Below are 143,334 nucleotides of genomic sequence, written 5' to 3'. Positions count from 1 at the left end.
ATGAACCCAGTTAAAGTGCTCTCCATGGTACATCAGTAGAAATTTGTGATGTCTTTGGTGACAGACCAAATTTCCTCTAACTCCTAATGAATATAGCCGCTGTCCTGCCTTCTTTGTAGCTGCATTGGTATGTTGGGTCCAGGACAGATCCTCAGAGACACTGACACCCAGGAACTTGGAATTGCTCACACTTCCCGTTTCTGATCCCTCAATGACAGCTTGTGAGTGTTACCTCATCTTACCCTTTCTGAAGTCCACAATCAGCTCTTTGGTTTGACTGATGTTGAGAGCAAGGTTGTTGCTGTGACACTGCACAAGTAGGTGACGAATCTCACTCCTTTACACCTTTTCGTCACCATCTGGAATTCTGCCAACGATGGTTGTATCATCAGCAAATTTATGGATGGCATTTGAGGAATGCCTGGCCACACAGCCATGGGTGTAGAGACAGTAAAACCATGGGCTAAGCATTCATCGAATGAGGTGCACCAGTGTTGATTGTTAGTGAGTTGGAGATGTTGTTTCTGATTTGTACACATTGTGGTCTTCCAGTTAGGAAGCTGAGGATCCAATTGCAGAGGGAGATATAGAGGTCCAGATTCTGGAAATTTTCCATCAGAAGTATGGGAACGAACATGTTAAATGTTGAGCTGCAGTCAAAAGACAGCACTCCGGCATAGATATTTGTATTGTCCAGTTGATCCAAGGCTGCATGAGGAGCCAATGAGATCGCATCCACTGTAGACCTATTGTGGCGATAGGCAAATTGCACTGGGTCCAGGTCGTTGATGAGATGGGAGTTAACCCCTATAATCATAACTAACCTCTCAAACCACTTCATCACCGAATAAGTCCGTGCTACTGGATGATAGCCTTTAAGGCAACTCACCCTGGTCTTGGGCACTAGGAATTCTCACTGCAGCAATGAGAGTTTGAAAATCTCTCCCAATCAGCTCAGGATCCTTCATCAGGTCTGGAAATGAAGGGGGAAGAGGTTAGAATAAGAGGGTGGGGGAGGGGAAGGAGTACAAGCTGTCAGGTGATAGGTGAGACCAGGTGAAGGGGAAGGTGAGTGTGTGGGGGAGGGGGATGACGTCACAAGCTGGGAAGTGATATTGGAAGAGGTAAAGGACTGGTAAAGTAAAACCACAGTGGACCAAAATAGAGTGATGAGCAGGTGAGGAGAAGGAGCAAGAGGGTAACCAGAATGGAAAAATAGAAAAGGAGGGAGGGAAAGCGAGGAGGGAGAAAGGTAACTTCATATAATTCCCCCTTCCCCTTTATCTCTTTTTCCATTCCCGTGGTTACCTTCTTACCCCTTTTCCTCCCTCTGTTACACCTTCCCATCTCCTCCCTCTATTCCCCCTCCCTCCTTCCCTTTCTTCCATGGTCCACTGTCCTCCCTCATCAGATTCCTTCTTCTTCTTCAGCTCTTTACCTCTTCCACCTATTTCCCCACCCATTTTCCTACTTCATCCCTCCTACTCACCTTCCCCTTCACCTGGTCTCACCTATCACCTGCCAGCATGTTTCCCTTCCCCTCCCCTCCCCCACCTTCTTGGTAATGCCCCTTTTCTTTCCAGTCCAGAAGAGGGTCTCAACTCAAAATATCGACTTTCTATTCTCCTCCAGAGACGATACGTGATCTGTTGAGTTTCAGTAATGAGTTCCAGCTGCTGGAATGATTCAAACTGCGCGAGGAGCTTCAAAATGGAAGTCCTGAATGAGTTTTATTTGTTTCACTGATATTTGGACTTCTGCAGTTATAGTGACCATAACATTGAGGGTTATTGTGTAAACATAATTAACATCCTTCAACAAATGAAGGTTACGGTCACCACCCAGTCCAAACAACGTACAGTAAGCGATTAATTTTGTCCCTGCTACTCTAAAACCATTGTGAGAAGGATGTTGAAGAGATAAGCAAGAAATTTACAGAAACTGGGTTCAAGGCTTGGGCTGATGTTTAGATCAGCTCTGGGCAGTGAGAACACAGGATATGGTATGAATGGGGAGTGAGAGCATTCGAGTACTGTGAAAACCACTTTAACAGCATCCACATCTCCCACTGACTGCTCCTACCCTTCAAAGAGCTGCTGCTGGGAGGGCTTGCTGGAAAATTACTGCATCCAGGACAGGAGGTGCCACTCTCACACTGTTAGCGGCTAAAAGTTTGTTATCACTCAGAAAACCACCAACATGCACCAACATCCATGTATGGAGGGGTGCGGGGGAGAAGATCTGCAGCCTGCATTTTGCCTCCGGAGACAGCAAGGAGCGATGTTATGTTGAATCCATTTTGTTTATATTTTTTGTCCAATAACCTATACTCAGTGGCCACTTTATGAGTTACCTCCTGTACACAATAAAGTGGCCATGAAATGTATGTTCTTGGTCTTCTGCTGCTGTAGCACACCCACTTCACATTCAATGTGTTCTACATTCAGAGATGCTCTTCTGTACAGCAATGTTGCAATGCATAGTTATTTGAATTACTGTTGCCTTCCTGTCATCTTGAACCAGTCTGGCCATTCTCCTCTGGCGTCTCTCAGTAACAAGATGTTTTTCACCCACAGAACTGTTGCTCACTGAATGGTTTCAGTTTTTCACACCATTCTCTGTCAACTCTGGAGACTGTTGTGCGTGAAAATACCAGGAAATCAACTCTTTCTGAGGAACCCAAACCACCCCATTTGGCAACAAAAATCATTCCGCAATCAGTCACTTAAATCATTTTTCATTCCCATTCTGACGTTCGGTCTGAACCTTTTGACCCTGTCTGCATGCTTTTATGCATTGAGTTGCTGCCACATGATTGGCAGATGTGATACTCACATTAATGGGCAGGTATACAGGTGTAGCTAATAAAATGGCCACTGAGTGTGTGTCCCATAGTGGTGGACAGCTTCACCATGGGGAAATGGTTTTGTACTTTCTGCCCTAGTTATGCTGCCTGTGAGTTCCAGTTAAAATAAGATCAGATGTGATCCCTGAGGAACTGATTCTTGCTGCTGTTTCCTGATGGTGAGGAAGTGCAACAATCAGTAACTTTTGCAGTGTTGGGTTGGACGGGGGCAACACTATCACAGCTCAGGGTGTCAGAGTTCAGAGTTCAATTCCAGTGCTGTCTGTAAGGAGTTCATCCATTCCCCCCGTGGGTTTCCTCCTGGTGCTCTGGTTGCCTCCACAGTCCAAAGACGCACTGATTGGTGGGTTAATTGGTCATTGTAAATTGTCCTGTGATTGGGCTCAGGTTAAATCGGTGGTTTGCTGGGAGGAGTAGTTTGTTTGGCCAGAAGGGCCTGTTCCATCCACATTATATCTCTACATAAAATAAACAAAGTAATTGTTATTCCCTTGTAGTTTAATTTTCTTATGCTTGCTAGTATTTTATATAATTAACTATATACATGTAATTGCTCTTTGTGTTTTTAGTGCCTTTGCATCATTCTAGAAACTTCTCAGTTTCGGTGGTGGGAATCACATTACTTGAATCAGGGCTTTCTTATTGGTTAATCTAGGCAATGGAATTTGAGTGGTACTGGTATAAGAGGACCAGACCATGTTGGTTTGTTCTCTTTTGTCTCATCTTCCCTTGGCCACTGGGCTTTGCTTTTGCTCTCCACTATCATCCTTTCCCCTCATTTGCTTTGATCTTGTAACAATTAATAAAATGATCGTAAGTGACAAGTCTTATGCCTCATTCTTGAACTCGGAAGTGGTGAATTGCAAAAACATCAGAATATGACGCAGAGACAGTGGACATCACACCACGAGTGGTTAAATTCATCACCTCCTTATCTCCTTTGCAATGTGTGTGTGTCTCTGCAATCAGATTTATGTTGTGATATTTGTTGAGTTGTGGCAAAAGTACAGTGCAAAATACTATATATGATTAAATTAAATTAACTGCAAAAAGAGAGTAAAAATAGCCAGGAGCACATCATCTCCTTCGATCGTCTTCAAGGAATGCTGTCTCAATAAAGTGGGGACTTTGTCAAGAATTTCTGCCACCCTTTGCTATTCCCTTTTCTCTCTTCTACCCTCTGGGAGAAGATACAGGATCTTGAAAGCCCGGAACTCTGGCCTCAAAAACAGATTCTTCCCCACTGCAATCAGATTCCTGAACCAGTCACCTCTTTCACACACCCTTCCCGGTGATGTTACCACATGCTCGGACTCTTCACTCTACCTCTCTCGGTACCTTTCGCGTTGCTTTCAGTACCATTTCAGAATGCATGGCCATCGTTCTGTCATTCTGTTGTCATGTGCTCATGTTGGATTTACATTCAGTGACCGCTTTATGAGGTGCACCTGCACACCTGCCCTTTAATGCAAGTATTGAATCGAATCGACTTTATTACTTACATCCTTCATATACATGAGGAGTAAAAAGCTTCATGTTACGTCTCTGTCTAAATGTGCAATGCACAATTTATACTAAATATTATGTACATCAGGATAGCCTGTCATGGTCGGTCTGTGAAGTCCGCATTCCGTTTCAAGGTCCGGTCCATGGACCCTGGACTCCAGGTCTTCCGGCTGTCCCTTTTTTCAGTTGGGCTTAATCATAGGCACCTGATGCTCGTCTTGGGGCTGGGAATATAAGTGGCCCTGGGTTCGAGTGTGGGTGCTGGTTTGTCTTGTCAGTATCCTGTCCTTGCCTCTGTGGGGTAAGTCAGGCTATCTTTGCTGTTACCCTAAGGCTGGACTTTCCCCTCCCCCTCCCCCTCCCAAAGCCTTGCCTGCAACCTGTGTCTGGAGCCTTTGCCTGCAACCTGTGTCTAGTTTAACCACCAGAGCCTTGCTGTGTCAAGATAAGGTACTGTCTATTGTTGAGTTGGAACTGTCTCAGTGTCCACGCCTTCGCTAGGTAGGTCTAGCTGTTTGCCGCTTCCTAGTGTTGGGAACCGTCTCTGTGTCCACGCCTTTGCGAGGTAGGTCTGGCCGTTTGCCGCTACCTTGTGTTTGAACCATCTCGTCGTGTTCAGCAGCCTGTGTGGAGCCCCGGCCCCAAGTCCTGTTCCCAAGGAGGGGTCCCGGCTCTGTGTTCCATCTCCCTGTGTTCCTGTCTCTCAAGTCCAAAGCTCCATGTTCCCGTGCTCTAGATCAAGGCTCTGTGTTCCTGTCCTCCCCAAGACCAAGGCTCTGTGATCTGCGTTCCTGTCATCCCAAGTCCAAGGTTCCGCGGTTCCTGTTGTCCCAAGTCTAAGGCTTGGCTGTTTCTGAGTACCAAGTCAAGGCTTCATGTTCTCGTCCTGTGCTGGAGTTCTCTCGTCCTGTGCTAGAGTTCCCTCATCCTGTCCTGTAGCGTCACCTAGTCCCGGAGTCTGAGCCCGAGTCAAGACCCAGGTTCTGGGTCCTTGTCCATTCTCTTGCTCGGAGTCCAAACCCAAGCCTCATCATGTCCTCGCCTTGCAGAACCCAAGCCTCATCATGTCCTCGCCTCGCAGAACCCAAGCCATGTCCAGTCCAGTAGCCACGTCATGTCCTCACCTAGTTCCAGGATCCGAGCCCAAGTCAAGACCCGGTTCTGGGTCCTTGTCCAGTCTCCGGCTCGGAGTCGAAGCCCAGGCTCCTAGTTCCCAGTTCCTTGTCCTGGTCCCGCTTGCCTAGCCAATGTCCTAGCCCAGTCTGTGTTCTTGTCCCTAACTCTAGTCTAGCCTTGTTCCTAGCACTTCAGTGTCTGTGTCTTGCATTTGGGTCCGTTCCCAGCGTCCCTATTATGACGTAGTCAATAGACAATAGACAATAGGTGCAGGAGTAGGCCATTTGGCCCTTCGAGCCAGCACCGCCGTTCACTGTGATCATGGCTGATCATCCACTATCAGTATCCAATTCCTGCCTTATCCCCATAACCTTTGATTCCGCTATCTTTAAGAGCTCTATCCATCTCTTTCTTGAAAGCATCCAGAGACGGCCTCCACTGCCTTCTGGAGCAGAGCATTCCACATATCCACCCCTCTATGGGTGAAAAAGTTTTTCCTCAACTCCGTTCTAAATGGCCTACCCCTTATTCTTAAACTGTGGCCTCTGGTTCTGGACTCACCCATCAGCGGGAACATGCTTCCTGCCTCCAGCATGTCCAATCCCTTAATAATCTTATATGTTTCAATCAGATCCGCTCTCATCCTTCTAAATTCCAGTGTATACAAGCCCAGTCGCTTCAATCGTTCAACATATGACAGTCCCGCCATCCCGGGAATTAACCTCGTGAACCTCCGCTGCACTCCCTCAATAGCAAGAATGTCCTTCCTCAAATTTGGAGACCAAAACTGCATAATACTCCAGGTGTGGTCTCATCAGCGCCCTGTACAGCTGCAGAAGGACCTCTTTGCTCCTATACACAGTTCCCCTTGTTATGAAGGCCAGCATGCCATTAGCCTTCTTCACTGCCTGCTGTACTTGCATGCTTGCTTTCAGTGACTGATGTACAAGAACACCTAGATCTCATTGTGCTTCCCCTTTTCCTAACTTGACTCCATTTAGATAATAATCTGCCTTCCCGTTCTTACCACCAAAGTGGTTAACCTCACATTTATCCACATTAAACTGCATTTGCCATGCATCTGCCCACTCACCCAGCCTGTCCAAGTCACCCCACATTCTCATAGCATCCTCCTCACATTTCACACTGCCACCCAGCTTTGTGTCATCGGCAAATTTGCTAATGTTACTTTTAATCCCTTCATCTAAATCATTAATGTATATTGTAAACAGCTGCGGTCCCAGCACTGAACCCTATGGTACCCCACTGGTCACTGCCTGCCATTCCAAAAGGGACCTGTTAATTGCTACTCTTTGTTTCCTGTCCGCCAATTTTCAATCCATGTCAGTACTGTCCCCCCAATACCATGTGCCCTAATTTTGCCCACTAATCTCCTATGTGGGACTTTATCAAAGGCTTTCTGAAAAGTCCAGGTACACTACATCCACTGGCTCTCCCTTGTCCATTTTCATTTTCATAGTTACATCCTCAAAAAATTCCAGAAGATTAGTCAAGCATGATTTCCCCTTCATAAATCCATGCTGACTCGGACCGATCCTGTTACTGCTATCCAGATGTGTCGTAATTTCATCTTTTATAATTGACTCCAGCATCTTTCCCACCACTGACGTCAGGCTAACCGGTCTATAATTCCCTGTTATCTCTCTCCCCCCTTTCTTGAAAAGTGGAAGAACAACACTCCAATCCACAGGAACTGATCCTGAATCTATAGTACATTGGAAAATGATTACCAATGCGTCCACGATTTCTAAAGCCACCTCCTTAAGTACCCTGGGATGCAGACCATCAGGTCTCGGGGACTTATCAGCCTTCAGACCCAACAGCCTATCCAACACCATTTCCTGCCTAATGTAAATTTCCTTCAGTTCATCCATTACCCTAAGTCCTTTGGCCACTATTATATCTGGGAGATTGTCTGTGTCTTCCCTAGTGAAGACAAATCCAAAATACCTGTTCAACTCGTCTGCCATTTCCTTGTTCCCCATAATAAATTCACCTGTTTCTGTCTTCAAGGGCCCAATTTTGGTCTTAACTATTTTTTTCCTTTTCACATACCTAAAGAAGCTTTTACTATCCTCTTTTATATTCTTGGCTAGTTTACCTTCGTACCTCATTTTTTTCACCGCTTATTGCCTTTTTAGTTACCTTCTGTTGCTCTTTAAAAGTTTTCCAATCCTCCGGCTTCCCACTCATCTTTGCTATGTTATACTTTTATTTTTATACTGTCCTTTACTTCCCTTGTCAGCCATGGCCTCCCCTTAGGATCTTTCTTCCTCTTTGGAATGAACTGATCCTGCACTTTCTGCATTTTTCCCAGAAATACCTGCCATTGTTGTTCCACTGTCATCCTTGCTAGGGTATTGTTCCATTGAACTTTGGCCAGCTCCTCCCTCATAGCTCCATAGCTTCCTTTGTTCAACTGTAATACTGATACTTCCGATATTCCCTTCTCCCTCTCAATTTGTAGATTAAAACTTATCATATTATGGTCACTACATTCTAATGGCACCTTTACCTCGAGGGCCCTGATCAAATCCGGTTCTTTGCACAACACTAAATCTAGAATTGCCTTCTCTCTAGTAGGCTCCAGTACAAGCTGTTCTAAGAATCCATCTCGGAGGGACTCCACAAACTCCCTTTCTTGGGGTCCAGTACCAACCTGATTTTTCCAGTCTACCCGCATGTTGAAATCCCCCATAACAACTGTAGCATTACTTTTGCTACATGCCAGTTTTAACTCTTGATTCAACTTACACCCTACATCCAGACTACTGTTTGGGGGCCTGTAGATAACTCCCAGTAGGGTCTTTCTACCCTTAGAATTTCTCAGTTCTATCCATACTGACTCTATGTCTCCTGATTCTATGTCCCCCCTCTCAAGGGACTGAATATCATTCCTCACCAACAGAACCACCCCACCCCCTCTGCCCATCAGTCTGTCCTTTCGATAGGACATATACCCTTGAATATTCATTTCCCAGGCCCTGTCCACTTGAAGCCATGTCTCTGTTATTCCCACAACATCATACTTACCAATTTCCAACTGAGCCTCAAGCTCATCCACTTTATTTCTTATACTCCGTGCATTCATATATAATACATTTAATTCATTACTCCCCTCAACTTTCATATTAATAGAACATAGAAATAGAACACAGAAATATGTTGCATCACCATGAATTAATCAGTCTGATGGCCTGGTGGAAGAAGCTGTCCTGGAGCCTGTTGGTCCTGGCTTTTATGCTGCAGTACCATTTCCCAGATGGTAGCAGCTGGAACAGTCTGTGGTTGGGGTGACACGGGTCCCCAATGATCCTTCGGGTCCTTTTTACACACCTGTCTTTGTAAGTGTCCTGAATATTGGGAAGTTCATATCTACAGATGTGCCAGGCTGTCCGCACCACTCTCTGCAGAGTCCTGTGATTAAGGGAAGTACAGTTCCCATACCAGGCAGTGATGCAGCCAGTCAGGATGCTCTCAGTTGTGCCCCTATAGAAAGTTCTTAGGATTTGGGGGGGCGATACCAAACTTCTTCCTCCTTCTGAGGAGAAAGAGCTGCTGTTGTGCTTTTTTCACCACACAGCCGGTATGTACAGACCATGTGAGATCCTCGGTGATGTATGTGCTGAGGAACTTAAAGCTGTTCACCCTCTCAACCCCAGATCCATTGATGTCAGTAGGGACTTGCCTGTCTCCATCAGCCAATCATGTGGCAGTAACTCAAATGCATAAAATTATACAGACAGTCAAGAGCTTCAGTTGTTCAGACCGAACATCACAATGGCGAAGAAATGAGTTCTAAGTGACTCTGACCATAGAAGATTCTTGGTGCGAGACGCAGTGGTTTGAGTGTCTGAGAAACTGCTGATTTCCTGGGATTTTCATGGACAAGCCTCCAAATTTTACAGAGGATGGCACAAAAACTAAAACCATCCAGTGAGCAGCAGTTCTGTGGGTGAAAAAGCACTATGAGCAAGGCCCCTAACATAAGTCAAGTCAAGTCAAATTTATTTATATAGCACATTTCAAAAAAACCCACGTTGACCAAAGTGCTGTACAAATTACCAATACAAGAAACACAGGCATAACCAACAAGGCAAACAGCTTATCGGCACAAAAGAAAGAACACAAGGGCCTAGGCACAAGCCAAAAATTAGCCACATCAGGAGGATTCAAATACTAGTGAATAAAAGTAAGATTTGAGCCTGGATTTAAAAGAGATGATGGAGGAGGCAGATCTGATAGGGAGGGGAATGCTGCTCCACAGTCAAGGGGCTACAATAGCAAAGGCGCGGTCACCCCTGAGCTTAAATTTAGATCGCGGGACAGCCAGGAGCCCCAAGTCAGCTGACCTGAGGGACCTGGAAGTAGAATAAGGGGCTAGAAGGTCTGTGATATAAGGTGGAGCCAGCCCATTTAGGGCTTTATAAACAAACAGGAGAACCTTAAAATCAATTCTGAACCGTACTGGCAGCCCATGGAGAAAGGCCAGGACAGGACTAATATGGTCTCTCTTCCGGGCACCTGTCAGGAGCCTGGCTGCGGCATTCTGGACCAGTTGCAGATGGAACAGGGACGACTGACTAATGCCAGTATACAAGGAATTGGAATAGTCCAAGCGGGAGGATATAAGGGTGCGGATGACTTTCTCGAGACCTTTGAAAGAGAGAAACTGCTTGATTTTGGCAATAGTACAAAGCTGGAAAAAACTGGCTTTTACTACTGCATTAACTTGCTTGTCAAGCTTAAAGGTGGAATCAAATATCACACCAAGGGATTTAGCATGGGGTTTGACAAGGGTGGACAGGTTGCCAAGACTGTTGGTAATCACTTTGATGGAGTCAGGGGGGCCAAATAAGGCAACTTCAGACTTGCCTTCATTCAACTGTAGGAAGTTTTGTGCCATCCAACACTTTATGTTCATGAGGCTGACTAGATTTGACTGGTCATTTGGTTTTAGGGGGAGATAAAACTGGGTGTCATCAGCATAACAGTGGAAAGAGATGTCGTATTTTTAAATGATTTGGCCGAGGGGAACATATACATAGATAAAAGAATGGGACCTAGGATGGAACCTTGTGGGACCCCACAGCAGAGACTAGCTGGGGGAGAAGAAAGTTTGCCTATGTTGACGAAGAAGCTTCTATTTTTGAGATGGGATATAAACCAGTCCGTGGCTGTGAAACAGACGATGCTGGGTTTGTGTTTTTACCCATTCACTTTGATACGAACGCCCGGAAGTGCTGACTGCCTTACAGCTTCGACAGTGCCAGTGCATCGGAATATCAGGGGTCTGAGAACACCATGGGTTCCAGCTGCCTGGGTGGTCTGCTGTTTATTATGGACACCCTTTCACGGTGACGCTTCCTGTGTGACATGGGTGCTCAAGTGAGTGTTCTGTTATCATTGTCTAATGATGAGAAACCAACGAGTGACGATACCTCGCTGGAGGTCGCCAACTGCAGCACGTTCCAGACTTAACAGGACACGACGGGTGGCGCTCCGCTTCGGTGAGCGGTTACTTGTGGGACTTCGTCCTGTCTAAAGTGACTAGACCTCCGCTCAGCGCAGATTTCCTGTGTGCCCAAGGACTGTTAGTCGATCTTGAGAACTGCCAGACTGTGGACGTCAAGGACTTTGGTGTAGTTACCCTGCTCCCCCAGTAAGTTCCCCACAACGGCTCTGTCAAGCGCATTCACCACTGCGTGTGAGCTTAGTCGACCGCTGGGCGAATTCCCAGACCTCACCATGCCCACATTCTCCACAACAGTCACACATCTTGGGGCCGAGCTTGTCTGCCCACCAGTCCATGCCTGTGTGGATATACTAGACCCAGAAAAGCTGGCAATAGTGATGGTTAAGTTTGACAACATGGAAAGACTTGGCATTGTGCGCCAAAAGAATGGCCGCTGGACTTTGCCCATCCATATGGTCCCAAAGTCTGGTGATGGTTGCCGCACAGCCAGTACCGCCAGCCTAACGAGGTCACCAAACCCAATCACTACTGGGCCCCACACATCCAATTCTTTTCAGCACGTTAGCTGCAAAGTTAATACTTTCTAAAGTTGACTTAGTTAGGGGCCACCATCAGGTGCCTGTGTGCTCGGAAAACATTCCAAAATTGCTGTGATAACCTCGTTTGGCTTCTATCAGTTTCTGCACATGCCATTTGGGCTGGAAAATGCAGTTTCACTGGCAGCGCCAGAGATTTTTTCTTGCTGGCGCTACAGTGGGGCTGAATTATTCAGTGATGGTGCTGAGGGATGTACTGTATGGTAATATGTATTTGCAAGGCCAGACGCGTGGCGTTCAAAAGTCAGTTTCAAGCATTATGTGCCTACATAACTGCCTCTGTTGATTCACAAGCAACAGCAATTGATAAATATAATATAGAAGTGAACTGTGACAGTGTCAACAGCGTTGGAGACAACCCAGGCTACACAGAGCATAAACAAACAAACCAACAGAGCATCCGACCCACAGCGCACAACGTGAATCACGCACCAATCCCGCAATCAGCGTCAAATGCGTGATTTTCAACTGAAAAACACAACACTAACCCACAATGTCCACTGCTATTCGCATTACATAGACAGACAATGCCAAAAGATACACCGTTATTAAAGTCAAATAAGGCAAACAACAGATGCAAGGCTTTACCAGGAGTTGGACAAATCGTACTCTGACCATGAAATACCTCAATTAATTCGGCTACTGAATTTAAAACAAAAATCAACCGAATCACCGCTTGGAAGTCTAAGCAAAACCAGTAGGCTTAATAGCAGTAAATGTAATAGTTTAGGATTTGCAGGAAACATAAGGACTATGGCGTATCCACCTCAAAATAATAATAATAATAATCAGTATTAGTCTTGCCCAAATTTTTTTAAAAAATCAACTGCACTAACCATTGACTTTTTCAGAGAAGCACAATCCTTCTGTTGCTGTGATTGGTGGCGAAAGCATCAACGATTTTCTGGATGTCAAGATCCCTGGTCCTCCGGCTGTTTATGGCCAACAGGGCCAAGTTGCTGTTCCAAGCATCACCGCTGCTATTCCTTTGGTAGCTTTTGAGGTGTCTGAGGCAAGAGAAACTCCATTTGCATGAGACAGATGTCACAGGCAGAGTCAGTAATATGCAGATTAGTTTGCATAAATCTATAAATTCATTGTGGTAGGGTCTCATTAGAGCAGCGGTCCCCAACCACCGGGCCGCAAAGCATGTGCTACCAGGCCACAAGGAAATGATATGAGTCAGCTGCACCTTTCCACATTCCCTGTCATGCACTGTTGAGCCATTGCGCACGTGAAGTCATTACCCGTGTGTCATCCATGACAGCGCGGGAAGGAGATCAACTCCTCGAGCTTGCAAATGACGACGGGCTGAAAAGTATGTTTGACGTAACATCTCTGCCGGCATTCCGGATCAAAGTCAAGGCTAAATATCCTGAGATAGCCACGAAAGCACTGAAAACGTTGCTTCCATTTCCAACATATCCCTGCAATGAATGCAACGAAAACTAAATTGCAGAATAGACTAGACATAAGGAACCCCCTTCGAATATCGCTGTCTCCCATCACCCCTCGATAGGACCGTCTTGTTGCAGGAAAACAAGTATTCAGCCCAGGGCTCCCACTGATTCAGCGATATTGGTGTGTTGCAATGATTTTATATGTTCATACGGGGAAAATATGTGCTGTGTGTTTAGTATCCAAACGTTACTTAAAATGTTATGATGCTATTGACTTATAAGTGACTTATATAACCATATAACAGTTACAGCACGGAAACAGGCCATCTCTGCCCTTCTAGTCCGTGCTGAACGCTACTCTCACCTATTCCCACCGACCTGCACTCAGCACATAACCCTCCATTCCTTTCCTGTCCATATACCAATCCAATTTTTCTTTAAATGATAATATCGAACCTGCCTCTACCACTTCTACTGGAAGTTCGTTCAACACTTACTTCAAGCTCCCATGATAATTGACTTATCTTTATATTCATGCGAGGAAGATATGTGCTGTGTGTTTAATGTTAAATTTGTTAGATAATCCCTTTTAGAAAGGAAATTGAGTGTATTAGCCACTTCTTACCTATATTCTGGTCGTGATTAACACCCCCCCCCCCACCGAACAGAATCACCGAAAACAATTTGCAGAAAAAAATCGGCACGTACACGCATGCGCACTGGTGGCCGTGCAAGGCTTCATGGTTATTGTAGTCTTTCTCAGGGTAAACACAGCGTATTTGACTGCTACTCTTGTCCGTTAGCAACCCTACCCCGCCCAACCGGGTTGGCCGGCCCGCATTGCAAAAAAGGTTGGGGACCCCTGCATTAGAGCTAGAAATTCCACTGTGTCATTCGCTGTCTGTCCTTGCTTTTGTTTTGTTTCCAGCAGACACCGAACCTAATGTAGCTCTGCAGTCCGGTTCACTTCAGTCACTCCGTAGTATTGGGCCATTGGCCAAAGACAATTCTTGTCTTGGAAGAGCTTGTGTTTGGGACTCAGTGCTGAGGCTCCAGTCAGAAAACCCCCAGTCTCAATTGAGAACCGTCTTTTCATTTCAGTCAGAAGTCTCTCTATAACCGGATAGAAACAGTGCTTGCGAAGGTCATCAGAGGATGTGACAGGTGCGCGTTCGGTTTGGGCCTCAACAACAAAATCATGTAGGCGGCGGGATGGCTGGGCCTGTCTCCTTTCATGTGGTCTGCTCTGTATACTGGCCTTGACGCACAGGTCCCTAGCTCTTGCCTGAATTTCACTCCATGATTCCTCTGCCCGTTTCGCTGAGAGTGCGTCGATAACAGACTGAGCCAGGTAAAGGTAGACTCAGAATGGAAGCCATGTCCTTCACACAGGAAATGCCTACATACAAAGCAGAACATAGTATTTTTTGTTATTGAATATTCCAGCCAGGAGTACAGGTCAAACCAGCCACGAATAAAACTCCTTTGCTGATTGCCAAACTGTTGCGAAGGGTACTTTTTCAATGCTGGCCGACTGGGTCCTTCCTCAGGCTGCTGGCTAGCATCGCTAACAGTATTCCCACTAGCACTAAGAGCAGCTTCATCCACGTTCTCTTCCGATTCCTGCTCCATCTCTTGTTCCTCTGCTTTGCCCTCGCACTCCTTCGATGAACTGCTGTCGTCCTCATGCCCACTTACTCCTTTCTGCATGTCACTTTCAATTAAGACAGGCTCAGGCTGAGACACCACTGATTCCTCTGGACGAGGTCATTTTCTGACTAAAAATCGATCCATTTTTCACGCCGGTCAAAATAATGCACGTGCCAGGCCCATGCTAGCTTGTAAAAGCACAGTAAGTGTGTGTGGGTGGGGAGGTATCCATTAGTCTCGCGAGACCATGGATCTGCGCCTGGATCTTGCACAATGTATGTACACGATCAATCTCTCGCTTGAGTGAGAGTGAGTGACATCACCACCTTAAGTGGTCTTAGATCAGCTTAACTGACCTGAGTGAGGACAGCAACGGCAAGACATTGACAACGAACGAATAAGCAGAAGTGTAGCGTGGATCTGACCTTAGACAAGCACACAGTTTATAACTTTATTGCTGCGTGGGTGCTATGGTAACTTGGGGCGCTGTTTCACGAGATCAACTGGAGAAACAAGCTGTGTTCAAAACTATACAGAGAAAGCAAAGCAGCTGCAATTTGTATGTCAAATTTCAGTTAATTTCTTGGTGGTGCTATTGTAATTTCACCAGCAAGCACCCCCTCAGCGCCATCACTAGACTTCCCAATGGCCGAAGAACTCCGTACTGAAAGACTTAGATTTTCTTCTTGTTTACCTAGATGACAGACTTGTCTCCTGTGCATCCAAATTTGAACAAGTATCACATCTCTGCACACGTTTTGAGCACTAAAGCCAACACGGGTTGGCTACTAGCTCCGCTAAATGCCAACATAGATTGTCACTGGAGCCTGAAGACACACACTCAGCAATTCAGGAACTGCTTCTTCCCCTCTGTCAGCTGGTTTCTAATTGGACATTGAACGCATGAACACTAGCTCATTTTTGTATTATTTCTGTTTTTGCATAACTATTTTTAAATTTAACCACTTAATATATATATAGATACTTGCTGTAATTTATTTATGTTTTTTCTGTATTTATGTATTATTCTGCTGCCGCATATCAGTGTTCTCAACAGATATAAGATATAAGGGGGAAAATAAGATCACGACTGATTGCCTCTCACGGCCAGCCATTGAACCCAGACACGCAGGGGTTGACTATGCCGGCATGGCAGCCAACCAAGCTACTGACTCAGAGGTCCAGGCTTACCGAACAACAGTCACGGGCCTGTGGTTTGCTGACATTAGGTTCGGGAAAGCTGGGGCTTCTCTCCTGTGCAATCTCTCCACCAGTCACCCTCGCCGCAGTGCCCACAAACTGGAGGCGGACTGTTTTTGACTCCATACATGGCCTCTCATGTACTAAAGTTTGTGTGGCACAGCCTTAGGAAGGATGTACGTGATTGGACTGCAGCCTGTGTGGAGTGCCCGTGGGCAAAAATTAACCATCGTGTTCAAGTGCCATTGGCATCTTCTGAGGTTTCTGTGTGACATTTGACCATATAGTGTTAATGGTAAGATTCTTGGCAGTGTGGAGGATCAGAGAGACCTTGGGGTCCGAGTCCATAGGACACTCAAAGCTGCTACGCAGGTTGACCCTGTGGTTAAGAAGGCATACGGTGTATCAATCGTGGAATTGAATTTAGGAGCCGAGAGGTAATGTTGTAGCTATATAGGACCCTGGTCAGACCCCACTTGGAGTATTGTGCTCAGTTCTGGTCGCATCACTACAGGAAGGATGTGGAAGCCATAGAAAGGGTGCAGAGGAGATTTACAAGGATGTTGCCTGGATTGGGGAGCATGCCTTATGAGAATAGGTTGAGTGAACTCGGCCTTTTCTCCTTGGACCGACGGAGATGAGAGGTGACCTGATAGAGGTGTACAAGGTGATGAGAGGCATTGATCATGTGGATAGTCAGAGGCTTTTTCCCAGGGCTGAAATGGTTGCCACAAGAGGGCACAGTTTTAAGGTGCTGGAGAGTAGGTACAGAGGAGATGTCAAGGGTAAGTTTTTTACTTAGAGTGGTGAGTGCGTGGAATGGGCTGCTGGCAATGGTGGTGGAGGTCGATATGATAGGGTCTTTTAAGAGACTTTTGGATACGTACATGGAGCTTAGTAAAATAGAGGGCTATGGGTAAGCCTAGTAATTTCTAAGGTAGGGACATGTTCCGCACAACTTTGTGGGCTGAAGGGCCTGTATTGTGCTGTAGGTTTTCTATGTTTCTGTGTTTCTATATCAATGTGGACCTTTCTGGTCCTCTTTCCCCATCCCATGGTTTCACATCCCTCCTTACCGTGGTGAATCCTACCACGAGGTAGACAGGGGGTCATCTCTCCAGCATCGACAACGGCCACAGATGTGGCTCAGGCTTTCGTCAGCCCCTGGGTCGCTCGGTTTGGTACACCGTCTGATATTTCCTCTGACCTCTATCCCCAATTCATATCAAACCTCTGGGCTGCAATGACCCAGAACCTCCGGGTTAGGTTACATCACACCTCAGTGTATCACATGCAGTCCAATGGCCTTTCCGAGCAGTTTCACCTCTGCTTAAAGGCTGTTCTGAGGGCCTCCCCGATGGATGAGTGTTGGCATCATCATCTCCCGTGGATCCTGCTGGGGCTCAGAACAGCTCTACAAGAGAAGCTGCAGTCATCCTCTGCTGAGTTGGTACCCGGGCAGCCGTTACGAGTGCCTGGTGATTTCATTTCTGACACTGTGACTGTCTGGTCAGACTCTCAACAGCATTCCACCCTCCTTAGTAAATTCAATTCCTCTGTACCTATTCCTGCCTCCCTCATGGTGTACAGCACTCTTGGATTCCTGTTGACCCACATTCCATCTCATTTGTTTTTGTCCTCCATGAGGCACACCAACATCTTCTGAGGCCCCCTTATGATGGCCCTTTCCACATTTTGGAACAGAAGGAAAAGATTTCCATCATGGATAAGAGGGGTAAACTTGGACGTATTTCAGTAAATCGCCTTCAATCTGCCCACCAAGATTTTGATGACTCTGTTGCCATGCCCCAGCCAAATATGTGGAATTTTGTTACTGTGCTTTGTGTTCAGTGTTTTGGGGTACAATACATGAATTGTTACCATTTTTCATAAATGTAAAACACCTCACCGTTTTATTTGTGAAAGAATACAGTGGCCACTTTATTAGGTATAGGAGGCACAGAATAACGTGGCCATTCAGTGTATTCTTGCTGTGTTTACTGGTAACTCTGTGGGCTTCTTGCAGACAAGGAATTTCATTGCAGCCTGTATCTAACAAAAGGATAAGCTAACTAAACTAGAGGCAGGTACATTAGGGAAATTTAATCTGCTCTTAGATATGCAGCCTGTCAGAATGCTCTCCATGGTACATCTATGGAGGTTTTTGAGTGTATTTGTTGACATACCAAATCTCTTCAAACTCCTAATGAAGTATAGCCGCTGTCTTGCCTTCTTTATAAATACATCGATATGTTGGGACCAGGTTAGATCCTCAGAGATCTTGACACCCAGGAACTTAAAACTGCTCACTCTCTCCACTTCTGATCCCTCTGAGGATTGGTATGTGTTCCTCCTTACCCTTCCTGAAGTCCACAATCAGCTCTTTCGTCTTACTGACGTTGAGTGCCAGCTTGTTGCTGTGGCACCAGTCCACTATTTGGCATATTTCACTCCTGTGTGCCCTCTCGTCACCACCCGAGATTTTACCAACAATGGTTGTACCGTCAGCAAATTTATAGATAGTATTTGAGCTATGCCTAGCCACAAAGTCATGGGTATAGAGAGAGTAGAGCAATGGGCTAAGCACACACCCCTGAGGTGCACCAGTGTTCACCGTCAGCGAGGAAGAGATGTTATCACCAATCCACACAAACTATGGTCTTGCAGAGGGAGGTACAGAGGCCCAGGCTCTGCAACTACTCAATCAGGATTGTGGGAATGAAGGTATTAAATGCTGAGCTATAGTTGATGAACAGCATTGTGACATTGGTGTTAGTGTTGTCCAGGTAGTCCAAAGCCGTGTGGCGAGCCATTGAGATTGCGTCTGCCATTGACCTATTGTGGCGATAGGCAAATTGAAATCAGTCCAGGTCCTTGCTGAGGCAGGAGTTCAGTCTAGTCATGACCAACCTCTCAAAACATTTCATCACTGTCGATGTGAGTGCTACTGGGCGATGAACGCCATCCTCCCCGGTATCGAGGACAACTTCAAAAGATGATGCCTTGGGAAGACAGCATTTATCATTAGGGACCACATCACTCAGGAACAGCTTCGTCCTCTCCACATTGAATTTCTGAACAGACAATCAACCAACCCATGAACACCTCCTCAGTAACTTTGTTCAGATTTATAATTATAATTTACAGGTTTTAATGTAGTGCACTGTTCTGCTGCTGAAAAACAGCAAATTGGATGACATAGGTCAGTGATATTAAACCTAATTCTGATTCTGAATAAAGGACAGTTTGAAGAATTGTGCAAGGTCTCTCACACACGCACTCACACTTAACTAGACTAGAAACACGAGAAAATCTGCAGTTGCTGGAAATCTAAAGCAACACACACAAAATGCTGGAGGAACTCAGCAGGCCCGGCAGCATCTCTGAAAACGAGTAAACAGTTGACGTTTTGGGCTGAGACCTTCCCCTCCCCCCAACTTCTTATTCTGACTTCCTGCCTTTGATTCTGGCTGGTCTGCTAAGTTCCTCCAGCATTTTGTGTGTGTTGCTTTAAATAGATTAGAGCTGTGTTCTTTATGGCTTAGAGAAATTGTAGGGCTCTCATTGAAACTTACCAATTCTTATTGCTATCAGCCTGCATGATGATGGGGTAAGTTCAGAGGAGATATATGGGAAAGGTTATTTTACACAGAGAGTTGTGGGTGATGCTGGGGTAGTGGTGGAGGCATATACTGTATGACAGAGGTGTTTCAGAAGCTCTTAAATCGGCATATGAATGTGCCGAGGATGGAGGGATATGGACGTTGTGTAGGCACAGTAGTGTAGTGGTTCGCACAACACTTTTCAGTACAGGTGACCCAGGTTCAATTCCCGCTGCTGCCTGTAAGGGGTTTATACATTCATCCCATGAACACGTTCATTTCCTCCTGGTGCTCCAGTTTCCTCCCACAGTCCAAACACGTATCATTTGGTGGGTTAATTGGTCATTGTAAATTTTCGTGTCATTAGTCTCGAATTAAATCGGGGAATTGGTGGGCCGTGCAGCTCGAAGGGCCGGAATGGCCCATTCCACGCTGTATCTCAATAATAATAAATAGAAGAAGGGATTAGGTTAGTTAGGCATTTCTCTAGTTTATCAGTTCAGTACAACACTGTGGGCTGAATGGCCTGTTCCTGTGCTGTACTGATCCTACAGTACTTTCTGCCCGTTACACCGCTGACATTTAGAGCAGCAATGAAATTCCTCCGTCTGTCTGTGTAGAAGGTTTCTTCATTGCTGTTTCTGTAACAATTGTTTCTTACCAGTCAGGGTGGTTAGTCCAGCGCATAACCTCCGAACGTGGAGAACCGGTGAAACAACTCTTCATCTGGCCTCTACCCTTTGACCTGTTTAGCATGGGTAGCCCTACGAGCACAATGTCCTGACTCCACCCAACATTGCTCTCAGAATCATTGAGGCACTCGAGTCTCCAAACCACAACCAGGTTGTGCTCCTCTTGGAGGATGTTACTATCGGTCCCAACAGAAATAGTGTGAAAGTAGAGGATGAGCCATGATGTGGATGAACGGAGGAGCAGATCTGAAGGGTCAGATGTCCTGTGCCTGCTCCTTATTCTTCTCCTCTTCTGACCCAGCTGATCAGAACTGGGACAGGATTGTTCATTGGGCTTGAACTGGGAGGTGGGAATTGAAATTCCACGGGCTCCTGTGTTCCACACTGTGAGAACAGGTTTGAATGGGAGAAACCAAAACTGAGATAAGGACATTATCAGATCAGCAGAATTTGATGATCTTCATGGCTTACACAGCTGTAACATTCATCCATTTCAAAATGCTTTTTGGATCACCCTTTCTCTGTGAGACAAGTGGCTGCCAGTGTTGACCGTGCCCCGAAATTACACTTTACTGTAGCTGGTAAAGCTTCTGCCTCACATCTTTGGAGATCCAGGTTCGATCCTTACCTCAGGAACTGTCTGTGTGGAGTTTGAGTTTGTTAGTTCCCCTCAACAGAAGGTGGTAGATTGAGCCCAGTCCCACACCAAATGGTTCAGTAATAGTTATTACCCTACAACTATCAGGCTCCTAAATTGCTGTGGATAACTTTACTCAGCTCAACTCTGAACTGATTCCACAACTTTTAAGAACTCAGCAACTAATGTTCTCAGAATTATTTATTTTTATTAGTACAATTTATCCTCTTTAGCACATCGGTTGTTTGTCTGTCTATGTTTAAGAATTTTTTTTAATATAAATTCTATTGTATTTATTTTCCTTTAAATGACTGCAAGAGTGAATCTCAGGGTTGTGTATGGTAACATACACGTTCTTTAATAATAAATTTACTTTGACTTTTTTGATCATTCAGTTCATAAACTTTCCAGCAAAACCCCAATCGTTCCCTCACCATGAGAACACTATGACTTCTTAGTGCTGCAGTAAACAGTTTGTCCAAACTTCTAATTGAACCATATCGTAATTTTTTAATGTGATGCACAATATGGTATCCTAAACAACAAATTTCACAGCATAGGTCAGTGATAATAAACCTGATGCTGTTTTGTCTCTTTCTTGCGTAATTCGGATAATTAATGTTTAATTTATGTTTTTCTTGGGAGTGTTGTGTAACTGATGCAATGTGCCTGTGATATTATTGCAAGTATGTTTTTCATTGCACTTGTCCATACATGAATTGTACACATGACAATAAACTGGACTTTGATACATTGTGCAACAGAAAATGTGTCGAACTGGTCGCCACCCATTTCAATTCTACTCCCCATTCCCATTCCAGCATGTCAGTCCCTGGCTTCCTCCACTGCCACAATGAGGCCACACTCAGGTTGGAGGAGCAACACCTTATATTCTGTCTGGGTAGCCTCCAACCTGATGGCATGAACATTGATTTATTAAACTTCAGGTAATTGCTTCCCCCTCTCCTGCAACATTACCCATTCCCATTTCCATCTCTCACCTCATCTCCTTACCTGTCCATCACCTCCCTCTGGTGCTCCTTCCGCCTTCCCTCTCTTCCATGGTCTTCTGTCCTCTCCTATCAGATTGCCTCTTCGCCATTTCTTTATCTCTTCCACCAAACAACTTCCCAGCTCTTTACTTCACCCAACCCTCAATTGTATGCCTGTGAAAAAATAACCTCAAGGTTGTATATGGTGACATATATGTATTCTATCAATAAAGTTGTTGAAATTTTAAATTTTTTTTCTTTTACAATATCAATATTTTTATCATTAATTTCTACATAAAGAATACAGAGCATATATTATGTCAAAAAAGATAAAATAATACCAATACATATTTGAATCACACTTGCAACCTCATTACTCTATATTCATGTAAATTAAATTAAATCATAATAATGAAATATGATAATTTTATTATTATACAGAAAAAAAAATCTTAACCCACTCCCAAGATCAAAGCTGCTTGGTAAAGAAAGAAGGAAGGGAAAAAATTCCTTATCATATAGTGAAATATGTTATTAACCAACATCTGTATTTTAACAACGAATCAAAGATTTTGAAAATAGTTCAAAAATGGTCCCACAATGTGTGAAAGTCTTGGCTAGATTCAGAAATTGAAAAACGGATCTTTTCTAAATAAAAAAACATGACATAATATCATGTAACCATTGAGCATGAGTAGGTGGAATGACATCCTTCCATTTAAGCAAGAGCGTCCTCCTGGTTATAAGAGAAATAAAAGCCAAAAGGTGCAAATCAGATTTCTCCAGAATAATATCTTTTTCTCCAACAATACCGAGTAAAGCAGTCAAAGGGTTAGGCTTAAAATTTACTTTGAAAAGTACAGAGAAAGTTTGAAGTACTTCCTTCCAGTATTTCTCAAGACTCAGGCATGTCCAAAACATATGGATTAATGAAGCTTCTCCATTATTACATCTATCAGAAAAGGGAGATATATCTGAATAAAAGTGAGATAGCTTATCCTTGGTCATTTGGGCCCCATGGAGCACTTTCAATTGTAAGAGGGAGTGGTGGGCACATAACGATGAAGTGTTAACCAATTTAAAAATTTCAATCCAAGTTTCCTCAGAAATTGAAGTCTGTAAATCTTGTTCCCAAGATTATTAATTTTTTCTAAAGGAGCATTTCTCATTCGCAGCAACGTAACGTAAATATTAGTTATTGAACCTTTATGAAAAGGTTTCAAATTAAAAATTGCATCTAATAAGTTCTTATCAGGACTTTTAGGAAATGGATGTAATTGAAATCGCAGAAAATCTCTAATTTCTAGATATCGAAAAAAGTGGGTTTTTGATAAGCTATACTTAGCTGACAATTACTCAAACGAAAAGAGACTCCTCCACAAACAAATTCTGGAAGCATTTAATACCCAACCTATCCCATTCTTTAAAAACTAGATCGATCATAGAGGGTTTAAAAAATAATTAGAAGAAGTGGGACTAGAAAGAGAAAATCTCAATAAACCAAAATATTTTCTAAATTGTACCCAGATCCTCAAAGTATGTTTAACTACCAAATTGTCAGTTAGTTTACTTAAAGATAAAGGAATTGAGGACCCGAGAAGAGAAATGATAGAAAATGTATTAACAGAGTTAGCTTCTAAAGAGACCCATACTGGACAGTCCTCACAGTTAACATAAAATGACCAAAACGTAAGGTTTCATATATTGACTGCCCAGTAATAAAACCTAAAATTGGGTAAGTCTAAACCTCCATTCTTTTTAGCTTTCTGAAGATGAACTTTATTTGATTGAAAATGTTTATTTTTCCATATATAAGAAGATAAAATAGAATCAAGAGAATCAATAAAAGATTTAGGAATGAAAACGAGTAAGGCCTGGAAAAGGCATATAAATTTAGGTAAAATATTCATTTTAATAGAATTAATTTGGCCAACCAACGATTACGAAAGGGGCGACCAGTTTGATAGTGCCCTTTTAACATAATTCAGTGGGGTAAGAAAATTTTCTTTAAGTAGGTGTTTATAATTCTTAGTAATTGTTACACCCAAATAGGTAAATTAATTTCTTACAATTTTAAAAGGAAGGTTAGTATTAATTGATACCAAATTATTCAAAGGAAAAAGTTCACTCTTATGTAAATTCAGTTTATATCCTGAAAATTGATTAAAACAGGAGAGCAAAGAAAGCACAGGAGCTAATGAAATCTTGACATTAGAAATAAAAGCAATAGGTCATCAGCATAGAGCAAAACTTTGTGGGTAGTACCTCTTCTTAAGATACCAGTAATAACATTAGATTCTTGAAAAATTAATAATAAAAAAATTGAAAAAGAAATTTTAACTATCATCTGCCACCTTGTACTTCTTCCTCCCCTCCTCCCACCTTCTTATTCTGACTCTGTCCCATTCCTTGCTGGAGGAGCTCAGCCTAAAACGTCAACTGTTTATTCCCATGCATAAATACTGCCTGACTACTGAGCTCCTCCAGCACATTGTGTGTATCACTCTGCGGTATCTCTTGTGTCTATGTGGCTAACGGGCGCCACCAACTGGGCTTTACTGATACTGCAGTGCTATTTGCCATTGATTCCAATACAGTACATGAAACACACATAAAAGTTGCTGGTGAACGCAGCAGGCCAGGCAGCATCTCTAGGAAGAGGTGGAGTCGACATTTCAGGCCGAGACTCTTCGTCAGGACTAACTGAAGGAAGAGTGAGTAAGGGATTTGAAAGTTGGAGGGGGAGGGGGAGATCCAAAATGATAGGAGAAGACAAGAGGGGGAGGGATGGAGCCAAGAGCTGGACAGGTGATTGGCAAAAGGGATACGAGAGGATCATGGGACAGGAGGTCCGGGAAGAAAGACAAGTGGGGGGGAACCCAGAGGATGGGCAAGGGGTATAGTCAGAGGGACAGAGGGAGAAAAAAGAGAGTGAGAAAAAGAATGTGTATATAAAAATAAGTAACAGATGGGGTACGAGGGGGAGGTGGGGCATTAGCGGAAGTTAGAGAAGTTGTTGTTCATGCCATCAGGTTGGAGGCTACCCAGAGAGAATATAAGGTGTTGTTCCTCCAACCTGAGTGTGGCTTCATCTTTACAGTAGAGAAGGCCGAGGATAGACATGTCAAAATTGGAATGGGATGTGGAATTAAAATGTGTGGCCACTGGGAGATCCTGCTTTCTCTGGCAGACAGAGCATAGATGTTCAGCAAAACTATCTCCCAGTCTGCGTCGGGTCTTGCCAATATATAAAAGGCCACATCGGGAGCACCAGACACAGTATATCACCCCAGCCGACTCACAGGTGAAGTGTTGCCTCACCTGGAAGGACTGTTTGGGTACAGTCGACGTTTCAGGCCGAGACCCTTCATCAGGACAATGACTTGGCCTCCCCAGCTACCTGTGGTAATGAATTCCATTGATTCACCACCCTCTAACCTTGTCCAGTCTGAGGCGGTGCCCTTGTATCCTTCCAATGGAAATATCCTCACAATATCCACTCCAGTCAGGCCTCTCAGTATCTGGTAGATTTTCAATGAGATCCCCTTTCATCCTTCCGAATTCCAGGCCAAGAGACATCAAGTGCCCCTCATTTGTTAACCCTTTCATTCCCAGTATCATCCTTATGGACCACTGTACAGTACCTCCAACTGCACTGAATCCTCATTATCTTTATTGGAAGACCAAAGTCAGCACAGATTGGTGACAACACCTCCTGCTCACTGACAATCAACACAAGCACGCTTCAAGAATGGGTACTTATCCCACTGCTCTACTTCCCTCTACACATAAGGAACACCCACCCTTCCATACCCAGTCAGAATTTCAGTAAATCAGATCACTTGGCTCTCCTTCTCCTACCTGCATATAGGCAGAGGCTAAAGATCAAAGTTCCAGAGATCAGGACAACAAGGGGGTGGCCACGGGAGGCAGAGGAGCAGCTACAGGATTGGTGGATTAGATCACGTTCAAGGACTCATCTGGGGATCTGAATCAATACACCATGGTTGGAACAGACTTTATTAAAACAGTTGTAGGCGAGTGTGTCCCACAAAATCATTGGGAGTCTTTCCAATTCAGAAGCCCTGGATGAACCACGAGATCAACAATCTGCTGAGGGTCATATCAGTGGCATTCAAGTCTGGTGACCAAGAAAGTTACAAGAGCTCCAGGTACAAACTCGGGAAGCCACCCCATGGGTGAACTGGAAATTCCAGATTAAACTTGAATCAACAAAGAATGGTCAACAGCTGTAGCAGGGCTTGGATACGATCACCTTTTGTGTAGTTAAATCAAGTGACAAATGACAACAGGGCTTCACTTCTAGATGAGCTCAATGCCCTTTACGCTTGTTTTGACCAACAAAACCTGGAGGAATCATCACAACCTCCCACAGCCCCTGACGATCCTGGGATTTCAGACTCTGAGGCTGACTTGCAAACAGCCTTCAGAAGGGTGAACCCACAACAAGCAACCAGCCCAGAAGGGGCATCTGGCCAGGTACTAAAAACCTGTGCTGATCAGCTGGCTACAGTGTTCACTGAGATCTTTAACCTCTCATTTCAGCAGTCTGAGGTATTTCACTGCTTCAAGCAGTTGAGTTCATAACCTGCTGAGTTCCTCCAGCATTTTGTATCTGCCTGTGTTTTTATTTTGTTTCTTTTGACACACTGATGATCAGCTCTGAATAATGCCGTTTGTTAAATAAATTTAGTGACCAATCATGTTCCTTCGGGAACAGCTGACGGTGTAACATGTTGGTCTGACCAGAGCTGCCATCTGTAGCTGGTATGGTGGTTACTATTCCAAACCTGATCTCAGCCTCCTCACGGTCCAACATCTGGGAGCAGTCTTAGAGAGGGGCTGGGAAATCTCTGAGGACACAGCCGTGATCCAGAAAGGGAAATGCAAGACTTAGAGATGGACAATGTAACCATGAGGATAGCTGTAATGATTTTCTTCTTCATGTGCCTTGCGCGTTACACGCTTGGGCGATCACAGCTCTCCACATCGAACGATCCCTCACAGCGTAAATGATATCTCACACACTTAGAACTGTGAGTTCATTCACAGTGTCCATATATTTTCTTCTTTGTCTTCCACTCTCACGTTTCCCAGGCGTACGGCCTTGTAATGTAAAGCATTCTATTTCTCTCTTTCTGATGACATGGCCCAAGAATTTTAGCTTCCTCTCATTTAATGTTCTCATTAAAGATCTTTTTGTATGGGCATGTTGGAATACTGTCTCATTAGTTACCCTAACTCTATTTGATATGTTCAGCATTCTTCTAAGAAACCACATTTCTGTTGCTTCTAAGTTTCTTTGGAGCTCTGGTGTTACAGTCCATGTTTCAGAAGCATACAGCAAGATTGACCAGATGTAACATTTTAGTAGCCTAAACCTTGTTGTCATAGAAATGCGTCTGTTGGTACAAAAGAGCAAAAGAGTTTCATTTTTTGGAAACTGGTTTTGGCAATGGCAATTCATCTTTCTTTTTATTTCTAGTTTACTTCTACAGCTGTAATGATAGGCAGCTAAAATGATCACCGTGGAGGCCAAGTCATTGTGTGTATTCAAAGTGGAGGTTCTTAATTAGTAAGGATGTTAATGGTTAGAGGTAGGAAGCAGGAGAATAGGGTTGAGAGGGATAATAAATCAGCTATGATGGAATGGCAGAGTAGACTCTATGAGTTAAATGGCAGAATTCTGCTCCTAGATTTCATGGTCTTATGGTTTTAAATACTGGAAATGGTGAAATTGGGACTCCAAATTGAGGGTGGAGATGCTCAGAGGATCAGACAGCAGCTGTGCAGAGAGAAACTGGTTCAAGGAATGGAAATTGAGAAACAGGGGTCCCTGATGTGGTGGACACCAGATTTGTAAAGGAGACACAATGCATCCAGTTAATAGATGAATGAGCAGGTTAGAAAGAAATAGAAATAAAAATGTAGGAAACAGCGTAGAGCATGCTGGAGATCTGAAACAAGGAATGATGCTGGAAGCACCCAGTGTTATGATTCTCACCCACAGATGCTGCCTGACCAGCTGAGTATTTCCAGTGCAGATTCAGGGAGGCACGAGTCAATTAACTAAGACTCGAATATGACCAAACCTGGTCTTGGTGCAGACATGTTAAAGATTAATGGAGTGAGAAGAGTCAATTTTCCCTTTCCCACTCCCTCTCCGTGAAAAGCAGTGACAGCAGAGAAAACTGGGCCACTGCAGACCTTCCACCTTGTTATCGACAGCCCCATGGGATGCAACCATCTCAGCTTCCAGCAGACAACTGAATATTTGGTTCCTTGAGTCAATTTCCACGCTCCACTTCATGGAAATGTTGACAATCTTCCATAAATGTGTAGTGGAGTGTATATGGACTGGCTATATCACAGCATAGTTCCCTCTAAGTTGTGTGCGTGTGCGCGCGCACACATTTTTCAACCAGCGCACAAAGGAAATTAATGTGCACACAAAAGGTTAATTACCTAAAATAATGTAGTAGTTAATAATTATACTTATTGAAAATAATCTTTTAGCTAACTGTTTCTGTTAACTAGTTTAAAAGCAAACAACAGGAATTCTACAGATGCTGGAAATTCAAGCAACACACATCAAAGTTGCTGGTGAACGCAGCAGGCCAAGCAGCATCTATAGGAAGAGGCGCAGTCGACGTTTCAGGCCGAGACCCTTCGTCAGGACTAACTGAAGGAAGAGTGAGTAAGGGATTTGAAAGCTGGAGGGGGAGGGGGAGATGCAAAATGATAGGAGAAGACAGGAAGGGGAGGGATAGAGCCGAGAGCTGGACAGGTGATAGGCAAAAGGGGATACGAGAGGATCATGGGACAGGAGGTCCGGGAAGAAAGACGGGGGGTGGTGTGACCCAGAGGATGGGCAAGAGGTATATTCAGAGGGACAGAGGGAGAAAAAGGAGAGTGAGAGAAAGAATGTGTGCATAAAAATGAGTAACAGATGGGGTACGAGGGGGAGGTGGGGCCTAGCGGAAGTTAGAGAAGTCAATGTTCATGCCATCAGGTTGGAGGCTACCCAGACGGAATATAAGGTGTTGTTCCTCCAACCTGAGTGTGGCTTCATCTTTACAGTAGAGGAGGCCGTGGATAGACATGTCAGAATGGGAATGGGATGTGGAATTAAAATGTGTGGCCACTGGGAGATCCTGCTTTCTCTGGCGGACAGAGCGTAGATGTTCAGCAAAGCGGTCTCCCAGTCTGCGTCGGGTCTCACCAATATATAAAAGGCCACATCGGGAGCACCGGAGAACAAACCAACATGGTCTGGTCCTCTTATACCAGTACCACTCAAATTCCATTGCCTAGATTAACCAATAAGAAAGCCCTGATTCAAGTAATGTGATTCCCACCACCGAAACTGAGAAGTTTCTAGAATGATGCAAAGGCACTAAAAACACAAAGAGCAATTACATGTATATAGTTGATTATATAAAATACTAGCAAGCATAAGAAAATTAAACTACAAGGGAATAACAATTACTTTGTCATGTTAGGCAAAGATCGCAAGATCCTACATCTACGGACTCCAGAGCCTGCCGGCCCCGACGCTAGCAGGCATGAACTTTCAATTGCGGCCTCTGCCATTGATCTCGGCGGCTCCAACACCTCAGGACATATTCAAAACCCGGACTCCAGCAACGACCATGGACACCTTCACAGCGATTGCGCAACCACCAACTGCGACTCCAGCCTTGAACTCCAGGCCGGGTCTTTATGTGCTGCTGTTGTGACTCCCGTCTCTCCTTCCCCCACCAATACTCTGCAATCCCGTCTCCCTCAGATCCCACCGTCAGCTCCTGGGCCCTCAGAGGCTCCATCTTCCTCTCACCCCAACCCTCCCCTCTCCATTGACACCCCCAGCCTCCCCCCTCCCCCCTCTGATCCCAGCTCTCATCCGTGCCGGGTCTTTACCATCCCCTCCGACCTTCAACTGTCGGAGGCAGAACGCTTTGTTCTCAGTAAGGGCCTCACCTTTGTCCCCCTTCGCCCACACCTCAGCGAGTTCCGTGTTCGCCACGATGCGGAACTTTTCTTCCGCCGTCTCCGTCTCCGAGCCTACTTCTTCGGCAAGGACTCTTCCACCCCCACCGATGACCCCTTCTCCCGTCTTCAACCCTCCTCTTCTTCATGGACACCCCGCTCTGGTCTTCTGCCTGCTCTGGATCTCTTTATCGCTAACTGCCGACGGGACATCAACCGTCTCGACTTCACCGCACCTTGTCCCCATTCCAACCTCACTCCTTCGGAACGCTCTGCTCTCCACTCCCTCCGCACTAATCCTAACCTTATTATTAAACCCGCTGATAAGGGGGTGCTGTTGTAGTCTGGCGTACTGACCTCTACCTTGCCGAGGCACAGCGACAACTCGCGGATACCTCCTCTTATTTACTCCTCGATCGTGACCCCACTAAGGAGCACCAGGCCATTGTCTCCCACACTATCAACGACTTTATCCGCTCAGGGGATCTCCCATCCACTGCTACCAACCTCATAGTTCCCACACCCCGCACTTCCCGTTTCTACCTCCTACCCAAGATCCACAAACCTGCCTGTCCTGGCCGACCTATTGTCTCAGCTTGCTCCTGCCCCACCGAACTCGTTTCTGCATACCTCGACACTGTTTTATCACCCCTTGTTCAATCCCTTCCGACCTATGTTCGTGACACTTCTCACGCTCTTAAACTTTTCGATGATTTTAAGTTCCCTGGCCCCCACCGCTTTATTTTCACCATGGATGTCCAGTCCCTATATACTTCCATCCCCCATCAGGAAGGTCTCAAAGCTCTACGCTTCTTTTTGGATTCCAGACCTAATCAGTTCCCCTCTACCACCACTCTGCTCCGTCTAGCAGAATTAGTCCTTACTCTTAATAATTTCTCCTTTTGCTCCTCCCATTTCCTCCAAACTAAAGGTGTAGCTATGGGCACCCGTATGGGTCCTAGCTATGCCTGCCTTTTTGTTGGGTTTGTGGAACAATCTATGTTCCGTGCCTATTCTGGTATCTGTCCCCCACTTTTCCTTCGCTACATCGACGACTGCATTGGCGCTGCTTCCTGCACGCATGCAGAACTCATTGACTTTATTAACTTTGCCTCCAACTTTCACCCTGCCCTCAAGTTTACCTGGTCCATTTCCGACACCTCCCTCCCCTTTCTAGATCTTTCTGTCTCTGTCTCTGGAGACAGCTTATCCACTGATGTCTACTATAAGCCTACTGACTCTCACAGCTATCTGAACTATTCCTCTTCTCACCCTGTCTCTTGCAAAAACGCCATCCCCTTCTCGCAATTCCTCCGTCTCCGTCGCATCGGCTCTCAGGATGAGGCTTTTCATTCTAGGACAAGGGAGATGTCTTCATTTTTTAAAGAAAGGGGCTTCCCTTCCTCCACTATCAACTCTGCTCTTAAACGCATCTCCCCCATTTCACGTACATCGGCTCTCACTCCATCCTCCCACCACCCAACTAGGAATAGGGTTCCCCTGGTCCTCACCTACCACCCCACCAGCCTCCGGGTCCAACATATTATTCTCCGTAACTTCCGCCACCTCCAACGGGATCCCACCACTAAGCACATCTTTCCCTCCCCCCTCTCTCTGCATTCCGCAGGGATCGCTCCCTACACAACTCCCTTGTCCATTCGTCCCCTCCATCCCTCCCCACTGATCTCCCTCCTGGCACTTATCCGTGTAAGCGGAACAAGTGCTACACATGCCTTTACACTTCCTCCCTTACCACCATTCAGGGCCCCAGACAGTCCTTCCAGGTGAGGCATCACTCCACCTGTGAGTCGACTGGGGTGATATACTGCGTCCGGTGCTCCCGATGTGGCCTTTTATATATTGGTGAGACCCGACGCAGACTGGAAGACCGCTTTGCTGAACATCTACGCTCTGTCCGCCAGAGAAAGCAGGATCTCCCAGTGGCCACACATTTTAATTCCACATCCCATTCCCATTCTGACATGTCTATCCACGGCCTCCTCTACTGTAAAGATGAAGCCACACTCAGGTTGGAGGAACAACACCTTATATTCCGTCTGGGTAGCCTCCAACCTGATGGCATGAACATTGACTTCTCTAACTTCCGCTAGGCCCCACCTCCCCCTCGTACCCCATCTGTTACTCATTTTTATGCACACATTCTTTCTCTCACTCTCCTTTTTCTCCCTCTGTCCCTCTGAATATACCTCCTGCCCATCCTCTGGGTCACCCCCCCCCGTCTTTCTTCCCGGACCTCCTGTCCCATGATCCTCTCGTATCCCCTTTTGCCTATCACCTTTCCAGCTCTCGGCTCTATCCCTCCCCCTCCTGTCTTCTCCTATCATTTTGCATCTCCCCCTCCCCCTCCAGCTTTCAAATCCCTTACTCACTCTTCCTTCAGTTAGTCCTGACGAAGGGTCTCGGCCTGAAACGTCGACTGCGCCTCTTCCTATAGATGCTGCTTGGCCTGCTGCGTTCACCAGCAACTCTGTTAACTAGTTAGTCGTTTTTTCAAATACCACAATGCACGTCACTGATTTACATTGCCTCACCTGTCCTGTTCCGGATTGTACAGCTGCATCAGGGCGGCAGCCATCTTTGGCGGACAGTTTTCATATCGTAAAGTTTACAAAGATCTGTTTCAAATCCTGGAGGTAGCTTACTAAGTTTTTATTGGAAAAAATATTGATTCACTATGTCGAATTCAAAAGAAGCGAAGGGCGTGAAGCGCAAAAGAACTGCAAATTTGTTTAAAGCTGAATGACCTAACAAAATAGTAGAAACTGTTACACCAAAAGCTCATGAGGTCATGAACGTTCAGCTACGAGAAATATTTATGTATGATTCAGAAACTGGAGTTATCTGTATTGTCGTGATGCGAAAGTGCTGGAGAATTTGCTAGTGGCAAGAAGTGGGATGATATTTGGAAACTTGACTTTTTGAAACGTCATTTGGCAAGTAAGTAGCATTTGGATGGTGTACAAAAGCTCAGGCAACAGAACCCGTCATTTCCCGTTACAGGAGTGCTACACATGTTACGGTTGAGTGCAGATGAGCGAGAGCGAAAACAATCAAACCCAGAGGAGATTAAAGTTGAGGTACAAGAATGGTCAGCTTTTGATTTCTTCACAATTACAGATTGTGACTTCACATTTGTCGATGAACTTATGTCTAAAATATCATGATTTTCTAGCTGAAAATATTGTAATAGTTAGACAGTTTAATGATTTCAAATTTTCCGTGCAAGAAAAAATTAAGTCCAAACTGATTTCAAACTTTGCTCAAATGGTGGCATTTATACTTCAAAATGAACAGTTGTGCGACCTTGCACGGTTGATGGACATTGGGAGAACCTTTCTTGCGTCTAGTGCGGACTGTGAGTGAGGATTTAGCCTAATGAATCAACTCAAAAACAAGCTGAAAAACTGTTTAGGTGAACGTCATCTGGATATGTTAATGAGAATCAAAAGCTATCAATGGAATGGAAGTTCTATTAGCCAAGTTAGAGTTTGCAAAGAATGGGTAAATGCCAAAGAAAGGAGAGAGAAAAAATAACTGAATGACTTAAATATGATAAAAATTAAATATCTCCAACCTGATGGCATGAACATTGTCTTCTCTAACTTCCGTTAATGCCCCTCCTCCCCTTCGTACCCTATCCCTTATTTATTTATTTTTCTTTCCCCTTTTTTCCCTCTCTTTTTTCTCCCTCTGTCCCTCTCACTATAACTCCTTGCCCATCCTCTGAGCCCCCCCCATTTCTTTCTCCCTAAGCCTCCCGTTCCATGATCCTCTCCCTTCTCTAGCCTCGTATCCCTTTTGCCAATCACCTGTCCAGCTCTTAGCTCCATCCCTCCCCCTCCTGTCTTCTCCTATCATTTTGGATCTCCCCCTCCCCCTCCCACTTTCAAATATCTTACTATTGCTTCTTTCAGTTAGTCCTGACGAAGGGTCTGAGCCGGAAACGCCGACTATACCTCTTCCTAGAGATGCGGCCTGGCCTGCTGAGTTCACCAGCAGTTTGTGTGTGTGTGTGTGTGTGTGTGTGTGTGTGTGACTTAAATATGTATGTTATTTTGTTGTTATTCTGTGCAGTTTTGTGTCAAATATTTTGTAAACCTACATAAACTGTCCCATGTGTGCATTCAATGCGCACATACTTTTGTCGCAGAAAAAAAATTGCACAACATAAGATTTTTGCGCACACTGACTTCTAAAAATTAGAGGGAACATTGATCACAGCCTGGTATTGAAACACCAATGCCCTTGAAAGACAAATCCAACAAAATGTCATGGATACGGCCCAGTCCATCATGGGAAAAGCAGCTTCCATCATCAGGACACCGCCAACCAGTACATGCTCTCTTCTTGCTGCTGTCCTTAGGAAGAAGGTACCAGAGCCTTAGAATTCACACCACCAGTTTCAGGAATGGCTGCAACCCGAAACCATCAGGCTCTTGAACCAGAGGAGATAATTTCACTCAGTTTCATTTGCCTCAGCATTGGCATGTTCCCACAAGCATTGATCTTACTTTCAAAGACTCTTCATCTCATGTTACATTGAACATAGAAATTTACAGGCCCTTTGGCCCATAATGTTGTGCGGACCATGTAACCTAATCTAGAGACTGCCTAGAATTTCCCTAGCATGTAGCCCTCTATTTTTCTAAGCTCCTTGTATCTATCTAAGAGGTTCTTAAAAGACCTTATTGTATCCGCTTCCACCACTGCTGCCAGCAGTGCATTCCATGCGCCCACCACTCTCTGTGTGAAAAACCTACCCCTGACATCTCCTCTGTACCTATTTCCAAGCACTTTAAAACTATGCCCTCTAGTGTAACCCATTTCAGCCCTGGGGAGAAGCCTCTGACTGTCCATACAATCAATGCACCTCACCATCTTGTGCACCTCTATCAGGTCACCTCTCAACCTCTGTCGCTCCAAGGAGAAAAAGCCATGTGCATTCAACCTATTCTCACAAGGTACACCCTCCAATCCAGGCAACATCCTTGTAAATCCCCTCTGCACTCTTTCTATAGTATCCACATCCTCCCTGTAGTGAGGTGACCAGAACTGAACACAATACTCTATGTGGGGTCTGACCAAGGTCTTCTATAGCTGTAACATTACCTCATGGCTCTTAAACTCAATACCATGGTTGATGAATGCCAATACACCATTCGCCTTCTTAACAACATTGTCAACCTGCGCAGCAGCTTTGAGTGTCTTATGGACACAGACCCCAAAATCTCTCTGATCCTCCACACTGCCAAGAATCTTACCATTCATATTATACTCTGTCTTCAAATTGGACCTACCAAAATGAACCACTTCATACTTATCTGGGTTGAAGTCCATCTGCCACTTCTCAGCCCACTTCTGCATTCTATCAATGTCTCACTGTAACCTCTGACAACCCTCCAGTCTACCCATAACACCTCCAACCATTGTGTCATCAGCAAACTTACTAACCTGCCCTTCTACTTCTTCATCCAGGTCATTTATAAAAATCACAAAGAGGAGGGGTCCCAGAACAGATCCCTGCAGAACACCACTGGTCACCAACCTCCATGCAGAATACGAACCACCCACAACCACCCTTTGCCTTCTGTGGGCAAGCCAATTCTGGATCCACAAAGCAAGGTCTCCTTGGATCCCATGCCTCCTTACTTTCTGAAGGAACCTTTCATGGGGAACTTTATCAAATGTCTTACTGAAATCCATATAACTACATCCACTGCTCTACCTTCATCAATGTGTTTTGTTACATCCTCAAGGAATTCAATCAGGCTTGTAAGGCATGACTGCCCTTGACAAAGCCATGCTGACTATCCCTAATCAGGTTATGTCTCTCCAAATGCTCATAAATCCTGCCTCTCAGGATCTTCTCCAAAAACTTGCCACCACTGGTCAGACTCACAGGTCTACAATTTCCTGGGTTATCTCTACTCCCTTTCTTGAACAAAGGAACAACGTTTGCAACAATCCAATCCTCCGGTACTTCTCCCGTCCCTATTGATGACGCAAAGATCATCACAAGAGGCTCGGCAATCTCCTCCCTGGTTTCCCACAGTAGCCTGGGGTATATCTCATCCAGTCCTGGTGAGTTATCTAACTCAATGCTTTTCAAAAGCTCCAGCACATCCTCCTTCTGAATGTCTATATGCTCGAGCATTTCAGTCCACTGTAAGTCATCTTCACATTGCCAAGGTCTTTTCCCCGGTGAATACTGAAGCAAAGCATTGATTAAGTACCTCTGCTATCTGCTCTGACTCCGTGCACCGTTTCCACTATCGCACCTGATTGGTCCTATACTCATACAGCTCATCTTCTTGCTCTTCACATACTTGTAGAATGCTTTGGGGTTTTCCTTAATCCTGCTCAGCAAGGCCTTCTCATGGCCCCTTATGGCTCTCCTAATTCCATTCTTAAGCTCCTTCCTTGCAACTTTGCAATTTTCTAGAGCTCCAACAGTACCTAGTTTCTTGAACCTTTTGAAGGCTTTTCTTTCCTTTTTAGCTAGATTTTCTACCTACTTTGTACACCACGGTTCTTTAACTCTACTATCCTTTCCCTGCCAATCAATATTATGTTTTCAGTATCTATCGCCTACTTGCTTGCTTATCTATTTATTTATTTATTATTGTTATTATTATTATTATTTTTTGTTTGTAATAGCACAGTTTGGTTTCTTCTTCACACTGGTTGACCGCCTGTCTGCCTGCCAGGACGCCAAAGCTGGGACTCAATTGCAGACCAAGTACTGTGCGCTCTGTAATATTTACTGAGTGGCAAATTCGGGAGCGGGGGGGAGGGAGGGCAACAAAGTCAGTGTCAAAGTTCAGGCAGAGATCAAAACATCCAGAAAAATCCAAAAACCAGAATCAGGAAACAGGCAGTCGATATTCAGATGGATAGAGCACACATACGAATGCTGGGAAGGCTCAGGAAAACTCACTGGCACAATCTGGCAACAAACAGGTGAAAACACAGGACTGAAATACACTGAGCAATAAACAGAGAGGCAGAGGATAGGTGGAGCACAATGAGACACAGGGGGCAGCAATACAGGTAGTAATGAGAAATAAGTGAGAGGCAGAGTATTCAGTAATACAGGGGCTGGAGTAGAGCAGGAATGGGGACAGAAGCACATGGGACATGAAAACAAAGAAGAGCACAATGGCAAAACAAAACCACAAACTGACGGCTAGGGGGAAAACACACAAAAAGACAAAGTTCAACTGGAGGTACTGACACCACCCTAGTTGAGGTTCTTTCGTTGATTCTATTATGGTTATTGTTCTATAACTGTATTGAGGATGCTCACAAGGAAATGAATCTTAGGGTTGTATATGGTGACATATCCGGCCTTTGACATTAAAACTTACTTTATGATTTGAACTGATTTCCTGCCTCAACACATAAGTGCCCTTCCTAACAACAGCTCTAATCTATGTAAAGCAACACACACAAAATGCTGGAGGAATTCAGCAGGCCAGCCAGAATCATCAGGACTAGAAACAAAAGCAAGACGTCAAAATAAGAAGTTGGGGGGAGGGGAAGATCTCAGCCGTAACATCAACTGTTTACTCGTTTTCAGAGATGCTGCCTGGCCTGCTGAGTTCCTCCAGCATTTTGTGTGTGTTGCTTTGGACTTCCAGCAACTGCAGATCTCCTTGTGGTTTCTAATCTATTTAATCTTTACTGTGTGTGTCTGTCCCTGCACAATTCTTCAAGCTGTCCTTTATTCAGAATCAGAATTAGGTTTAATGTCACTGGCCTATGTCATGCAATTTGTTGTTTTTCTGCAGCAGAACAGTGCAATACATTGAAAACTGTAAATTACAATAATAAATCTGAACAAAGATAATGAGGGGGTGTTCATGGGTTGGTTGATTGTTCAGAAATTCAATGCGGAGAGGACAAAGCTGTTCCTAAAATGTTCGGTGTGTATCTTCATGCTCCTGTACCTCCTCCCCGATGGCAGCAATGAGGAGAGAGCATGTCAGGAGTGATGGGAGTCCCCAGTGATAAATGCCATCTTCTTGAAGCATCATCTTTTGAAGATGTCCTCGATACTGGGGAGGATAGTGCCCATGGTGGAGCTGACTGAGTATGAACCTTCTGCAGCTTTTCCCAGTGCTGTATAGTGGCCCCTCCAAACCAGACAGTGATGCAACCAGTTAGAATGCTCTTATACCCCTTTATAACTAGTTCACCCCACTGTCCTGTTGAAGAATGTGAGGGTGAGGTAGACAGGAGATCTGCAGGAACTTTGTGAAACTTGACAACCAGACTTTCTTCTGTAAAAATCCACTTCCCTGAAATAATCCTCATTAAAACACAAGTTGCTTTGTCTAGGTCCCTGAGACCCTTCCACCTGCACCAACAACAACATCGGCTGCACAGGACCCTACACCGGTGAATCAGGTCTGTCCATCAGATTGTGATCAAGACCTTAGCCATGAGGCTCAGTGAAACTCCTAAATGCTGGAATTACTTGAGCACCTTCAAATAGATTAGAACATAGAACAATCCAACATAGTACAGGCCCTTTGGCCCACAATGTTGTGCTGACCCTTTAACTTACTCTAAGATCAAACTAAGTATTTCCTCCAACATAGCCCACCATTTTTCTATCATCCACATGCCTATCTAAGAGTTACTTAACTTTCCCTAATATATCCGCCTCTAGATTAGCCTGGCTTATCCTGTTGTTATATACAGGCTGCAAAGAAGTTCCTTGTTTGCAAGAACCCCACAGATTTACCAGTATACACAGCAATAATACACTGAAGGACCACGTTATTCTGTGTCTCCTGTACCTAATAAAGTGGCCACTGTATATTTTCACAAATAAAACGATGTGAGGTGTTTTACGTTTATGAAAAATAGTAACAATTCATTTATTATACCCCAAAACACTGAACACAAAGCGCGGTGACAAAATTCCATGTAATATGTCATCACGTCAGAACAACCTCTTAAAGTGAATCCCAACTGATTGTCAGTGGTTGTGATTTCTGTATGTTTCCACCAATTACATTGCCGTACACAGTCCCCCTCAGAATTCACTAAAACTGGCATTGTGAGCCTGTCCGGAGCTCAGACGAGCCGCCCGGCTCGGATCCCATGTTACAGGGGTGGAGGAACCACAGGTGTGTTGAGCATCGTAAGGGGGCCTCAGAAGATGTCGGTGTGCCTCATGGAGGACAAAAACAAATGAGATGGAATGTGGGTCAACAGGAACCCAAGAGTGTTGTACACCATGAGGGAGGCAGGAATAGGTACAGAGGAATTGAATTTACTGAGGAGGGTGGAATGCTGTTGAGAGTCTGACCAGACAGTCACGGTGTCAGGAATGAAATCACCAGGCACTCGTAACGGCTGCCTGGGTACCAACTCAGCAGAGGATGACTGCAGCTTCTCTTGTAGAGCTGTTCTGAGCCCCAGCAGGATCCACGGGAGATGATGATGCCAACACTCATCCATCGGGGAGGCCCTCAGAACAGCCTTTAAGCAGAGGTGAAACTGCTCGGGAAGGCCATTGGACTGCATGTGATGCACTGTGGTGTGATGTAACCTCACCCCGAGGTTCTGGGTCATTGCAGCCCAGAGGTTTGATATGAATTGGGGATAGAGGTCAGAGGAAATATCAGACGGTGTACCAAACCGAGCGACCCAGGGGCTGACGAAAGCCTGAGCCACATCTGTGGCCGTTGTCGATGCTGGAGAGATGACCCCCCTGTCTACCTCGTGGTGCGATCCACCACGGTAAGGAGGGATGTGAAACCATGGGATGGGGAAAGAGGACCAAGAAGATCCACATTGACATGGTCAAATGTTGCTCAGGAACCTCAGACGATGCCAATGGCACTTGAACATGATGGTTAATTTTTGCCCACGGGCACTCCACACAGGCTGCAGTCCAGTCACGTACATCCTTCCTAAGGCCGTGCCACACAAACTTTAGTGCAAACAGTTTCTGTGAAAACTTCCGGCCCGTACATGAGAGGCCATGTATGGAGTCAAAAACAGTCCGTCTCTAGTTTGTGGGCACAGTGGGGCGAGGGTGACTGGTTGAGATATTGGAGAGGAGAGAAACCCCAGCTTCTCCAAACCTAATGTCAGCAAACCGCAGGCCCATGACTGATATTCGCAGACATCCCACCCTGCAAAAACTCATTTCAGGGAGGCAGCACCATCAATTTGCGGGAGACTTCCGGGAGAGGTGGAATGTCTGCAATAGAGTAGCTCCTTAGCAGCTGGCCTGCTAGTTTAAATAACGTTAGCTATGCTAGTGAACGAATGATGCCTGTTAAACTCACCTCAACATGTCTTTTACAGTCTTAACCCACCATGGGCAACAGAAAAGTCACTGTTGCAAACAGTGCAGCGAGCAACACTGTCATTATTTTGACCCCTATTAGGCAGGGGTACACTTTAGTGTAGTCTGGGGTGACGTACGTTTTATATTTTCTTTTTTTGGAACACTCTGCTACTCTGACTTTTTTGGAACTCTCTCGCTCTTGCTCTCGCTCTCTGTTCCGCGTGCTCTCTCGCTCGTGGTCACTCTCACTTGCACTTGCTTTCTTGCTTTTGCGCTCGCTCTCTCTCATGCGCTCTCTCATGCTCGCTCTCAAAAAAAATCTATTTCCGGGACATTGTATATAATTTACGGGCATCAGGGAGCCGCTATTAATTTGTGGGAGATTCCCGGAACTTCCGGGAGAGGTGGGATGTCTCGTTTCAGTAAGCCTGGGTCAGTAGCTTGTTTGGCTGCCATGCCAGCATAATCAACCCCTATGTGTCTGGCCTCAGTGGCTGGCCGTGAGAGGCAATCAGCTACGGCATTATTTTTCCCCTTGATATGTTGTACATCAGTTGTGAACTCTGATATGTAGTCCAGGTGGTGTTGCTGACTTGCAGACCAAGGGTCTGATCTTTTGGCCATCGCATGCACGAGGGCTTTGTGGTCAATGAACATTGTGAAATGGCGACCCTCTAGAAGAAAGTGAAAATGGCAGACAGCCTTAGAGTCTGAGAGGCTCATGGTCTAACATCTTGTACTTCCTTTCGGGCAGGAAGGAGCTACTGACTGAAAAATGTGAGCAGCTGCCACACGCGTCTGACCAACTGTTCGTGCCCAGCACCCACAGCATAGTCTGTATCGGAATGGGGAAACCCATGGGGACAATGTACAGACAGCAATGGAATTGAACTGTGAACTCTGACACCCCATCTCTGAAAGTGTTGTGTTACTGTGGCGCCCCGGTCCAATCCAACACTGCAAACGCTGTTGATCGTTGGACTTCCTCGCCATCAGGAAACAGCAGCAAGAATCAGTTCCTCAAACCTGATCCACCATCACGTCTGATCTGATTTTAACTGGAACTCCACAGGCGTCATAATGAGGGCAGAAAGTACAAAACCATTTCCCCATGGTGAAGCTGTCCACCACTACGGGACACACACTCAGTGGCCATTTTATTAGCTATACTCGTATACCTGCTCGTTAATGTCAATATCTAATCCACCAATCGTGTGGCAGCAACTCAATGCATAAAAGCATGCAGACAGGGTCAAAAGGTGCAGAAGAGCATCCCTGAATGCAGAACACATTGAATTTTGAAGAAGATATGTGACAGTGGCAGAAGACTGCGAGTATACCTTTAGTAATGTCTATTGTGTACAGGAAGTAACTCATAAAGTGGCCACTGAGTGTAGGTGATTGGACAAAAATTATAAACAAGATGGATTCAACACAACATCGCTCCTTGCTGTCCCTGCAGGCTGCAGATTTTCTACCTCCCCGCACTCCCCCCAGTGGTGCATATTGGTGGTTTCCTGTGCGATAACAACACTGTGAGCAGCTAACAGTGTGAGAGTGGCACCTCCTGCCCTGGATGCAGTCATTTTCCAGCAAGCCCTCCCAGCAGCAGCTCTTTGAAGGGTAGGAGCAGTCAGCGGGAGATGTGGATGGTGTTAAAGTGGTTTCCACAGTACTCTAATGCTCTCACTCCCCATTCACACCATATCCTATGTTTTCACTGCCCAGGGCTGATCTAAACATCAGCCCAAGCCTTGAGCCCAGTTTCTGTAACTTTCTTGCTTATCTCTTCAACATCCTTCTCACAATGGTTTTAGAGTAGCAGGGACAAAATTAATCACTTATTGTATGTTGTTTGGACTGGGTGGTGACCGTAATCTTCATTTGTTGAAGGATGTTAATTCTGTTCACAAGATAACCTTCAATGTTATAGTCATTATAACTACAGAAGTCCAAATGTCAGTGAAACAAATAAAACTCATTCAGGACTTCCATTTGGAAGCTCCCCCCACAGTCTGAATCGTTCCAGCAATTGAGGGAGGTGATGGGAAGGTAAGAAGAGAAGGGGTAGGAGGGTAAGCATGGGAATGGAAAAAGAGATAAAGGGGAAGGGGGAATTAGAGGAAGTTACCTTTCTCCCTCCTCGCTTTCCCTCCTTCCTTCTCTATTTTTCCGTTCTGGTTAACCTCTTGCCCCTTCTCCTCACCTGCTCATCTCTCCCTCTTGTTCCTGTCCTCCTTCCCTTTCTTCCATGGTTTTACCTTTACCAGTTCTTTACCTCTTCCAATGATCACCCCCCCCCCAGCTTGTGACTTCATCCCCTTCCCCCACACACTCACCTTCCCCTTCACCTGGTCTCACCTATCACCTGACAGCATGTACTCTTTCCCCTCCCTCACTTTATTATTCTGGCTTCTTCCCCTTTCATTTTCAGACCTGACAAAGGATCTTGGGCTTGTTGGGAGGGATTTTCAATCTCTCATTGCTACAGTCAGAAGTTTACATATGCTTCAAAAGGGCAACAATTATACCAGTGCCCAAGAAAAGCAGGGTGAGCTGCCTTAATGACTATCGTCCAGTAGCACTCACACATATAGTGATGAAGTACTTTGAGAGGTTAGTTATTGCTACAATGAACTCCCGTCCCAGCAATGACCTGGACCCAGTGCAATTTGCTTGTTGCCACAATAGGTCGACAGTGGATGTGATCTCATTGGCTCCTCATGCAGCCTTGGATCAACTGGACAATACGAGTATCTATGTCAAGATGCTCTTTAGCACAAAAGTTTCCATTGTTCTGATTGAAAATCGCCAGAACCTGGACCTCTGTACCTCCCTCTGCAACTGGATCCTCGACTTCAATCCACAATCTGTGCAGTTTGGAAATAACATCTCCAACTCGCTGACAATCAACACGGGCGCACCACAGGGGTGATACGTAGCCCGTTGTTCTACTGTCTCTACACTCATGACTGTATGGCTAGACATACCTCAAATGTCATCCATAAATTAGCTGACAACAGAGCTATTGTTGGCAGAATTTCAGATGGTGACAGGAAGGCGTACAGGAGTGAGATTTATCAGCAACTTGAGTGGTGTCACAGCAACAACCTTGCACGCAATGTCAGTAAGATCAAAGAACTGATTGTGGACTAGAGAAAGAGTAAGGTGAAGGAACACACACAAGTCCTCATCGAGGGATCAGAAATGGAAAATGAATAATTTAAAGTTCCTGGGTGTCAGTGTCTCTAAGGATCTGTCCTGGACCCAACAAACCAATGTTTTTGCCTACAACGAAGGCAGGACAGTGACTATATTCGTTAGGAGTTTGAGGAGATTTGGTCTGTCACCAAAGACATTCGCAAATTTCTACAGATCTACTGCGGAGAGCGTTTTAACTGGGTTCATCACCATCCAGTATGGGGGTTGGGGAGCTATTTCACAGGATCAAAATCAAAATAAGCTGCAGGAAGTCAGCCCCAACATGAGTAATGGCCTCCGTAGTAACCATGACATCTCCCAGAAGTGATGACTCAAAAGGGTGGCATCGGTCATAATGACCCCCGGGTAATGCCTTGTTCTCATTGCTACCATCAGGAAGGAAGTACAGAAGCCTGAAGGCAAACTGTCAACAATTCAGTCATTCCCTCTGTCATCTGATTTCTGAATGGCCATTGAACCACGAACATAACCTCACTAGTTCCTTTTATTTTTATTTTTACACTACTTGTTTAATTTAACTATTCAATTATATATATATACTTAATGTAATTCATGTTTTATTCTAATGTTTTATTGTATTGTACTGCTGCAAAGACAAGTTTCACGACATATGCCAGAGATATTAAACCTGATTCTGATTTGAAACATCGGCTGTTTAACCCCCTGCAAAGATACTGCCTGATTTTCTCAATTCCTCCAGCATGCTTCGTGTCTTTGCTCAAGATCTCCAGCATTTGCCGATTCTCTTGTGTTTACTTGTTCTCAGTTGTTCTGTTATTGTGAACCGCCACCCTTGAGTGGCAGATACATTCCTGTGGCTGCTAATTAATAAGTCCACCCTGCTCACACTGATCTATTCACTGGGACAGAGAGTGTTGACTCGGTCATTAGAATGATGACTTGGTGCACAGATCCTGAACGGGTATTTGGACCCCTATTGAATTGGTGGTTGGGCCACAACCCCACGATACCCAACTTCACACAAGAGATTCTGCAGATGCTAAAAATACATTCTAACATACACAAAATGCAGGAGGAATTCAGCATTTATGGAGGGGAATAAGGAGTTAATGTCTTGGGCTGTGACTTTCATCAGGTTCTTGCCTTTAGACATTTTCAGGAAGAGAGTTTCATTTCCTTCTCTGTCGTGGAGTCAGTGTGATACGGAGTATAAAACCCCGAGCTTACAGTGACAGCTGACACGAGAAAGGGCGAGGTGTGTAGAGAATGGGTTTCGGCAACATGAGCAGCTGCCTGCCTCTTCTGGGTAAGTGTTAATTCTGGAATATTTCTCCTTCTGTCCCTGGTCCACTCTTCTCCCTCCCTGCCCTTCCCTTCCCCTTAACTTTTCTCATTATATTTCTGTTGCTTCTCCATTCCTTTCCATTTCCAGTTCTACAGCAGTACCGCCTTTTTTCAGCGGGGTTGCAAAAATCTATCCAACATTGTTTTAAATATATTTACTGAGGTAGTCTCCACGGCTTCAGTGGGCAGAGAATCCCACAGATTCACCACCCTCTGGTAAAAGCAGTTCTCATTTCCATGCTAAATCTACTACCACAAATCTTGAGGCTACGTACCCTAATTCTAGTCCCACCTGTTAGTGGAAGCAACTCTCCTGCTTCTATCTAATCTATCCTTTAATAATTTTATATGTTTCTGTAAGATCTCCTCTCATTCTTCTGAATTCCAGCGAGCACAGACCCAGGCGATTTGATTGGATTCAAAGTTGACTTGATCATAGAAAGTAGTGGTAGAGGGGTGTTATTCTGACTGCAGGTCTGTGACCAGTGGTATTCCACAGGGATCAAAGCTTGGACCTCAGTTGTTCATGATATATAGAAATGACTTTAATGAAAATGTGGATGAGTGAGTGAGTAAGTTCGCAGCTCATTCAAAAAAAGATTGGAGTTCTTATGGATAGTGTAAAAGATTGCCAAAGATTACAGCAGAATATAAATGAAAGTTTAAATTCAAATCCAAATTAAACTTATTATCAATGTACATATATGTCACCATAAACAACACTGGGATTTATTTTCTTAACCGGCATTCACAGTGAATACAAAGAAACACAACAGAATCAGTGAAAAAAACACACTAAACAAGATAGGTAAAAATTCACTGTGCAAAACCCAACAAATGGTTAATTAGTAGCAGATACGTTCAGGATGATGTCCGGTGCAGTTTAATCTGTCCAAGTGTGAGGCATTGCACTTTGACACATCAAATGTAAACGGACAGTTCACAGTTAATGGCAGGACCCTTAACAATGCTGATATTCAGAAGGATCTTGGGGTCCAAGTCTATTGTTCCCTGAAAGAGTCTGCACAGGTTAATAGGGTGGTAAAGAAGGCAATTAGCATGCTTGCCTTGCCTTTGACGAATTGAGTTTAAGATTAAGGGAATTATAACAAGAAGTCCTGATCTGACAATCAACCTAATTTGACCTTGTGCTTTATTGTCTGCCAGTCAGTGCATGATATTTTTAACGTTATTCTGCAATCTGTTATTGTTTTCCCTCCTGTGACCTCAATACACTGTTCTAATGAAATGATGTGTAGGGATGACATGCATAACAAAGTTTTTTGTTGGAACTCATTTAATGTGACATTAATAAATCAACTGATCAGTTTACCAGCTGTGTAAAGTTTTGGTTGGGCTGCAACAGGAGTATTGCATTCAGTTCTGGTCGCTCCAGTCTGGGAATGATATGAGGCTTTGGAGAGGGTGCTGAAGAGATTTGCCGTGCTGCTGCCTGGATTGGAGGGAGTGCGTGGTAGGGAGAGCTTGCACAAACTTTGGTTATTTTCTTTGGAGTGGCGGAGGCTGAGCGAAGGCCTGATAGAAGTTGATAAGATTAGAAGGGCATAGATAGAGCAGGGAGCTGGTATGTTTCTCTCAGGTTGAAATTTCTAATACTGGAGGATGTGTTTTTAATGGTGGGGGGGGGTTTGAATTGAGATGTGCGAGGCAAGTTTTTAACACAAGGTATGGGTTACCTGGAATGTGGTAGGCACATGAATAAGCAGAGATGGATATGGACATTGTTTTCGTAGAAATGAAGTGTTTAGTTTAGTTACTGGTTTCATTAGTTCAATAAAATACCGAAAGGCCTGTTCTCTGTTCCTTGGCCAATTGAATGAGTCCAGAGCCCAGTAAAGGTATTCTTTGCCCATCCTTTTGAGCATCTTCTACTGGTTGAAGAGGGAGAGGAAATCAGTGGACCAGCCTTCTGAGAATGTTGGACCAGATCTCGGACAGAATGGATGTCACCCTACAAGGACCAGCCATGAACTCATGGTATTGTTTAGAGTGGATTGCATGGGCCAGCACATGACCCAGGGGGAGACTAAACTCAAGCTTCTGAGGAGGTGAGAGTCAGCAGACCCAGGTTCAGTATTGATCTCAGGTACTGTCTGTGGACTTCACAATGTTCTTCCTGTAAATGTTCCTCTGGGTGTTCCAGTTGCCTCTCATATCCCAAGGATATACAGGGTTAATTTACATTGTAAGCTACCTCTTAGTGTAGGTAAAGAGCAAAATAACGAAAGGGGAGTTGATGGGCATCTGAGGGAGAAGGTTGCCAGGAAACAGGGAAATAAGAAGGGAAGCAGGACAGATGGGATTGCTCTGCTGGAGCTAGTGTAGGATGTATGGGCTGAATGGCTTCTGTCTGGCACACAAGTCAGTAACATGGCAATGAGCACCCATTGTCACGAGAGGGACATCCGCCCAGTCACATGGTTTTCCCAAATGCCTGCTTCCAGAATCTCTGAGGATCTCCAAGGTCATCCTGGCCTGCCCTGGTGACTGATCTTATTCAGAGTTGGTGGAGGACAATGGTCAGTTCCACCAGTGTTCGGGAGTATCTGAGCCGATGTTTGGAAGGTCGTCACACAAACTGTGTGTGCATCCTGGCTGGATTGATTAGGCAAGAACATTTCTGTTAAAGGTACAGGCCAAGTCTCCTATTCCCTCTGGATCCTTGACTGGGAACAGAGAAGGAAAATGGTCAGAGATGGAGGACCAGCTATAATTATCATACTGACAGCACAGGCTTGAAGGCTTGAATGGTCTCATCCTATCTTCTATGTTTCTATGAGCAGGAGGGGCTGTCATCGAGCGTATCTTCATGATCTGGTGAGGAAGCCTCCATCATTTCCTCACCAGTTAGAAGAGGGAGTCACAGAACAAAATTATCTGGGACCTTGCATATGAGTTTTAGTACATGATGAGCTGCAGGTCTGTTAGCGGACTCTTCAAACACTGGTACCTTTGTCCCGGGACAGGCTCTTTTACACCTTGAGTCAGAGTCTCAGTCTGTGCCCATCTCCAGGAATTCCATCCCAGACCTCAGCCTCTGGTCTGCCCCCTCACATCTGTTTGATTGGATGTGGTAGAAGTAGCTTTACTCTGTATATAACTCATGTTGTCTCTGCCCATGATATATTTATGGGACAATGTGAAGGGAGCTTCATTCTGTACTTACCCCATGATGTCCCTACCTCAGATGTGCTTGTGGTACATTGCAGAGGGAGATTTACCATGTATTTAACCCATGATATCCCTGCTCAGAATATGTTTGATGGGATGGCACAGGGGGAGTGTTACTCTGTATTTAACCCACATAGTCACTGCTCTGGAAGTATTTGATGGGATAGTGTTGAGCAGGGGTTCCAGACTCTTTTTTATGCCATGGAGCCCGACCTTTTACTGAGAGGTCCATGGACCACAGGTTGTGAACTCCTAATATAGAGGGAGATTTAAGTTGTGTTTAACCCTCTCCTGCCCTGTCTCTCTACATTTGCTTTGTGACACAGTGGATGAGCAACTCCCTGCACTCATTCAGTTGGAGTTTCCGATCAAATCCATTTCATCCTTGATCTAAATAATGGTTGGGGATGAGTATTATTCCGACTCTAACAATTGCTGGGTGAATGGAATGTGTTGCCGGCGTGGTGGTTCAAAGTTCAAAGTACATTTATTACCAAAGTATGTACACATTACAGAATCCTCAGATTTATTTCCCAACAAGCAGCCACGAAACAAAGAAACTACATATAAAGAATAAAATAACCCATAAAAAGAAGATTGTGGAACACCCAATGTACAATGTAAAGTAAACATCATGCAGACAATAACAGCAAACAAATAGCGTTTCTGAACTGAAGTCCGTAAAGAGAGTCTCAGAGTCCAGCGCAGAGCCAAGGAAACGTTGTGGCGCAGCGATCAGAACCAGCTCATACTTCGCCCCAAGCCTCGACACCCTGACCTTTTCAATCTGGCCCAGTACTTAACTCTCCATACGAACAATGGGTTCTGCCACATGGATACACGGGACTTTGCCTGCTTGATTCAGCCTGTAAATCTCCATCCGCACATTGTGTTCAGTCGTCGATACCGTCTGGTGCCTGGACCCCGTGGCTTCGATTTGGCCTATTCTCGACCTTTCACACTCTTCCACTCTCTTGTTGACAAGTCTGCCAGGTCGAATTGCCTCCAAATCCAAAGAGAAGTTATAGACAATTACTTGTGATGATTGTAGTATATGTCATTAATCTGCCTTGGAATTCATTTTCTTGCAGGTGTTTTCTGGAACATAAACAAATGCGATAGAATTTATGAAAAACTATAAATAACAAAGGATGACTAAGAACTGAGTGCAAAAGAATTCAAATCATGCAAATAATAAAAAAGTAAATATATAATACAGAGAACATGAGATGTAGCATTCCTGAAAATGAATCAATAGGTTGTGGAATCAGTTCATCGTTGAGGAGAGTGAAGTTATCCATGGTAGTTTAGGAGCCTGATGGTTGTTGGGTAATAACTGTTCCTGAACCTGGTGTTGTGGGACCTAAGGCTCCTGTATCTCACCATCCAGGTGTTTTCTGAAATGTCCATGAACTCACGAATACTATCTCATAACACCTTGTTTGCATATTAGTTAATATTTATAATTTAAATGTTCAATGTAAATATATTGTCAGGGTAGGTATATATTACCATGTGCCAACCTGAGATTTATTTTTTTGAAGACATTTGCAAGAAAATAAAGAAAGACAGTAAAATTTGTATAAAACTCTACATAAACAAAGACTAACAAACAACCAAAGTGCAAATGAAGACGAAACTTGGTTCTCACACCACTAGGTTCAGGAAGTTATTACCCTTAACTATCAGCCTCCTGAACCAGTGCAGATAACTTCAGCAGGTGATGTGGAGTTATCTGAGCTTTGGAGACCAGTGTCAGAAGTCAATGCTGGTGGCTGGATTTTGGTCACTGAGAACAAAGCACAGACACTCCTGTGTTCAACGCCATCAATCCAAAGACTGGTTTTGCCCAGCTCAGGAAGTGGGGCTATTAACTCTCTCTCCCTCCCATAGTTGTCACCAGCCCTGGCTATGTTCAGTATTGGGGTGTTGTGTTCCAGGAGGGAAGGAGTAAAAATGACAGAACCAAAGTCTAACTGCTTCATTTTCATTCTTCTAGTTATCTTGTGCTGTGGTATGTTCCAAGACATTCTGTCCCAAAATCACAACTGTCCATCAGGTCATCAATTTGAACCATCACAAAACAAATGTTTCGGTGAGTTTTAAATTCCCTCAGGTGACTGAGTTTGGTTGAGGTTTAAATGGGTGATACAGTCCAATTAATGGTTTCAATGAATGTACATTGAGTGCCCACTTTATTAGGTACACATGTACCCCTGCTCATTAATGCAAATGTCCAATCAGCCAATCATGTGGCAGCAACTCAATGCACAAAAGCATGCAGACATGGTCAAAGGGTTTAATTGTTGTTCAGACCAAAGATCAGGATGGGGTAGAAATGCGATGTAAGTGACTTTGGCTGTGGAATGATTGTTGGTGCCAGACAGGGTGGGTTGAGTATCTCAGAAACCGCTGATCTCCTGGGATTTTCACACACGACAGACTCTGGAACATCCAGTGAGCAGCAGTTCTGTGAGTGAAAACACCTTGTAATGAGAAAGTGTTATGTTTTGTAACTCCAAAACATAAAACGAATTAAAAGCAAAACCACAGAGCCAGAGCCAGGGATAACTCATGTACATTTAGTTTTGTTTAAATGAACCAGAACACTTACTCAAACAATATATTTACAATATTACTCAAATTACTCTGAGCCAAGGGTACCTCATGTACGTTTAGTTTTGTTTATACTTTAGTGAGACGTGTGAGTATGATGTCATGGCATGATGACGTACGCCATTCACATACTTTTATTTTTTACAAATAACCCAGAATACAAAATGCTTCATCAAAGAATATATTTACAAAAAGGTCAAATATTTCTGAGATATGAAATACACATCAGAAACATCAGAAATACAATTTATTTTATTTTCCACTCTATATCTCTAAATAAAATATTCATTTATTTGAGATGTTGAGTGAAACAGGTCCTTCTGACCCAATGAGCCACACTGCAGCAACCCACCTATTTAACTCTAGCCTAATCACAGGACAGTTTACAATAACCAATTAGCCTACCAACCAGTACATCTTTGGGCATTGGGAGGAAACCACAACACTTGGAGGAAATCCACACACTCGTGGGGAGAATGTACAAGCCCCTCACAGACAGTGTCGGAATTGATCTCTGAACTTCGGAATAGCCTGAGTTGTAATAACGTTGTGCTGACCACTACATTACCGTGGCATCCCTGATGTTATTTTATAATTTCCATCAACTACAGTAGAATCCACTTGTAATGGACAGCAAAATGTTTACAATTGTAAAGAATTTTTCCTCTTTACACAGATATCAATGAATGTGAAAATGTTACTATATGTGGACCTCGCAAAATGTGTTGGAACACAGCTGGTTCTTACAAGTGTCCATGCAAGCAAGGGTACAATGAAATCAAACAGGACTGTGAAGGTGAGGAATTTAAGTAACTATGAAATCAAGAATAAAATTCAAGACTGAACTATTAGTTCCGAATGTGTTAGAGACTGTGAATTGAACACAATTTTGAGGGTTATAGATAGGGCAAATGCAAACAGGCTTTTTCCACTGAGGATGGGTGGGACCACAACTAAAGATTATGGGGTAAGGGTGAAAGGTGAAAAGTTTAAGGGAAACATGAGGGGGCCTTTTTCTGTGCTGTACTTTTCTTTGACTCTATGAGGCAGTACAGTAGAGAGGCGGTTAGTGCGACACTATTACAGTTCAAAGTGTCAGAGATTGGAGCTCATTTCCAGTGCCATCTGTAAGGAGTTTGCACGGAAGTCTTGGCAGGGTAGTGGTAGATGAAATTTAACTCTGATAAGTGTGACGGTGGAGATCTCAAAGGTTAGATATATACCATGAATAGTAGGACCCAAGAGAGTATTGAAGGGTGAAGGGACCCTAATGTGTAGTCGAAAGATCCCTGAAGTGTTTCTCCGTCTGCACAGATATCGATGAATGTACTTCCACTCCGTGTGCCCATGAAGCAACTTGTCAGAACACAGATGGGTCTTTCAACTGTATTTGCAGCACAGGTTTTCAGTCGACTGAGAAGGCTGGCTCCAATGGAAGGAGGAGCTGTGAAGGTAATTACCATAAATAACCGTGAAATAGAATAAAGATCAAATTGCCAATCTTCAGGACGATCAACCTCAAAATCAAAGTTCAGTGTATTGTAATATTCACAAATATACGTACGTATGCACTAGTGCAATGTAAAACTTACCCGATGGGCCGAATAGCCTAATTCTGCTCCTATGTCTTTTGGTCTTACCGTAGCATCATCACAGGCACATAGCATGACATAAACATCATTCACAACACTCTGATTAACTGGCCCTGTTTGGGAGAACTCTGAAAGAACAAAAACTAATTGTGAACGTTGCCAAGATTCCCTTTAGTTACTTGGGACAGTATGCCATATCCAAGAAAAGAAGTTCTGGCAATGGAGAGGGTTTACAAGAATGATCCTGGGAATGACACAGTTAATGTATGAGGAACGTCTGATGGTTCTAGGCCTGTACTCACTTGAATTTCTTCAGCAGAGGGTGGTGAATCAGAGGAATTCATTGCCTCAGATGGCCATGGAGGCCAAGTCATTAGGTGTATTTAAAGTGCAAGTTGATAGTTGATAGATTAGGAAGTGCATCTAAGGCTACAGGGAGAGGCAGGATAATGGGGTTGAGAGGGAAATCGGCCATGATGGAGCAGACTCAATGGGCCTATGTCTTATGGCTTAAATACTGCAAATTGTGAAGTTGGAGATCCCAGATGAGGAAGTGGGGAGGCTCAGAGGATCCAACAGCATCTGTGGATGGAGAAACTAGAAAAATGAGAAAATGAGACAAAAGAGTGTGTCCCTGATAGAGTGGTGAGACCAAGTTGTTAAAGGAGACATAATGCATCCAGGTAGTGGATGAATGACCGCAGTTAGAGAGAAAATAAAATAAAATGCAGGATGCAGAGTAGAGTATGCTGGAAATCTGAAACCAGGGATGGTTCTGGAATCTCCCAGCATTCTGTTTCTCACCCACAGATGTTGCCTGACCTGCTGAGTATTTCCAATGCTGTACTTCCAATGCAGATTCAGGGAGGGAGTGGGCAATGAACTGAAATTTAAATGTGACTAAACCTGGTCTTGCCACAGTCATATTAAAGATGAATGGAGCACTGAGAGTCCTCTTTCCTCCCTGCTCCTGTCCAATGAAAAGCAGCTGCAGTACAGAAGGCAGGGTTGCTGCCGACCTTCCACACTGTTATCGACAGTCCCATAGAATGGAGAGCAGGGTAGTTACCACCCCGGCTTCTAACAGGTGACCAGCTGTTTGGTTCCTCAAGTCAATTCTGCTCTTCTTTAACTCCATTCACCTGATTTTCTTTCTCAAACCATAAGGCCCCTTCCCAAGAATAGTCACTCAATCCTCTGTTCCAGCAGTGGTCTTCTCTGGATTAACCAACACAGTGCTGAGTTACTCCATGCCGACCCACAGAGCCCAGGTATGAAAGGGAGCAATCCATGTTTACTGTTGAGAGAGATTTTCTCTGTTCACACAGATATCGATGAATGCAAATCCTCACCTTGTCACAAACATGCAACTTGCATCAACGTGATGGGATCCTACCAGTGCAACTGCAACACAGGGTTTCGGGCATTACCTGCGACCACCAACCTCACAGCAGGGAAAGTTTGTGAAGGTAAGGACTTTGTCTCAACATGGAAATGGACAATAAATCCCAACTGATTGAGGATATCAGTTGTCTACAATTCTCCTGCAGAGTCCCACAACTAAAGAAGAATTTAATGGGCTCTGTCCTGTGTAAATTGCACAAGGGAGTCATTGTGGGAGGTAGGGAAGTTATCCTTGGTTTTTCTGTTGTTTCCTTTGATAAATCTGATGATTTGTTTAAATGGGAAGGCAAAAGGGACTGACAAGCAAATGGGAATAGTTGATTGTAGTTGGCATGGATGAGATGGGCCAAAGGGTCTTTTTCTCTGCTGTATTATGATTCTATATTTCAGAGTTTGTGAAATAAATTCATTGACCAGTCATGTTTCTTTAGGAACGAGAAACAAAATACTGAATTGTCTAGGGTCAGGTGTGACTGGAGGAGGCAACTCTAGCTGGCATGGTGATTACTATTGCAAACTTGGTTCCCAAACTCTCACACAGTCTAATGGCACCCTCTCAGAGCAGGTTCAGTGAGGGTCTGAGTAATCCATGGGGATGTGGAGGGGAATAGTCAGCGATGGACCACGCAAAGATGAGAGGAGCTTGGAGCTTGGCATCAAAAATGATAATGTTTCTCAGTTCTGTATGATTGTAGGAAGCAGCATCAATGCAATCATTGATGGACTGAAGAAAGGCTGAGGGAGATGGTCTGGACAGGATTGAAGCAAGGACTCCTCCATGTGTCCCACCAAAGTTCAAGTGTAGCTTGGCCCATGTGAATTCCTACAACCGCGCCTATGTCCACAACAAAGTGAGAGACGAGTAAAAGATACCAAGGAGTGCAAAGCCTCTCCGTATCACCCTCTCACAACTTGTTACAACACATCGGGTTCCTACCTGTGGAACTGCATTGCAGGGTTTCAGGCATCTCCAGTGACAGCCAGCCTCACTGCAGGAAGGTTTTGTGAAGGTACGGACTTTATATCACCATGAAAGTGAGAATTAATCACAAGGCTGTGTGGGTGTCATCAATATTCCAGGATTGTGTTGAAGGTATTCTTGGAATTAAAGTATTAACTCATAGGGTCTGCATTGTGTAAATCACGTGGTTGGTAAATGTTGGTGCTTTCTTTGTTTTATCGTTATTTCCAGATACTTTTAGATACAGGGACAGAATTTATTGACCAGACAGGTCCTTTGGACACAGGAAATCATGCAATACAACTTTGAGGACTGAGTCCAATCTGATTGACAGTTTTAGCTCCCGTGGTCATTACTACTACAATCCTGCATCCCAGATTCCCACATGGACCAACATGTCACTCTCTGAGCCCATTCAGTGGAGGGGCTGGGAAATCTATTGGGACTGAGATGTTTTCAACCCCAATCCGGGTTCAGGGCCACATTAAAGATGAGTAGAGCTATGGGCATCCAGTACACCTCCCCACTGCCAGCTATCCACCCCAGTAACACCCAGTCATTAATGCACGACTCCATCAGAATCAGATTCCTGTGTATTGTCACTGACATCCGTCGTGAAATGTCTTGTTCTGCAGCAGCAGTACAGTGCAATACATAAAATATACAATAAATTATGATAAGAAATATATATTTAAAAATTCAAACGTCCAATTTAATTTCAGAGAGATGTACATAATATACATCCTGAAATGCTTTTTCTTCGCAAACATTCACAAAAACAGAGAAGTGCCCCAAAGAATGAACGACAGATAAACATAAGAACCCCAAAATCCCCCCCCGAGCTCCTCTTCCTCATACGCGTAAGCGCAGCGAGCAACAATCCCCCCCTCCCTCCCACTAGCAAAAATAAAGCAAGTATCAGAACTGCCACCGAGCACTCATCATGAGCAAAGCAATAGCAAAGACACAGACTTGCAGTTACCCCACAAACTTCACATTTCATCCGGCATTCAACATACCACAGGTAAGGGAGAAGGAGGCGTCTCCATTTTTACCCCCAGCGAGCGGGGAGACATAACAACAGCCCACTGGTTTATGATGTTAAAAGTCCATTACATCACTTTTTTCGAGCTCTGTGCCTGAAGTTCGCACAGATCCCGGGTCTTCGGGCCCACAGCAGATATTCCGACTCCCCCGACGACACACGGGTCTCCTGCTGTGAAACCGACCCTCGATCTGCCCGTCTCCAGAGCCCTGAGATCTTAAGCTTCCGATTTCGAGCCAGATTCTCAGGCCAAAATCTTGGCATGCTGAAACCCTGAGAAAAGGTCCCATTCCCGCAAAGATCCGAAGTCAGGGATGCAGGGCAGGGTCTTCAAAAAAACCCTGAAAGGGAAAAATAAAGACATTAAAGATGGAAATGGGGGAGGGGGTGGCGCCAGTGCACATGCTTATGGATTAGACGCGTTTGCTCAGTGCTCCTCTCTGAGGCCTCGATAAAATTACTACTATACCTTATTTTATTTATTCATGGGCCAACAGTGTGCGTTTACTCTCTTTATCTAAACTAAGTGTATGGAAAAGTTTGACAATGCTGAAGGCAAACAAAGCCAAGACCGCCGACTGCCAAACTACCGGAGCTAGTGCTAATGCTAACAACAGGCCTGTAAATAACTTCTCCGCGTCTGAGATACCGCCGGACTAAACTTAGGTCAGGAGATCTCAGTCATTTCTGCGCGGCATTAACGACCGCTTTGATGTTTTTGAGACCAAGTTCCAGACGCTTGTGGCCTCATAGGCTGATCTACAAGCCCGTGTGGCTAATCAAGAACTAACCGCTAGTGACCTCCAAGCATGCGTGCAAGAGCTTGAAGCTAAATACTCAGAGCCAATGAGACAAAACAGCCAGCTCCAAGCTAAAGTGCTTGGCTTAGAGGCTTGTTCCCGGAGACATAACTTTAAGATTGTAGGGATTCAAGAGGGTGAGGAGGATGGTAATCCCAATGAATTTGTTTCCAGACTGATTCCCAAGTTGCTTGGGGAAGAGCATTTCCCGCACCCGGTTAACGTTGACCGTGCACATCGCTCTCTTCAGCTGAATCCAGCCACCGGTGCCAAGCCACGCACCATCTTGGCACGCATTCACCATTTTCAAGTGAAAGAGCTGATCTTGTGCCATGGCAAACTACGACCCATGGAGTATAAGGGAAACAAGGTCTTGATCTTCCCGGACTATACCAGTGAGGTGATGACTCAACGTCGTGCCTTTTGGGATGTACTGCAAACTCTGCATGATGGAGGAATCAAGAACGCCCTGCAGTACCCGGCTAGGCTCTATATTTATCATCAGGACGGAGGAGCGCGTATAGTCTATGACGACCCGAAGGAAGCAGCACAATTCATGGAAAGGAATAATGCACGCAAAGGGGAGTAGATATACTGACACTGTTTATTCAGCTTATACTTGTGCCAGTTTATATGTTGGGATAAGGGGAGTGACCTGCTTGCTAAATGTAGTTTTACAACGCTGTATACCGCACTGATATTTAATTGCAGAGAATGTTTTGAATATGTCTGTTATTACAATGGTTAATTTTGAGTTGGTGTCATGAATGCCCAGCTTCAGGTGCAGACATTGGATAACTCTCCCCAGCCCTAATACCATTTGTATTGTATAGTTTGCGTTAAAAATTTTCTCGGAGAGGGGGCTTGTGATAATTGTGTAATGTTAGTTACCTGCCCAGCAGCTCCTTTTTGGATGGAAATGGGGAACTATGTGTCCGGTTCAGGGAGACACGAAGTGGGGTGGTTTAGGGTGTGTGCTGTTCTTGTTTACGGCTCAGACATGTTTTTTTTTGTATGTTGTGTTCTCATGAGGCTGCCAGTTATTTTGCATTGTTTGCTATGTTTGTGCTCAACTGTAATAATCTCTTTTTTATTCTCATATGCAGGGGTCTCGCGGTAGAACGCAGCTGGGGGGAAAAGCTATTACAATAGTCTCGTGGAATGTTTAGGGGGCTTGGTCATGTTATTAAGAGGGACAGAGTTTTTAGACATCTCAAATCTCTATCTGCAGACGTGATTTTTCTACAGGAAACCCATATCAAAGTAACTGAGCAACGCAGATTGAGGTCTAGCTGGATATCGCAGGTTTCCCAGTCACCAGTTACTTCACATGCCCGTGGTGTGGCTATCCTTTTTAGGAAAAATATTCGATTTCAACTCACTTCCATGACCACGGATCCTCTTGGCAGGTATATCATGGCCTCTGGTACCACTAATTCGTTTCCACTAACCTTCCTTAATATTTACGGTCCAAACACAGATGAGCCAAGTTTTTTTAGGGAAGTTTTTGATTTACTTCCGGATGCCAGTAATTCAAATATAATAATCGACGGTGATTTGAGTTGCTATCTAGATCCATATTTAGATGGATTGTCCTCCCGCCCGCCCTCAAATATCGTGTCAGTGCAGGTCCTAAACAATTTGATTAAATCTTGGAATTTAGTAGATATCTGGCGAGTTCAACATCCCACCGACAAGGACTATTCTTATTATTCTCATGTTCACAAATTCTATAGTAGAATAGACTATTTTTTGGTTGATTCTCATTTAATTTCTCGCGTTACCAATACAAAATATCATAATATATTAACCTCTGACCATAGCCCCTAGACAATGTCCCTAAATCTCTCTCTTCCTAAACAAATCTATTCCTGGCGTTTTAACCCTTCCTTACTCACTGATAAGAAATTTATAGAAAACATCTCCATCAGTTTAAAAGATTTTATAGAAATTAATGATAATGGCGAGGTGTCAGATTCCACACTCTAGGAGACATTAAAAGTTGTATTTCATGGGTACTTAATTTCATATGAATCTGCTGCTAAGAGGGAGAGAGAGGGGCGATTATTAGAGATTGAGAATACTTTCCCAACTCTCGAAGCGACATACCAGGCCTCAAAATCCTCTGAAGACTACAATAAGATAATGAAGCTTAAATATGAGTACAATTGCATCTTGGGTAAATTAAGACAAAAGCATTTCGAAATGGGGGGACAAGCCTGGGGGGCTCCTGGCAGGGCAGCTTTAGGGGCGCTCCGGCCTCAAGGTCAATCCACTGCATTAGATCCAGGGCGGGCACCCTGTTAACCAAACCCAAGGAGGTAAATGACTGTTTTAAAGAATTTTACAGTGAACTCTACACTTCTTAATGCGATGCCACTCAATCTGATTTGAATGACTTCTTTGACTCTCTTGTAATGCCGAAACTTAGTGACGCTGCTAGGGAGGACACAGATTCTGACTTCACATTGCAAGAAGTAACTTCTACCATTAAGTCATTTCTGTCTGGTAAGGCAGCTGGGCCAGATGGATTTGGCTGCAGATTTTATAAGAAATTTTGGGATATCCTTGCCCCACTTCTCCTCAGAATGATATCTTGCTCTAAGAGGGAAAAGCCTTGCCTAAAACATTGTACGAGGCCAATACTTCCCTTATTCTAAAGAAAGGTAAAGAGGAAACAGACCCGGCCAGCTGCCACGGTAGAGCCCCTCGCCCTAAAAGTAAGAACTCACCCAAATATTGTGGGTTTGAAAGTGGGAGGTATTGAAACACTTAATAGTTTCTATGCCGACAATATGATACTGTACCTACAAAACCCAGAAAAATCAGTCCCCCTTCTTCTAGATTTAATCACTTCTTTTGGCAGACTATCGAGATACTCAATCAATAAGACAAAAGGTGACTTCATGCCCCTCTCCGACGTCTACACGCTGGGTTTTTTGGAAAGTGTCCCGTTTAAAGTAGTTAAAGATCACTTTACTTATCTTGGTTTGGCAATATCCAAAGATCCTAAATTAATATTTAAATTAAGTTTCACAGAGTTCATTTCAAAACTTAAGCAGAATATAGAAAGTTGGAAAACCCTACCTCTGTCCATGATTGGTCGTATAAATTCAATTAAAATGGTTTCCCTTCCTAGGTTTCTCTATCTTTGTCACAATCTCACCATTTTTCTTACATCAGCCTTCTTTAAAGAGTTGGACTCCATAATTTTGTCTTACATCTGGAATTATGAGAATCACAGGACTTCAAAAATCCATTTGCAAAAGCCCAAGTCTGAAGGATGGCTGGGATTACCTGTATTCAGACATTACTATTGGGCTGTCAATGTTAGGGCTCTAATGTTTTGGCAACAGGGGGCTCCAGATAACTCAGTCCCTGGGGCCCCCTTGTGGCTATATATGGAGTCTAACTCTGTTGTCAATTCCTCCTTGCCAGCCATGCTGCTCTCTAAGTTAGAAAAGCCTGGGATTTTAAAAAGTTTAAGTTTTTTTGTTTTGAAAAATTCCATCAGAATTGTAAATCAGATTAGGAGCGTTCTGAATTTACCAGAGACCTCTGTACAAACACCAACCTGTTTCAATCACTCCTTTCTACCCTCAGGGTCAGATAAAACCTACCATGCTTGGAGGGAGAAGGGTCTGGTTTCTATCAAAGACCTGTACATAGAGGGACAGTTTGCAACATTTAGTCTGCTGAAAGAGAAATTTGAGCTGCCTCATTGGCACTTTTTTCGTTACTTACAAATTAGACACTACGTCCAATCTAAGATTTGTGATTTTGAAATCCTTCCAGGGAAGCATATATTTTTTGATATCTTAAAGAACCCCCCTGACTCCAAGCATCTCATTTCTAAGTTTGTACGTTTGTTCGATAGTTGTATTACAGCCTCTACTGTGAAGATCAGGGAGGCCTGGAGAGAGGAATTGGGCATTGAACTATCTGAAGCTGCCTGGGACAAGAGTTTGTCATGGTACAGGCTTGCTCTATTAACGGCTGACACCAGCTGATCCAGTTCAAAGTTGTCCACCGTCTTCACTGTTCTAAACTCAGGCTGCACAGGATTTACCCTTCTGTCTCACTGTGTGACAGATGTCAAGGGACGGAGGGCACGTTGTCACACACCATTTGGTTTTGCCCGTCACTGACCGGATTTTGGTCCAAAATATTTGACTGGTACTCAAAGGCCTATAAAAGATCCTTCCCTTTGGAAGTTCGTCTAGCCATCTTTGGCTGTCCACAATCTACTTTATGCATCCCTACAACAGTCTCTGATGCTGGGGATGACTGTCGCCAAAAGACTTAACTTGAGGGAATGGAAATCACCCTCTCCCCCTTCCTTCCGGAGATGGATGGCTGACACGATCTCAGTCATACAGATGGAGAGACTTAGGTTCTTCAGAACCAATTCAATTATAAAATTTTCAGCTATCTGGGATCCATTTCTTGCCTACCTAGACAAGGCCGGGGGCAGATGAATAATTTCCCCACAGCTGATTTCTCACGGCCCTCATTTGAAACTTAAGGGTGCCTATACTTGTGCGTCAAATGTATGCCGTAGGTACGGCGTAGCTGCGAACCCTACGTCGTAGCCTAACGCGCACATCTCCCAAAATTTAACTATGCGTCGCGGCGTCGCAGATGGCAACAACTGTGATTGGTCCGCTTGGTAGCATCGCATTTCCTCCTACGCTGCAATAGCTTCCCATTGGGCGACTGAAGGGCAGGGAAGGAACTCTGGCTGCAATGCTTTCCATAAAGCTTTACAGACCTCCGAAGTTATGGAGGACCCTGTGCTTGACGCCAGTTTGTAGCTAGCTGCTACAGCCTGTTGACTTCCACCTGAAGCTAAAACTTGAATGATGATTGCCAGTCTCTGAGTATACTGTGCGCACACTGATGTGAAATAAATGGTTGGAGACGATGAACCAAATCATCAAATCTACCTGCCGACATCTGAAAATATTTGAAATGCATTTCCTCGTCCATGTCTCTCAGTGGCCGGACAAGCACAGAAAATTCACCCTCCTTCAGTTTCAGTCACCATTGTTTGAAGTTTGAGTTTCTTCGTGTTGAGTTTCAACACGAAGAAACTCAACATAGTGGCATAGAAACCCCACTGCCAACTAGCATTTTGGCGGTGAATTGCAGAGCGACGCAGACACACCAACACATAAGTATAAATGTTCACAACGGCGTAGCCCATTTCCATAGGCTGCGGCGTAAGCTAGAACGCACAAGTATAAATCAGCCTTTAGAGATAGACCTTGTAACTGAAACTGCCTCACTGTAGGCTCGTAATGAATTAGCTGTCACTGTGAATTCAATCTCCGCTGGTGATGAATGGAAAGGTGTGTCTTCTGTCACTATGATAGTGTGGTGAGTACTCGTGGAACAACCAACAGCAAAATTGTCAGTAGAAAAGATGTCTTTGTGTTCCAATATCTTATAAGTTATTCTCTTTTTCCATTCCTCTGGTATTGGTGAGTCATCAAAGTTGACTGACTTCAATGTCAACTTCCCTAACAGAGGAGACTCTTTCTCTTCCTTTTTCTTTACTGGGAAACTAGAAACTCCTGACACCTCCTCCTGACGTGTTCCTGACAATCACTGTTCTTCTGTTAGAATAGACACCCAAAGATTTCTACAGTTAGGGGTCTCACCAGCACTCCTGCAGGCAAAAGTGGATTTTCTTCCTGATCGTCAGGAGCATCCACAAAAATGGCTGGGGTACTGGGCTGTCCTGAGAATCTGGGTATTCCAGTCACTCTAACTCCTCCAGAAGGTAGAGTGTCTGGTTTAGACTGAGTATACCACACAGTTCCTCTTTATTCTCATCACCCTGCACAGGAGAAACTTGCACATTCTCAAAGGCAGCTCTGAATGCAGGGAGAATAGACGAAGTTCTCAGAAAGTTCTCTCCCTTTCTCTCTTTACATGCTCCCATCTGCCTTCTCGCAGTGGAAGTGTTTGTTCCCACAAGAATGGTAACTTTGCCTTTGACAACTGGATCCGGGCAAACCAACACAAGTGTATCAATAGTCTCAGCTACTGCAATATCTGCTCTTGAATACACCAGTGTCGACGACAAATAACCATCATGAGGGTAATCATCAGCACTAAGCCTCCGAAACCCCAAGGGTACTGACAGGAGCCAACAGTAAATGCATCAAATCCCTGTTGAAAAGGATCTGTAGAGTAAAGTAACTTGAGAACCTGTGTCAAGTATGACTCTAGCATAAATACCTTCAGAATGTCTGGAGACATCAGAACTTGGCCCCACTAAGCCTTCAGGAATAACGTTTTGCACCTTAGTATTGCTGTTGATACACTGATTGGAACGTTTTTGCTCCAGGACGTCAGACTGTTCCTTTAGTGGGTCCCTCTGTTGTTTCCCATCATTTTCTGTTTGATTATCTGCTGGTTTACTATTTGAAGATTTCCTGTCTCTCACAATCTCATTTGAAATGTCCATCTTCTCGACATTTGTAACAGAGAATACCAGTCCTATCCTTCACCCTATGCAGCAGCATTGCTCTGCTTTGTGATTTTCACAGGTGGGTTCGGCTTTCCAGTGAACACGTCATGTTTATCTGCAACATTAACAGACATCTATTGAGACATATCAGCTTGAGTGTTTCTCACGTCATTTCTCAAAAGTTCTACTTCTGTGGTATCAATGGTTACTTTAGCAACAGGGCCTACAACTGAAGACATTACTTGGCTTTGGAAACATTTCACTCCTCAATCCTATTTTCTTAGTGACTCAGCAAAAGATGGTGGATCACACATCTTGTGGGTCATTGGAATACGTAGAGCAACCATAACTTGTGACAGTGGGCCCTTCATAACTTGCTCCACCCTCAAGCAGTTTATCTCAGAAAGTTGAAAGTGTTCTTTGCGGCACAAGCAATGCGGCAGTTTATCCAGCTGCAGGTGGGAAGCAGAGAGCTTCTCTCCTTCCTCTTGGAATGTGTATCTGAATCTCACCAGGGGTTCCGCTGAACTTTCAGTGGTGTCAAAGCGTTTTTCAGAGCTTGCATAGAGCTAACGGATGTGGCAAAAGGATATTCTGCCTTTTGAAACCTCACCATAATCAGCAGCAGGACCCTCTAAACTCTCTAGCAGTCTCTGTGTCTTTATCTTGTCTGAGCACTGCCACTCATCCAGCTCAGCTCAAGCCTGACCCTTCTTCACTACGCTTGACTGCAGAGAACATTCTCAGTTTATGGTAACCTTGGATATCAGCAGGTACACTTTGGCATTTCTCGACCAGTGATGCGATAGCAGAAACCAGCTTAGAACTTAGATCAACAACTGAAGGAGTTAGTAGATTTTTAACATCAGTCAGAGTTTTCCCTTCATTCCTCAGAAAAGAGAGCAACTTGAACTGAAAATCTTCACCCTCAGCACCATCTGGAGTTGTTTCCTGAGCAACTCTAAACACATGAACTGGCCCTGTCACTGTTCCCCTGGTATTTCTATCACATCAGGCAGAGTGAGTTCAGTCACATCACTCCAGGTCTGGACTAGCACAAAGTATTTGCCAAATGATTTGTTGAAACGTCGATCATTCAATGTAACTTTTCCCAGAGCTTTCAGAAGACCCAAGGCTTTAACTAAAGTGTCATTATTAACATAAGCAGAAAGATTGCTCGTTACACAAGCTCTGTGAGCAAATCACATGAAACGTAAATCTGTGTGGCATCTATATCACCTTAATTATGACACACTTTAAATTGCACAGAAAATAACACTGGTGTAACGCTGACTTGAACACAAGTAAACAGGCTATCCAATCCTTACACAGACACAGTCGCACATTCATCACGGATGATGCTCCCAAAATGTAACCCTCTCACCATTGGCTTCAATTAGGGATGCCGTACTGGAGTAGTAATGACCACGGCAGCTAAAACCGCCAACCATTTTGGATGTGGTCCTAAAGGTTGTGTTGCATGGTTTCCTGTTTCCAAAGTTTTATGTACGCTTGACAAATAATCAAGAATCTTGAAACCTGAATCTCGAGGATAGAAATATGGTGACCTTGCTTAGACAAGCCTGTGTGATGAGAAGCACCAATGTGGTAACTCACAAATTCCCCATGAAAGGATCTGGAACTCAAGCAATGAACGCCTTTTTCTGTTGTAATTGAACCTTATAAACCTGTGAAGTCTATCACCACAGCAAAGAGCATCAAACAGATGAAAAACACCATCATCTGCAATGTTCATCTCCCTGATCTGGAAAGAATTTGGAATTCTTTCCCCATTACACAGTCTGGCAATTCCCACCCTCAGCACTTCAGAGCATTTTTACCAGATCAACTGCACCAATACAAGTAGTCAGCTCTTGAGCAAACCCTCCAGAGTGAAATACAAATCAAGTCTGCAGAAAGTGCTGAGCAGATCAAGTTGTGTCAGAGGTCATGAAGTGTGAAGAACTGCACACTGATAAAGTAGAACAAGCCAATTCTGAAGGAAACAGCAAAGCCAAGTTGCCTATACTCCTAGACTTCAGTATCAAAACGCTGATGAAAGCAGCTACACTGAAGAGTGCTCACCCTTCATACTTCCTGTTCTCTGATGCAACTTGATCTGCTAAGCACTTTCTGCAGATTTGATTTGTATTTGCCAAAAATGCTCTTATTGCATGACTTCCAGGCTCAGGGGAATTTGAGAGTTATACATTAGTGGTTCTCATCACGCAGAATAGACTTAACAAGCTCACCATATTTCCATTCCCAAGATTCAGGTTTCAAGATTCTCGATGGTAGATAAAACCGAGAGTGAAATGTGTCATTTGTGCTAACAACCAGCGTACCCGAGGTTGTGTTAGGGGCAGCCCACGAGTTTCACCACATATTCCAGTGCCAACATAGCAGGCCCACAATGCTCAGAAGAACAACACAGAACACAAAAAGTAACAAAGCAACAACAGCAAAAACAAGCCCAGTTCCTCCCTCCCACCAACACACATACACAGTCCTTTAATCCCAGGACAGGCCTCGAGCGGACCAGACTTGGGACTGCAGACACCAGGTTTCTTCCTCCCCAGTGGACTCATGGAGATCTGCAGATCCGGCTCCAGCCAATGGGCCTTGACTTCTGGACTTCTGATTGGACCATCAGACCTCAATCATCAGCATCGATGCCAGGGCACACCGATCACCAAACACCAGGCCTTGACCACTGAACACCTATCGTGAATCCAGGGGGTCATTCCAGGAGGATATTACAGATGACCTTTTGAGACAATTTGTTGATTTTAGTGAGAAATGTCCCAATGACAAATTATTTCCTAAATTGCAGCTGCTGTGGAGGAATTTGAATGACGATTGGACCCGGGCTGCTGGGCCTGTGGAGGAGCATCTGTAGTAGATGCAGCTCTGTGCCTCCCTGATGCTAGATCCAGGAAAATCCATTCAGGAAATGGTTAATAAAATGTGATGTAGAGTATGAGGAACAAAGATCTGAGTGAAGCTCCTGTGGAACTCCATACACTATTTAATTTCCAGTCAAGACCTATTGTAATTTTCATCATCTTCACTCAGAGGGTGGAGTGAGAGTGGAACGAGTTGCCAGTGGAAGTATTGGAAGCGGGTTCAATTTCAACATTTAACAGTAATTTGAGTAAATACATAGATGGGAGGGGTATGGAGGGCTATGTTCTGGGTGCAGGTCAATGGGGCTAGGCAGAATAACAGTTCAGCACAGACTCGATGGGCAGCAAGGCCTGTTGCTGTCCTGTAGTCCTCTATGACTCTATGACTACATCTGTGTTGGTAACATGTGTACCTCTGTTCCTCTCTACAACAGATGTGGATGAATGCCAGGATAAAAGTGCGTGCGGAGTGAACACGACCTGTCGCAACTCCTTTGGGTCTTTTTACTGCACCTGCAAAGTGGGATATCACCAGAAACAGGGAGACACTCAGCTGGCCTGTACAGGTGAAAATAGAGTGATTACTGAGAGCTGAGAATCAAAACAAACAATGCTAGAAACAGTACAGAAGTCAGGGAGAATCCGTGCAAAGAAGAAGAATTTGTGTTTCAAAGTGTTAATGAAGAGTTTTAAACTTTGAATCATCAACTCCATTTATCCCTACACAGTCTCTGACAAAGCTGCTGGGTTGTATATGTGTTGCTCTGGATTTCCAGCATCTACAGAATATCTTGCGTCTCTGCAAGTTTCTGAGTATCATTGACTGTCAAGGAGACACTTTGGGGTGCGGAGTGAGGCTGGGGCTGGGTTAGTCTGGAGTGTGTAGGGGATGGTGGGGTGTGAGGCTGAGGTTGGATCAGTGTGGTGTGTGTAGGGGATGGAGGGGTGTGAGACTGAGGTTGGGTCAGTGTGGGGTGTGTAGGGGACGGTGGGGTGTGAGGCTGAGGTTGGGTCAGTCTGGAGTGTGTAGGGGATGGTGGGGTGTGAGGCTGAGGTTGGATCAGTGTGGAGTGTGTAGGGGATGGTGGGGTGTGAGGCTGAGGTTGGGTCAGTCTGGAGTGTGTAGGGGATGGTGGGGTGTGAGGCTGAGGTTGGGTCAGTCTGGAGTGTGTAGGGGATGGTGGGGTGTGAGGCTGAGGTTGGGTCAGTCTGGAGTGTGTAGGGGATGGTGGGGTGTGAGGCTGAGGTTGGATCAGTGTGGAGTGTGTAGGGGATGGTGGGGTGTGAGGCTGAGGTTGGGTCAGTCTGGAGTGTGTAGGGGATGGTGGGGTGTGAGGCTGAGGTTGGGTCAGTGTGGGGTGTGTAGGGGACGGTGGGGTGTGAGGCTGAGGTTGGGTCAGTCTGGAGTGTGTAGGGGATGGTGGGGTGTGAGGCTGAGGTTGGGTCAGTCTGGAGTGTGTAGGGGATGGTGGGGTGTGAGGCTGAGGTTGGATCAGTGTGGAGTGTGTAGGGGATGGTGGGGTGTGAGGCTGAGGTTGGGTCAGTCTGGAGTGTGTAGGGGATGGTGGGGTGTGAGGCTGAGGTTGGGTCAGTGTGGGGTGTGTAGGGAACGGTGGGGTGTGAGGCTGAGGTTGGGTCAGTCTGGAGTGTGTAGGGGATGGTGGGGTGTGAGGCTGAGGTTGGGTCAGTCTGGAGTGTGTAGGGGATGGTGGGGTGTGAGGCTGAGGTTGGATCAGTGTGGAGTGTGTAGGGGATGGTGGGGTGTGAGGCTGAGGTTGGGTCAGTCTGGAGTGTGTAGGGGATGGTGGGGTGTGAGGCTGAGGTTGGGTCAGTGTGGGGTGTGTATGGGGACGGTGGGGTGTGAGGCTGAGGTTGGGTCAGTCTGGAGTGTGTAGGGGATGGTGGGGTGTGAGGCTGAGGTTGGGTCAGTCTGGAGTGTGTAGGGGATGGTGGGGTGTGAGGCTGAGGTTGGATCAGTGTGGAGTGTGTAGGGGATGGTGGGGTGTGAGGCTGAGGTTGGGTCAGTCTGGAGTGTGTAGGGGATGGTGGGGTGTGAGGCTGAGGTTGGGTCAGTGTGGGGTGTGTAGGGAACGGTGGGGTGTGAGGCTGAGGTTGGGTCAGTCTGGAGTGTGTAGGGGATGGTGGGGTGTGAGGCTGAGGTTGGGTCAGTCTGGAGTGTGTAGGGGATGGTGGGGTGTGAGGCTGAGGTTGGATCAGTGTGGAGTGTGTAGGGGATGGTGGGGTGTGAGGCTGAGGTTGGGTCAGTCTGGAGTGTGTAGGGGATGGTGGGGTGTGAGGCTGAGGTTGGGTCAGTGTGGGGTGTGTATGGGGACGGTGGGGTGTGAGGCTGAGGTTGGGTCAGTCTGGAGTGTGTAGGGGATGGTGGGGTGTGAGGCTGAGGTTGGGTCAGTGTGGAGTGTGTAGGGGATGGTGGGGTGTGAGGCTGAGGTTGGATCAGTGTGGAGTGTGTAGGGGATGGTGGGGTGTGAGGCTGAGGTTGGGTCAGTCTGGAGTGTGTAGGGGATGGTGGGGTGTGAGGCTGAGGTTGGGTCAGTGTGGGGTGTGTAGGGGACGGTGGGGTGTGAGGCTGAGGTTGGGTCAGTCTGGAGTGTGTAGGGGATGGTGGGGTGTGAGGCTGAGGTTGGGTCAGTCTGGAGTGTGTAGGGGATGGTGGGGTGTGAGGCTGAGGTTGGATCAGTGTGGAGTGTGTAGGGGATGGTGGGGTGTGAGGCTGAGGTTGGGTCAGTCTGGAGTGTGTAGGGGATGGTGGGGTGTGAGGCTGAGGTTGGGTCAGTGTGGGGTGTGTAGGGGACGGTGGGGTGTGAGGCTGAGGTTGGGTCAGTCTGGAGTGTGTAGGGGATGGTGGGGTGTGAGGCTGAGGTTGGATCAGTGTGGGGTGTGTAGGGGATGGTGGGGTGTGAGGCTGAGGTTGGGTCAGTCTGGAGTGTGTAGGGGATGGTGGGGTGTGAGGCTGAGGTTGGGTCAGTGTGGGGTGTGTAGGGGATGGTGGGGTGTGAGGCTGAGGTTGGGTCAGTGTGGGGTGTGTAGGGGACAGTGGGGGTGGAGGCTGAGACTGGGGAACAGCTGAGTGTGAGGTGGACGGCGGGGTGTGAGCTTGGGTCAGTTTGGGGTGTGTAGAGGACGGTGGGGTGTGTCGGGGACTACAGGGAGTGATTCTGGAACTAGGTCAGTGGGTTGGGGATAGTGAGTCTGGGTCAGTGCAATGTGTTGGAGATAGTGGGGAGTGAGTCTGGGGCTGTGTCAGTTTGGGGTGTGTTGGAGAGTGAATCTGGAATACTGAATCTTCTTTTAGACCAAAGGGTCTGCAATAAAACCAATCCCCACCATTCCACCCAGAGAGATCCCTGGAAGAAGTTAGAATACCTGCTATCTCACGTTTCCAAGGAAACCTTGTCCGCCGGCCACCCGGGGGAACAAACTGGTCCCCTAAGAGCTGCTCCGTCTTCCTATATTGTTTCTATCTTCTTTCGGGTGTTCCTGTTCGTGGGTGCTGTCGTTAGGGGATCAGCAGGCTGGGTCCAAGTGGGCGGTGTTGATCCAGAATTGTTTTTCCACTTCCCTTTCTGGGGCTTGCCATTCCTGTTACCCATTTTACCTGCCTGTTAATTGTTCTCTACAAAGGACATAAACACTTAAGACAAACAGAGACGTACACTCAAAGACATAAAGTCGTATCCTCCATATAATTCTCTTTCCTTTTTCCATTGGCCAACGGGTCTAGGTTCTAATCCTAAGGTTTCAGTTGCCTTCGTTGTAATACCATCCTTTAATTGCTTTCGTTGTAATACCGTCCTTTAATTGCCTTCATTTTAATACCGTCCTTTAATTGCCTTCATTTCAATGCCGTCTTTTAATCAGAGCTGTCAGGCCCTTTCTTCCAAAGCATGTCTTGTTCTGAGTCAGAATTCAGCAATGGTCACTGCCTTAATTCGTGAATTCATGGGGAACCTTTCCGCATGTCTCCGTCAACACGAGGTTACAATTCAAATTTATACAGTAAATCTAATTACATGTGGTCAGCCGGACACACTATTTCCACAATTTGTACAATAGTAGCACCTATACAATCAGTTTCTCATTGATCAGAGTACCAAACAAGCCGTTGTTGTCTCTCAGACAATTAGCACCCATGCAATCGGTTCCTCATCGATGACATGACCTATTGTCAGTTAATACAAAGAAGACAGACTCATTGTGTTTTTTTTCTCATGCTCTCCCCACAATTCTGCCAAATCCCCCAGTCCTAGAGACCATTCCTCCACAAGAGGGTTATGTTGATCTCCCTACACCCTTCACCACCACCCACCCTAAACTCCACATCAGCCTTGAATTTACATAAGGTTCATCCACCATCATCGATGAAGACCTCGACACCATTAGTACTGGTTACGAGGTCGAGTTTGACGCTCAACCCAGCATGTATGGAGAACATGCAGTGGAGCCGGCCGGATTCGAACTCAGGACCTCTTGCCCCGAAGTCCAGCGCTGATGCCACTACGCCATCAGCCGGCTTATGATGGCACTTGATTTGGATTTAAGTGAGGGAGAGTTGCGCAGCGTCAGCCTCACTCTCTCTTCCCAATTCCCATCTGGATCCAGTGGCAAGACAAGAGTTGAGACGGCTGGAGATAAGACTAGGTGCAGTGGATGACCAGGACATCTTCTGTGTCTTGTCCTGCTCTACATATTCCACGACGCTTGCAGAGACTGCTTTCTTGGCCAGTCGATCTTCCATTGGTCTCGTCTGCTCAATCCGCTGGAGCCTGTCTTCACATGCTGGGATAGACAACTTCCTATCTCACCGAGGGTTTGAGACCCGTTGGCTACCCTCACCTGGTTTAGCCGGCTTGTCAAAGCCGTTGCCCGGGGTGTTGCCACAGTCGCATGCAAACAGCTACGGGGAGCCACAGGTGAGAGCTGAGTGCCAGGTGGGGACCAAGGGTGGATGAACCACCTTGAAAAGGATGTGACGTGTTCCCCACCGGAGGTGCTACCCCTCCCTGACACCCCATAGTGTTTTGAGAAACCACGGCTCACTGAATTCCAAAGATCTGCAGCCCTCTGATGAGGAATTCCTCATGACCCCAGAGCCCCAATCCAGAGACTGATCTCAGACACGGGCAGCTCACCCCAGATGTTCATACCACTGGCTCCAGTCCTCAGGTCAGTCGCAGGAGGAACAGGTTAGGCTGGTCCCTGTGAGTGGTGGGAAGGTGATGAGTGAGCAGAGAATGGGATTGTGGAGATGGGGGAGTGTGAACAAGATTATTTAACGTATAAAGAAGATAATTAAATTCAGCACCTTGTCACTTGGTGCTGAATGGTCTCACACCAGCCCATTGAAACAACTTTAAATCAAACATGGGTCCTGCTGTCTCACACAGAAAATGTTGGAGGAACTCGTCGGTCAGGTAGCATCTAATAAGAGAAACAAACAGTCGTCATTTTGGGCTGAGACCCTTCATCGGGACTGGAGAGGAAGTGTGAAGAAGCCAGAATAAGAAGATGGAAAAGGGAAGGGGACAAGCTGACGGGTGATTGGTAAAGTCAGGTGAGGGAGAATGAAGGTGGGACGGGGAGGGGTATGAAGTAAGAAGCTGGGAGGTGAGAGGTGGAGAGAGTAAAACGGGACGAAGAAGAGGAAAGCTTATAGGAGAGGAGAGTGAACTGAGGGAGAAAGGGAAGGAGGAGGGACATCAGAGGGAGATGATAGGTTGCTGAGGAGAAGAGAAGGGATAAGAAGAGAGCCAGAGTGGGGAACGGAAAAAGAGAGAAGGTGGAGGGTGAGAAATTACTGGAAGTTTGAGAATTTAATCTTTATGCTGTCAGGTTGGAGGCTAACCAGACAGAATATGAGGTGTTGCTCCTCCAACCTGAGAGGGCTGATCACTTACACATTTAACTGGTTTTGTGGCTGTGGAGATGTTGACAAATTGTCCCTCCCAAACCAACAATGAGGCCCATACTAACATTTCCTCGTTAGTGTGGCTTGTGACAACATTACAAGTACAATGCCAACCATGGGTATAAGTTCCTTTGGGTGCCAGTGGGCGTAGGCTTGGGTGAGGCATTCACAGTTTTTCTTGGGGTCAGGAAGATGTGGTGTCAAGTCACAGTATGGTGTGTCTGGGTCTGATGCTGCTCATTGTGGGAGTACATCAGCCTGGAGTTACAGAGGTCAGCGCTTCCCTGCCTGATCGGTGAACACCAGGAAGGCAGTGGTAGAGTTGCAGGTGGATGCACAGATCTCTAAAATGCCATTTACATTCCAGTGGATCCACTTTACTGTCCTGTCTCTGAGAAGCAGAACTCTACGCTGTCGCAGTGCAACTTGAATTATCCAGCAAACGCCCAGCAGGTATGAGAACTCACTCCGTTTCTTCAAGATTCAAACTTAACTTCCATTATCCCCGGATGTGGATCTATTGGAATGTTTTCCTGCATATGCAGTCCTCACCAGAGTCTCTTTTCAATATTTTTATTAGTTTCTACATCGAGGAATACAGAGTACAAGAAAGTGTATATAAAAGGTCAAAAAAAGATTTTTTTAAATTACCGATTACATTATATCTATTCAAAATAACAATCTCATACCCCGTATTCATGTAAATTAGTCAATAATTATATTGAAATATACTAATTTATTACAAAAAAGGAGTCTAACCCCTACCAAGAGCGAAGCTGTTTATTACAGAGGAAAAAGGTAAAATACCTTCTCGTATAATAAAAAAATAATAATAGCCAACATCTGAATTTAAACAACGAATTGAGGGTTTTGAATGTTTTGAAAATAATTCAGAAAGGGTCCCCACAATGTTTAGAAATTTTCAGAAATTGAACAACGAATCTTCTCTAAATCTAAGCATGACATAATGTCACATAACCATTGACCATGAGTAGGAGGAAAAATATCTTTCCACTTAAACAAAAGCGCCCTCCTAGCTATAAGAGAGCTAAAGGCCAAAATATGTAAATCAGATGTCATCAGCTTGATATCTTGTCCTACAACAATACCAAATAGGGCCGTCAAAGGATTAGGCTTAAAATTGACTTTGAAAAGTAAAGACAAGGTTTGAAAAACTTGCTTCCGATATTTTTCAAGACACGGACAAGTCCAAAGCATATGAATTGATGAAACTTCTCAATTATTACATCTGTCACAGTAGGAAGATATATCTGAATAAAAACGAGATAGCTTATCTTTAGTCATATGGACTCTATGTACCACCTTAAATTGTATGAGAGAATGGTGAGCATATAGCGATGAAGTATTAACCAGTTTAAAAATTTCATTCCAAGTCTCCTCAGATATTGATGTCTGTAAGTCTTGTTCCTAGAGATTCTTAATTTTGTCTGAAGAAACATTCCTCATTTCCAGTAACATACCATAAATATTAGATATTGAACATTATGAAAAGGTGTCAAATTAAAAATTATGTCTAGTAAGTTCTTGTCTGAGCTTATAGGAAATGTGCATAATTGAGATCTTAGAAAGTCTCTGATTTGTAGATATCTAAAAAAGTGAGTTTTGGGTAAGCTATATTTAGCTGACAATTGCTCAAATGAGAAAAGATTTCCTCCAACAAACAGATCCCAAAAACATTTAATACCCAACCTGTCCCATTCTTTAAAAACTAAATCAGACATGGAGGGTTTGAAAAAATTGGAATAAATGGGACTAGAAAGGGAAAATCTCAATAAACCAAAATGTTTTCTAAATTGTATCCAGATCCTCAGAGTATGTTTAACTATTAAATTATCAGTTAGTTTACTTACAAATAAAGGAAGTGAAGATCCAAGAAGAGAAATAATAGAAAAGTTATTAACAGAGTTAGCTTCTAAAGAAACCCGTACCGGACAGTCTACATGATTAATATAATATAGCCAAAACATAAGATATTGTATATTAACTGCCCAGTAATAAAACCTAAAATTAGGTAAGGCTAAACCTCCAGACTTTTTAGGTTTTTGAAGATGAACTTTATTTAAACGAGGATGTTTATTTTTCCATATATAGGAAGATAAAATATATTCAAGAGAGTCAAGAAAGGATTTAGAAATAAAAACAGGTAAAGCCTGAAAAAGATATATAAATTTAGGTAGAATATTCATTTTAATAGAATTAATTCGTCAAACCAACGATATTGAAAGAGACAACCAATTTAATGATAACTTTTTTACATGGTTCAATAAAGTAAGGAAGTTTTCTTTAAACAGGTGTTTGTAATTCTTAGTGACTGTTTGACCCAAATAAGTAAATTGATTCCTTACAATTTTAAAAGGGAGATTAGTATTAATTGATACCAAATTATATAAAGGAAATAATTCACTCTTATGTAGGTTCAATTTATATCCTGAAAATGGGCTAAAATGGGAGAGAAAAGAAAGTACACAAGGTAACAAGGTCTCAACATTAGAGATAAAAAGCAATATATCATCAGCGTAAAGCGAGATTTTGCGGGTGATACCTCTTCTTAAAATACCACAAATATCATTAGATTCTTGAAAAGCAATGACAAGGTGTTGTAAAACTAGATCAAAAAGCAAAGGACTCAATGGACAGCCTTGTCTAGTTCCGCAGTGAAGATTAAATGGTTTGGAATTTTGAAAATTAGTAAGAACCCGAACAGAAGGAGATAAATAAAGTAATTTAATCCATTGAATAAAATCTGGTCCAAAATTAAATACTTCTAAGGTCTTAAATAAATAATTCCATTCAACCCGATCGAAAGCCTTCTCAGCATCTAAGGATATCGCACATTCCGATATCGCCTGAGAAGGAGAGAAAGTAACATTTAATACATGGCGTACATTAAAATGGGAATGTTGGTTTTTAATAAATCCAGTCTGATCATCAGAGATAATAGAAGGTAAAATATTTTCAATCCGACGAGCCAGAACTTTAGAAAGAATTTTAGTGTCAACATTGCGTAATGAAATTGGCCTATATGAAGAGCATTCAGCTGGGTCCTTGCTCTTTTTTAGGATAAGCGAAATAGAAACTTCATAACAAGATTGAGGCAAACTATCCAATTTGAAAGAATCCAAAAGGACTAAGTGTAACTGCAGTATAATTAATGAAGAAAAAGCCTTATAAAATTCTCCAAAAAATCCATCTGGACCTGGAGCCTTCCCTGAGTGTAATGAATGTATCGCCTCGGCGATTTCCTCAGAAGAGGTGGGTTGATCTACTTGTTTGTAATTATCTGCAGATAGTGCAGGGATATTTAATTGATCTAGAAAATTATTCATTATAGTATTATCTCAAGGGGAATCAGAACTATAAAGTTTAGAATAGAATTCTCTAAGGGTATCGTTTATTTCAGAGTAATCAGTTGTCCTATCACCATTAGTTTTGCAAATTTCTTCAATTTGTCATTTAACTACAGAAGTTTTTAATTGGTTGGCCAATACATTGCCTGATTTATCTCTGTGAATGTAAAATTGAGTCTTATCTTTAAGAAGTTGAGTTTCAATTGGATATGTTAACAGAAGATCATATTTAGTTTTAACTTCAACAGGTCTTTTATATAAAACAGGATCTGGAGCTATAGTATATTTTGGATCTAATTGTTTCAATTGATTGATTAATTCAATTCTTTCTTTATTAGCTTTATTCTTAACACTCACAGTATAAGAAATAATTTGTCCTCTAATATAGGCCTTGAAAGTATCCCATACAATAAGATTAGAAGTCTCTTCCTTATTATTCTCTTCAAAAAACAAAATAATATGCTTCTCTAGAAATTTTAAAAATTTCTTATCAGGTAACAAAGTTGTATTAAAACTCCAAAATCTGTTGGTTTGAGGAAGACCAGGGAGTTTTAAAGACAAAAATATAGGAGCATGATCTGAAACAGCAATCTCTTTATATTCACAAGAGCGAACTAATGAAATAATTTGACTATCAATAAAAAAATAATCAATCCTAGAATATGTATGATGAACATAGGAAAAAAACGGACACTCCCTATCTAAAGGATGTAAAAAACACCAAACATCAACAATACCACACTTCAATAAAAAGGATTGAATAAACAAAGCTGATTTATTAAGAGACGCTGGTTTAGAGGATGATGGTCTAAAATTGGATCTAGCCAACAGTTAAAACCTCCTCCCATCGCCAAGAATAAAGATTCAGATTGGGTAAAAATGAAAAAAAAACGCTCAAGGAATCCTGGATCAGCTACATTTAGGGCATACACATTGGCAAATACTATTAATTTATTATCTAGTTTTCCTGAAACTATAACAAAACGTCCTTTAGTATCAGAAACTACTTTATGTTGGACAAAGCAAAGTGTGTTATCTATAAGAATTGAAACTCCTGTAGATTTGGCCTGAAAAGAAGAGTGAAAACAAAGTCCGTTCCAACGGCTAAAAAAAAACAGTAGTTTATCACATTTGTGTATGTGAGTTTCTTGTAAGAAAATAATGGGGACCTTAAATTTCCTAATAAAAGCAAAAATCTTATTACGTTTAACAGCGCAAACAACAGGAATTCTGCAGATGCTGGAAATTCAAGCAACACACATCAAAGTTGCTGGTGAATGCAGCAGGCCAGGCAGCATCTCTAGGAAGAGGTACAGTTGACGTTTCAGGCCGAGACCCTTCGTCAGGACTAACTGAAGGAAGAGTAAGTAAGAGATTTGAAAGTGGGAGGGGGAGGGGGAGATCCAAAATGATAGGAGAAGACAGAATGGGGAGGGATGGAGCCAAGAGCTGGACAGGTGATTGGCAAAAGGGATACGAGAGGATGATGGGACAGGAGGTCCGGGAAGAAAGACAAGGGGGGCAGGGGAACCCAGAGGATGGGCAAGGGATATATTCAGAGGGGCAGTGGGAGAAAAAAGAGAGTGAGAGAAAGAATGTGTGTATAAAAATAAGTAACATGATTCTCTCGTATCCCTTTTGCCAATCACCTGTCCAGCTCTTGGCTCCATCCCTCCTCCTCCTGTCTTCTCCTATCATTTTGGATCTCCCCCTCCCCCTCCAACTTTCAAATCTCTTACTCACTCTTCCTTCAGTTAGTCCTGACGAAGGGTCTCGGCCTGAAACGTCGACTGTACCTCTTCCTAGAGATGCTACCTGGCCTGCTGTGTTCACCAGCAACTTTGATGTGTGTTACGTTTAACGGGGTGATTTAACCCTTTCACATTAAAACTGAGTAAATTAATAGTTTGGTCCATTTTTAATATTATTTAAAGGAAGGGTTAAAATCCGAAAACAGATTCTAAGAAAAAAAATATACCCCCGCCCACCTCCCAAAGAAAGAAGGCCTACCAACAGAAAGCCGGCATCTACAACTACGGACAGCCCCTCAAAAAAACCTGGTGATCACTCCAATTAGTTTCAAGATTATTTATATTCCAAGCTAGACTAAACAATATCCAAACAAGAGATTTAATTCTTGTATATCAAAAATACAGTATTAAAAATATGAAAGGAAATTAGGTACAAAGGTTTACCAAAAGTAAAAGATACAACTATTCATACAGAAGGACATTAAACATTTAATCTTAAATCTCATGGGAAAGCAGACGAAGCACTTAGCCTTCAAATTAAAAAAATCTTTGTGCGTCAGCACTCAAACGAAACCATTTGAAGGATCCATCTTTAATGAGATTCTCAGTCAAAATGGGTAGCCAAGGTTCAGGTTAAAACCCTTGTTAAAAAAAATTCCAACAAAGCTTGTTTAAACTGAGCACATTCCTGCATAATCTCAAGTGAATAATCTTCGAGAATCTTAATATTCCACCCTATAACCTATCATGCCCCTTTGACGGGATTAGCGAATTAAAAGTTCCTCATTTAATCTTGTGCCTTCATGTAAGGAGAAACTAAACAGCTGGCCTTCAGATTTAGCCTTCGGATTTTAAAAACCTGTGTGCTTCAACAGTCGAGCCGAACCATTTGAAAGTTCCGTCTGTAAGTGTGATTCTGAGTCGGGCTGGGTAGCGAAGGGAAGGCTTGAAACCCTTATTAAAAAGCTCGGACATAACTTCTTTGAACTTAACGTGTTCCTGCTTAACCTCAGGCGAATCATCTTTGACACTTCTAATCTTGCGACCATTATAATCAGTCATGCCTCTTTGATGAGATTCGTGAATTAAGAGTTCCTTTGTTTTAAATTCCTGAAAACAGATTATTACTGATCTTGGTCTCTGACCCTTAGGAGGTCTAAATGCAGGAGATCTGTGAACTCAATCGATCATAGGCACAGACGTCAAAATCTCCGGAAATAACTCTTGCAAAAAGTTTGCAAAAAACTCTGTAGGGTGGTTACCTTTCATTAATTATTCGAGACCCAGAACCCATAAGTTGTTCCTTTTACTTCTATTTTCTAGGTTAATAATCTTCTGTTTTAAATTTTCGTTGGACTTCGATTGCTTTTCACCAAGCTTCTGCAATTCATCCACTTCCATTTCCAGAGACGACAAAATTTATTCATTCTTTTTTACACGTTTATCATGTTCATTAAGAGTTTGTTGAATAGAATCCAATTTACCATCTATTTGTTTAAATTCAGAGCTGAATTGTTGAAACTTCTCAGAGGCTTCTTATGTATGACTTTATAGCAAATTCATGATAGAATCCAAAGAAGCAGGGGAATCACAAGATCACAAGGCAAAGGAGTAAAGTAGGCCATCTGCTCCGCCACTCCACCATGAGCTAAACTATTCTCCCATCTAGTTCTAATTTTCGGCTTTTTCCCCATATCCCTTGATACCCTGACTAATTAAATACCCATCAATCACCTCCTTAAACACTCTCAATGATCGGGCCTCCACAGCTGTATGTGGCAACGAATTCCACAAATCCACGACCCTCTGTCTAAATACATTTCTCCTCATCTCTGTTTTAAATGGGTACCCTCTAATTCTAAGACTGTGGCCTCTTGTCCTAGACTCACCCACCAAGGGAAACAACCTTTCCACATCTATTCTGTCCAACCCTTTCAACATTCAAAATGTTTCTATGAGATCCCCTCTCATTCTTCTATACTCTAATGAATACAGTCCAAGAGCCGACAAACGCTCCTCATATGTTAGCCACTGCATTCCAGGAATTATCCTCGTAAATCTTCTCTGAATTCTCTCCAACATCAGTACATCCTTTCTAAGATGGGGGGCCCAAAACTGCACACAGTATCCCAAATGAGGTCTCACCAGTGCCCCATAGAGCCTCATCAACACCTCCTTACTCTTGTACATTATTCCTCTTGAAATGAATGCCAACATAGCATTCGCTTTCCTTACTGCCGATCCAACCTGGTGGTTAACCTTTAGGGTATCCTGCACGAGGACTCCCAAGTCCCTTTGTACTTCCGATTTTTGAATTTCCTCCCCATCTAAGTAATAATCTGCTCGATTATTTCTTCTTCCAAAATGTACAACTGTACATTCCTCAACATTGTATCTCATCTGCCATTTCTTTGCCCACTCTCCTAAACTGACCAAGTCTCTCTGCAACCTTTCTGTTTCTTCAACACTTTCTGCTCCTCCACCTATCTTGGTGTCATCCACAAACTTAGCCACAAAACCATTTAATCCATAATCTAAATCATCGATATACATTGTAAAAAGAAGCGGCCCCAACACCAACCCCTGCCGAACACCAGTAGTAACCGGCAACCAATCAGAATAGGATTCCTTTATTCCCACTCTTTGCTTTCTGCCTATCAGCCAATGCTCCACCCATTCCAATATCTTTCCTGTAATTCCATGAGCACTTATCTTATTAAGCAGCCTCTTATGTGGCACCTTATCAAAGGCCTTTTGAAAATCCAAATACACAACATCCACAGCCTCTCCCTTGTCAATCTTATTTGAGATTACCTCAAAACATTCCAATAGATTGGTGAGGCAGGATCTTCCCTTCATGAAATCATGCTGGCTTGGGCCTATTTTCATAACCTCGTCCTTAAGGATCGACTCCAATAACTTTCCAACTACCGATGTCAGACTAATAGGTCTGTAATTTTCTTTTTGCTGCCTCCCTCCTTTCTTAAACAGCGGAACTACACTTGTGACCTTCCAGTCCTCCGGAACCATGCCAGAGTCTATTGATTCCTGGAAGGTCATTTTCAATGCCTCCACTATCTCCAAAGCTACCTCCTTCAGAACCCATGGGTGCACCTCATCTGGTCTGGGAGACTTATGTATTCTTAGTCCATTTAGCTTCCCAAGCACTTTCTCTAAAGTAAACATGACTGTACCTAATTCTATTCCCGGAGACCTCTGGCTATCAGGTATGTTGCTAATGTCTTCCACTGTGAAGACTGATGCAAAATACTCATTTAGTTCCTCTGCCATCTCTTTGTTACCCATTATAATTTCTCCAGCATCATTTTCAATCGGTTCTATATCTACCCATGTCACTCTTTTACTCTTCATATATTTTTAAAATACTCTTAGTATCCTTTTTTATGTTAATTGCCATCTTCCTTTTATAATTCATCTTTTATTTCCTAATGACTTTCTTAGTTTCCTTCTGTAAGTTTTTAAAAGTCATCCAGTCCTCAGTTTTCCCACTAATTTTTGCTTCCTTGTACACCGTCTCTTTTGCTTTTATTTTCGCCTTAACCTCTCTCGTTAGCCACATTTGTGCCATTTTTCCATTCATGATTTTCTTTTTTCTTGGAATATGTTTTTCCTGCACTTTCCCTATTTCTTGTAGGAATTTCATCCAATTCTGCTCTACCAACCCTCCATTTAGATTACTTTTCCAATCGACTTGGGCCAGTTCCTCTCATACCACTGTAATTTCTTTTGTTCCACTGAAATATCGATACACATGATACCAGCTTCTCCTTTTCAAATTTGAAACTGAACTCAATCATATTATGATCACTACTTCCAAGGGGTTCCATTACCTCCAGCTCCCTAATCGCCTCAGGTTCGTTAGACAGTGCCCAGTCCGAAACAGCCAATCCCCTGGTGGGCTTATGGACAAGCTGCTCCAAAAAGCCATCCCATAGGCATTCTATGAACTCCCCCTCCTGAGATCCAGTACCTTCCTGACTTTTCCAATCCACTTTCATATTAAAATCCCCCATAATTATCTTGACATTTTCCTTCTGACACGCTTTTTCTCTTTCCAGCTGTAACTTGTAGTCCATATCCCGGCTGCTGTTTGGAGGCCTGTAGCCTCCAAAAAAGGAATCATCCTTTTTAGTACCCCTGGCCCTCCTTATATCCATAATGAAAGAACATCATACTTAAAAAATAAGTTTCAAGACAGGTTGGAAAGTGCAAGATAATTAGAGTTGGAGCAATGGCAGATTGCTGTTACTCCATCAGCCTCCACCAGGAAATCCAGTCCTCGCCAGAGTTGACAGTGTTTCTTGAGCTGTCAATGATCATGTGGGTACCAAAGAGAATTAGTTTTAATTTAGCATTATGTTCAGCACAGATATTGTGGGCTGAATGGCCTGTTCCTGAGCTGTAATGTGCTATGATCTGTGTATTATGGAAAACAGAGCTAGAGAGGAGCAGATGTGAAGGGAGGGAGTGTGGACTGGGTAGAGAGGGCATAGGAAGGCCCAGAACTAGTGGGCAGAGTCTGAAAGTTAGGGCCACGCCTGTCAGGAGTGAAATCTGAAAAGACTTGTACACAAAATGGTGGTGGAAACTAGTAATTAAACACCAATCTAAACTAATCCATTCTGCCTACACAACATCCATATCCATGATTCTCTACACGTTCCTGTCCTTATCTAAGAGTTTTTAAGTGTCTCTGTCATGATGTAAAGAGAATATAAAGGAATGAGTTTAACATTAGCATCAATGGGCGTTTGAGGGTCAGCATAGACTCAATGGGCTGAAGGGCCTGTTTCCATGCTGTCTGAATTCATGACTGAATTTCAACTTGATCAGCTGATCATTGGTCCATGGCTCTGGATAGTTTGGCCAAGATCTGTACCACAGTTCTGCCAGACACTGTACAACATGTTGGAATGCTCTGAGACTGTGAAGGGCATTGGATAAAGGGTCAGTCTTATATTAAGCCATTCCTTCCTGCTTTTCCATGCTCAGAGATGTCCTTTCATTGACCCCGTGACCTTCAGTAAGAGTTGCCATTGGACACTATGTCGGAGTCACCTGTGAAGCCAAAGAGTTTTGAAGGCTTCATTTTCAGGCATTTTTTTCAGATTGCTTATGACTTTTGACTATTTCTCTGTTTGATTGCTTGTTCCTGGATATTTAGCTGTTGTATTTTCAGATTGCCCAGTTAAACTCTGCAGAAGACGTGCTGACAGTAACTGATTGCTACCGTGATAAAATCTGTGAGAATTTCAGTGTGACAAACGATACCAAGGTAAGGAATTAGAAGCCCAACAATTTTATCCTGTGGTAAAAATGGTGTGTTCCTGAGGTGGAGAGAGTAAAGTGGATATTTACAAGGATATAGTCAGGAGGAGTTGACTGAGGAATGATTGATAAAGTTGGCTTTCTTGGAGCAGAGAGCACTGAGGATATATAAAGGTCTGTTCACCTCTCCAGAAACACCAGTAACAATGGACAAGAAGTATTTGGAAGAAAGTTGGGAAGGAAGTTGAACAGATACTTTCCTCAGCCAGAGGATCTTGAATACATTGTCAGAAAGAGAGGCAAAGATACTGTATCTAAAGAGTACAGTACTTGAGGGGGGATTTTTTTCTGCCAGAACTGGCAAAGTGATTTGTTGTTTTCACATTACAATCTATAAGAAGACGTTGGGCAAACTTGGGTCATTTTCTCTGGAGCATCAGAGGCAGAGATAGAGTGAACAGTCAGAATCTTCCTCCCAGGGTAGAAATGTCAAATACTGTAGGACATGCATTTAAGGTGAGAGTGGGGAAGTTTAAAACAGATGTGTGGGACAGGTTTTTAACAGAGTGTTGGATGTCAGGAACAGGCTGCCAGATGTAATGGTGGTAATAGTGGTGTTGAAGACTCTATTCAATAAACACATGAAGTTTCGGGGAATGGAGGGATATAGATCATGTGGATACAAAAGAGACTTTGTTTTAATTTGGCATCATGTTCAGCACAGATATTGTGGGCTGAATGGCCTGTTCCTGTGCTGTACTGTGCTATGATCTGTGTATTATGGAAAACAGAGCTGGAGAGGAGCAGATGTGAAGGGAGGGAGTGTAGGGTGTGGACGGGGTAGGGAGAGCAGAGGAAGGTCCAGAACAAGAGGGCAGAGTCTGAAAGTTAGAGCCATGTCTTTCAGGAGTGAAATTTGAAAAGACTTGTACACTCAGATGGTGATGGAAACTCAGAACACTCCTCAGTGACCCATCAGTGCTGGGTCAAAGATTGATTCTAAACCCAAGATGTTTACTGAAGGTCGTAACGGGATGAGGGAATTGTCACCAGATGGAGTTAGGTCCCATGGATGTTACAGAATGGCAGTATGTTCTTACAGCACCTTTCTCTTGGAATCATAGGATATTCACAACACAACTGGAAGCCATTCTGCCCATTGTATCTGTGCGATTCAACCCAATCCCATCTCAGTGTTGGCATCGTACTTTCTAAATGTGCTGGGGGTCTCTTCATCTGCCAGCCTGATGTGCCTTGTATTTCTGCCACTCTGTAATATGGGCAGTTGAGCAGATGTACTGGAGATACAGGTGTCCTAAGTAGACATTGAATCTGGGTAGAATGAGGTGACACCAGAAAATGCATTTGCATCCCAGAATCGCAGAAGCCCAGCTCCGATGAAAGGGCTTGACCCGTTATGTTGACTCTCCATTTCCCTCCATAGATGCTGCCTGACAGCCACCGAGTTCCTCCAGCTTGTAGTGTGTGTTGCTGCAGAAGATGCACCAACATCCAGAGCAGCACAGGATTGGAAATGACAGCTTTATGGGACAACGTTCATTGCTTTTGCCCACACAGTGTCTGCACTGGGATGGTTACCCGAGTATAACGGAAAAGGCAAAGGGAGTCATGAAGAGCTAGAGAAAGAGTAAGGGTTGGGAAAGTGGGAGCAGAGGAACAGAAGGCAATGGAGAAAGAAAGGAAGTCAAAGATGGAAAGCAAAGGGAGAGAAAAAGGGAGTGGAATAGAAGGGGAGAAAAAAGGTGGAGAAAGATTCAACAATTAGTGCAGTAGGAATAAAAACAGGAAGGGGTACAAACCCTTCCATAAAGAAGAGAACTTCTTAAATGTAGGCTTTCAATAGCCCCAGGAAAATCAGCAGTCATGGAAAACTAAAAGAGCTGCCAATGTTCAAAGTAAATTTATTATCAAAGTATATATATGTTGCCATATACAACACTGTGATTCATTTCCTTGCAGGCATTCACTGGGAAATAAAGAAATATGATAGAATTTATCAAAAACTATAAATAACGAAGGGTGACATATGACCAATGTGCAAAAGAAAACAAATCTTGCAAATGATGAAAAATGTAAATAAATGATACTGAGTCATAGAGTCCTTGAAAGAGAGTCTGTTGGTTGTGGAGTCAGTTCAGTGTTGAGAATCACAGAATCAAGTTTATCATCACTGACATGTTGTGAAATCTGTTGTTTTGAGTACAGTACAAGACATAACAAATTATTATAATAATTTGACAGTCTTCATTTTGAATGAGTTCTATTGGGTTTCTTTGTTTTGTGGCTGCCTGTAAGGAAATTAATCTTAAGGTTGTATATAGTATATATCCTTTGATAGTCAACGTACTTTGAACTTTGAACTTTCAAATTATGACAAAAGTGGAATAGTGAGGATCGCAGACCATTCAGAAATCTGATGGTGTGGGGAAGAAGCTGTTCCTGAAATGTTGAGCGTGCATCTTTAGGCTTCTCTACCTCCTTGATGGTAGTTATGAGAAGAGAGCATGTCCTGGTGGCGATGGTCCTGAATGATGGATGCTGCATTCCTGAGGCACTACCTTTTGAAGATATCCTCAGTGGTGGAGAGGGTTGTACCATGATAGGTCTGGCGGAGTGTACAACACTTTTCAGTCTCTTTCAGTCCTGTTATTAGAGCCTCCATTGCTGAACTCTGCAGGTCAGGCAGCATCTGTGGAGAGGGAAGCAAAACTAATGTTTTTGCTCAATGACCCTTCATTGGAAAACCATCATTTTCCATTTTTTCCCAGACATCCAACATCTGTAGTATTTTCCTTCTCAATTCATGAGATGTTCCTTTTCATCTGTAGGATATAACAACATTTGTAAACAGTGTTCTTAATAGTTCCCGGCTGAAGAGCATGGACACCACTCAAAGGCTGGAGGTGGCAACGGCCGCAGTGGACCTCTTGGAGAACATGGCAATGGCGATTGCTCTGAAACTACCAAGTTCAAAGGCAGAGACCATAGAAACAAACTCTTTTGGTAAAGTATTGGATTCTGGAAACATTGACTACTGGAGCAAAGGTCCTCATTGCTAGTTATCGAGTCTGTGAAACTGGTTTCAAGTTAAGGGAAGGAAATGTGGAGATTATTTTCTCAGTAATCAGCTGGTTTTGAAAATGATTAATATGTGGGCTCTTGATAGAAATCTTTGTTTAATATTTCTAAAGCTTAAAAATCAATCAGGCTGCAATGTGGAAGAAAGAAAAATGCTGGAAGTAGTCAGTAGTTCAGGCTGCATTCTGGAAAGATAAATAGTTAATGTTTCACGCTGAAGAGATTAACCATTTTTCATTCTAATGTTTATGCCTGACCTGCTGAATTTACCAACATTTTCTGCTTTTATTTCTGATTTCATGAGGTTGCTTTGGAAGGCTGTGCTGAAACATTCCCTGGGTAGGGCAAAAAGCATTATCAAGGATGCATCTCACCCTAACCATGGACTTTTTACTCTCCTCCCATCCAGTAGGCGCTACAGGAGCCTCCGCTCCTGCACCAGCAGGCACAAGAAGAGCTTCTTCCCTGAGGCTGTGACCCTGCTGAACCTCTCATCACAGCGCTAAGCAGTATTGCACCCCTATTGTACTGTCTCAGTACTTTTATATTTGTGTGCTGTAGCACTTACTTTTTGTTCGCAGTTATTTTGTAAATAACACTATTCTTTGCATTTCTGGTTAGATGCTTTGTATCTATACTTGGCACAATGACAATAAAGTTGAATCTAATCTAATCTGATCTAAACATGCCACATCACTGATTGTGAGTGTCCGCTGTCATGTTTTGCACAATTTACCCTCACCCTCACTGTTGTCTGTTGAGCACAATGTCTAGGCTGAGAGGGTACCACACAGTTAGAGTTGCCTGATTTTGCATGGGACATTCTGTCATTTGTTCTGTTGGTGGGAATGCAGGACATTATATCATAGAAGACCAGGAGAATTATACCAAAAGTCCCAGACAAGATTATCCACAAACCCTCATTCACATTATATAATCAGTTACTTAATTTCTTTGTGACCTCACTGTCTGCAAACAAACTACTCCAAAGAATTCACCAACAGTGTAGTATCAGAGAAACGTTGTGCAGAAGGCCATTCTACCCATTGAACCCATGCTAGGTCTCAACAGGAACATCGCAGTCTGATCATCTCCTGTTTCTCAATAGACCTGTAATTATTTTCTCTCCAACACTCATGTGTTTTCCCATTTGAAAGCTCATGATGAAATAGCTCCACTTCCCATCCAAGCAGTCAGTTCTGTGACCACTCACTGTGCGGAAAGGGTTTCTCTCCTGGCACCCCTGGTTCAACAATAGTCACCTTTAAACCTCTGGTTATTGGTTCTCCATCCCTCTTCAATGGAAGACCATTCTCTGCCCAAACCATTGACAATCTTGAAGATTTTTATCAAATTATCTCTCAACCTACACTACTGAAGAAGAACAATGCCACATTCTCTGGTCTGTCAATGGATCTAATGTTCCTCATCGACTGCATCTTCCTGCTCTATCTTCTCTGCACTCCCTCTAAGCATGGTAACCAAATACAAAGTAGCTCAATCATCTTTTATGTTAATTCCACCACACTTCAAAAATAACATCTAGGAGGATGTTCTGAAGTTGAGAAAAAGACTGAAGTCATGAAACTTCAGTCTTCCTGATATAGGAGTGGGACTCCTCACTAACTCTGGTAAGGAGTCAAGATCACTGTCCATGCTATGGATAAGAAGTGTTGATAAGATAGATATTAGACCTGGTGAACTAACATATTTGAGCCAGAATTTATCATTTTACCTGCTTTTGATCAGTGCCACCAGACAGTGAAGAACATGCAAGAGTATTTTCTCTCAGTTCTGTGGGAACTGAGACTAATTGTTTTCTTACTACAGTAAGCTAATTCAGCCCAAGAAAGCCCAGTTGCAAATTGTATCCATGAGATGGGATTCTCAGAATGCCTGAACAAGACCCTGCAGAGAGGCATTGATTAAAGAGTTATCGGCAGAGGTAGAGAGAGAGAGAGAGAGAGAATATCCTTTTTGCCACTGAATGCTTCACCTTACTTTGCCTTTCCTCATAGTTCTTAAGGTCAAGGTGCCTAAAAGGAACAATGCGGGTGCAGACCAACAGGTGAAATTGGAAACTCAGAATAATTCCTTCGAGATTTACTGGAGAACTATTGCTGGAGAAAATAACACTGGTAAATTTTCTGTCTCTTTCCCATGCTTGTGTACACAGTATAAGAATGAGTTTGGCCAATGATTTACAGACTCATTCACAGGGGATGTTCTACCTTGCCCAAGTTGTTGACTGAACTATTACTCTGTGGGATCAGTCTGTGTTCCCCTACATCAAAATATGCTGCTGTGTTTGGTCTTATTGTGTAATCCTCAGTGAAGACAATTCTGCCTTGAGTAGAAATCAAATGTAGTTCAGAATGAGCAGTGCTTGGCCACTGTTTTTAATCCATGTGTAATCGACATGAAGATCCAATTTATGGTTTCAAACTCTGCATTAATCTGAGAGACCTCAGTATGTAGTTTGCAGGCTGACAGATATTTGCTACGTTCAGGATATCTGCTCATCTGATTGTGGAGAGGGTCAGCAGGAAGTTCAATAGGATGATTGTGGGAATGAAAGGGTTAATGTATGAGGGAGATGATAAGAATGAGGGCGGATCTCACTGAAATATATCGAATGTTGAAAGGCCAGGGAGAGTCTTGCACCAGAGAGCACAGCCTCAGCATACAAGGACATCCCTTTGGAATAGAGGTGTGCAGGTATTTTTTTAGTCAGAGGCTCTGGAGGCCAAGTGATTGGGTATATTTAAAATGGGGCTTGATAGGTTCATGATGGTGCTGATAAGTGGCAACTCTTTGCATGCAACTCAGATGGGAATCATGAGGGTGTACCTTCAGGAACATACTGGACATTACCAAACTAAAAACCATGGATAAACCAGGATATTTGTAGACTGCTGAGAGCTAGATATGTGGTATTCTAGACCAGTGATCCAGAACTACACAAGAAGTCCACGTATGACCTACAGAAGGCTATTTTAAGATAGAAAAAAACATGCTAATTGAAGTTGGAGATGGAATCAAATACACGTCAGTTCTAACAAGATTTACAAGCCATTACTTTCTCCAAAGAGAAACCTAACGTCATGAATGGCTTTGAAAGAGAGAATAAATCTATGCTTGTGTGGATCCCTGCAGCATCTGGTGATCCTGTGTTCTCTGTCTCAGAGGACCACATCAGAACAGCTTTCAAGAGGCGTCAGGTCCTGATGGTGTGCCTGGTAGGGAAATGAAAACCTGTGCCAACCAACTGGTGGGAGAGTTCAAGAACATCTTCAATCTCTCACTGCCATAGTCAGAATTTCCTACCCGCTTCAAAAGGGCGACATCCATACCAGCACCCAGGAAGGGCAGGGTGAGCTGCCTCAATGACTACCACCCAGTTGTACTCACATCTGCTGTGATGAAGTGCGTTGGGAGTTTGCTCGTGGCCAGAATCAACTCCTGCCTAAACAAGGACCTGGACCTGTTGTGAGGTTACCATGGTTGCATAGACACCTCGGGCATCAGAGTTCAGAGTTCAATTCCAGTGTCCTTTGGAAGCAAGTTTGTACATTCCTTCCTGTGTGTGCATGGCTTTCTACTGGGTGTTCCGATTTCCTCCCACCATTCAAAGTCAGTCCGGTTAGTAGTGTATTGTCCCGAGATTAGGCTACAGTTAAATCAGTGGGTTGCTGGGTGGCAAGGCTCAAAGGGTCAGAAGGGCCTGTTAAATGCTGTATCTCTAAATAAAATAGAACAAACTTTGCCTATCGCCACAATAGGATGCAATCTCACTGGCTCTCCACTCGGCCTTGGATCACCTGGATAATCGCAACACTTACGTCAGGCTGCTGCTTATTGATTCCAGCTCAGCGTTCAACACAACCATACCCTCAATTCTGATCAACAAACTCCAAAACCTGGGCTTCTGTACCCCTCTCTGCAAATGGATCCTTGACTTCGTCATCAGGAGACCACAGTCAGTGCAGATCAGAAATAACCTCCTCCTTGCTGATAATCAAGACTGGTGCACCTCAAGGATGTGTGCTTACCCACTGCTCTACTCTCTCTACACCCATGACTGTGTGGCTAGGCACAGCTCAAATTCCATCTTTCTTTGCTGACGACACAACCATTGTTGACAGAATTTCAGGTGGTGATGAGGAGGTGTACAGGAGTGAGATAGATCAGCTGGTTGAGAGGTGTAGCAACAAAAACCCTACACTCAACATCAGTAAAACCAAGGAACTGATTGTGAATTTCAGGAAGGGGTAGTTGAGGAAACACTCACCCTCATCAAGGAGTCATCAGTGGAAAGGGTAAACAGTTTCAAGTTCTTAGGTATCAACATCTTTGAAGGTCTGTCCTGGACCCATATTGATACAATACCAATATGCACGACAGCAGCTATGTGTAATTCAGAGTTTGAGGAGAATTGGTACGTCACCAAGGACACATGCAAATTTCTACACATGTTCTGTGGAGAGCGTTCTAACTGGTTGCATCACCCTCTGGTATGGAGCGGCCACTGTGCAGGATTAGAAAAAGCTGCAGAATATTGAAAACTCAGCCAGCTCCATCAGGGACACATTCAAAAGGTGATGCTCCAAACAGGCAGCATCTGTCTTTAAGGACCCCCAGCACCCAGGACATGCTGTCTTCCCATTGCTACCATCAACGACGCAGAATCACGTACCTGAAGACACAGTCTCAGCCTCTCAGGACCCTCTCCGCCATCAGATTTCTCAATGGACAATAAAACCACGAACACTACCGTTTTACTTCATACTATCTTATTGCACTACTTAATTAATTTAATTTTCTGTATGTATACTATTTATTGTAATTTAAAGGTTTATTATTATTATTGTTATTATTATGCATTGCAATGTACTAATGTCCTAAGAAACAAATTTCACAACATAAGCCAATGATGATAAATCTGATTCTGATTCTGGTTAGCAAGGTATCAACGTTTAAGGGGAGAAGGAAGGAGAATGGGGTTGAGAGGGATAATAAATCAGCCATAATGAAATGGTGGAGCAAACCCGATGGGCTAAATGGCCTAATTCTGATCCTTTGTCTTATGGTCTTATCTTCTTTCCCAGAAAGGCACCATTTTCTGTGGATCTCCAGATTTTGAACTATTCACAAGACACAGGTCAGGAATGTGATGGACTCTCACTTACCTGGAAGAGTATAGCTTAACCAACACAAATAAACTTAACACCATCCACGATAAGGCAGCCCACATGATGATCTCCTTGTCCATCCCCACTGAGAGCTGATTTTAATACTCAAAGACTTACAAAGCGCTACTGCCATGGGTGTGTTTTGTGTTGACCTGCCTTTATATCCAGTTGCTGGAGTGTTTCACTGATGTTTCTCCACATTCACTAAAGGCTGATCTATTATCTCCACAGAGTTTCAGGCCGTTTCCTTTATTGTATTCAAAGACTTGGAATCCCTGCTGAACCAAGTGATTGAAGACGGCCGTCCATCTCAGAACAATGTCTCATTAAACTCCCAGGTGATAGCCGCCACCATCAGCAACAAAGCTGTCAGCTCTAATCTGAAGGAAAAGTTCAATTTGACTCTGAAACTCAACCAGGTTTGTAGGTACTATCTGTGATGTTCCCCAATTGAAAATGAGCTTCCTGCTAAAATGCAAGATGGGAAGTTGAACAGGTGCTGATCCTGGGTTTAAGTATAACATTTCCATGGAAACTGGGTTTGGGCCATTTCAGGTCAGTTTATGGTGGCCTTTCCAGTCCCCATTACTCAGTGGGGCCTGATAGAGGAAGTGGAGATCCCTCATCTGAGAGAGACGGGGGATTGTTCAGAGACTGGTAGTGAGACACAGAGGAGGAGAAGCCCCTTGCTGTCATTTCTCAGGTCATTGAGTAACTGGTTACAAAGTACAAACACCATTTCACTGAAAGGAAAATACCCATTACTGCATTACTGTAATTACCCATTCAGCCATCGAGTTTGCACAGTAGCAGAGAGGTTGACGTAATGCTTTACAATGCCAGCAATAAGACCCGCCAGTGTCTGTGAGGAGTTTGTACTTTCTCTTCGTGACCACATGGGTCTCATCAAAGACTGTGTTGGTCTTTGATACAAATGATACATTTCACTGTAGGTTTCAAAGGTTTTATGTTCATGAGGCAAATAAAGGTAAACTTTTCCAATTCTATTGCCCTGCACTTCACAAGTTTGATGGGACAATGTAGATGGAGCTTCACTCTGTTTCTAACCAGTGTCTCCTGTCCTGTGGCTGTGAATATTTAACTTGTTATTAGAATATTTTCAATAATGGTTTGAAGAATTTCTCCTTATCTGGAAACAGGAAAAGGAAGTTGGTGAAGAGCTAGAATGTGTCTATTGGAGTAATACCGAAAAGAACAGTGTCTGGAAATCTGATGGTTGTGAACGGATCGATTCCAATCAGACCCATGTAACCTGCCAGTGTAACCACCTGACAAGCTTTGCTATTTTAATGGTTCCAGTTAAGATTGAGGTAAGAAATCATTCAATAGAAAACTCTGTAGTCAGATAAAAAGGGGTGAATGAAGAGAGTTAGATTGAAAGAGACACAAACACAGAAACAGACCCTTCAGCCCACATTCTCCATGCTGACCATTAACAATCATTTACATTAATATTTGTTCTGTAGCTTTCTATATATTGGTGATACAAATCCTCCTCTAAATGTCACTGAAATGTGGTGATGCACCTGCCTGTGCCACCCCCTCAAGGCAGTGTGTCCCAATGGGTGAAACAATCCTTCCACAAATCCCTTCAAAATCCATACCCCTTCCTCTCAACCTCAGCCGTCTGCATTTCGACACTTCTGCTATGGTGTAAATTTTCCCAGTATCTATTCGTTCCATGCTCCGTCAGCATCCTCTGCTCCAAGAAAAACAAAACAATGATGCCATGCAAGTCAAAAGGTGGTTCAGAAGGCATATGGTGTGTTGGCCTTCCTTAGTCGGTTGGGCTCGGGGAGGTTGAGTTCAAGAACCACAAAGGAATATTCCAACTCGATATAACTGTGGGTTAGATCGCTCTCAGAGTACTGTGTTCAGTTCTGTTTACCTCACTATAGGAATGATGTGGAAGATTTAGAGAGGCTTCAGAGGGGATTTACCAGATTGGAAAGCATGTTGACAGGAGGCTTGTAAGAGGGGGAGTCCCTCTGTCACGATTTCTCAGGAAATGACGTAGCCACAGTTACAGAGAACAAGTCCAGCAAATCACTCAGCTGCACTCTAGCTGTGGTCTACACAATGTTGCTTGAAGTTTTACCATTTCCTGCCTGTACTGTATTTATATTTTATTCCCTGAATAATGCAGGAAGTAACCGATGCCTTCTTTACTGCCTTAGCAACCTCTATTTCCATCTTCAGGAACACATTGACTTTACACACTGTTCCTCCACACACCAGGTCCTCACCATTCACTCTGTAAGACCGACCCTTATTACAGATATTCGAGTAACCACAGACGCTGGACTGAGGAGCAACAAACAATCTGCTGGAGGAACTTAAGGGGTCGAGCAGCGTCTGTAGGGGGAAAGGAATTGTCAAAATTTCAGGGCCGAACTCTGTATCAGGACTGAGGTGACATTCTGGTTCTGATTCAGGTTTTCAAACCAAAACACCGACAGTTCCTTTCCTCCCACAGACACGGCTCGACCCGCTGAGTTCCTCCAACAGATCAATTATTGCTCTAACCTTTATTAGACATGCCAAGGTTATGGTACGGTATTAGTTATGGGTCGAAGTGCTTGGCAGAGATGGTACTTGGTGCTCGGTGTCGGACAGGTGGTCGGAGGCTCGGAGTTTTCGGACAGACTCAGAGTCGGACTGTGGTCGGATGCTTCCAGGATGCTGCATCGGCAAGTTGGCGGCACTGAAGGTTTACCATCTGCGTGGGATGATGGGACTTTCGAGAGACTTTGAGACTTTACCATGCCATGGCCTGTTCTTATCAAATTACGGTATTGCTTTGCATTGTTGTAACTATATGTTATAATTCTGCGGTTTTTGTTAGTTTTTAAGTCAGTTTCTCATGTCCTTTCGTGATATCACTCTGGAAAAGAATTGTATCATCTCTTAATGCATGCATCACTAAATGAGAATAAGAGAAAACTGCGTATCCTCATAATCTAATCAAATCTAATCTAATGCCATCCCTGGAGACTCTATCACAGAAAATCTGTCCCTGGAGAATCTACCACAGTAACTCTGTCTAATACTGCCCCTGGAGGCACTATCACAGTAACTCTGTCTAATGCAGTCCCTGGAGACTCTATCACAGTAACTCTGACCCTGGACACTCTGTCACAGTAACTCTGTCCCTGGAGACTCTATCACAGTAACTCTGTCCCTGGAGACTCTATCACAGTAACTCTGTCCCTGGAGACTCTATCACAGAAATTCTGTCTAATTCTGTAACTGGAGACTCTATCACAGTAACTCTGTTTAATGCTGTCCCTGGAGACTCTATCACAGCAACTCTGCCCATGGACAATTTGTCACAGTAACTCTGTCCCTGGACACTCTGTCACAGTAACTCTGTCTAATACTATCCCTGGAAACTATATCACAGTAACTCTGTCTAATGCTGTCCCTGGAGACTCTATCACAGTAACTCTGTCCCTGGACACTCTGTCACAGTAACTCTGGCCCTGGAGACTCTACAGTAACTCTGTCTGATGCTGTCACTGGAGACTCTATCACAGTAACTCTCTCCCTGGACACTCTGTCACAGTAACTCTGTCCCTGGAGACTCTATCACAGTAACTCTGTCCCTGGACACTCTGTCACAGTAACTCTGTCACTGGAGAATCTACAGTAACTCTGTCTGATGCTGTCCCTGGAGACTCGATCACAGTAACTCTGACTAATGCTGTCACTGGAGACTCTATCACAGTAACTCGGTCCCTGGAGACTCTATCACAATAACTCTGTCTAATGCTGTGCCTGGAGACTCTATCACAGTAACTCTGTCCCTGGAGACTCTATCACAGTAACTCTGACTAATGCTGTCCCTGGAGACTCTATCACAGTAACTCTGTCCCTGGAGACTCTATCACAGTAACTCTGAATAATGCTGTCACTGGAGACTCTGTCACAGTAACTCTGTCCCTGGACACTCTGTCACAGTAACTCTGTCCCTGGAGACTCTATCACAGTAACTCTGTCACAGTAACTCTGTCCCTGGAGACTCTGTCACAGTAACTCTGTCCCTGGACACTCTGTCACAGTAACTCTGTCCCTGGAGACTCTATCACAGTAACTCTGTCCCTGGACACTCTGTCACAGTAACTCTGTCCCTGGAGACTCTATCACAGTAACTCTGTCTAATGCTGTCCCTGGAGACTCTATCACAGTAACTCTGTCCCTGGACACTCTGTCACAGTAACTCTGTCCCTGGAGACTCTATCACAGTAACTCTGTCACAGTAACTCTGTCCCTGGAGACTCTGTGACAGTAACTCTGTCACAGTAACTCTGTCCCTGGAGACTCTATCACAGTAACTCTGTCTAATGCTGTCCCTGGAGACTCTATCACAGTAACTCTGTCCCTGGACACTCTGTCACAGTAACTCTGTCCCTGGAGACTCTATCACAGTAACTCTGTCTAATGCTGTCCCTGGAGACTCTATCACAGTAATTCTGTCCCTGACACTCTGTCACGGTAACTCTGTCCCTGGAGACTCTACAGTAACTCTGTCTGATGCTGTCCCTGGAGACTCTATCACAGTAACTCTGTCTAATACTGTCACTGGAGACTCTATCACAGTAACTCTGTCCCTGGACACTCTGTCACAGTAACTCTGTCCCTGGAGACTCTATCACAGTAACTCTGTCCCTGGACACTCTGTCACAGTAACTCTGTCACTGGAGACTCTATCACAGTAACTCTGTCTAATGCTGTCCCTGGAGACTCTATCACAGTAACTCTGTCCCTGGAGACTCTATTACAGTAACTTTGACTAATGCTGTCACTGGAGACTCTATCACAGTAACTCTGTCCCTGGAGACTCTATCACAGTAACTCTGTCTAATGCTGTCCCTGGAGACTCTATCACAGTAACTCTGTCCCTGGAAACTCGATCACAGTAACTCTGACTAATGCTGTCACTGGAGACTCTATCACAGTAAATCTGTCCCTGGACACTCTGTCACAGTAACTCTGTCCCTGGAGACTCTATCACAGTAACTCTGTCTAATACTATCCCTGCAGACTCTATCACAGTAACTCTGTCCCTGGAGACTCTATCACAGTAACTCTGTCTAATGCTGTCCCTGGAGACGCGATCACAGTAACTCTGTCCCTGGACACTCTGTCACAGTAACTCTGAAACTGGAGACTCTATCACAGTAACACTGTCCCTGGACACTCTGTCACAGTAACTCTGTCCCTGGAGACTCTATCACAGTAACTCTGTCTGATGCTGTCCCTGGAGACTCTATCACAGTAACTCTGTCCCTGGAGACTCTATCACAGTAACTCTGTCCCTGGAGACTCTATCACAGTAACTCTGTCTAATGCTGTCCCTGGAGACTCTATCACAGTAACTCTGTCCCTGGAGACTCTATCACAGTAACTCTGTCCCTGGACACTCTGTCACAGTAACTCTGTCCCTGGAGACTCTATCACAGTAACTCTGTCCCTGACAGACTCTATCACAGTAACTCTGTCCCTGGAGACTCTATCACAGTAACTCTGTCTAATGCTGTCCCTGGAGACTCTATCACAGTAACACTGTCCCTGGACACTCTGTCACAGTAACTCTGTCCCTGGAGACTCTATCACAGTAACTCTGTCACAGTAACTCTGTCCCTGTAGACTCTGTGACAGTAACTCTGTCACAGTAACTCTGTCCCTGGAGACTCTATCACAGTAACTCTGTCTAATGCTGTCCCTGGAGACTCTATCACAGTAACTCTGTCCCTGGACACTCTGTCACAGTAACTCTGTCCCTGGAGACTCTATCACAGTAACTCTGTCTAATACTATCCCTGGAGACTCTATCACATAACTCTGTCCCTGGAGACATTTCACAGTAACTCTGTCTAATGCTGTCCCTGGAGACTCTATCACAGTAACTCTGTCCCTGGAGACTCTATCACAGTAACTATGTCTGATGCTGTCCCTGGAGACTCTATCACAGAAACTCTGTCTGATGCTGTCCCTGGAGACTCTATCACAGTAACTCTGTCCTTGGAGACTCTATCACAGTAACTCTGTCTAATACTATCCCTGCAGACTCTATCACAGTAACTCTGTCCCTGGAGACTCTATCACAGTAACTCTGTCTAATGCTGTCCCTGGAGACGCGATCACAGTAACTCTGTCCCTGGACACTCTGTCACAGTAACTCTGACCCTGGAGACTCTGTCACAGTAACTCTGTCCCTGGAGACTCTATCACAGTAACTCTGTCCCTGGACACTCTGTCACAGTAACTCTGTCCCTGGAGACTCTATCACAGTAACTCTGTCTAATGCTGTCCCTGGAGACTCTATCACAGTAACTCTGTCCCTGGACACTTTGTCGCAGTAACTCTGACCCTGGAGACTCTATCACAGTAACTCTGTCCCTGGACACTCTGTCACAGTAACTCTGTCCGTGGAGACTCTATCACAGTAACTCTGTCTAATGCTGTCCCTGGAGACTCTATCACAGTAACTCTGTCCCTGGACACTCTGTCACAGTAACTCTGTCCCTGGAGACTCTATCACAGTAACTCTGTCTAATGCTGTCCCTGGAGACTCTATCACAGTAACGCTGTCCCTGGACACTCTGTCACAGTAACTCTGACCCTGGACACTCTATCACAGTAACTCTGTCTGATGCTGTCCCTGGAGACTCTATCACAGTAACTCTGTCTAATACTGTCCCTGGAGACTCTATCACAGTAACTCTGTCCCTGGAGACTCGATCACAGTAACTCTGACTAATGCTGTCAATGGAGACTCTATCACAGTAACTCTGTCCCTGGAGACTCTATCACAGTAACTCTGTCTAATGCTGTCCCTGGAGACTCTATCACAGTAACTCTGTCCCTGGACACTCTGTCACAGTAACTCTGTCCCTGGAGACTCTATCACAGTAACTCTATCACAGTAACTCTGTCCCTGGAGACACTATCACAGTAACTCTGTCTAATGCTGTCACTGGAGACTCTATCACAGTAACTCTCTCCCTGGACACTCTGTCACAGTAACTCTGTCCCTGGAGGCTCTATCACAGTAACTCTGTCCCTGGACACTCTGTCACAGTAACTCTGTCACTGGAGACTCTATCACAGTAACTCTGTCTAATGCTGTCCCTGGAGACTCTATCACAGTAACTCTGTCCCTGGAGACTCTATCACAGTAACTCTGTCCCTGGAGACTCTATCACAGTAACTCTGTCCCTGGACACTCTGTCACAGTAACTCTGTCCCTGGAGACTCTATCACAGTAACTCTGTCTAATGCTGTCCCTGGAGACTCTATCACAGTAACTCTGTCCCTGGAGACTCTATCACAGTAACTCTGTCCCTGGACACTCTGTCACAGTAACTCTGTCCCTGGAGACTCTATCACAGTAACTCTGTCTAATACTATCCCTGGAGACTCTATCACAGTAACTCTGTCTAATGCTGTCCCTGGAGACTCTATCACAGTAACTCTGTCCCTGGAGACACTCTATCACAGTAACTCTGTCTAATGCTGTCCCTGGAGACTCTATCACAGTAACTCTGTCCCTGGAGACTCTATCACAGTAACTCTGTCCCTGGACACTCTGTCACAGTAACTCTGTCCCTGGAGACTCTATCACAGTAACTCTGTCTAATGCTGTCCCTGGAGACTCTATCACAGTAACTCTGTCTGATGCTGTCCCTGGAGACTCTATCACAGTAACTCTGTCTAATGCTGTCCCTGGAGACTCTATCACAGTAACTCTGTCCCTGGACACTTTGTCGCAGTAACTGTGACCCTGGAGACTCTATCACAGTAACTCTGTCCCTGGACACTCTGTCACTGTAACTCTGTCCGTGGAGACTCTATCACGGTAACTCTGTCTAATGCTGTCCCTGGAGACTCTATCACAGTAACTCTGTCCCTGGACACTCTGTCACAGTAACTCTGTCCCTGGAGACTCTATCACAGTAACTCTGTCTAATGCTGTCCCTGGAGACTCTATCACAGTAACTCTGTCCCTGGAGACTCGATCACAGTAACTCTGACTAATGCTGTCACTGGAGACTCTATCACAGTAACTCTGTCCCTGGACACTCTGTCACAGTAACTCTGTCTAATGCTGTGCCTGGAGACTCTATCACAGTAACTCTGTCTAATGCTGTCCCTGGAGACTCTATCACAGTAACTCTGTCCCTGGAGACTCTGTCACAGTAACTCTGTCCCTGGAGACTCTGTCACAGTAACTCTGTCACAGTAACTCTATCCCTGGAGACTCTATCACAGTAACTCTGACTAATGCTGTCCCTGGAGACTCTATCACAGTAACTCTGTCCCTGGACACTCTGTCACAGTAACTCTGACCCTGGAGACTCTATCACAGTAACTCTGTCCCTGGACACTCTGTCACAGTAACTCTGTCCCTGGAGACTCTATCACAGTAACTCTGTCTAATGCTGTCCCTGGAGACTCTATCGCAGTAACTCTGTCCCTGGACACTCTATCACAGTAACTCTGACCCTGGAGACTCTATCACAGTAACTCTGTCTAATACTATCCCTAGACTCTTCCTGGAGACTCTATCACAGTAACTCTGTCTAACTCTGTCTAACTCTGCTGTCCTCTGTAACTCTATCAGTAACGCTGTCCCTGGAACTCTGTCACAGTAACTCTGCCTGGAACTCTATCACAGTAACTCTGACCCTGCAGACTCTATCACAGTAACTCTGTCCCTGGAGACTCTATCACAGTAACTCTGTCTAATGCTGTCCCTGGAGACTCTATCACAGTAACTCTGTCCCTGGACACTCTGTCACAGTAACTCTGAAACTGGAGACTCTATCACAGTAACTCTGTCCCTGTCCCTGGAGACTCTATCACAGTAACTCTGTCTGATGCTGTCCCTGGAGACTCTATCACAGTAACTCTGACTAATGCTGTCACTGGAGACTCTATCACAGTAACTCTGTCCCTGGACACTCTGTCACAGTAACTCTGTCCTTGGAGACATATCACAGTAACTCTGTCTAATGCTGTCCCTGGAGACAATATCACAGTAACTCTGTCCCTGGAGACTCTATCACAGTAACTCTGTCCCTGGACACTCTGTCACAGTAACACTGACCCTGGAGACGCTATCACAGTAACTCTATCCCTGGAGACTCTATCACAGTAACTCTGTCTAATGCTGTCCCTGGACACTCTATCACAGTAACTCTGTCCCTGGAGAGTCTGTCACAGTAACTCTGTCCCTGGAGACTCTATCACAGTAACTCTGTCCCTGACACTCTGTTACAGTAACTCTGTCCCTGGAGACTCTATCACAGTAACTCTGTCCCTGGACACTCTGTCACAGTAACTCTGACCCTGGAGAGTCTGTCACAGTAACTCTGTCCCTGGAGACTCTATCACAGTAACTCTGTCACAGTAACTCTGTCCCTGGAGACTCTATCACAGTAACTCTGTCTAATGCTGTCCCTGGAGACTCTATCACAGTAACTCTGTCCCTGGACACTTTGTCGCAGTAACTGTGACCCTGGAGACTCTATCACAGTAACTCTGTCCCTGGACACTCTGTCACTGTAACTCTGTCCGTGGAGACTCTATCACAGTAACTCTGTCTAATGCTGTCCCTGGAGACTCTATCACAGTAACTCTCTCCCTGGACACTCTGTCACAGTAACTCTGTCCCTGGAGACTCTATCACAGTAACTCTGTCTAATACTATCCCTGGAGACTCTATCACAGTAACTCTGTCTAATGCTGTCCCTGGAGACTCTATCACAGTAACGCTGTCCCTGGACACTCTGTCACAGTAACTCTGACCCTGGACACTCTATCACAGTAACTCTGTCTGATGCTGACCCTGGACACTCTATCACAGTAACTCTGTCTAATGCTGTAACTGGAGACTCTATGACAGTAACTCTGTCCCTGGACACTCTGTCACAGTAACTCTAACCCTGGAGACTCTATCACAGTAACTCTGTCCCTGACAGTCTGTCACAGTAACTCCGTCACTGGAGACTCTACAGTAACTCTGTTTGATGCTGTCCCTGGAGACTCTATCACAGTAACTCTGTCCCTGGAGACTCGATCACAGTAACTCTGAATAATGCTGTCAGTGGAGACTCTATCACAGTAACTCTGTCCCTGGAGACTCTATCACAGTAACTCTGTCTAATGCTGTCCCTGGAGACTCTGTCACAGTATCTCTCTCCCTGGACACTTTGTCGCAGTAACTCTGACCCTGGAGACTCTATCACAGTAACTCTGTCCCTGGACACTCTGTCGCAGTAACTCTGACCCTGGAGACTCTATCACAGGAACTCTGTCGCTGGAGACTCTATCACAGTAACTCTGTCTAATACTATCCCTGGAGACTCTATCACAGTAAATCTGTCCCTGGAGACTCTATCACAGTAACTCTGTCCCTGGACACTCTATCACAGTAACTCTGTCTAATGCTGTCCCTGGAGACTCTATCACAGTAACTCTGTCCCTGGAGACTCTATTACAGTAACTCTGACTAATGCTGTCACTGGAGACTCTATCACAGTAACTCTGTTCCTGGAGACTCGATCACAGTAACTCTGTCTAATGCTGTCCCTGGAGACTCTATCACAGTAACTCTGTCCCTGGACACTCTATCACAGTAACTCTGTCTAATGCTGTAACTGGAGACTCTATGACAGTAACTCTGTCCCTGGACACTCTGTCACAGTAACTCTGACCCTGGGGACTCTATCACAGTAACTCTGTCCCTGACACTCTGTCACAGTAACTCTGTCACTGGAGACTCTACAGTAACTCTGTCTGATGCTGTCCCTGGAGACTCTATCACAGTAACTCTGTCCCTGGAGACTCGATCACAGTAACTCTGACTAATGCTGTCAGTGGAGACTCTATCACAGTATCTCTCTCCCTGGACACTTTGTCGCAGTAACTCTGACCCTGGAGACTCTATCAAAGTAACTCTCTCCCTGGACACTTTGTCGCAGTAACTCTGACCCTGGAGACTCTATCACAGGAACTCTGTCGCTGGAGACTCTATCACAGTAACTCTGTCTAATACTATCCCTGGAGACTCTATCACAGTAACTCTGTCCCTGGAGACTCTATCACAGTAACTCTGTCCCTGGACACTCTATCACAGTAACTCTGTCTAATGCTGTCCCTGGAGACTCTATCACAGTAACTCTGTCCCTGGAGACTCTATTACAGTAACTCTGACTAATGCTGTCACTGGAGACTCTATCACAGTAACTCTGTCCCTGGTGACTCTATCACAGTAACTCTGTCCCTGGAGACTCTATCACAGTAACACTGTCCCTGGTGACTCTATCACAGTACCTCTGTCTCTGGAGACTCTATCATAGTGACTCTGTCCCTGGAGACTCTATCACAGTAACTCTGTCCCTGGACACTCTATCACAGTAACTCTGTCTAATGCTGTCCCTGGAGACTCTATCACAGTAACTCTGTCCCTGGAGACTCTATTACAGTAACTCTGACTAATGCTGTCACTGGAGACTCTATCACAGTAACTCTGTTCCTGGAGACTCGATCACAGTAACTCTGTCTAATGCTGTCCCTGGAGACTCTATCACAGTAACTCTGTCCCTGGACACTCTATCACAGTAACTCTGTCTAATGCTGTAACTGGAGACTCTATGACAGTAACTCTGTCCCTGGACACTCTGTCACAGTAACTCTGTCCCTGGAGACTCTATCACAGTAACTCTGTCCCTGACACTCTGTCACAGTAACTCTGTCACTGGAGACTCTACAGTAACTCTGTCTGATGCTGTCCCTGGAGACTCTATCACAGTAACTCTGTCCCTGGAGACTCGATCACAGTAACTCTGACTAATGCTGTCAGTGGAGACTCTATCACAGTATCTCTCTCCCTGGACACTTTGTCGCAGTAACTCTGACCCTGGAGACTCTATCACAGTAACTCTCTCCCTGGACACTTTGTCGCAGTAACTCTGACCCTGGAGACTCTATCACAGGAACTCTGTCGCTGGAGACTCTATCACAGTAACTCTGTCTAATACTATCCCTGGAGACTCTATCACAGTAACTCTGTCCCTGGAGACTCTATCACAGTAACTCTGTCCCTGGACACTCTATCACAGTAACTCTGTCTAATGCTGTCCCTGGAGACTCTATCACAGTAACTCTGTCCCTGGAGACTCTATTACAGTAACTCTGACTAATGCTGTCACTGGAGACTCTATCACAGTAACTCTGTCCCTGGTGACTCTATCACAGTAACTCTGTCCCTGGAGACTCTATCACAGTAACACTGTCCCTGGTGACTCTATCACAGTACCTCTGTCTCTGGAGACTCTATCATAGTGACTCTGTCCCTGGAGACTCTATCACAGTCGATTCCTGAACGTGGTTCCCCACTTTGTGCTTGCAGACTGACGATTGGCACTTGGAGGTGATCACCTACATCGGCCTCATCATCTCCCTTTTCTGCCTCGCTGCCTCCATCGCCGTATTTGTCAACTGCAAATCCATCCAGAATGCTAACACCAATCTTCACAAGCACCTGAGTATCACCCTCTTCCTGGCACAGTTCATCTTTCTGATCGGAATGCGGATTAAACAGCCGGTAAGAAAACCAAATTCCCGCCTCTAATTCTCATAGAGTTTCTGAATGTGCAGTTGGTCAAATTCTGCAGCAAAGCCAGACTTAACGTGGGTGTAGTGGTATCTCAGCCCCTGCTCTCCCACCACTCTCCTCTGGTGTCCTCTCCTTCCATTGGCTCATCGTGACCATCGTGCCATCCCTTTAATCAGATCCTCATTGCAATGGTAGCCAAAGCCTCCGAGCATTGGAGACTCACCCCTTCCCCATGGTCTTGTCACCACAGAACGTTGCCCTTTCCCTCCCTCTGCCCTCCTGCCCAATGACCTCACTGGACACTCCAAACCTCCTTATTCACATTCACCCTAGGGTGTAGTGGATTACCCCTGTCACTGAGTTTCCCGGTCACTGGAGAATGAGTGACATCAGCACACTTTGCAGATCTGGAGCTGCAACAAGATCTTTTATAAAAAGTACCAAAGATGTTCTCAGTTTATGGACTCACAAGAGTTTGTAAACACTGGAGATCTGGAGCAAATCACAAAGGAGCTGGAGGAACAGAGGAGGTCAGTCAATGTGAAACGTCTAATGTCCATGTCCCTTCATAGATACCTACTGACCCTTGGAGTTCCTCCATCTCCTTTGTGCATTATTCTAATTTTATCACTAAATTACTACTCATTAATCAATCTTTGGTGTATATCACCACCGTTTTCTTTATATGTTTGCGGATTATCTCTTCTATTGTGTACAGGTGTTTGTGTACTGATTTATTTCAGAGTCTCTGTGTTAGTATCTCTGAGTTACACACACAAAATGCTGGAGAAACTCAGGGGGTCAGGCGGCATCTATGGAGGGGAATAAACAGTTGAGATTTCAGGCTGAGACTCTTCATCAGGATTGGAAAGGAAGGTGGCAGAAGTCAGAATCAGAGGGAGAGGAGAGGGGAAGGAATACAAGCTGGCAGGTGAGAGGTGAGATGAGGTGAGGGGGAAGGAGTGTGGGTGGGGGGGTTGAATACAGCAGCTGGGAGGTGATAGGTGAGATGAGGTGAGGGGGACGGAGTGTGGGTGGCGGTGGGAGGTGTTTGAATACTGCAGCTGGGAGGTGAAGAAGTTAAGGGGCTGAAGAAAGAGGATTCTGATTGGATGGGAACGTGGAGCAGGGGAGAAAGGGAAGGATGGGAACCAGAGGGAAGTGATGGGCAGGTGAGGAGAAGAGAAGAGGTAAGAGGGAGCTGGAATAGGTTGTCGGTCCATTTCTGATGCCATGTGTTTTTCTCTGTGCCCGTGTGAATGTCTTTAGCTGTGGTTATCTCTCTCTGTTCCTTTCCACTTGTGTGTAACCGTCTGTGTGTCTCTGACCCATCTCTGCATGTTCCTGCCTGCGTCCCTGTCTCTGACTGCCCTCTGCTTTTGCCCCGAGCTGCCCACTATCCACTGTGTTGCCTCTTTCTTTAGGTCGTGTGCGCCCTGATTGCCGGGTGTCTGCATTACCTCTTCCTTGCCGTCTTCGTCTGGATGTTCCTGGACAGTCTGCAGCTTTTCATCATGTCCAGAAAATTGACAGTCACCAATTACACTCGCACACATATCATCAAACGAAGATACCTGTACGTTTCTGCTTATGCTGCTCCTGCTGTGATAGTCATTATCTCAGCAGCAATATACCCCGGAGGCTATGGAACAAAAACCACGTGAGTATTAAATGATAAGGAAATGTAATGGAGTGACACAACTGACTGTGACGCAGAAAGAGGCCATTTGGTCCATCAGGTCCATGCTAACTTCCTGCAGACTTAGCCCATCAGTCCCATTGGCCTCTCCTTATCTCCCTCTACCCCTGAACCTTATCCTCCCACACATGGCCATCAACTCCCCTTTGATGCTTTCTCCACCCACCCACAACAGGGGGTAATTTACTGTCAATACACACCGTTGGGATGTGGGATCAAACCGGAGCTCTAAGGGAAATCCTGGCACGGTGATGGAGACAACATGCAAACTCCACTTGGACAACAACCAAGGTCAGGATTGACCCGGGTCCCTGGAGGCAGCGGCGCAATTGGCTGCACCACTGCCCTAACGCAGGACGTGGACTGAGTCCTGTACCAGCTCTGAGAGCAAAGCATAAAATTCACCCGATATCCTGCATCTGAAACCTTGATAATATTGTATTAAATATTCTCCAGGTGGTGATTGTGTGGAGAGGTGTGGGAAGCTGTGTTGAAACTGGTAAAAAGGAAAAGACTTGCAAGGGTTATTGTGGGTATTGTCTGAGTTGCTCCCGGGTACTGGAAAGGGTTTGAATTCACCCGTTGACAGATCCTGTCCCAACTGATCTCAGCTGCTGTACCACTGAGAAGTGTGAGATTGGCCAAGGGCCAGAGGAGAATCCTCAGAAGGCATAGGGGCAACAGAAGTCTACCAATCACCCATGACTGGAACCCATTTCCCTCGTCTTGGTCCATAGCTCTTTACACCCTGATCCATCACCCACTTCGGCAGCCTGTTGACCTGTGATCAAAGGGGAGAGTTTGCAGTGACCTGATATCCTACTGATCTCCATCCAGGGACCTGCAGAAGTGAGTCTGACTGAGATCCCAGCATCACAGAACATTGCAGAGCTAGTCGGCTAATCCCCTCATCTTCTTCTGGGATTGACCACAGTGAGAGAGGCAAACAAGACTTCTGTTGAAACACCAGTTGCCTGATGCTGTGAGACTTGGTCACTATCAACCCCAGTCTCTGCCTGTGGGGCAGGGAGGGAGACGGCGTGGTGCCCCTCCCTGTCCTTCTCAATTCTCTCCTGTGCTAGGTGGCTCTGCCCTCCCAGTTTACTGACAGATGCCCAACTCTGTGGACAGAGATTGAGTTCCAGTGCAGAGCTGAGAAGGAGTCACATTGTCACTGCTGCTGTCATTGGAGGAGATATCGGAGCCAAATCCTGTCTGTAGTTTTGGACGGACAGAACTTATCCCAACAAACCATATCAAAGGAGAGTGCAGGCCATTTCCCCCACATTCAGGCCAACATCCCTTAACCAATGGCATTGATTGGTCATCAGCGCACTGTTATTGTTTGGGATCTTGCCATGCAGAGGTTGGCTGCCGTTTTCCTGCACTGTCGATCCGCTGACGTTCTCAATGTATTTCACAAACTGACTGCCACCCAGTGACGAATCTCTTCCATCCTCACAGCTGTTGGCTGAAGCACAAGTTGGGGTTTAACTGGAGTTTCCAGGGCCCGGTCTGTTTCGTGATTCTGGTAAGCTTCCTGTTTCTCTCTGCACTGCAACCGTTCCAGACCGGGGTTCTCTCTTGTTGTGTGCTTCACTTTCAGTCCCCTGTGTGTGTCCACATGGTGTTGCCTCTATGCCCAGGGTTCACAGACACCAGATATCACTGTGCACTGGAGTGTCTCAGTGCCCAGTGTTGAGAAGGACGAGTTTGGGGGATGCACTGAAGCTTGGTGCAGACACTCCAAAAGCTCAGTGGGGAAGGATCACAGTCCGGGGTGGTGCCTCTGCTGAGGGGCTGTGTCCAGTGTAACAGCCCCTCACGAATCACTCATGGACTGTGAGAAGCATCGGTGTCCTCTCAATGTTAATGTGTCTGACACTCAGTGTGGTCGGCATATTTGATAACTGAAGAAATATCAGTGAACCTGCCCCTCAGGTGTTTGTGTCAATCGCACCTCTGACCTAGGGGCTGGCCTTTGACCTCTGATCTGCTGCTTTCAGAATCAGAATCAGGTTTATTATCACCTGCATGTGTCGTGAAATTTGTTAACTTAGCAGCAGCAGTTTAATGCAATACATAATAGAAGAAGTAGAAGAAAAAAAAATAATAATAAGTAAGTAAATCAATTACAGTATACGTTTGTTGAATAAATTAAAAATCGTGCAAAAACAGATATAATATACATTAAAAAAGTGAGGTAGTTTTCACGCGTTCAATGTCTATTTAGGAATTGGATGCCAGAGGGGAAGAAGCTGTTCCTGAATCACTGAGTGTGAGCCTTCAGGCTTCTGTCCCTCCTACCTGATGGTAACAGTGACAGAAGAGCATGCTCTGGGTGCTGGAGGTCCTTTATAATGGACACTGCCTTTTTGAGACATTGCTCCTTGAAGATGTCCTGGGTATTTTGTAGGCTCGTGCCCAAGATGGAGCCCACTAAATTTACAACCCTTTCTCCTAACCCTGAGCCATTACCCCTATCAGCTCGAACCTTGTGTTATACTGAACTCCAGCCACTGACCAACACAAAGGATGCACCCAGCCTACACATCCTGGGTAGTTCCCTCCATCATTCCCCCTCCCCCCCAGACCCTCTCTGAGTCGTGTGTGCACTGGGCCCAGTGATACTGGAACCTTCATTGTTGCTTTGTTGCTTTCATCCCTTTGAGACATTGGCACATTTGCAGATTAGGTACCACTTTACCCCAAGTATTGGGACAGTTTGTAAAATGCTTCACTCTTTGGAGTTAATGAAAGATTTTGATCAAAAAGCAAATTCCTGTTGTTAAAGTATGGTATCTCTTTCCACCAGCTTCATTGTCCTATTACTTATCACTGAGTAGGGTGGGCCTAGGTTTGGGTTTGGTTGTGTCCGTCTGCATAATTAAAAGGAGCAGCAAGGAGGAATAGGCAGGTTGAGGGGCACCGGGTCTTTGATTCAGGGCAGGATGGAGGAAAGAAGCAGAGAAACTGGGGGCCTGCTTCCCAATCTTCTGGCCTGGAATTCCCAGCTGACAGATCCCACTGACTCATCATAGTGGTTGAGGGTGAACAATTCCCATTTAATTCTTCTCCTGGGCTTCCTAGTCATCCCAATGCATCAGGATTCTGTGGAAAATCCCACCCCCTGGAAGAATGTTGGTTTTGCAAAATGTATGAGTGGAGAGTCTGAGGGGAAGACATGGGGGATAAGCAGAAACAAGAGAAAATCTGCAGATGCTAGAAGTCCAAGCAACACACACAAAATGCTGGAGGAGCTCAGCAGTCAGGCAGCATCTATGGAAAAGAGTACAGTCGACATTTCGGGCCAAGACCCTTTGGCACCATTCTCTGTGTGTTGCTTAGATTTCCAGAATTTGATTACTACACTGCCGAGTCCCTTCCAGGTATGGCTACCCTGAAGAAGTTTAAATCTCTCCAGAACTGCTGAAGGGTCTCAGCCCGAAACTCTTTTCGAATAGAAGCTGCTGGCCTGTTGAGTTCCTCCAGAATTCTGTGGGGACAAGCTGAATTTTAGATAAAGGAAAAAAGAGTGTCAAGGGTAAAGCCAATAATCATTGAGAAGTAAGTGTGAGTGTCAGTGAGTGAGAATGGAAAGTAGGAGGGGTGAATTGAGTGCGGGATTTGGGGGATACGTTCTGCCTTGCTCATGAATACCAGTCTTTCTCTCACTCTCTCGTTTTCTTTCCATCATTCTCTCACACACTCTCTTTCTCTCACACACTCTTTCTTTCTCGCACTCTCTCCTTCTCTCGCACTTTCTCTTTCTCTTGCACTCTCTGTTTCTCTCTCTCCAGGTCAATACAGTCCTTTTATTTGCGACTCTCTACTTACTGAGACGCCATTTGAACTCGCGCAACAAGGAGGTGTCGAAGCTGAAGGAAACCAAGTAAGTGACTTGATGGATGTATATAAGATGATATGAGGCATGAAGTGGACAGCCAGCATCTTTCTCCCAGAGTAACAATAGCTAATATGAGATGGCATACTTTTAAGGTGAATGGAGGAGAAGTATTGGGTGGGAGGGTGGTGATTCTCAGTGGTAAGTTGTTCACACAGGGAGCGGAGGGAGTGTGGAGCACACTACCAGGGGTGGTGGGAGAGGCAGGTATATTTAGGACATTTGAAAGACTATTAGATAGGCACATGGTTGAAAGTAGAATGAAGCCCTATGTGGGAGGGAATGGTTACCTTAATCTTGGAGTAGGTTAAAAGTTTTGCACAACATCATGGGCTGTAGGGTCTGTACTGTGCCGTGTTCTCTGTTCTATGTGCCACTATGTGTCCATCACTAGCCTGGCCTCTTGGGACCCTGACATGGGGCAGACTCCTGGCAAGGAAGCTGCTGTTGATCATGATCTGGCAAAACACAGAGACACTCCTACTGAGAGCCAACAGCACATGACCCATGTGGCTACGTCCTAAATGTCTCAGTCATCCTTGATGTTACAGAGTAAATATATGCACTTGCATCCTCTTTGGATTATTATAGGGAGGGGACACCATGATCTCCTTGCACATACCTCACCTTTCAGAATCAGAATCAGGTTTGTTATCACTGAAAAACTTTATTATCACTGACATACCGATGGTCACTTTATTAGGCATCTCTGTTAGATACACCAACATCTTCTGCTGCTGTAGCCCATCTGCTTCAAGGTTTGATGTGTTGTGTGTTCTGAACACCACTGTTGTAATGCATGGTTATTTGAGTTACTGTTACGTTCCTTTCAGCTTCAACCAGGCTGGTCATTCCCCTCGGACCTCTATCATTAACAAGGTGTTTTTTCCCCACAGAACTTCCACTCACTGGATTTTTTTTGAAACAAAATTTGCACTATTCTCTGTAAACGCTAGATACGGTTATGCATGAAAATCCCAGGGTATCAACAGATACTGAGATACTCAAGCCACCCCATATGGCACCAACTGTTATTCCACAGTCAAAGTTACTTACATCACGTTTCTTCCCCATTCTGATTAACAACTGAAACTCCAGACCATGCCTGCCTGGTCTAAATTGCTGCCACATGATTGGCTGATTATATATTATCATTAACAAACATGGTTACCGATGTGCATAATGAAGTGACCACTGAGTGTATGTCATGATATTTGTTGTTTTGTAACAGCAAATGAACTCTTATCTTTTATATTAGTGTTTTGTTTTACAATTGATCCCGGGTGAGTGAGTGGGATGAGAATTAGCAGGTTCCCAGGAAGGGTCTCTGTCCATGGTGCTGATTTCTGCCGATGGTAACACCAGAAATGGGGTGCTAGTCAGGTCATTGGCCCAAAGTTGTTGGTGGAAATGTACTTGTGTACATGCCATGTGAGCACAGTGTCGGGACTAACACAGTTGTTGCCACTTACCCTCAAACCCAATGACCAGGAACAGGAACACAGACAATGTAAGGTTGACGGTATCACCAAAAGATAAGACACATCATTAAGGTCTCATTCAGAAGACAATTCAATAATCTGAGCGTGACCAAGCAGAGCCAACATTGTATCATAAGAAAAACTCATGATTCCCATCGTCAGTAAAAGAAGGAACCATTCGGTTTTCAGAAGGCATTTGGACTTTATGACAGAAGTACTCCTTCTGGGGCTAGATCTGCATAGACAGATGAGCTGATTCTCAGCAGCCCTAAAAGCTTCTTCCCACTCACCCTGAGGTTCCATTCTCAGTTATGTGCACAAATTGACTGGTGTGCTCTGCAGAGAAGGTTTACCAGGCGGCTCCCTAGGCTGGGTTGATGTTCAAGAGACATTTAAGCAGAATGGAACTTCACTCGGTATACTTTAGAAGTGTGAGAGGGACCAACTTCGCAAAACAGATGATTATGAAGGGGGCAGATAAGATGTTGAGCAGATGATGGGAGCACTCAGAGCAAAGAATAGTTTCCGGATGGGGATGACGCATTTCAAAATTGAATCAGGAGAGACTCCATACCTTGAAAGACTGTGATCGACCCCGGAGTGATGCAGATATGCAGTTATTGAATATTTTAAAGACAGAAATTGACAAATGTTTGAGCTATGAGAGAGTCAATGTGTTTGCAGAGAGCAAGTAAGTAATGTGGAAACCAAGATTAGACCAACCACGATCTTACCAAATCATATGGAATGTTCAAAGAGGCAATTCCTGCACCTGCTTCATGTCTTATGTAACACAACATCCTGAATTGGCAATATATCACTGCTCCTTTGCCATGACTGGCTCTAAAACCCTGAGGGTATGAAAGATCCCATATGAAAGGAATTTCATCATTCCTGTATTTTTCATTCACCTGGTCTCTTTTTCTTCATCTCTACAGATCCCTAACCATTAAGGCTGCAGCACGGATGCTTGTTTTGGGATCCATGTGGATCTTTGGAATATTTCAAGTTGATAAGAGCACTGCAGTGTTCTCCCACTTATTCACGGTCATCAACAGTCTCCAGGGTCTGTTCATTTTCCTTATTTACTGCGTTTTCAATCGCCGGGTAAGAATCTCTTCCCTACATACTGTGAATGGTTGGGCACTCAGGGTGTAAAGGAACAGAGGAACCCAGGAGTATGAGTTTGAAAGCAGGGTCAGAGGTGGACAGGGTAGTGAGAAAGGCATTTGGCACACTGGCCTTCATTAGTCAGGGCAATGAGCATCGAAGATTGGACATTATTGTGTAGCTTCATAAGTTGTTGGTGGGGATACACTTGGAATACGGTAGATACTTTTGGTCACTCTGTTATCAGAAAGTCGTGGTACATTGGAAATATTTGAAGATGTTTCCAGGATTAGAGGGCCTGAGTTACAGTGGGAAGTTGACCAGCTTCGGTCTCGAATCCTTGGAACGTAGGAGAACGAGAGTCAAAATTGCAGAAATGTTTAAAAGTATGAGAAACATATATAAGATGGGTGATAAGTCTTTACCAGAGGATTGGGAAGACCAGGACTAGGGGGCATAGATTTAGGATGAGAGGGAAAAAATTTAAAAAGGGACCTGAGAGGTAGGGGGTGGTGAGTATATGGAATGAGCTGAAGAAGAAGTGGTTGAGGCAGGTACAGTGGTATAATTTAAGAAATATTTTGGTTATGTACATGGAGGGTTGCGGATTTGAGGGTTGTGGGTTGAAAGGAGCAGACTCAGTGGGTCGAATGGACTAATTCTGCTTCAATATCTCATGGTGTAGCACAGGAATTTGGAACTAATGGGTGGGCACCGTATATGGCTTGAGCTTTTTGAAGGGCCTCTATTGAAACTGTATTGCTCTATGACTCCATAACTCTATGAATTTCTCCTCCTGATCTTACTCTCTGCATATAATCATAATAGTGATGAATAGTTAGAGAGCCTTTTACTAAACTATGAATTTGAAGCAAGAGTCAGCCACTTGATCCTTTAGGTTTTCATTGCCATTTGATAAGATCAGGCTGATATGTTCATGACCTCTAATGTTCATTTTCATCTCACCTTCATAACCTTTCACCTCCTTATCCAGAAGCTCTCTGCATCTCTGTAAATTTTTTCGAAGATCATGATTTCATTGCTCTTTGATAAAAGAAATTTGGTGGACTTGCTTCTGTCTGAGTGATCCACTGGAGGTGCCAATGGGACGCAGTTACAATATAAAATTTAATTCTTACTTGGCTTTAGGACTCTGAAGGGTGATTGAAAGGTAGTTTTATTCTGCTAGGTAGGAATTAACAAATTCTTTAAAGCATGCTACATCATAATAGTTAATGTGTAAAGGTTTCTCTCACCACTCAAAACCATCTTATGACATTTGCATAACCATCACAAAAATAGATAGCGATGACCATTGCAAAAATAAATAACAGAAAATGAAGGACAGGTTCAAAATTCATGATTAGCGCAAAGAATCAAACAATTTAATTGTGCAAAAATAAAATTCATTTAAACTGGGTGTGACTAATGTATCATTCTCATTTCATCGAAGGTGGTTGATGAATTTAGGAAATGGTTGACCAGTAAACAGAAGAGCATTACCACAGGGTCCTCACAGATGGAGATGAACACGACTGAGGTGAGAAGCTTTCTCCAGAAGGACAGAAATATTCAGGTCAGGCTGTGTCCACGGAGGCAGAAATAAACTGAATGACTTGAGTCGATGATCTTCCATCAAAACTGCTCCAATGAAAGATCATCCACCCAAACCATTGATGGTCTCTTTTGACATCTGTAGAGGGAGAAAGAGTGAATGTTTTTGGAGCCTTCATTCCTCCAATCAGGCATGGGCTGAGAAGTGAGAAATAATTCACAGACAATCACCACCTCCATCAAGAGCACATCAATCCACTTACCCCTGAGATACAATAATGTCATTGAGTCCCTTCCATCAACATCCTGGAGCTGTCACCATTAACTAACTGAACCAGACCAGCCACATTTACTGTAGTATACTTGCGGAATGAGCACCCAGAGGAGGTGCTAGAGTTAGGTGGAAGAACAACTTTTAAATGGTAGTTGGATGTAAATGGATCGAAAAAGTTTAGAGAAATAGGGGCTCAAAGTAGGCAAATCGGATGAGCTAGGATGGGGCATTTTGGTTGGCATGGACTCGTTGGTCCGGAGTCCTGTTGCCTTGCTGTATCAGAATCAGAATCGGGTTGTAGGAACAAACTGAAAGATCACACAGTTGATATTTGAAATAACAAGTGATTTATTCAAAACAGGTGCACACCATGCTTTTGCTTGCATGGTGGGGGGGGGGAGCAGTATCAGTGATTTTGCTGGTGCAAGTGGGGGAAGGTGAGGGGGAGGGTCAGTCCTTGTGCATGGGAGAGGGGATCGTGGGTCTTTGGGATTCTAATGTTTCTGTCAGTCATTCTTTGGGTATTTTTTGTTTTGTTGATGTCTGTGAAGAGTGAGAGTTTCAGGCTGTATACTGTGTACTTTCACTGATGTTAAATTGAACCATTGAACACCAGGAAACCAGGCAAAGCTGATCTAGCTGAGCGAGAGTTTGATGCAGCTTTTACACTCTCAGTTGATGAGATTACCTGTAAAACTACATTTTATTAACAGAATGGTATCTATAGGAAGAGTTAATTGAGTCTAGGTCAGATTGCAAAATAAAATGATTATCCACAGGTCCAGCAGTTTTCTATTTTTTATCACAAGAATGAGTACATGCTATTGCATAAATAAGATTTATGCAGTTTCCTTTTACCACATTAGCACAATCCACATCACTATTTACTAATTATTAACCCTCACAATTCTTTTCCCGACAATACAGGTTTATTATGTTGTGAAATTACTTGTTTTCTGGTCCCAGCACTGTGCAAAAGTTACCAAGAGTTACAAAATAAATACTGTAACTGGATAGAGTTCATGGGCTGTTCAGAAATCTGATGATAGAAGTCTCCTATACCTCGTCCCTGACGGTAGTAACAAGAAGAAGGCATGTCCCGGATGGTGAGGGTCTTTAAGGATGGATGCACCTTCTTGAATCTCCTCGAACTCCTAATGAAGGAGGTGGTATTTGAGCAGGGCCGAGCCACACAAGTTTGGACAGAGTGGAGACATGAGCTCAGCACACATCCTTGACTGTCAGTGAGGAGGAGATGTTATGACTGATCCATAATGATTGATCTCCCGACAAGGAACTCTATGACTGTGAATCACTTGGTGACAATAGTGGGCCTGACACACTGCTGGATTCCTACAACATTCTCTCATGATCTCAGCTCAAGACCCACACACCCCCCAGAACCATCAATTTAAGTCCCACGTTGGTGAGGTTACTGCTCCTGGTCATAGTCAGTGTCCCACTGAGCTAAAGCTCTGATCCATGGAAATAGTGAGAATATTTCTGCTTCCACTTGGCTTTTTGCTGCCCTCTGCTGTTGCATGAGATCTGATGATTGAATAACAAGTCAGTTTGCTCCCCTTGCTGGGAATGGAGTCTGCAGGGTCTCGGTAAGGTATCTTGGCCTTGCCCCATCCGCTGCCCACCACACACAAGTAGGCACCAGCTTTCCAACAGGCTATTGTGGGCCAACACAGGTGATGAACACACTGTGGTTCTCGTTCCCATTCAAGCCCTCCTGCTGACTATGAATCCCAAGGAGCTTTGACTTTCCTGGCAGAACCCCCCAGGGCAGTGAATAGAAGAATTTTACCTCCTTAAAGTTGTCTCAACTCGATTTTGTCTGGACCAAGACAAATAATAGCAATCTCATTTTGCTTTATCTAGACTTATAAAGTAAAACAATCAGAGGCATTCAAGACTTAATGACAAGATTCTTCTCAGCGGAGTTTCTTTCTTTCATTCTTTTTCATTCTCGCTGTGCGTCTGGCTCTGAAGATCGTGGGTTCAAGACCCACTCCCAAACACGGAGAGCTCTGTTGGACGATTGGTCATACCTGCAGAATTATTTGGCTTGCACTGAGCTTGTAAAAAGGCACGATCTAACTGGAATTCTAGAACTGTCTGTATATGAAAGTGAGTCTGTACAGGAATATGTATGAGATTTGGTGTTATTATGAGTGTGATTATAAATAAATTTCAGGATTTGCTAAATTTTCAAGTTTTACACAGATATCCTGTTATTCTGATTGTTGTTCCTTATGAGATATATGACTTTGGTCTCAACATCGTTGAGATATTTCCTGAACTCAATGTGAGATACGAGATTTGAATTTGACTTTCATAGTCTATGAGCTAGTAGGGTTGGTCGGTACCATCTGAGGGGAATAATGCTCATAGTGATTTTTGGCAAGGTATACATCTCTAGAGTTAGAAAATATGTGATAGCATTGCACCAGTGGTAGCTTTATTACTTCAAATAAGTCATCACTTTTTGTATATATTCCATATTAACATCAGTCTGTCTGTCCGTCTAGGTACCATATCTGATGCGGACGTTGGTGACCATGGTTTTCCATATAGATCTATCCCTCGTTCTTTGGATGACTTCCATTTCCTCGATGTGTAGCCACCTGGCTCGGCATTTGATGTACATAAACCAAGGTCTTCCTCTAGATTTTCTCCCCTCGATCTTTCCAGAGAGCATGAGTTTTTCTTGTTCATCTTTCCACATGATGAGTTCTAGGAATCTGAGTTGTCTTTCTCTTATTGATGGTATGAGTGATCTAGCTGCTTGGGCTCTTCTGAGAACTTCTTCATTCGATCTATATGTGGTCCGTGATATTTTTAACATTCTCCTGTAGAACCATCTTCTAGTCTCTTTTCCATTGCTGGGGAAATGGTCCAGCATTGACTTCCATAAGTCAGGATAGAGTAAATGTAGCACTGCAGTATTCTGTTTTTAGTGTACGTGCTCATCTTTCTGTCTGTTAATATGGTCTTCATTTTTTGGAAAGCTTCTTTTGCCATTGCTATTCTGTATTTGATATCTGTGTCGCACCTGCCATTACTTGTTATTAGGCTGCCAAGGTATCTGAATTTGTTGACTTGTTTGATGTTTGTATTTCCGATCTTGATCACACTTTGTGGGATGTTTGTCTCTCCGGAGATGACCATGCTTTCTGTCTTCTTGGTGTTCATTGAGAGGCCTCTGCGATTACTTTCTGCTGCCACTATAGTGAATAGTCCTTGAAGTTTTGTTTCTGAGTCAGCTATTGGTACGATGTCATCAGCATATCTGATGTTATTTATATTATGGCCTCCAATTGCGAATCCTTTGATATCTTTGATACTTCTCAAGATATTTTCACTATACAGGTTGAATAAGTCTGGTGAAAAGACACAACCTTGCCTGACTCCTCTCATGATATTCACATACTCACTCACTTCTTCTGTTCTGATGGATGCTGTCTGGTCCCAGTATAAGTTTTTTAAGAAACGTATATCTTTCCCATCTATGTTAAGATCTTGAAGCATTTCCAGAAATTCTTGATGTCTGTCAGTGCCAAAAGCTTTTGTATAGTCAATGAAACATCAGTACAGCAAAAAATATTACTCCACCCCCCCCCCAAAGGTAAAAAACCTCATTTGGAGAGATTTCTGGAGTTTTATCAATGTCATGATATTTTCCATATTTTTGTATCAAATCAAAACAATCTTAAGCTTTTGTCATGGTATATAGAATTACAGTACAAAAATTCAAATATGGGGCTCCACATGGCCATAACCTAGGCCCCATTTGGTTGTAAAATGAATATATTTAATCAAAGACTGCTTTCGATACTTTGTTTTCCATACTTTCATAACATATTAATAATCATAATAATTTTCCAAGTCTTCCACATCTTCAACTGAACTTTCCACACTCTCTGTGGTGGATGCTTGGTTCTCACAGTCTGCCAGTCTACACATGTCAGTACACCTGAGGCCATTTGCAACACACATACACCTTGGGAGTGAACATTTTTTTGGACAGTTACAGGCCAGTAGATCCAGGATGGCATCGGGTGCCGGCTGGCCTTCCATCCAGTGCACCACCAACTGTTCAGCTTCCTCTTCTCTCTCCATCTTCCATCCTCTGCCAGCAGGGCTTGGCACTTGTGGGTCCTTCTCCAAATATCTTCTCCATATACCAGCCTGGTAGTTGGCTCGCTGTTCATGTTTTGTTAAGCAGTCCTTGCATGGTGGGAGTTGATGACTTTCGATTTCACCTTTTTTGGCACAGAAAAGGTGATACCTGAGCTGATTGACCTTGGTGGTCGATGCTTTTGGGGCATACAGGGGACATGTAAATGCCTCCAGTATTTCCATCAGTTCTGGGGAGAGGTCCCATTCCTGACCCAACTCTAAGAATGTGTCCTGAGTTTCCCTGTTGCTGGTCAGAAGTTATAGGGCACTTGCCTTGCCTTTGCCTGCAAAAGCGCCTACAGTGTCACATCCTGTATATGCGTGTAACCCAATGACAGCCCTACAAACCTCTATGCCAACAGTGGCAGCAAACTTCCTGATGTCTACAAGCTTTGTACAGGTTCTAGTGCCACACTTCTGGAACAATGGGGCCTCAATCTTATCACAAAATGCTAAAGACATGATAAAGTCATCTCTGTCTTCTGAGCAGATCACTACAGATTGATATCCCTCTCAAGTGGCATGGGCAGCATGGTGAAGTAGGCGGCCATCTGCTTCTTCTTGTTGACACTGAAGAGCTGACGCCAACTCACTGTCTTGAGATGTGATTCTGTAACATTTGTCATTCACAGTTGCAGACAGAATCTTCTCCTGTAGCTTTGCTCTGTACTCCATCTTCCTCCATTCATGGACTATGAAGCTAATGAGACTATTTTTGTTACTGACTTTGGTCAGGAAGCTCCTCCACTGCCTCACCATCTGTGTGTCTGTGATACCTTGCAACTCATGACCGGTCTCTTCACTCCGTAGAGATCTTTCACTATTCTTGATAGAGTTCTCCTTCTATGTGTCGAACACAACATCTATTCTGCTACTCTGACTGCCTTCCCTCAAAGCCATACCCAGAATTGTTGTGGCAATATCTCTGAAAGTATCTTGATCACCTTTCACTCTTTGGACCAAGTTCATTCATCAACCTCTGTAGCAGAGTTTCCTGGGAGTTGCTCTTTTACTGCTACATTTTTCTGCAAGGTTGTGGCTGAAGTAGCTTTATTTGTCTTTCTCAGCAATCCTACTGGTGTGGACAGGGCCCAGGCAATGGTCCAAGGAGATGAGAAAGGATATCCTCCATATGTAGAGTGCGCCCTTGTGCCATCACTATGATGCATCCAAACAAAGACTTGTCTGCTTTCAAGATGATCGCCCTCCCATTTGATTTCACTTCTCTCTTCTCACACATATCACTGAATGTTTTCAGCTTGTTGGTTTTCATTGAGTCATGGAGTTTCTTTGCTGGTGGGTCTTCCTCTAGTCTCTCATCCTTGAAGGTTATATAGCATTGCTCACCAATCTCAAATGCCTTCATCAGGTCAGAGACAATGTCCTTGTGGGCTGCCTTTGCTATAGAAATGCTAATGAGGTCCCGCTTCTCTGCAAACAGGTTGACCTATTCATGTATGAGGCTACCCACCGCTGAAACTGCTTCCTCATCTTTCTAGATTCTTGGCCACTGTGGCTCCGCATGACAAAGCTCTGATTTGTTGCCTTGCACCATCTCCCTTAGCTGTCCCAGGAATGCACTGCGGTGCTTGGCTGTTACGTACTAACGCTTGATAGCTCCAGCATTCAGGCTGAACTGTGATGTGCCTCCAGGAGTCTGTGTGTCTTTGTTCACTGTGGCTTCAATAGCCTGGTCCACGGGGATCTGCCCAAAGGGGTTGTTACGTGACAGCTACACTGAGAATTGGCCTGTCTTGAAGGCCTCATACACAGAAAGATTCTTCTCTGGGAGGTTCGTCATCTGAGCAAAGTAAGGGGACAGGTACCTGGCATAATTCATCTTATCATAGGCAAAGCACCATGGATCATGGTTTTATAGCATGGAGGTCACCATGCAAGCTATCACTGCTGCAACACTATCACATATTTTCTAGCACTAGGGGTGTATACCTTGCCAAAATTCACTATAAGAATTATTCCTCCCAGATGGTACCAGTGGCCTAAATTTGGGTCCTGGCTCACGGACTATCACCTAACATATTGCATCTGTACAGCTTAGGCATAAAGATCAGGTACACAATGCACACCAGACTCTTAACGGATACAAAACCCATGTAGCAGATTGGTACAGAACCTGGATATGTGCACAGTTCATGTTCACACGCAGACACTCACTACAGAGACCGAAAGCACATGTGTAGCAGAAACATACACACAAATGCACACGTGCACACACTGGCGCACGTAAAAGGCAAACGTGCACATGTACACAGAGCTCTGAAATACACGTGCAGCAGAGACACAAACATACACTCACACAGACGCACACAGAAAGGCATATGCACACGTGCAAGCGCGCACGCACACACACACACATGTACACCATTCAAGTGCTGATTTTAGCCTGTGGTTGGGTAGCAAAGCATCACTTAACCATCACACCTTCTCCTCTTCTGCCATTATAAATGGAAACTCACAGTCAGTCTTGCTTTCTACATCCATTTTGAAACCATCTGTACAAGAAATGGATATATTTTTTAGTTGGATTAAGGCTCTTTATTTACCAATTTCTGCATGCTTGAAAATCACTTTATTGTTGAATTCATAAAATAAAAGTATCTTAAATAAATAAACCCTATTGCACTAACAGTGCAATGTGTAATAATTAAAAGTGAATGAGATTTTGAACTGTAGAAAGATGGTTGTACATGGATTATCACATGGTGAGGGGAATGGCCCCCGGTCGTACCAGAAAGATGGGTGTGGCAACACGAGTCAGAGATGTTACGTCAGGGGTCTGTCCTTGACTGACCTGAAGACCCATGAGATGTGTTCTTGGCACAGCCCACTGGAACAGCTGTCTCCTTCACTGCCCACAGACACCAGATCATGGTCTCCAAACAAGGCACCTTTCAGCCCAAATATTCCCCACAACCAGCACAGCTTCTGGGGGCTGGTGCTGGAGGGATTAATTTCTCCGATCGGATGACCCTGGAATGATTCCCAGATCCCAGCACAAATTTCCTCTCCTCTCTCTCGCATCATCCCACCAATGTATCTTGTAGGAGGCCCAGTAAAATGGGAATCTTAGAAAAATCAGAGAAGGAGATTTTCTGTTGGTCCATAGACCCTATTTTTGGCCAAGTCAATGGCTTCTCATCCTAAGGATACTCCCTCTGTTCTGTGAGTTAAGGTTCACCTACAAGGAATTATAGGAAAAGACATTATTGTCCACAGACTCCTTCCATTGTGCATGCCCTACTAAAGATGTTGAGGACATTGCTACTGGCCCATTTCTACTGAAGTTGTTGCTATTTTGCTGAGGTACACACCCATTCCTGACCTCTTCTAAGCCCCTACTTCTCTCTAACTAACTCTCCTTTCAATCCCCATCCTCCTGACCTTCTCAGTCCAATTAACATCTCTTAACTCCACCTCTGGTGTTGCCCCGTAACCTCATCCTTCATAGACCATTCCTCCACCCATGGTCCCCCTGCATCCTCTCGGTTCTGGATGGAGTGGGAAACGGTGGAGATCATAAAGTGAAAATCTACCTCCTTTGGGATCTGGATCTTGGTGAGTTTATTGTTGTTCTCTGGGTCTTCGCTTACAATAAATCCATAAATAAGCAGCACAAGAGAATAGTGAGGTACTGTCCATGGATCCATAGACCTTTCAGAAATTGGATGGTGGAGAAGAAGAAACATTTCCTAAAATATTAGATGCGGGTCTTCATTTTTAAGAGGTGGTGCAGCGTCCATCATTAAGGACTCTTTCTACCTGGGACATGCCCTTTTCTCATTTTTTCCTTCAGGAAAGAGGTACAGGAGCCTGAAACCCAACACCCATCATTTCAGGAATAGCTACTTCTCCTCCGCCATCAGATTTAGAATGGTCCATGAATTCTACCTCACTATTCATCTTCTGCTCTATTTATTTGTTTTTATAACATATAGTATGTTTTATGTTTTACATTGTACTGCTGCCACAAAACAATTCATTTCATGATATACTATATGTCAGTGTAATAAACCCAATTCTGATTCTGACCTTGGTGAATTCATTGTCAGCTCTCTGGTCCTCAAGCCTGTGTTTGGGGTCTGTCTCCATGCCCCTCTAATTCTCACAGGTCCACCAGAAGTTGCCCTCCCGCTCTCTGAACTTGGACCTCGGGAAGTTGTGGGCTGCAGGCTCCCCACCTGAGAGCTGCATTGATATGAAAGGGTTTTCTTTCCTTCCCCTCCTGAGGACCCGCTCTGTGTCAGTCTATTTGTTATGGTGTAGACAGCTGTCCCATTCTTGCAGCTCTCAATGTCTCCCCCCCTCCCACAAGTGACAGGCCAGGCTTTGCAGACACACACACTCCTGTTCTGCTGTTGTCCATTCCTATCTCTACAGTCTCGTCCCATCCTTTCCTCCAGTTCAACAGCAGCCAGCAATTGCCAGTCACCTTAGATAAAGATAAAGATATAGATCACCTTTATTAATCATATGTACACTGTCACGTACCCTCTGACGGGTTAAAGAACCAGCAGAAATGGAAAACACTTTGGAGTCCAGTATTGCTATTAACTAATGGTATTTATTAGTAACTACACAATACAGTAATATAAATGCAGATAAATCAAACAGGTTAGCAATGATTATATATAAGTAAGTGTGGAAATATATGAAAACCAAGCTTCTCAAGACTAGGGGCAAATGGATAGTCTTACGATGATGAGTAAAGTTCAGTTCAGTTCGTGGTGTTGAGTTGAGTAGTGACAGAGAGAGAGGGGGAGAGATTTGAGTCTTCAGGTGAGCTGACACCGTCGATCTTCCCGTTGTCCTTCAAAATCCTTTAGAAGTCACCAACTGTGACCACAACAAAGGGGACCATTCTTCTGTGGTGGAATTATCAACCCAGGCGAGGGTCGGTCACACGAATAACTCCCCATCGGTCACACCCTTTTCACACTGTCAGAGCCACTGATTGATCTACCCGATCGATCCTCCAAAACCCAGCTTTTCTGTGGGCACAAGAAAGCTCAGTGTCCAAAAGCATGTGTCTGTAGGTCTAACAGTTGACCTTCTATTTATCTCATCATGCTGAACACCAACTCTCCATCAAGCAGCTCCTCCTTTCTCTCTCTGTATGAACTTGGAAGCTGCCAGTGTCCTTGCAAAGTGTAAACGTGCTGCAGAGAAACCATAACACCATGTCAAAGCAGTTTTCACCTCTCTCTTAATAACAAGCTGTCTGGTGTTGAACAACTCTCTCTCTTTTCAAAAGCACAGTTCACAGGGGTAATTAGATTAGATTATGAGGACACGCAGTCCTCTTTTATTGTCATTTAGTAATGCATGTATTAAGAAATGATACAATATTCCTCTGGTGTGGTATCACAGAAACACAGGACAGACCAAGACTGAAAAACTGACAAAAACCACATAATTATAACATACAGTTACAACAGTGCAAGCAATACCATAACTTGATGAAGAACAGGCCATGGGCACGGTAAAAAAAAGTTCAAAGTCTCTCGAAAGTCCCACATCTCACACAGATGGGAGAAGGAAGAAAACTCTCCCTGCCATGCCTGACCACAGTCCGACTCAGAGTCATCCAAAAACTTCGAGCCTCCGACCAGCCCTCGAACACCGAGTACCAAGCACCATCTCTGCCGAGCACTTTGACCCCAGCCCTGGCCGCCAGCAGCAGGCATAGCCAAGGATTTTGGGGCCTTCCCTCTGGAGATTCTCAATCGCACAGTAGCAGCAGCAGTGAACCGGGCATTTCAGAAGTTTCTCCAGATGTTCCTCCGTGCTTCTCACGTCTGTCTCCATCAAATCAGAATTGTGCATGGCATCCTACTTACAAATACGATATCACTTCACTGGAGAGCTGCAGGCACTGCGTCGCACCGCCATCTTCTCCTCCTGCCAAGGACCCCGTCACAACACCGAAACATACAATGAAATCAAACATGTGCTTGGGTAGCTCACAAGCATTGCTACAGATCTGGCAACAATGTGGCATGCCCGCAGCTTACCAACCCTGACCTGTATGTCTTTTTGGAATGTGGGAGGAAATCAGAGCATCTGGAGGAAAACCACATGATCACAGGGAGAACTTATAAACTCATTACAGATAGCGTCAGGAATTGAACTCTGATCTTCTGATCACTTGTGCTGTAAAGTGTTACGCTGACTACATTACTGTGTTGTCCTCAGTTCAGCACCATACCATCCTATTGTCATGGTCTGGTCTGTGAAATCCACATTCTGATTCACAGTCCGGTTTATTGATGCTTATTCCGGGTTTTCCTGTTTTCCCTTGTTCCATTGTGTGCCTTAATTGAGGCACCTGATTCTCGTTTTGGGCTGGCACATAAAAACCTCTGCAAACCAAGGACTGGCTGCTGGACTGTTCCCTTCACCTCCCCATCTGAATCCCCGAGTTACCTCGGCATTCATCCCGGCCCTGCGACCTAGGAGGAGTCCCGGCTCCGTACCCAAAGGCCTAACTGAGCCGAGTCCAAAAGCTGAGCCTAGCCTAGTCCAAGAGCCAAGTCCTGGCCTGGAGTTCCTCACCCAGCCTAGGAGAACCTTGCCCAGCCCGGTGCTGGAGTTCCATCATCCTGTGCTGGAGTTCCATCTTCTAGCCCAAGCCGCGTCCAAGAACCTCGTCTAGTCCAAGCCACGTCCAGAGGAAGAGTAAAATGGGGTGATTCACCCAGCATCAGCCTGGACTCTGGATCGGAACTGGTCAAGTTGTTCCAAGCCTGGTCAACCTTGCAGCATTCTCCGCACAAATATCCAGGGACAGGGAGAGCCATCCCCCTGACTGAGGGTGTCACATGGGGGCGCTGGGAGCAGACGCAAATGCAAGACACAAACACGTCTTGTGAGGTTAACTAAATTGAGTTTATTGCTCGTTACAAGGAGAGCAAAGCAGAAGCGGGAATAGCGTTATGGACAAGGACTCGGGCCCTGGAGTAGGTTGGGACTAAGGGTCTGTGCCAGGACTCGGAAGGCGGACCTCCGGGGCCAGGGACTCGATACTTGAAACCTCCGGAGCCAGGGACTTGATTCTTGAAACCTCCGGAGCCAGGGACTCGATTCTTGAAACCTCTGGAGCCAGGGACTCTTCTTATTCACGGGACAGACTCAGACACTGGACATAAATCACTGAGCCAGGAATCCTTCTTAGATACAGGATGGAGTCGGGACTCTTCTTGACACGGGGTCAGGACCCTTCCAGGGTACAGGGCCGGGACCCCTTTTCGACGCAGGACATGAATACAGAGACCACACAACGATGGACAGTACTATAACTGGACGCAGGTACGCTCCAAGCAGCGGCGAGCTCTTGTCTCACCCCGGCGGGTTAACTTTGACTGACCCGCTCTGGCAAGAGAAGGCGGCTTGCTGGCATTTGCTTCGGGAGAAGACTAGGCTTGCTCCGGCCACATGCCATTGGCTCGCACCAGCTTCGGTGACTTGTTTAGCGCTCTCACGCCGAACGGTTGAAAGCCGCAGACTATAAACTGCCGGTTCAGCCGAGAGTAAATTGCCCCTAATCACCAAGCCCGAGGGACACGGGAAAACAGGGAACCAAAGGGAAACAGGGAGTCAACGGTCCGGATTGTAACACAAACAAAGTAAATTTAAAGGGACCCCGATCCGGACCATGACAGAGGGAATGTGGTAGCTCTGTGTACATTGCTTGATGGCCGGATACAGAGCCGATCCTCAGGAAAAATCGATTCACACAGAGGCAGCAACCGACTCCTTTCATTGACTCTCAGGTGGGGAGTCTGTTGTCCACACCTTCATGTGGTGTGAGTTTAGGGAGGAGAAGGACAACCTCTGCTGGGCTTGTGAGGATTACAACGACATAGAGATGACACCAAGGATGGGAAAAGGTCAGGAAATTTAACAGTTATTTTCTCCAGCAATAGTTCTGCAATAAAGCTCTGAGGAATTATCCTGAGCTTCTAATTTCCCCAATGGTTTCCCACTCACATTTCTCCCTCCAGGCACCTGGATCTGAAGAACTGTGAGGAAAGGTAAGGGAATGTGAAGCATCCAGTGGCAAAAAGAATATCCTCTCTCTCCCTGCCTCTGATGATAATTCTTTCATCAATGCTTCCCAGCAAAGTCTTGTTCAAGCTTCCTGAGAATTGCACCTGAGGGATATAATTTGAGACTGAACTTTCTTGGGTTGAGTTTGCTTAATGTAGCCAGAGAAGATAATCTGTCTCAGCACCCACAGAACTGAGAGAAAAAATATATCTGACCTTCCCTGTCAGGTAGCTCTGATCAAAAGTAGGTGAAAGGAAGATTCAGGATCAAGTGTGTTAGTTCTCCAGTACTTGTTGGCCATGACACGTAGTGATCTTGCCTCTTTTCTGGAGGTACTGTAGACTCCCAGCTGTGTGTGTGAGGCCATACACAGATTATGTTGCCTTTGCAGCCTACCAAGCTACTAACCCAGAGGTCCAGCCTCACTGAACAGCAATCACGGGCCTACGGTTGGCGGAGATTAATTTCGGGGAAGCTGGAGTTTCTCTCCTGTGTGACGTCTCAACCGGTAACCTTCGTCCCAGAGGGCCCACGAAATGGAGGCAGGCTGTTTTTGACTCCATACGCGGCCTCTGGTATCCGGGTCAGAAGGCATCAGGGAAACTGGTTGCACTAAAGTTTGTGTGGCACAGCCTCAGAAAGGACTGCATGATTGGACTTCAGCCTGAGTGCAGTGTGTGAAATTAATCATCACGTTCAGGCATCGCTGGCCACTGGCACTTTATGGGGTCCCTGAGCAACAGTTTGACCATGTTAATGTGGACCTTGTGGTCCTTTTCCCTCCTCCTGCATTTTTGCTCACCTCCATACCATGGTGTTCTGTACCACCAGGTGGCCAGAGATCGTCCCTCTAACATCAACAATGGCTGCTGACATGGCTTGGGCATTCAGTTGCTCAGTTCGGCACCCCAGCTGATACCTCCTCTGACCACAGTCCCCAAATCTTGCCAGTCCTTGGTGAAAGATTACATCATATCATGGTGTATCACCTACAACCCAATGGACTACGCGACCGGTTTCATCACTCCTTAAGGTCTGCTCTGAGGGTTTCCCTGATGGATGAATATTGGCATGATCATCTTCCGTGGGTCCTGCTGGGGCTCAGAATAGCTCCAAAAGAGGACCCCCAGTTGACCATGGCTGAATTGGTATACAGGCAGCCGTTATGAGTGCCAGGTGATTTTATTCCTGAAGCCACGACCGTCTGGTCTGCCTGTCAACAGCGTTCCCCTCCACCCTCAGTAAATTCAATTTCTCACATATTCCTACCCCCATCATGGTATACAGCACTCTTGGATTCCTGTTGACCTACATTACTCATTTGTTTCGTCCAACATGACACACACCAACATCCCCTTCCAACTCCTTAAAATAGCCCGTTCCGTGTTTTGGAACTGACAGAAAAGAAATCATCAAAGATAAGAGGGGTAAGTAGGAATACATTTTGTTAGATCGCCTTAAACTGGCCCTCCAAGATTTGGAGGACTCTGCTATCATGCCCTTGCTTTTACGACATGACTTTGAGCAAGTCCACACAACCAGAGGCCTCAGCTGTTCCTCCACCCATGGAACATAGGACCTGTGTCAGGCCGCTCGCCCGAGCTCCGGTCATGCTCCTAACTCCAGTTTTAGTGAATTCTTGGCAGTGCCTGTGTAGGGTAACATAATTGGCAGATATGCACCTAGTTCACAACCACCAGCATTGAATGGTGCTCATTTGAAAAGGTTTTTCTGATATTATGATGTAATTATGGAAAGTAATTTTACCACTGTTTGCGTTTGGTTTTTGGTGTTCAATAAATAAGTTGATACGGTTTTTCTAAAACTGAAAGTGCTTCTGTTATTATACTTGTGACAATCTACATGGTTATATGTTGGGGGTGTGTCCATCATTGGTCAAGGAGTATGGTTATATTTCGTGGGGGGGTATGTCCATCATTGCACAAGGGGTGTGGTTACATGTTCGGGGGGTGCTTATTATTGGTCATGGTGCATGCATCATTGTTCAGGGTTGTGGTACGATTTGGGGGAAGTTTCTATTACTGGTCATGGTCTGTGCATCATTTGTCAGGGTGTGGTTATAGTTTCGGGTGGGTCTATCAATAGTCAGCGGTGTAGTTATACGTTATGGGTGTGTCAGTAATTGGCAATGGTATATTTGGGATTGGTTCATCATTGGTTGGCCAGTGGTGTAGTGGCATAAACACTGGACTTTGAGGTGGGTGGTCCTGAGTTCCAATCTGATCTGGTTCCAACTGGGCAGCACCAGTATCTGTGTGGAAGAAAGGCCTGGTAATCTATTTCTGTATCTTGCCACAAAAACCCTACGGATAATTACACTATCTGTAGAGTTACCATGAGTCCAGGATGACTCGATGGCAGTCAACAAGTTTCCTGTGTCATAACCATGGATTCGGCAGTGCAGTAGATACGGCATTTACACTTGTGAATTTGTACGTGTCAGGTAATTATTATTTCATTGTGATAGTATTTAACTCCATTCTTGTCGTCATAGTGCTTATCTCAACGTCTCACTGCTGTTTTGTATTCGGCCTTCCCTGAGATATGGGACTTTCAAATCAACTGACTCTGAAGACCAGCGGTATTTGTATAGTGTTTAGATGTTCTTTTCAGACGCAGTATAGGCTTGGTTTTCCTCTGAGAGTTTTAGTTAACTGGCCTGTTTTGGCCTAGCGTTTATTGCTTTATTTTCCCTTTAACGCTGTTCGTATTAAGGTCCGTGAACTATCGACCTGCTTCAGTGTCTCTCACTCTGCACTTGGGCAATATCTGAACCGCGGTGACAACAAATCTCGACCAGAAAGATAGACCCAGCAGAGAGAGTGCAGCTGAACTTGACTGTGAGATTCATTGGTCAGGTAGGAGATGAACTACAGGCAATGGAATCCGTACTCAGTGAAGTAACGGAGGCAATGAGGCAGATAACCTCGTGCCGACAAGCTCAGTCTCACTTGGAGGAACAGGTATCGTCCCTAGCCGCAGCTATTCAATAGCTCACCACAGACAATTGGACTCGGGTGTTAGCGATTTCCGCACTCATGGCCGCCGTCCACGAACTTACTGTGAACAGCCAGCATGAGCTGACAGCCATTAACGTTCTCGCCAGCTCAATTCAGCAGCTTCAGGCCGCTTCAATCCCATTCCCAGCATCTCGCAGGTCCTCCTTTTCTGCTGCGCCGACAATCTCTGCTACTAATGCTCCGGCTCCCGGACCAGAGCCGACTCCCACGGCCGTTCGGGAACTGAGTATTCCACAACCAGGCAGATATTCTGGTGATCCCGATGGTTGCAGGAATTTTATTACTCGATGCGAGCTGACATTCCAAGCCCAGCCTGGTCGTTTTGGTGATGATGCGCGAAAGTTGGCGTACATGGTCAATCTTCTTGACGGACCTCCACTCAGCCTGTTCAACGCTTTATGGGAGCAAGGATACCCCGCAACCCAGTCGTTCCGACATATCATGGCGGAGTTAAGGAGGGTTTTTGATCTTCCAGAACGGGGTCAGGAGGCTGCCCACCGACTCTTGGACCTGCACCACGGCAGAGGAACGGTGAGAGCCTATGCAGTCAAATTCCATACCCTAGAGACGGGATGGAATGAGATCCCTCATAACTGCCTTCCAGCGTGATCTGAATGCAGGGGTTCCGCATGAGATCGCTGTGCAGGACGAGCAGGATAGTCTGGATAAACTGATTATTCTGACCAATCGAGTTGACGACCGGGTAACTGAGTGGCGCAGGGAAAGAATGTTTCAAACTTCCAACGCACACCAGATCACCATCCTTCCTCGTCCTCTCCCCCTCCCTCACCAGATCACCGTCCTTCCTCGCCCTCTCCCCCTCCCTCACCACCCAGCACCCAAACCACCGACGAGTCTATGCAAGTGGGGCGCATGCGCCTGTCTCAGGAGGACCGAGCGCAGCGCCGCAGGACAGGTTCCTGCCTTTACTGTGGAGATCCAGGACACTTCCGGGCGGTATGTTCCAAGCGTCCAGTAAAAGAGAATACCCGTCAGCAGGGAGGGGAATCCTGACGGGTCGGTTCTCTGTTCAGTCAGCTTCCCCTCATTCTGTAACGCCCTCAGTTTCCTTGTCGTGGAGGTCTCAGACCCATGAACTTAAGGCGTTTATTGAGTCCCGTGCAGCCGGGAATCTTCTTATGGACATCTCTGTCGCTCAGAGATGGGGACTTCCAACTCGGGAATTAAGAGCAGATCAACGTCAAGGCGCTGAACGGTCCACCTTTGGGAACCGGTCAAATCCAGCTTTCCACCCAAACCCTGCAACTGGTACTTGAAGGCAACTATCATGAAGAAGTATCTTTCTATCTGGTTAATTCACCTGAACTGCTACTGGTTCTTGATCTGCCCTGGTTATCCCGACATAATCCACAGATCAATTGGTCTCTGAAGGTACTCCAAGAGTGGGGACCAGCATGCCTGTCTACCTGTCTGGGTCCAGCTCAAACTCCATCCCATGAATCCCCCTCCTGTGTCAGCTAAGGATGTAGACCTGTCTGGGATTCGGGCTGAATATGCGGATCTCCTTGATGTTTTCAGTAAAAGAAAAGCCGCCACCCTGCCCCCACACCGGCCATACGACTGTGCCATGGACCTCCTACCTGGCACTAGTCCTCCCCGGGGCCGGCTCTTTTCCCTCTCTCGTCCTGAAACGGTGGCCATGGAGGAATACATTAAGGAGGTATTCAGCATGGGGTTTATCCGTCCGTCAACCTAGCCGGCAGGAGCGGGCCTCTTTTTCGTGAGCAAGAAAGATGGGAAGCTCCGTCCCTGCATTGATTATCGGCCCCTGAACAGCATCACTGTGAAGAACTGCTACCCTCTTCGCCTGCTGGCGTTTGCGTTTGAACATCTCCGGGGAGCAACAATATTTTCCAAAATTGATCTGCATTCCCAGCAGGCTGATCGGCTCCGTTGACAGGTAAAGCCATTCAAGCCAGGATAGGAGGCTCTGGTTGGCATCAAGGGATTTTCCCCTGAAAGTCGAGAATCGGAAATTGGCACCACGCTACGTGGGTCCGGTTGTAGTGGAAAAGGCTGTCAACAAGGTGTCGTATAGATTGCATCTGCCAGCATCGCCAAGGATCCACCCAGTATTCTATGTTTCCCAGCTCAAGCCGGTTACTACCTCTGCCCTGGGCCGATAACCTCCCCCTCCTCCCCGCCTGATAGATGGTTCCCTTGTGTATACTGTGCGGTGCTTCCTGGTTACATGATAGTGATGGTAAGAATTGGAGGAGATGGCAGATGAATGCGTGGCTGAGAAGTTGGTGCAGGGGGCAGGGTTTTAGATTTTTGGATCATTGGGATCTCTTCTGGGGAAGGTGGGACCTGTACAGATTGGATGGGTTGCACCTGAACTCGAGGGGGAGCAATATCCTTGAAGGTAGGTTTGCTAGCATGGTTCGGGAGGGTTTAAACTAATTTGCAAGGGGGATGGGATCTGGAGCAATAGAGCAGTGAAAGAAGTGCATGGAGTAAAGCCAGATCTAACATATAGAGAGGCTTTGAGGAAAGAGAAGCAGAATAAAGGGTGTAAAGGTAGTAAGGTAGAAGGGCTAAAGTGTGTGTACTTCAATGCAAGAAGCATCAGGAACAAAGGTGATGAACTGAGAGCTTGGATACATACATGGAATTATGAAGTAGTGGCCATTACAGAGACTTGGCTGGCACCAGGGCAGGAATGGATTCTCAATATTCCTGGATTTCAGTGCTTCAAAAGGGATTTTCAGGGGGGAAGGGAAGGAGGGGTGGCATTACTGGTCAGGAATACTATTACATCTACAGAAAGGGTGGGTAATGTAGCAGGATCCTCTTTTAAGTCAGTATGGGTGGAAGTCAGGAACAGGAAGGGAGCAGTTACTCTATTGGGGGTATTCTATAGGCCCCCTGGTAGTAACAGAGATACCGAGAGCAGATTGGGAGGCAGATTTTGGAAAGGTGCAAAAATAACAGGGTTGTTATCATGGGTGACTTTAACTTCCCTAATATTGATTGGCACCTGATTAGTTCCAAGGGTTTAGACAGGGCAGAGTTTAAGTGTGTCCAGGACAGATTCCTGTCACAGTATGTTGACAGGCCGAGTAGGGGGAATGCCATACTAAATCTAGTATTAGGTAACGAACCGGGCCAGGTCACAGATCTCTCAGTGGGTGAGCATCTGGGGGACAGAGACCACTGCTCCCTGGCCTTTAACATTATCATGGAAAAGAATCAATTCAGAGAGGACAGGAAAATTTTTAATTGAGGAAAGGCTATATGAGGCTATAAGGCTAGAACTTGCGGGTGTGAATTGGGATGATGTTTGTGCAGGGAAATGTACTATAGACATGTGGTCGATGTTTGGGGATCTCTTGCAGGATGTTAGGGATAAATTTGTCCTTGTGAGGAAGATAAAGAATGGTAGGGTGAAGGAACCATGGGGGACAAGTGAGGTGGGAAATCTAGTGGAAGAAGGCAGCATACAGGAGGTTTAGGAAGCAAGCATCAGATGGGTCTATTGAGGAATATAGGGTAGCAAGAAAGGGGCTGAGGAGAGCAAGAAGGGAGCATGAGAAGGCCTTGGCGAGTAGGGTAAAGGAACACCCCAAGGCATTCTTCAGTTATGTGAAGAACAAAAGGATGACAGGAGTGAAGGTAGGACCGATTAGAGATAAAGGTGGGAGGATGTGCCTGGAGGCTGTGGAAGTGAGCGAGGCCCTCAATGAATACTTCTCTTCGGTATTCACCAATGAGAGGGAACTTGATGACGGTGAGGACAATATGAGTGAGGTTGATGTTCTGGAGCATGTTAATATTAAGGGAGAGGAGGTATTGGAGTTGTTAAAATACAAATGTACATTAGGACGGATAAGTCCCCGGGGCCTGATGGAATATTCTCCAGGCTGCTCCACGAGGCCAGGGAAAAGATTGCTGAGCCTCTGGCTAGGATCTTTATGTCCTCATTGTCCACGGAAATGGTACTGCAGAATTGGAGGGAGGCAAATGTTGTCCCCTTGTTCAAAAAAGGTAGTAGGCTTTTATATAATGTTTATATAATTTTTTTTTCTTGAGACATTGTAAATGTTGTTTACTTTGATGTACTCGTGTTTATTTTGGAAAAAAATAATAAAAAGATTTGAAAAGAAAAAAAAGGTAGTAGGGATAGTTCGGGTAATTATAGACCAGTAAGCCTTACGTCTGTGATGGGAAAGCTGTTGGAAAAGATTCTTAGAAATAGGATCTATGGGCATTTAGAGAAACATGGTCTGATCAGGCACAGTCAGCATGGTTTTGTGAAGGGCAGATCGTGTCTAACAAGCCTGATAGAGTTCTTTGAGGAGGTGACCAGGCATATAGATGAGGGTAGTGCAGTGGATGTGATCTACATGGATTTTAGTAAGGCACTTGATAAAGTTCCACATGGTAGACTTATTCAGAAAGTCAGAAGGCATGGGATCCAGGGAAGTTTGGCCTGGTGGATTCAGAATTGGCTTGCCTGCAGAAAGCAAAGGGTCGTGGTGGAGGGAGTACATTTGGATTGGAGGGTTGTAACTAGTGGTGTCGCACAAGAATCGGTTCTGGGAACTATACTTTTCGTGAATTTTTATTAATGACCTGGATGTAGGGGAAGTAGGGTGGGTTGGCAAGTTTGCAGATGACACAAAGGTTGGTGGTGTTGTGGATAATGCAGAGGATTGTTGAAGATTGCAGAGAGACATTGTTAGGATTGAGAAGCAGGCTGAGAAGTGGCAGATGGAGTTCAACTCAGAGAAGTGTGAGGTGGTACACTTTGGAAGGACAAACTCCGAGGCAGAGTATAAAGTAAATGATAGGATACTTGGTAGTGTGGAGGAGCAGAGGGATCTGGGGGTATATGTCCACAGATCACTGAAAGTTACCTCACAAGCAGATAGGGTAGTTAAGAAAGCTTATGGGGTGTTAGCCTTCATAAGTAGAGGGATAGAGTATAAGAATCGCGAGGTAATGATGCAGCTCTATAAAACTCTGGTTAGGCCGCACTTGGAGTACTGTGTCCAGTTCTGGTCACCTCACTATAGGAAGGATGTGGAAGCATTGGAAAGGGTACAGAGGAGATTTACCAGGATGTTGCCTGGTTTAGAGAGTATGCATTATGATCAGAGATTAAGGGAGCAAGGGCTTTACTCTTTGGAGAGAAGGAGGATTAGAGGAGACATGATAGAGATATACAAGATATTAAGAGGAATAGATAGAGTGGACAGCCAGCGCCTCTTCCCCTGGGCACCACTGCTCAATACAAGAGGACATGGCTTTAAGGTAAGGGGTGGGAAGTTCAAGGGGGATATTAGAGGAAGGTTTTTTACTCAGAGAGTGGTTGGTGCGTGCATTGCACTACCTGAGTCAGTGGTGGAGTTAGATACACTAGTGAAATTTAAGAGACTACTAGACAGGTATATGGAGGAATTTAAGGTAGGCGGTTATATGGGAGGCAGGGTTTGAGGGTTGGCACAACATTGTGGGCCGAAGGGCCTGTACTGTGCTGTACTATTCTATGTTCTATGTTCTATCTCACCAGGTACGTGGTAAGGTCCAGTACCTTGTGGACTGGGAAGGTATGGCCCAGAGGAACGTACTTGGCTCGCAGCGAAGGACATCTTGGACAAGTCGCTGATCCGGGACTTCCAGCGGACACAGCTCTGTGGCGTCTCAGGGGCTATGACTCGAGAGGGGGGCCCTGTCACAACCACGGATTCAGCAGCGCAGTAGATGTGGCAATTGCGCTTGTGAATTTGCACGTGTTGGGTAATTATTATTCAGCCTGATAGTATTTAACTCCATTCTTGTCGTCGTGGTGCTTGTTGAGACTTGGACAGAGCATAGCAATGCTTTGCTGCTGTTGTGTATCTGGCCTTCCCTGAGATACTGGACTTTCAAATCAACTGACTCTGAAGACTAGCGGTATTTGTATAGTGTTTAGATGTCCTTTTCAGCCATAGTGTAGGCTTCGTTCTCCGTTGAGAGTTCTAGTTAACGGCCCTGTTTTGTCCTAGCGTTTATTGTTTTGTTTTCCCCTTAACACTGTTCGTATTAAAGTCTGTGAACTATCAACCTGCTTCAGTATCTCTCACTCTGCACTTGGGCCATATCCAAACCGTGGTGATACTCCTGTATTATTTCCTTTCGAAAGTTGCATGGCTTGAACAGAGTAGATGTGCATAGGATGTTTCCCATGGTGGGGGAGACTAGGGCAAGAGGGCACAGCCTCAGGATAGAGGGGGTCCATTTAAAACAGAGATGCGAAGAAATTTCTTTAGCCAGAGGGTGGTGAATTTGTGGAATTTATTATCACAGGCAGCTGTGGAGGCCAGGTTGGTTGGTGTATTAAAGGCAGCGTTTGATAGGTTCTTGATTGGACATGGGATCAAAGATTTTGGGGGAAGACTATGAGTGGGGCTGATGATTCGGACGTGTGGTACCTGTTTCAGTTCGCTGATTCCCCAGTGCCGGGAGAAGAGGCTCCTGGCCCTTCCCTCACTGAGTTATGGGAAATGAGGGAGGGTGTTGCAGAGCCGCCTGTATTACAGCCGGGACTGGGGGAGGAGAGGATGGAGCCAGAACCTGAGGCAGAGGGCTCACAGGTGCTGAGGGGTCCCCGTGAAGGTGAGGGTCCAACAGGTAAGCCTGGGGTGTCACCTGGGGCGTCTGAACAGGAAGAGTCAGCAGAGGAAGTACAGAGGTCTCAGAGGAGTAGGCACCCCCCAGAGAGGTTGAATTATACAACGCCGGGAGAATAGGGTGTGATCTCTACAGCCCTGGGAAGTTACATCACTTCTTTACGCACCTGGGTTGGGTTTTGTGTTTTACAAGGAGCACTGGTGAACCCTGTTAATGTCGTGAGGGCATGACTTTTATTTGGTCGGGGGAGAGTGTACGGGGTCTTTCTTTTTTATATGTTAAATTTAAAATGGCTTCTTTGTTATGTTATACTGGGGAATGCTTCTTTGTTATGTTAAATGCTGAGAAGTCTTTAGCTAGACAGTTGCTTGGGTTAATACAGATAGCAGGATGCTATTAGCCAATGGGTGGTCATGTATCGTTTTGTTTTTGGATGATAATACTGTCTCATATGACTGGGGACAGGGTTTTGGCAGGAAGTCTGAGGGGAGACGGGGTTTTTGGGGGAGAGTCAGAGGAGAGACGGGGAGGACGGCGGACGGGGTTTTTGACGGGGAGTCGGAGGAGAGACGGGGAGGACGAAGGAGAGACGGGGAGGACGGTGGAGAGATGGGGAGTCGGAGGAGAGACAGCGAGGACGGCGGATGTGCGGAGAGGCTCCGGTCGATCACTTCCGGTGGTCCCGAGCCTTGAGTCGACAGGGTCTGGGTGGTCGTCACGAATTGATTGAGCCCCAACGGTTGTGCATGAAGAACTTGGACTTTGATAAGTCTGGCGCCTCTTTTTTTGCAATTTCTCCACTACTGGTCAGGTGTGTTGTTACACACTTCGTGGTGACTTTATTAGGTACAAGAGTGGAACATGGTGTGGTTTTCTGTTGTTACTGTTGCCTTCCTTTCAGCTGGAACCAGTTTGGTCATTCTCCTCTGATCTCTCTCGTTAACAGGGTTTTTTGCCCACAGAGCTACCGCTCAATGGATCTTTTTTGTTTGCTTTTTACGTCATTTTCTGTAAACTCTACAGACTGCTGTGTATGAAAATCCCTGGACGTCATCAGTTTCTGAGATATTCAAACCAACCCATCTGCACCAACAATTATTCTACAGTCAGAGTGTTGTTATATTTTGGAGGTGGAGATATGATTGGTCAGGCGTGTGGCGTGTTTCCATCAATCGCCAGGGTGTTGTTATATTTTCGGGGTGGAGTTATGATTGGTCAGAGGTGTGGTAATATATCGGAGATGGGATCATCATTGTTAGTGTGTGGTTATATTTTGGTTTGTTTCCTACATGAGTCTGTGTTTGATTATGTGTCGAGGTGGGTCCATTACTGAGGTTATCATTCTGTGGCTCTCTTTTGTCAAATTCCACACTGACCAAGTTCCGAGGTTAGGATTGAACCTGGGACAGTGGCACCTTGAGGCAGACGCTCTGTACCACACACATTTTACAGAATGTTGTACACATTTTCAGCACCTCCTGAGTGCCAGTGTTGCAATATTTCAGACCTGTTTCCATGCAGGACCTGAGTGAATTTCACTAACACCGAGATGAACTGAGATCGGAGCATTGGCACGGGAGGTCAGCAGGTGACTAGGTCTGAAGAAGGTAGAGGAAGAAGAAGGTGGAGGTGGAGACTTCCTCCAACTAATTATCTTCATTGATGATTGTTATCACTGACAATCACAGGTATCCCATAGTTAAAGGACTATTAAATGGTCCCCTAGCACAATATGGATTAACTCGATCTCACAATCTACCCCTCTCTCTGCTCTGCACTTTCTCTGTAACTATAAAACTTCAATTAATTTATGAATTTTATTTAGACATAGTGTGGGACAGGCCCTTCCGACCGTTTGAGCTGCACTGCCCAGCAATCCCATGATTTGACCCTAGCCTAACGACCTATTAACCTACTAACTGATAAATTTTTGGACAAACTCCACACTGAAGTTCACTGTCATTGAGATGAACTGAGATGGGAGTGTTTCACTTTTGAAGGCTTCCCACTTAGCAAGTACACCTTTGCCCAAAAGCAACCTGTACCATTCCACACCTTTCAGATCCTTTCTGATACCATCAAAATAGGCCTTTGTCCAATTTAGAATCTCTACCCTGGATCAGAACTTCTCCATTATTGTCTTGAAACTAATGGCATTGTGACCACTTGAGGCAAAGTGTTGCTTGACACAATCTTCTGTCACCAGTACTGTCTCATTCCCTAACAGGAGATCTAGCATTGAACTCCCACTAGTTAGGACTATATATTGATGAAGGAGACTCTCCTCTATACATTTGACAATCTCTATCCCATCCTGTCTGGCATCTCTACTGTCCTCACTGAACGGATGTAGAACAAAGAAGGGCAAAAAAAAACTTCACTGAGAGCTTTTTTTGCCTTCTCTTCACTGATGACTCTCTTCACTGAAGCCTTGATGAGCTGAAGCCTCACCACTTTAACTCTATCCACTTAGACTCTATCCACTCACACTTTCCCCTGCCTGCCTTGAATTTGCACTTGCTCATCAATCCCCAACACTGATTGGTCACTGGGCAAAGATCAGATAAACTGCTGCAATCTTGTGCTGCCTTTTTCCACTCAAGCACTGGACCTGGATAAAATTCCCCCTCACAAGCACCTGACATCCAGACAGGTTGCTGGTGAGAGTTCAAGGACACTGGGGTTTCCATACCAGGCGGTGATGCAGCCAGCCAATATACTCCCCACTACTCATCTGTAGAAATTTGTCGAAGTTAGAGAGTGGAGACTCAATGGTGGAATTTGTTACCACAGGTAGCTGTGCAGGCCAAGTCATTGTGTGTATTTGTTAGATTGTTAAGCCCTTGATTGGTAATGGCTATTAAGTGTTGTGGGGAGAAGGTGGTCTTAAAAATCAAGTCATTATTGAATTGCAGAGTGGATTCAATGGGCCAAATGGCCTAATTCTGCTCTTATATCCTGTGGTTTATACAGCTGTACCCCTTGGATAAACCTCTTTACCTATCGATTGAACAATATGCGGAAACTCTCTCTGAGTTGGGGTGAATGGAATTGAAGAATTTAGAGGAAAGATGGATAAAGGGACAGAATGATGGGCTGATAGTGGGAGCGAACTTTCAGAAAGAGAAACACTGCCACAGGCTCGATAGTCTGTCTCTGTATGCATTCTGTATAACCAGATGGAAACCTGTACAGGTTCTTACAATATTTCTAAGTTAGACATTTTTCACAAGAAGAAAATGTTATACAAGCTACAATAAGATCCGAGAACCATAAAAGAAAAACTCCTTCCATTACCTGCAGGTTGGTGAGCATTCATGTATTGGAATTAATGGCAAAAAGTGCTGCAGTATCAATAAAGCTCAGTTGGGGGCGCCAGTCAGCCACACAGACACACGAGATACTGCACCATGCTGGAGATCGAGAGTGATACACACAATGTGCTGGAGGAGCTCAGCAGGTCAGGCGGCATTTATGAATCGGAATTAACACTTGACATTTCAGGCTGAGCTTTCATCAAAACTGGAAAGGAAGGGTACTGATTTCAGAATAAGAAGGTAGGAGGAGGGAAGGAAGTTGTAAAAAGTGGCAGGTGATAGTTAAAAGCTTGCAGTAAAATTTACTGTCAGAGTACATACATGACACCACATACAACCCTGAGATTATTTTTCCTGCGGGCATATTTAGAAACTAGGAGAGGGGAAGGTGTGAAGGAAAGAGCTAAAAGTTGATTGGCGGAAGAACTGAAGGGGCAATCTGATAGGAGAGGACAGAAGACGATGGAGGAAAGGGAAGGGGGAAGGAACACTGGCGGGAGGAGATCGACAGCTAAGGAGATGAGGTGAGAGAGGGAAATGGGAATGGATAATGGTGTAGGAGAGGGGGAAGCAATTACCTGAAGTTTGAGAAATCGATATTCATGCCATCAGGTTGGAGGCTACCCAGACAGAATATAAGGTGTTGCTCCTCCAACCTGAGTGTGGCCTCATTGTGGCTGTAGAGGAAGCCAGGGACTGACATGCTGGAATGGGAATGGGGAGTAGAATTGAAATGGGTGGCGAACGGTTCGACACATTTTCTGTTGCACAATGTATCAAAGTCCAGTTTATTGTCATGCGTACAATTCATGTATGGACAGTGCAATGAAAAACATACTTGCAATAATATCACAGGCACATTGCATCAGTTACACAACACTCACAAGAAAAACATAAATTAAGCATTAATTATCAAACTATCCAAGAAAGAAAAGAAACAAAATCAGGTTTATTATCACTGACTTATGCTGTGGAATTTGCTGTTTTGGGTAGCATATTGTGCATCAGATTAAACAATTACAGTATGTTATAATTAGAAGTTTAGAGAAACTGTTTACTGCAGTGCTAAGGAGTCATAGTGTTGTCATGGTGAGGGAGTGATTAGGGTTTTGCTGGTAAGTTCATGAACTGAATGATCAAAAAAGTCAAAGTAAATTTATTATTAAATTATGTGTATGTTACCATACACTACCCTGAGATTAACTTTCACAGACATTTACAGGAAAATAAATACAATAGCATTTATGAAAAATTATACTTAAACATAGACTGACAAACAAGCAATGCACTAAAGAGGATAAATTGTAGAAATCAAAATAAATAATACCGAGAACATAAGTTGCTGAGTTCTTAAAAGTGGGTCTGAATGGATCTGGAATCAGTTCAGAGTTGAGGTGAGTTAATTTATCCAAACCAATTCAGGAGCCTGATAGTTGTAAGTGTAATTACTGTTCCTGAACCTGATGGTGTGGGACTTATGGCTGCTATACCTTCTGCCTAATGTAGCAGTGTCACGTACCCCGTGACGGGTTAAAGAGCCAGCAGAAATGGAGAACACCTTGGAGTTTGGTATTGCTATTAACTAATGCTATTTTATTAGTAAGCACAGTTCATGAGGGATAATTCAGGATCCTGTCACACCTTCCTCCTTTTAGGAAAAAGTTTGATGAAGCAGTAAAGTTTTTAGTTTTACTGTAGATCACAAAGTTTGAAACAATACATGTATGATTATCAGATAACAGAGCAAAACATGTACAACTTCTAACTTAACATCTGGATAAACAATCAGATATAATGTTGTCAGTACCTTTTACATATTTTATTTTCAGGTCATATTCTTGCAAGATCAGACTCCAGTTTAATAACCTTCTATTCTTATCCTTCATTTTAGTTAAAAACACCAATGGATTATGGTCCGTGTAAACCACAAATGGTTTCTGGGCAGGGCAAACATAGACTTCAAAATGCTGCAAAGCCAGAATAAGTGATAGCAACTCCTTTTCAACAGCAGAGTAATTTTTCTGGTGCACATTAAATTTCTTTGAGAAATAAGCTACTGGATGTTCAATTTCATTATCATCCTTTTGCAATAATACTGCCCTGGCAGCGTCATCACTAGCGCCTACCGCGATCAAAAATGGTTTATTAAAATCAGGTGCCTTGGGCACAGGATAATAACACAGGATGGTTTTCGGGCATTCAAATGCCTCCTGGCAAAGGTCACTCCATACAAATCTTTCACTCTTCCCTAGTAATTTTGTTAGGGGGAGTGCGATATCAGCAAAGTTCTTACAAAACTTACGATAATACCCAACCATTCCTAAAAACCTTCTTAAAGCTTTCTTGCCCATCGGAACGGGAAACTCAGCAATAGGTTGAACCTTGGCCTGTACAGGAGCCAGTTGGCCCTGGCCTACTACATAGCCAAGATACGTGACAGTAGCATGACCAAACTCACTCTTAGCGAGGTTCACAGTAAGATTTGCATTGGACAGCCTTTCAAACAGTTTTTCTAACAGCCGCAATAAGCTCTTCCCACGTGTCATTCCATACAACCAGATCATCGATATAAGCCCCTGTATTTTCTGAACCCTGAATTACTGAATTCATCATCCTTTGGAATGTCCCTGGAGCTTTTTCCATCCCAAAAGGTAAAACATTATATTCATACAGCCCAGAAGGTGTGACAAATGTAGATACTGCTTTAGCCCTCTCTGTCAAAGGAACACACCAATATCCTTTCAACAGGACAATCTTTGTAAGGTATTTAACCTTTCCCACTCTATCGATACAATCACCACTCTCTTTCCTTGTTCTTTCTTGTTTCCAATTTCTTGTTCAACCATTCTATTTTCCTCTAAATTCATTCTGTAGGGATGCTTTTTGGTCGGCTCGGCTGAGCCTACAATGACCTCATGCACTGCAGCCGTGCACTGTCTTGGAATGTCAGGGAATAAATCTTTATACTTGCTAATTATTCTACCAATTGTTTTTGCTGTGCTGGCTCCAACTGATGGACCTTGTCAGTAATGTTTTTTCAAAATAAAGGAATTCTCAAATCTTGTTGATACTATATTCAGCTTGTTAAAATTATCCGGTATTGATTACCAGCTTCCACGACTCCGTTTGTTTTCATAACCATACTCACAGGTGCTATCCTATCAAACCAGTGTTCCACTTTAATTTGGGAGTTTTGCAAATTCTGCTTTGCAAGGTCACAAGCCTTTCTCGAAATTTCAAAACATAATCCAGTACACTGACACATCTGGACCAGACCACTGTTCTCTGAGTAGGGTCAAAGGTCCTCTGGGCCTGTGACCAAAAACAAACTCAAACAGACTACACCCCAATGATTGTTGAATCAAATCCCTAACAGCAAATAAGAGTAGGGTAACCCCCTCTTCCCAGTTTTTTCCATTTTCCACACAATATGTTTTAATCATGGTCTTTAGAGTGAAGTGGAACCGTTCCAAGGCTCACTCGGACTCTGGGTGATATGCAGATGACACAATGTGCTTAGCTCCCAGTTCTCCAACTATCCTCTGGAATGTTCTCAAAGTAAAGTTCCTACCCTGGTCAGATTGAATTTCTTTGGGCAGACCTACCAGTGTGAAGAAATTGATGAGTGCTTTTACCACAGCCTTGGCCTGGACATTTCCGAGAGGCAGGTCTTCAGGGAACCTAGACGCAGCACACCTAATTGTTAACAAGTAAAATGACAAGTTGCAGTCTTTGGCAATGGGCCAACACAATCCACTATGACTCTAGAAAAATGTTCACCAAAAGCAGGTATCGGTTTAAGTGGTGCTACTTGAATAACCTGATTAGGTTTCCCCACAACCTGGCAGGTATGGCAAGTCCTGCAAAAATTCACAACATCCGTTCTTAAATTAGGCCAGAAGAATTCCTTCATAATCCTGTTCACTGTCTTTCTCACTCCAAAATGTCCACCTGAAGACATACTATGAGCCATGTTTAGGATCTCAGCCCTGTAAACTTTCATAACCAACACCTGGTGCACAATAGTCCAATCCTCACTTGCAGGCACAGTAGGTAGTCTCCACTTCCTCATTAACACCCCATCCTTAAGATAATATCCTACTGACTCTTTCTGAATTTCATTCAGGAGAAGAAGAAGGCGGGAGGAGAAGATGGCGGTGCGCCTGCGAGTGCGCAGCTCTCCGGTGAAAAATGATATTGTATCTGTTAAATAGGGGCCGTGGACAATTCTGATTTGATGGAGAATGGACGTGAAAGCACAGAGGAACATCTGGAGAAATTTCTGAAATGCCCATTCGCTGCTGTCATTAGTGTGTGGTCAGGAACTTTCGGAGGGTGGGCTTCAAAATCCCCGGTCTTGCCTGCTTTTGGCGACTGAGAAGGAGGTCGAATCATTCGGACAGAGATGGCGCTCAGTACTCGTGTCGGAGAGCTGATCAGAGCTCGAAGTTTTTGGATGACTCAGAGTCGGATTGTGGTCGGCATGGCAGGGAGATTTTTCTTCCTTCTCCCATCTGCGTGAGATGTGGGACATTTGAGAAACTTTGAACTTTACTGTGCTCATGGACTTCTTCATCAAGTTATGGTATTGTTACACTGTTTGTAACTATATGTTATAATTATGTGGTTTTGTCAGTTTTTTCAGTCTCGGTTTGTCTTGTGTTTTTGTGATATCACACTGGAGGGAATAATGTATCATTTCTTAATGCATGCATTACTAAGTGACAATAAAAGAGGACTACGTGTCTTCATAATCATCATCATCCTCGGAGAGAGCTGTCTTCCTTAAAACCACAATTTTAGAATCTCGCTTCTGTTCCTCTATAAATTCCTTTCTTGACAAGGACAAACCTTTCTCATCTACCTTACTCTCATCAGCTTTATTACCCAAATCCTGCTGTAACATGGAAGTTAGAGAAGTCTGTGACAAACCATACTGATTTGAACCCCTGGTTTTGCTATCATGGTTCTCAAAATGGCCCTGCCCCGAAGTATCCGCATCAGCAGACTTATTAGACATGCTTCAAGTGACTACGCAGGCAGAGTAAACATCAGCCTTTCTGTATGGGTCATTAGCAGCTGCTTTGCTCGTTAACCGAACTGCTGGATAATCATCACCTTGGATAGGTGTCAACCTCTCCCCCAATGTTTATTAAACTTAGCACTATCACCAGACT

The 143,334-nt window shown here is 44.5% G+C and overlaps 1 protein-coding gene across 4 annotated transcripts; it reads left to right on the top strand.

The window, feature by feature from the left end:
* The first annotated feature begins 44,470 nt into the window (after positions 1-44,470).
* Positions 44,471-142,995, top strand: LOC134339237 (adhesion G protein-coupled receptor E2-like). 4 transcript variants are annotated; one of them, XM_063035575.1, is made up of 20 exons: positions 44,471-44,583; positions 49,813-49,908; positions 51,106-51,225; positions 51,744-51,881; positions 53,350-53,490; positions 66,050-66,181; positions 71,909-71,994; positions 81,861-81,956; positions 84,799-84,973; positions 87,067-87,186; positions 90,472-90,659; positions 91,401-91,571; positions 102,680-102,874; positions 104,311-104,546; positions 106,050-106,116; positions 108,386-108,477; positions 110,909-111,077; positions 112,534-112,620; positions 133,741-133,967; positions 142,284-142,995. In XM_063035575.1, exons 1-19 carry the CDS (start codon positions 44,544-44,546, stop codon positions 133,834-133,836), a joined length of 2,445 nt encoding a protein of 814 aa, XP_062891645.1. In that variant the 5' UTR covers positions 44,471-44,543; the 3' UTR covers positions 133,837-133,967; positions 142,284-142,995. The 4 variants fall into 4 exon arrangements, with proteins under 4 accessions (XP_062891645.1, XP_062891646.1, XP_062891648.1 ...); XM_063035576.1 differs by lacking the exon at positions 142,284-142,995 and adding an exon at positions 138,144-138,206; XM_063035578.1 differs by lacking the exons at positions 133,741-133,967; positions 142,284-142,995 and adding an exon at positions 114,796-115,311.
* Positions 142,996-143,334: the final 339 nt, after the last annotated feature.

The sequence above is a fragment of the Mobula hypostoma genome, chromosome 29 (assembly GCF_963921235.1).
Source record: "Mobula hypostoma chromosome 29, sMobHyp1.1, whole genome shotgun sequence".
NCBI lineage: Eukaryota > Metazoa > Chordata > Chondrichthyes > Myliobatiformes > Myliobatidae > Mobula > Mobula hypostoma.
This window is presented reverse-complemented; position numbering and strand designations above follow the sequence as displayed.

Coding starts and splice junctions, on each gene's coding strand:
- LOC134339237 (XM_063035575.1), top strand. CDS start 44,544: ATGGGTTTCGGCAACATGAGCAGCTGCCTGCCTCTTCTGG. Junction 53,491..66,049: donor AGCAGGGAAAGTTTGTGAAG/GTAAGGACTTTG, acceptor TCTCTACAACAG/ATGTGGATGAATGCCAGGAT. Junction 112,621..133,740: donor TGGAGATGAACACGACTGAG/GTGAGAAGCTTT, acceptor CTATCTCACCAG/GTACGTGGTAAGGTCCAGTA.